The sequence below is a fragment of the Chiroxiphia lanceolata genome, chromosome 1 (genome assembly GCF_009829145.1).
Source record: "Chiroxiphia lanceolata isolate bChiLan1 chromosome 1, bChiLan1.pri, whole genome shotgun sequence".
NCBI classification, from domain to species: domain Eukaryota; kingdom Metazoa; phylum Chordata; class Aves; order Passeriformes; family Pipridae; genus Chiroxiphia; species Chiroxiphia lanceolata.
This window is the reverse complement of record NC_045637.1, coordinates 113,296,165-113,430,865: the sequence shown is the minus strand read 5'-3', so window position 1 is coordinate 113,430,865 and position 134,701 is coordinate 113,296,165. Positions and strand designations below refer to the sequence as shown.

General features: G+C 40.7%; 2 protein-coding genes across 14 annotated transcripts; both read right to left on the bottom strand.

Moving 5' to 3' along the window:
* Positions 1-40,242: 40,242 nt before the first annotated feature.
* TCAIM (T cell activation inhibitor, mitochondrial) lies at positions 40,243-60,097 on the bottom strand. 7 transcript variants are annotated; one of them, XR_004357597.1, is made up of 13 exons: positions 59,879-60,068; positions 59,143-59,260; positions 58,065-58,108; positions 57,701-57,776; positions 54,401-54,536; positions 53,764-53,862; positions 52,564-52,810; positions 50,833-50,955; positions 48,152-48,249; positions 46,450-46,541; positions 44,359-44,591; positions 43,701-43,832; positions 40,243-41,980 (listed from the first exon to the last, which is right to left on the bottom strand). XR_004357597.1 is itself a non-coding variant. In XM_032691070.1 (13 exons), exons 4-13 carry the CDS (start codon positions 57,727-57,729, stop codon positions 41,755-41,757), a joined length of 1,470 nt encoding a protein of 489 aa, XP_032546961.1. In that variant the 5' UTR covers positions 57,730-57,776; positions 58,065-58,108; positions 59,135-59,260; positions 60,023-60,096; the 3' UTR covers positions 40,243-41,754. The 7 variants fall into 7 exon arrangements, 6 of the variants coding, with proteins under 6 accessions (XP_032546961.1, XP_032546952.1, XP_032546942.1 ...); XM_032691070.1 differs by having other exon boundaries at positions 53,709-53,862; positions 59,135-59,260; positions 60,023-60,096; XM_032691061.1 differs by having other exon boundaries at positions 53,709-53,862; positions 59,139-59,260; positions 60,023-60,096.
* Positions 60,098-62,361: 2,264 nt separating this feature from the next.
* TOPAZ1 (testis and ovary specific PAZ domain containing 1) lies at positions 62,362-103,958 on the bottom strand. 7 transcript variants are annotated; one of them, XM_032684597.1, is made up of 22 exons: positions 102,578-103,958; positions 98,862-101,170; positions 98,602-98,828; positions 93,570-93,631; positions 91,080-91,210; positions 89,121-89,182; positions 87,222-87,334; positions 84,891-84,976; positions 84,034-84,171; positions 79,768-79,831; positions 78,459-78,610; positions 78,147-78,239; positions 77,749-77,864; positions 76,258-76,327; positions 75,088-75,262; positions 73,561-73,661; positions 70,661-70,826; positions 69,680-69,844; positions 68,441-68,644; positions 67,193-67,376; positions 65,752-65,947; positions 62,362-63,049 (listed from the first exon to the last, which is right to left on the bottom strand). In XM_032684597.1, exons 1-22 carry the CDS (start codon positions 103,734-103,736, stop codon positions 62,867-62,869), a joined length of 6,156 nt encoding a protein of 2,051 aa, XP_032540488.1. In that variant the 5' UTR covers positions 103,737-103,958; the 3' UTR covers positions 62,362-62,866. The 7 variants fall into 7 exon arrangements, with proteins under 7 accessions (XP_032540488.1, XP_032540482.1, XP_032540474.1 ...); XM_032684591.1 differs by having other exon boundaries at positions 84,891-84,961; positions 98,602-101,170; XM_032684583.1 differs by having other exon boundaries at positions 98,602-101,167.
* Positions 103,959-134,701: the final 30,743 nt, after the last annotated feature.

Genomic DNA, 134,701 nt, shown 5'->3' with positions numbered 1-134,701 from the left:
CTTCTTCCTAAACGGAAAGTGCATGGGCGCCGACCACCCGATCCCCGCCGCATCCAGCGGGGACCGGACCTCTGTCCGCCGGGGTTCGGCTCCGGTTCCCACGGCCGCAGAACCGGGTCAGGGCGGCAGTGCAAGTCCCTCTCGGCCGGGCGGGGAGGAGGCGGATGGGGGGCAGCAAGGGCTTAACTCAAGTTTCGCTCTTTCTTCTTGGGGCGTTGGGTTTTTTCCTCTTTTCCTTTAAACCTGTGCTTGTCGGGGGGGAAGGGGAAATTTCGTTTCAGTTCCCCCCTCCACTTTTGCAATCCAGAGCAGCTCTAGGAGAGAGAGAGGCACTGAAACACAGTGGCCAGGCAGACTTCTCCGGCTCCAGTCCTCCCCCGCCGACGCCTGCTCCACCACCGCATGACTGGGGGGTGGGGATGGAGGGCGGCGTTGATGCCCACCCCACCGGCAGAGACTCACGCTGGCGGGACGTGGAGGAGAAGGAGGAGATGGGAAGAAAAGGGCTCCGAGGGCGGCCAAGAAGAGCAGTCCCCTCTGAGTCTCGGCTCTTACCGGACGCCTTCCTTTACGCGGGGCTCCCCTCAGAGGGCAGCGCCGAGCCCGCAGCCTCCCCACCACACGCGGTGCCCGGCGGCTCGGGCGGCTCTCCCGGCCGGTCAGTGCCGCGGGCTCGGCGCGGCTCGCACAGGCTGCGGCGGCCGCGGCCGGGCAGAGGAGCAGCGGCAGGTCCCCGCCGGCCGCCCTGAATTATTCATGGGGGGTGTATTATATTCGCTCGCACAAATTGGAGCCGCTGTGCAATGCTATCCGAGAGCGCTACGCTCGCCCCCTCCTCCTCCTCTCCGGTTCTCGCTCGCTCTGAGCCCCTGCAGCGCCTAGGATCACATTTCCTTTGTCATCTCGCCTCTTCGCGTGGTGTTTTATTGAGAAAACAAAAATAATATAAAACCCGAAGAGCGGGAGGAAGGAGGGGCAGGGATGGTAAAAAGCTGGGAAAACCAAAACGCCCGCCTCCCCCGCGATCTGCCGAGCCGGAGCCCACCGGCCCCGGGGGGTGAATTAGCAGGAATTACTCACTGATGCGGCAGCACCGTCCCGGGCGGCGTGGGATCCGGGGAGAGCCATCGCGCCGGGCGCCTTCCCCGCCTGGCGGGGTGCGGAGGGCGGCCCCGGGGTGCGGGGGGCGCGGGGCTGGTGGCGGCGCTGGCTCCGGCCCCGCTGCGGCCGCCGGCACTGGGGCGGCGCGGCGTGCGGGAGCCTTTTAAGCTCCGACGGCGCGGGCTGACTTCCGCCCGGCTGCGGGGGGCGGCCGGGGGGCGGCGGCGGCGGGCAGGAAACATTCGCCCTCCTCCCGCCCGACCTGCCCCCATCCGCCCGCATCCAGCCCTGCCGCCCACCCCCCGGTTTTTAATACCGCCGGTTTCGGAGCCGGGGACCCCCCTCCCACCGTGGGTCTGACGCGCCCCAGCCGCGGCTCGGGCGGTCGCCGGACCCTCGCGCCCTTTTTGTGTTTGGGATGCGAGCGGGGAAGGAGCGGGGCTTCGGGGCCCTTCTTTGAAAGCACCGGGGCGTTAATGCAGCTTTAAACATTAAGGCTCTCGATTAATTGTTTTCTGACGCCCAGTCTAGAGCTGACCGGCTCCTCTCCGTGGCGTTGCGGTTGCCGCCGGGTCCGGCGTGCCGGGGAGGGCGAGCCCGGGGGGGGGGTGGTTTGCTGCTGGCCAGGGGCAGGCGCTTCCTCTCCTTCAAACTGACGCGATGAAGTTAAGCAAAAATTAGGGGCGATGCCATTTGCGCTGCTGCGAGACGTAAATTAAGCAAAAAACCCGCCGCAATTATTTTGTTTTTAATGAAACGCCCCGCCACCAGCAACAGCATGGAGGAAAGTTTCGGCTGCAGCACGACCGAGTGGCCACCCTCTTGTTCAGTATGGCTTGTGGTAGTGAGAGAGGACGCATGGCATTGCACCCTTAAGAAGGAAACTGGAAATATTGAGAAGTTTTAAAATGTGGAACTGGCTTAGGGATTGGAAAGCCAAAAAACCAGGAAAAAGAATAAAAATTGGAAAATATACACATTAGTGAATGAAAGCATCTGTAAATAAGCAAATTAAACACAAAACAAATTAGTGTTCAGTAATGATAATGAATTTTCAAAATCACCACAGAACAGGAAAACTGGTTATTAAAATATATTCAGTTATGTTCCTCCTTTGTTTAGCCCTTAGATGGACAAAGAATTAATGCTATTTAGACCTTAGACTCACAAATAACACTAACTTGTGTACTTTAAAATGTGTTTTGTCTTCTGTTGACAGGTACTAAACAAAACTCAAGCCATGCCTGTGAGGATCTCCCATCAAAAGCCCTTTAGAGAACTGAGAAACTCAGGAGCACTAATGTCCATAAGGATGTCCATAAGCAAGACCACGAAATGGGAGTTGCTGGTGGAGTCCATGGGGCAACCAACATGCATTAAGTTGTAAACAAGCATGAATATTTATTATGCCCCTCAGTAGTATATTCTGCTGAGAACTTGCCTTATGTATCACTAAAGGATTTGGTTGGGGGGCTGTGTTCTGTATATTACAAATCCGTATATTCACATTTGAGCATGCAGGTGAAATCTACCACAGCCTTGACTATCAGAGGTTAAAAAATCATTGAGCCTTGCCTCAGCTCTGTTTATTTGTCCTGTGGTTGCTGCAGAGAGTTGTGATACTGCGGAGCTTGTCCTTTTCCAGATGAAGTCAGTTAGTTCTGAAGAACGGTAACTCCCCAAACAACAAACGTAAGGTAGATCCTGTTGGGTTTCCCAGATAATGCTTTGCACCAGCTCCCTCGGTAGAAACCATCATCTTTTGTGTTCAGAAATATTTTAATTGGGCAGAAATTCCCAGATGCGTGTCTCCAGGCGTATCTGACACCCCTGCCTTCCTCGGTGACAGCTGTTTGCTTTCCAGCAAAGCGGCTGAAGAGGGCAATTCTGCGCGTCAGTGGTTCAAATGGTTCTTAACGCGCTCCCGATGCTACCTATGCGCTGAGGAAGGTCTTTTTGCTGACAGGATCCACTGTATTTGTGCCAAAGCTCCCGAAGCTCGTTTACAGCTTACACCCTCCCTGAGCTTGTAAAAGGCTATAAGCAATTCACTGTCCCTGAACAGTGGGTCCTTATTCTCCAGATGTCACCCTCGTATTGGAGCGCCCCTGTCTTGCCAAATCAAAGTCCGCCTTTTCTTCTCCCTCCACCACTGCCGAAGGAATGCTACGTTTTGAGGCTTCCTCCAATTATGGAAGGCTTTCTGTCTTCGTTATGAAAAACACTGAAATAAAGCTAAAGGGAATACACCAGTATTATACTCCGTTTTGAAACACCAGCTCCTGGAGCACTTGTGTGCTCAAGTACACAGCAGATAGCACTGGGCATTTTTCTGCTTAGTACATTGACTTGATGGTTTTTGATTCAATTAACTTGTTCTGCTATAAAAAACCCCTGAGCTCTCCTCAGAGCGAGGCCTCAATTTATTTAATTTGTTTTCTAAGCCGACAAACACGTGGGTGAATAACAGCGTGAGGGTGATAGGTGAAGTGCGGGAGGCTTCTGGTTCCTCATTAGACAGCAGGATGAGAACTTATTTTTATGATTTTTCCCTGGGAAGCTAGTGCTTCGCATTTACCCTTTTTGTTTCTTAAAAACAAAAGAACAATAGCTATCCTGGTTAGCAGGGCTATTGTCCCTCTGTGCCAAATAAATGAAATCTCCCGTGCTTACGTGAGCGTCTGAGGCATTTCTCTGCATTCTGCTCATTCTCCTTTGTGTTGCTCTGCTGAGGTTTCTCGCATTTATTCCCTTCTCTCCAGTCTTTTTCACACCCATTTCTGTCATCTTTCTTTTGTCCTCCATTCAGATGCTGTTGCTAGTCTGAATCGAAAATGGTGTGGTTGTACTAAAGGCGAGCCCATCTTATAAACTGTGTTGAAATCATAACTCTGTCATGATCCCATCGGAACTGTGTTAAAACATTAACCATCAAAACATTCTAACAATGCTAAAATCTGGGCATGACTGGCCAAACCTTCAGAGACACCTAACAAGAATTGAAATAGCTCTGAAGATACGGGCCAGCTTCTACCTGGTTGAAAAATCTCTATTTGGCAACATTTGTCTGTCCTTGACTAACTGCCCAGCCACTGCAGCTAAAGGATGCATTAAAACTGCCTTTTTTTTTCCTTTCCCCCTTATATTTCAGAGGAAAATAGGACATTAGGGCAGAAGACTGCACCTGAGTCATTCTCTGGTATCTATCTACTTCCAATGTTGGGATGTGCTTTCCACTGACTGTACTTTAGAAGATTTGTTTCTTGAAGGAAAGCATCTGCTTTCCACCAGCAGTACTGTGGGACAAACATAACAGTGTTCCTGCCAAAAGCAATACAGCTGGAAAAGCCAGGGGTCTGTAGGTTAAAAGCTTTGTTAAGTAGAACCAGGTACAGTAATTGTGGGTTCGGGGATATTTTACTGTAATTTTGGAGGCAAACATTCACATAAAGAGCTCCCCCCCATACCACCTGCGTGAAGTGGTCCAGCATCCTGATATGGTTTGCCCTGCTATGTGTTGAGCACGAAGGCACTGTGCAAGCTCAGAGCTCAGCAGGGCTTCTGAACAGGAGTTGCTGAGGAGCTGGTGCCTGTCCTGAACTTGCACAGGTAATAATAAACATAGAGGTCTGAACTTCTGTTGTCATTGTTGCTGTTTTACACCTAAGGACCCAGAAAACATTTCCAACTCCAGTATTGCTATACCACAGACGTAAAAAAGCCAGGACAGTGGTTCATCATTTTCAGTTCTGCGCAGTCTTTTCTAGGGATTACCAAGACTAAAACTCTCCCTGAATCCCCTTCCTTCTTTGCCTGTTAACAAAGAGACAAGAGACACAGCACTGCAACCTGCTTGGATCTTTACTTCCCATGCTTAAGAATTCAACTAGTAAATCAGTGTATGAAAGGAGCACTTCCAACAGGTCTACTCACAAGGAAAGGCTTCAGCAAGATCTTGATGCTGGTATAGCCTTTGGAGATTTTGTGTTAGTCAAATAGTTCCAGATAAATGAAAGAGGAAGGTTTTGCTGATGGTTTTTAGCTTGCTGTTAGGGACTTATTCATTACACTCAGAGGAATATCCATCTTTTTTTTTTGGCTTTCACCGCAACTGTACTCCACGGACAACTGTGCCACTTAAGTTCAGCCACTTTAGCCCTGATTTGTGCTGGTTTTTTCTCCTTTCCCCATATTTACTCTTGCGAGCACAAACTTCTAAATTTGCCTCAGATTCCAAATTTGCCATGCCTGCTCTTGCACACTGACTCTCACTCAACCATATATCTGTCATTGGATCCATTAGTAAGTACAGTAGTAAGCTCAACTTTCTGCATGTGTTGCTGAGCTTCCTGTATGGTATGCTGGATCTTGAGCAGGGTGGAGGGTTGGGGAGCAAAGAAGCAGTATGGGTTGTCCCCATGGTATAAATCATTGGGAACTGGCTTGCTCAGCATATTAATTCAAGCTTTTGACACCCCCTCCTCCACCCCATCCATCTCCCCTACAGCAGGGTCACCTTGAGTTTAAAGATGTGCTTGTTAGGATGTGATGGGATCCAGAGAGGAACAGAGAGAGCCTCCTTTATACACATGTGCAAGTGAAATCTATAGGTTTTGTTGGTGCATCTTTACATCTCTACAGTCTTCAAGGGCTGGCTTTGGTAAGCAAGGACCTTGCACTCAAACAGCTGACATTACTTTTAACCCCAGAGAGATTACCAAGTTTGGGCATCAATCCTCTATTCCCAGAAAGAAGCAAACCCCTACTGTCATGCCTTACAGCACTGAGCTCTGCAGGCAACTGATGCAAAGATGTAATTTTTTGATGTGCTAAAGGAAGTTGGGGTTTTTTTCCACTTCTATTGATAGAGTCTCCCAGAGCACCTTTATGCTTAAGCCTTACTCAGGCTCTCCTACTGTTTGGTATGCATCTGAGAGGAAACTAAATGACCTTTCTTTTCCTATTTTTTCCCCCTGTGCATTCTGATTCATTCCTTCTTCTTTTCAGAAATTCTGGCTGAAAATCATCCATTTCTAACCACATAGTGGGATTTAGCATCACAAGGACTTTTAGCAACTTTACCTCCCAATGGCTGCATCTCTAAAACCAGTTTCTTCTTCCAGACTTCTCAAATCTCTCTCTATTCACCATCTGTTCAATCAGATTTCTTGTTAGACTAAGTACCTGTGTTGGCTTTAATCTTTGATGATGACAGCTCAACTATTGCCCCCCAAGGATGGGCTCAAGGCCAGAAGATGCCAATGTCTGTTCTTCTCATCCTGATTTCACTCTAAACAGCTTTCAAATGCGATGCCTACCATTAAGAATGGTCTAAATCCAGGTCTAAATCACAAGAAGTGACTTTACTGACTGGATGTTGAACTTATGTGAAAACTGATGCTGGAGTCATATTAAAGGCTCTCAAACTCACCTTCCATGAAATGTCCCATCAGATCACTTTTCTCTTTCAGGAAAAGCTTGGCAGAATCAACACGTCTTCTAAACATGCTCTACAGGTCAAGAAATGCAAGCTCTGAGCAGCTGGAGGTAGAAAGCAGGTGCTGACATTATGGGCTAATAATTGCAAATGTTTTGTTATTAGCCTCCTGTTTCCTGACACTGCTGCTGCTCTGATACCTCACTCTGCATTTATCCTCTCCGCACAGTTAACTCGGCTCAAACTCAAAAGTTCACCTTACCTTCGTTCTTGTTCACATCCACAAGATCCTTTTACTCAGCTGGGGGAGTGCTTTTAACAGCAAAAGGGAGAATGGCTTGTCAGCTGCTAATGCTTCCCCACAGCTGTGTAAACTCTGGGCACGGGCAGCTGTTCCCCTCCAGATCTGGCGGCAGGAGCTGGGAAGGCTGGCACCCTCAGCTATTCATTACCAGCCCCCAGTGCAGCCCCCAAACTGGGACGTGTGAGTGTCCCCTAACAGGCTGCAGCACCACCATGGCTGACCTTATGCTGGGAAGGGTGAAGTGCTTGTGCAGTGTGTTCAGAGAGACACTAGTATCTCCTGTCTCTTAGAATGGTTGCAAAGATCATCTACATCTTCTACATCTTAAGGTTGTCTGCATCCAAGTGCTGCCTGTCTCCTTCTGCCTCCTCCTCCTCATTCCCTGGGAAGCCTGGACTGATCATTTCTCCCACAGGGCCATGCAGTGTAATTCCCTGAGCACTGGCAAAACTGTGACCCTTGGCAAGTGGCACATGTTCCCAGATGATTATGTGTTACATGCAGCACTGATCCTGACCCACATTCACGTGCTGCTCTCTCCCACAGCTGCTCTGATCAAGACAGATCAGTTTCAGAGGTATAAACTGACTGCTGAGAGAGAAAACTGGAGCTATTTCTGCATTATCCTTATCGGGAAATGTGCTTGGAGCTAATCTGAACCTGAAATGTTTAGGGCGAAACCAACACTGGTCAGGGACAATACATACAAAAGTACTGTACTCCTTTATGAGAGCGAATGAACAAGAAAGCAGCCATGCAGGGTGATAATCAAAGTTTCTGGCTCATATGAGAATTTCTTGTGGTTATAATTTTGTTGCCTGTGGGGAAAGCTGTAAGATGGGCTCAGAGAAAGCTTTTGCTACCTTATAGGATGCCATTCCTCCAGGCTCAGGTTACAGGTAGAGGCTGTTGTGTACTCAGAGGATATGCAAGAGGTTGAAGTCTCCTGTCTTGACTTCTCTGCAAAATCTCTGGGAACAAGGAGTGACAGACACGTGAAGAAGCCTTTCACCTCCTCGCTGTTTCACCAGGGAGCCAAAAAGGGAGAAGCCCTTGCCTGGGCAGCTCTCCCTGGCAGTAGGAGCAAGCAGCTGCGTCCTCTCCTACATGAGACCCCAATGGCATCCCTAGAGTTCTTCATAAAAGTGGACCTACAAGAACAGCCTATGACTCACATCACAGCCCAAAGCCCTTGTTGCATGCCACTGGAAATACAGGCAGCTAACACCCTTTGGGTTTTCTCACAGAAAATGAACCCCAAGGAGCCACATCTTACTTGGAGGCTATTAAATGTCCCTTTGGGACGTGCCTCTTCACTGTGCACAAGAAGAGCCCTGCGCCTGCTGGTGTAAAGCCTTCCCAGTACACCTCTGCCACAGGAGCTATAAATAGGCTGGAGGATAAGACAAAGGGAAACTTTCCGAAAATGGAGGATACCACAGGTCGTCTTGTTTGCAGGAATGAGAACTTTAAAGGTTAGGCAGGTGTTCAGGGAGGTTTTGAAGCTGATGCTGTAGGTCTTGGAGAGGGGAACGCTGTCATTCTGGGGATCTCTTCCCTTTTTTGCTTCACTAAAGCAGAGAGGGTGTTGTCTCTCCTTTCAAATAATACCCATGCACGTTTACAATAGTGGATGGCTGCTGGGAAGAAAAGTTTGTATATCTTCTGTTTGCTTGCTGCAGAGCAGTGGAATTGCATTGAGCCTGACAGCCCCTTTTGTGAACCACTGCCTAGCAGTACAGATGCTCATTTATTTGAATAAAAGCAGCCAAGGGGCTTGTGTGGTCTCCACATGCAGACTCTACCCTTCCAGTTTCACAACTACAGGCTTTTGGATGCTACTGCAACCTAGAGAAGTAAAAATAGGAAGGAGGGAGCAAGCCTCAGGAAGCCAAATCAAATGGCAGTAACAGCATCTCAGGAAGCTCACCCAAGGTGGTGGGGTGCAGGGCAGGTGAAGAAGATCAGAAGCATAGGAAACTGGGGAAACAGATGTGGCGATGCCAGGCTTTGGGGAGGGAGCTCTTGAGATGCAGGGCCGGCATTCCCATGCGTTCCCATCTGGCAGTGAAGGAAATTATGTAAAGTGGAGGGGCCACGGGCCCCCTGATTTTTTTTTTCTTCCAATTCTTTTCTCCCTTCACTTCCCATGATGCAATTAAACAGCCATTGCTGACATCATCATGTATGCACACTGAATGCAGCCATTGTGTCTCGGCTGCAGTGCTGTACTATATATAGATTAGTTGCCAATCTCTGCTATGTATCAGCAGGGAAGACACCCAAGGAATTAAGTGAACAGTTGCACTGTAGGACTCCTGGCTTTTGTCCCGTGGCCTCAAGACATGATGGAACTAGAAATAGTCAAAGATAAGTGATTTGGAGACCAAGCCAGGAAACTTTTGAAGGATTGATTTGCAGCAGTGGTAGGGGAGCAGTCCTCTAGGTTTTGGTGCATGAAGCAGGAAGACAACCCAACCCACGCATGTTGCTAGCTTCTTTTATGTAAAACTAACTGGTTAGTCAGTAATTTCCCCTCACCAGTCCCTATGTGAGGGGAACATTAGATAGCTGCACATCCAGCTTCTTTGCCTTTGGTAGATGAAGGAAAAACATCCACCTGTGGTCTCGGCCTTGTGGACAATTGAAGGGACAATTGTGATTGCCCTCCCCTGTGTGGGTGGTAAATGCACGCTGCAATCCCCTGTGCAGAGGCCAAATAGAGCAGCCAGTGCCTGTCCTGGCATTGTCAGTGGCATGGGAGGCTGGGCATTTGAGGAAGACCAGTGCTGTATCTGCCGCCACAACATACCAGGTTCCATGCTGAGCCTGTTCAAGTGACCTTGCCAGCACTAGTTTAGGGAAATTTGGTCTTGTGCATTTCCAATGGTAGCATTTTCTTTTGAGGCAAGACAGCTCCATCAGCTACTTCTCCCTTCCACCCAGCCCTGTGACTGGAGGTGGCAGGAGGTAGCCGAGCCAATCGAATAGCTCAGCACTTCAGAAAGGGGCAAGTCCTGTTCTCTCCTTCCAGCTCCTGCTCTTTGCTGCTCATCTGTGGACACTCCAGGCAGCTGACAGCAGGGGCTGATGAGTGCTCATACAGAGGAGGTGGTGGGACCAGGGAGCTGGGTGAGCAGGAGAGGGTCAGGGTCTTTGGAGGTAAGCAAACCCTCCCTGTTCAGCAGTGACCTGTTAGATTGCCTCAGACAACAGACAGTTTGAAGGTGTAAATTGACCCTGAAAGGAAAGCTTTGATGTTAGAGGATTTTTTCTTTCTTGTTGACTTCACTCCAGGCCAAATTCCAACTAAACTGTGGCCATAGCAGCTTTCTCAATCATTTCATGAAGTCCCATACCAAGATGATGAGACCAAGTGTTGCCACAGCCCCAGGCACTCACCTTCCTGCCCTTATGCTGCCCATGAGCCAGTCACAGTGTCTCTGTTCCTAAGAGGTGTTCAAGTCTTCACTCAGTAGATGGTATTTTTTGTTGCTCTGGCTCCTGCTAGGCATTTAAGAATAAGCCAGGTAAAACTGTTTGTTTCTTGTAGTTCCTATGAGAGTGGCTGTTTCTTTGGTAGCAGGCACAGAAGATGCTACCAGAGTGGTTTTGAAAATCTTCAGGAATGTAGGTTCCCCAGATTCTGTGGGCCCCTGCTCCCCTGTCTGACCCACCTGTCATGGCAAGGTTTTTCCTTGTGTCCAGGTAGGATTTTCCTTGCTGCAACTCATGACTGCAGGTCTTGTCCTTTTGGTCTTCTCAGGCTAAATAAACCCAGTTCTGTTAGCTCTTCACACATCGTGCTCCAGCCCTCTAACCATCCTAGTGCCCTTCTGCTGCACTTGCTTCATTATATTCATGTCCTTCTTGGACACAGTAGCACAGGTGCAGTCTTGCTGCTGCTGAAAACAAGGGAAGGATCACTGCTCTTCACCTGCTGGTTCTGCACTTGCTGATACAACCCAGTCTGGAATTAGCCGTCACGCTGCTGGCTCATGTTCAACCTGTTGCTCACAGGGACCCTCAGGTCCTTTTTGGCAGAGATGGTTCCCAGACAGTAGGTCCCCACTGATGCAGGGAGTTTTTCCAGATGAGGTGCAGGACTTTACATTTGTCCATGCTGAAATTCATGAGGTCCCTGTTGCCCCATTTCTCTAGTTTGTCCAGGTCCCTCTGAACAGCAGCCCTACTCTCTAGGATATCATACTCCTCCTGCTTTGACATTGTCTCTGAACTTGCTGAGGAAGTGTTATCTCCCATTGTGCAGGTTGTGGGTGATATTGGTGTAAACCAATTCTGGCCTCAGTATTGACCCCAAAATTCACTACCCATTACGGACTGCCTGATGGACTCTGAATCTGTGACCACTCCTTCCAGAGTCTAAGCATTCAGATAGTTTTTCACCTACTTTCCAGTCCATCCGTGCAGCCCATACCACCTTAGTTCGGCTACAAAGATGCTATGGGATACCATGGTGAAAGCCTTACTAAAACCAAGGAAAGCGGCATCCACTGCCCTCCTCACCCCTGCAGAGCAGGTTACATATTCCACCAGGAGCGCAGGCAGGCTGGTCAGGCACACTTTACCCTTGGAGAACCCATGCTGGCTATTCCTAATCACTCTCCTGTTGTTCTTGAGGTAGACAAAGAGTCCCTCAGGACTTGTTTCATAATTTTCCCAGGCACTAGGTTGAGTCTGACCATCTGGTCTTTCTCCAGATTCTCCTCTCTGTCTTTTTTTTTTATTTTTTGAAGGCAGACTTCACGTCAGGCATCGATCGACAGATCAAACACAGACCTGGTTGAAGCTGATGGATGTACAAAGCAGCCTTCAAGTACAATAAAAGCAGCAAGTGAAGATCTCTGTGCAGCAGGACAGCTACTGCAGAAGCCACCACGCACGGCGTCACAGCGAGCATTGCGCAGCCTGGAAAACACAGCCCAGCAAAGCCCCAAATGCTGCTTATGGGGGACAACACAGGACAGCCATAGTTAATGGCTGCAATGAAAATTGTAGAACTTTTTGCAGTATGACCAGTAAATAATCCATGGTGTTACAGTCTATTTTTGAAACAATTGAGAAAATCACTATATTGGGTTCCTCGGGTTGAAGAACTACAGTTAGTCCCCTGATGTTTTTCCATTTCTGCTGGTACTTGTTAGTCCTTTTAATTGCACGTGTATTGCAGAGCAAATGAGAGGCACAAATTTGGATATGAGAAGCTGGTCCAGTTCAAGCTCTTCTGATGTGGCTGTTTCAACAAAGGCAGTATCAGGGCAGATGGAAAATATTGTGGTATTTCTGGAGGTACAAGGGAATTCTTTGTATTTCCTGAATGCAAACAGTATTTCTACTTGGTAATAGCTGTTCTGGAACTAATTGCCTTTCATTCATTGTCTTTTTATATCCCAGACACAGAAAACCTATATTTTTCAGTTGATTTTGCATCTTTTCTTGATACAGCTATATACAGCACCCTAAAAGCTTTCACCTAACTGGGTAATTATATTTTGTTTTCAAGACAGAAATGTTTTAAACTTCCTGTAATATTAAACAGCTCCCAAAGATACATTGAATATTGACCAAAAGTGTGACCAGGGTATGATGGGCTACTTGACTGTCAAAACAAAACTTCCAGAGCACAGAGCTCCCCTCGGAAATTGGGCATCTCAGGATTCCTGACAGCAGGAGCTGAGAGTTGAGGCAGCATCTACCCTGCCTTGATTGCCCTCGGGCACCTTGCCACACTGGCCTTGGCAGATAGCCATTCTGAACTGAATGCATATATTTGTCTTTTAAGATGAAGTTTTGTTAGCCTTTTATTCTCTGTGCAGATTCCAAAGTTATGAAAAAACCTGCTAAAAACTGTGGTTCCTCATCAGCAAGATGAGGAAAAATTCTTACCCTTTTGCAAAGCCCGAGGTGCTGATTCTCTCAGGACATGGTAGACCTGAGGGTGTCTCCAAAAACCTTAAAAAGCTATCTGATCCTGCCAACAGTGATCTGCAAAGCTATGAAGCCCTCTCTGCTTTTCAGGTTTCTGATGCAAGTGCCTTGCGTAATACCACAGGCTTCCAGGTATGGGAACCAAAGCCAGCCCATAAACCTGAGTGCATATCTTATCCACCTTGAGGCCAAAATAACCTGACCTTTAGATGATCTTCAGTGGATGATGAATAATGTATTGCATCTCCCAGAAGGCTGATTTCTGCCGCTACGATAACTGACAGTTTTCCTGGCATCAACCAACTGTGTCAGCTTGTATATTTTGAAAAAATGTTCTGGGGTTATTGAGGGGGAAAACCTGTAAGGCAGAGGACAGACTGTTTCAAAAAGAAGTCAAAAACTATTGCAACCACCAAATGGGAGTGACTTTTGGGACACAGTGGTTGCGATGTTGGAATTCTCCTGAGCACAATAAAATCTATCAAAGAAGAAACATCAGGGCTGGAGAGAGACAGCAGAAACTGAGAGCTAGGAGAGAACTTCCAAGGAGTTAATTGGTGCTGCATTGGTGTTTGTGGGTAAGCAGACCTGTAAGGAAGGACATATATTTGTGAGATCACGTAGAAATTCCCAAAGGAGCTCTCTTTGCTGGCAAATGACACCACCAAGCCTGTGCTGACAGACATACTACCTGCTATGAAAGATAATTATATGTCACTCATTACAGAAAAGGCATTACAGGATAAAATCCAAGTCCTTTGGTTCAAAGAAATCTCCAGTACTGCTTCAGCCTATCTGCCTGTCATCTCCAGCTGTTTCTCACTGGGCTGGGATTGTCCCCAGGAGCCATGGTGTGTCCCCAGGATCCACTGGGTCATGGCAAAAGCATCTCCTCATGAAGGAACTCCCTACAGGTTGTGGACCAAAACCCTCCCATGCAAGAAAAGGCTTGTCTCCCTCTGCTCTCCCTTATCCTGGGGTTGCCATTAAAAAGGCCCAGAAACAGCAGCCTCATGTCATGAGTCACAGAAGTGACTTTTAATTCCCAGAGGGAATTTTTGAAGTGATTTAATGCTTAGAAGTTTACACCTGTTCGGGGATGGGTAAAACTCCCTGCTTTTGTGCTTTCAAAAATGTGCCATGCCAATTAGCTGCAGATGTGTTTGTAGGGTAAGAAGGATGCTACGAGAGTTTCCCCTGCTTTTCTTGGCTAGACCATTTCCTGAGAGCAAGCCCTGCAAAATGTCTGAGCCCTCACCCTCATGAATGTTGTGGTGGCCAAAATGGGCTGCACTTCTTTCTGATGTGTTTTTTGGGCAGTGTGGCCCTTTGATGCTCTGTCTTGCTCCCCTTACCATCCTTCTCAGTACTTGCCAGAGCTCCACTGGGCTGGCTGCCTGTTTGCTGTAGCTGGATGTTTGCAGCAAGGTTGGGGGTGTCTCAAATGCTTTTAATAGTGGGGTGGCCACTACTAAATAAAAATAGTCTTCTTAAATGAAAATATATATTCAGGCACAGCAGATGCCTTAGCTTGTGGGGAGCTGCTAAGTTTCAGGGAATCACATTTTCTGCCAGCATAACTTCACTGGAGTCAACGTAACACCTCCTAAAAAAGCCTGTGTGCAGGGGATTGCATCCGTCAGCAGGATTGGAACTACTTGGAAATAAGAGCACAGACTTCTTTTATAGCATAGTAAAAAGTGTGCTTCTGTATGACTTATTATATGTTTGTTATGTTCAAGTTGACACCACTTGCATTCCTTATGTGCTTTTCTCAATTACAATCTTAAACACTTGTATAATTTTAAGCACCTGGAGAGCTTGGCTGGCTTTGCTGATGCTGCTTCTGTTTAACCTGATGCCAGGGTTATGCTGCAGTATATCCTACATTCTCACCAGGTAAAACTACTGGTTTTGATGCAAGCATGTTTTGTCTGTTATTTCTCTTGAGGTTTTATCTTCTGAGGTGATTCTCTGAACTAAACATTGCTCTAAGGTCTTCTCCATGCTTTTGGAAGATAACATCCATCTTGTTGGGACTTGCTGCTTAAACCGTGTGGCAATGAAGGGCCATTTGACTCGCCAGCCTGCCTTAGGCCTGCTGTGATCCTTCAATAGCTTGGTTGACAAAGCAGGACCTGTGGCTTCCAGGGTCTGTGCTGCTCTGCAGACACACTGGATTCTTAACTGGAGGAAAGCAGGGATACGTGAGATGGGAATTCAGTGTCTTGGAACTGAGGGCAGTGGGCCGGAGAACCTCTGGAAATATGGCTCTGAGTATAGCCAACCATTACAGGAGAAGGTTGCTGAATGTGGCTCCCCCTCTTCCTCTGACCAGTGGGTCAGTGCTCACCCCTCCCTGAGGTCAGGGTAGGCTCCCGTTGCTCCCCTGCAGGCTGCATCCACCTGGCTGAGCTCAGTCATGGGCAAAGCTCACTCCTGGGGAGGGGTGAGGTGGACATGAAACGTTGCTCAGCCTTTCTTCAGCCAGCATCTCCTATCACAAGGAAAGATGACAAATTGTTTGTTAAATTATTTAAGATACTACTGACTGATTATGAATTATTAAAGTGTTTATTACTTACCATTTGGATGGCAACTCAGAGCAGAAAATCACAAGCCTTTCAAGAAACCTGAGGCCAGACATAGCGTGCCAGACATGCTGGGGACTCGGGGGTGAGCCGAGGTGGTGGGCGCAGCAGCATCTGGTGTGAGAAAAGGCACGGCTGGAGCCTGGAGCGTGCCACAGCCTGCACTGCTGCAGATGGCTTTGCCACTGGTGCTGCAGTCTCACAACCTCCTGCCACTCCTCCCAGTCCTATTTTTATTTCATATTTGCATGATGGCAGTGCTGTACAATGCGCCATATAACTTAAAACAGAGACAGTCCTTGTCCCGGTGGTTTTCTCCCTATTACTGCAATTTTCTTATTAATGAAACTATCTTTAGGTAGGAGAGGACATCACTAAAGCAAGAATATGCTAGTTCTCATCAGCAAGTGTATATGTTTGTTTATGGTTTCGCTCTGTTAAAGATATTTGAAATTTTTTACACCGGCCTTTTTTCCCCCTCCTTTTCACCTCCCTCGCGTTTGGGTTTTTTTGCTTTCTGTTTTAATTTTCCCTTTTCTTGAAACTGTAACCATGTGCCGATCATTAGGACTTCTGTTCAATGCATACTTACCCTTTGTGGTCACCATTCACAAATCCGGAGGTTACTGATCAAAGAAAGAGTGTACCTTATCTTCCAATGTTATTTTGAGGAAGACAAAGCAAGGAGATAAGCATAGTTTGGACATGCAGCTCTGCTTAACAATACCTCCACATCAGAGTCAGGATTGGGCATGTGGTTAAAATACAACCAGTTGGAGCAAAAATTCTGCTACTGGGTTCTGACCACATAACATGGCTGCTAAAAAATGACATTACCCTTTGGGCTGAGTGAGATGAGTTTGATTTGCAGACATAGATATATCACGGCATCCAGAATCCACAGGGTAGCCAGAGATTGCTGGAAATTTCTGAAATTGTTTGTGAAAACAGTCAGCTGAATATGTTTGTCCTTGAAATGCACTGTTTCTTATTTAGTATCGTGTGTTCATTTTTCCTCCCTTGCAAACATTTCAGTCATTCAGCCCAGGAACTGATTAAACCACCCAGTAAACACAGTACAGATGTCAAAGTGAAAAATTCACAAGCTATTCATAACAAGCCATCTGCTGAAAATAATTTGTCTAAATTATTTGGGGAAAGTTTACAAAGTAATGAAAATGCTCAGAGATATTTGGGAAGATTCTAATTACCAAAAATCAAGAGAAGGCCTAATGATATGTTTCGGATACAACTGAAATCTTTACAGCTCATTGCCGGATTTGGGATAATAAATGCTCTCTGGCCTGCCGTGCTAAGTACTGTCTGCTCAGATTTGAAGCACATAAACCTGTTTCACATTCATGATTACCCTACAAGAACGTGCAGTTTGGGCGTAGTCCGTGGTCTGACTTATATTCCTAGGACAATAAACGGCTGAAACTCTCACTCAGGCTATATTTGGACTATATTGGAAATCCAACCTTCAGAAACTCAAGCCATCCAAACAATAAAAAGTCATACCAACCTTTGCAGACCTTGCTCAAGTAAAGGCATACCTAACCTGAAACAATTTTTCATCACAGTTTCTTTGGTTGTTCAAACTGCTTCTGTTGTGCATTATTCTGGTTTTCAGAGCTCCTGCTGAGTCCCGAAGATGGGCTCTTTCATCTGCCATGGCTCCAGGAGCATCTCTTCTTTGCCTTTCTCCATTCTCTGCATTTCTTCTTTGCCTTAGTTTACACATCAGTGCTTTGACAGGCACCTGAGCTGGCTAAAGTGTTTTTTGTGTGTGAAATTTGGATTTGGGCCCCTGGGAGTTGTATTTGCTGGTAGATCAGAGATCTCACCTTTAAACCACAAGCAATTTCCTGAAGAAGGCTTAAGGTGAAATAAAAAAGAAGGGGAAAAGATTAGTATCTTCAGGGGACATTTTCCAGCACATCGCTTAAATCCTCCTCCCCAGTCTACAGGCTGAGTAAAGGTTAATCCTACAGCATCTAAAATCCCATACAATCCACACTCCCTCAATGTACACATTTCCAGGAGGAATTCCTCTGACTGAGCATACTTGGCAGCCACACAGAAAAGTATCTCAGAGCTTAATGGCCACAAGTCAGTGGATATCTAGGTCCATCAATCTCCAGTGGATATAAAAGTCACACTGGGACATAGATGCTGTGCACGTGCGGGATGGGGGCTTTCTTTGTGAGGGAACCATGTGCACTAAGAAGAAAGACCTCTTCTAAAGCCCAGACCAAGAAGTAGTTGTCAGAGCCTTCGCTCTGGGATTAATGAGACTAGGGTCAAACAGATAGGTAGGTACTTAATGAATTTTTCAGTAGATGTTACATCTGAAGTGTGTGTTTACTGAATTGTTCCCATGTCCTGTTTCTTCTTTTCTTTGGAAACTGTCAGTATAAACATTCTAAACAGACTGAAAAGTCTGCGAGTACAGCTGGTTGCTGAACTTCACCAGTGAACACAGGGAAATTTGGTTTATGTTTGCAGTCAGAACTCGTTTTCCATTTTTAAGTGACTTCCAATATTGAACTCCCAATTAGCTACTTTTAAATAGAGATGAGCTAATGCATTGTCCAGCTGCTCTTGCCACTATCCTGTGTTCGTCGATAGTTGCCCATCTGCTCTTTACCAGCTTAAAAATAAACATCCACTAGTAAAATAAAAACATGTTCATTTAGAGTATTATCCTGATGCTACACAATTCAGTGTTTTCCATCTAAAAGTTCATTGCATTCTATAAAAAACCATGAAAAAAGTGCAGTAGCTTGTCTTACCAGAGGGACAAACTGAACTCATTGTATGAAAATATGCCGTAAAATGTTGCTGCCAAATAAAGAGCTTCAAAACTGGCATTAGCCTTCTCTTTATCTTTTGCCTTTTATTAGTGTAGTCTAACACCCAGATCCACGAAGTTATTTGACTGTCAGACTCTCATTGATTACAACAGGAGTAAAGCACCTAGGTATATTATAAAAGTTTGGTCTGAGGGTCTCCAGCCTTGCACTTCGCGTAACCCATGAGCTTCAGCACATGGTCTCACTCTTAGCCTGGCCAGCTTTGACTAGTGCCGTACACTGCATTTCCGATGGGAAAACGATGGGAAAACGGGGACCACGGCTGCAGATCTTCGGGCAGAGCCTCCCGTACGTTTCCCCGGCGGTGGGGCTGGGTGATCGCGGACCCCACCACGGAGCAGGTCAGCGACTGCAGAGAGCTCGGGCTTGTTCCGGAGGCAGAAACCAGAGACACGAACCGAAAGCACACCGTGTGGTCCCGGCGATGCTCCCGGGCAGCGTGGCGGTCTCATCTCCCTGCAGCGCCAGTGACCCCCGAGCGGAGGGGCCGCTTTTGTCCCCATCGCGGCGGGTTTGCCGGCCGAGGTGGGAGTGGCGGGGCCGGAGAGGGGTCCCGGCAGCGGCTGCCGGCAGCTCATCCCCCGGGCCCGGAGCTCGGCGGGGTTCGCGGGGCAAGAGCGGCACCCAGCGGCATCCAGAGCCCCGCGCCGCAGGCTGCGGGACAGCGCCGGGAGCACCGCGGGATGGTGTGGGGTTTGTGTGTGATGGGGGGGCCTGCGAGAGAGGGGCACAAACTTCTTAGCAGGGCCTGTTGTGATAGGACAAGGGGTAATGGTTTTAAACAGAAAGAGGGTCCATTTAGATTGAATATAAGAAAGAAGTAAGTTTTTTGCGGTCCGGGTGGTGAGACGCTGGCACAGGTGGCCCGGAATGGTCGTGGATGCTCCGTCCCTGGAAACATTCAGAGTCAGGTTGGACAGGGCTCTGAACAACCTGATCTAGTTTAAGATGTCCCTGATCATTGCAGGGGATGTTGGAACTAGATGATCTCAAAAGGTTCTTTCCATCCCAAACAATTCTGTGATAGTAGGTTTTTATGATTCTATGATTCTATGACTCCCAGCCCTGGGAAGGCCCTGAAAACTGGCTGGTTTGTTTTTTTTGTGTGTGTGTTTGTTTGTTTGTTTGTTTTTAATAAAACACACACACACACACGCACACACGGACTGGCAGAAGCCTGAGGAAGCCAGAGGGAAGGTCTGGGCTTGCTGCTGCTGTGCTGAGGGCAGGGCAAGAAAGGGACCTACAGGCTTTTGGACCTTTCTCTTGCTGTTACAAATATCAGGGAGCATAGTTTCTCCACGCAATAGTTTTGTCCTGAGGGAATCCTCCCAAGAGGGAGCCAGTGGTGCTTCAGGGCTGGATTGCATGAGGCAAATCTCAGCTTTCACTGCCAAGGAGAGAAATGGAAGAGGAGACGAAAATCTGCCAGACTTAACTCCAATCCCAGTCAGTGGCATTTCAGTGGAATTGCTGTGGGTTGGGAGTACTGCACTTAAGAACAGATTTTTTTGGCAAAAATAATTTAATCCACTGCTTTAGAGTAAGAAACATCACACTCATCATGCCTAGCATGATCTGCATGCTTGTGTGAACCAGCCCCAGAGACCACAGCAAGCACAGGTAGTGTCTGCAGCCGTGGGAGCCCATGGACCACCGAGCATAGTCAGGAGAGAGCAAAGTGAAGAGCTGGAGCCAGCCCCTCCCTCACCTTGCTCCTCTGGGTCTCATCCACAAACAGTACCAGGCTCTGCCAAGCTTTGCTCCAGCTGAATTCCTAATGCAAGTGAATCTTAACTCTACCCCTGTTTAGGGTGTTGAGCATTGCTGTCTTTGTAAGAAGAAACTGTTGATAAGGATGATCCAACTGTGGGTTTGGAAACATGATAAATAAATGGTGCTCAAATGACTGCACTTCAGTAGAAGTGATGTTTGGTGGAAAACAAAATATTAAGAAAAAAACTGTATTTATTATTGCTTTTAATCTTTTTAGCAGGATTGCAGACTGGGCAGACAATCTACTTTTCTTGTGGTGTAAAAGAATCCTCCTAAATGAATAAAATATGGGATATGTTAGAGCTCAGCTTAAAAACTAGAAAAAAAGAGGAAAGAAAAAAGCAGAAAGAACATAGGCAAGTCCCCATCTCAGCTCTCATTGCCATCTGAGAATCTGTGGTTGGGATCCTATGAAAGAACAACCCCTGGTGGGACAAGAATTAAAATTAGAAGAAGAAGAAAAAAACCTGAAATACAAAGTGACCCATGAAACCTAGCCCAGAAAGAAGAAGGGCCACTAGAGGAAATGAAGTTAAGGATATGTTTGGAGGGAGTTTGTTTTCTCAAAGCCTTCCGTTTCACTGCAGCTGATTTAAAGCAAGGGTTGTGTTTCAGCAGCAGCAGTTGTAGGAGTGCAAGAGGGGATCCTGCTGCCTTGGCCTCTGCTGGCACACCCCACACAGAGTTGTTTCTGGGATTGGGCTCAGAAGCTGTCCATGGGATCAGACCTGGAGGAAAAGCTCCCTTTTCCCTCCAGGGGACCAAGTGATGCTGCAGAGGGGCATAAAAGGTGTCCCTCAGCCTGGCTGCAGACAAACGTGAGTTTGTTGCCCAGCAGTTTTCTCCACTTGCAGAAATGGTCAGCAGTGATGCAGACCTGTGCCCACCAACACAGGGATTTGAGCAGTGCAAGAGCTGAACCAGATTTTATATGCTAAGGAACCAGTGCCATGCCATCAAGCCCTTTCACATGGTAAATGCCTATTTGCTTATTTTATTTACTTCTTTGCCCCTAACAAGAGCACTTTTCATCTCATAGTGCTTCTCCAAATGGCCCACATATGTGCTGTTCTCCACCTTTGGGCATGGTCTGGATGCCCATCACAGACCTGCTCTCCCACTCCAGCCAGTGAAGCCTTGCTCCTCCACACTCTCCCGGTATTACATTCTCGTTAAGCACAAAACATTTCTATTCTGTCCCCACACTGAGAAATTCTATGGGGACCATGGCATAAACAAATGACCCTCAGAGATTTTGTAGCTCTTTGCTGGGTCAGGAAGCTTGGATTGATGGTCCTGCACTGGCAGGTGGATGAAGTTACGATGGTGCCCACTGCTCCAACTTTCCCAGTTGATGACAGGAGCAGCCACCTTTGTCTCCCACAGGCCCAGTTTCCAGCCCTCCTCAGGGGTGTCATGGGGGTCCATGATGTCCAGTGATGTCAGCTGGAGGTTGTTGACACTGTTAGCCAAACACATTTCAAGGGATAGTTTAAATAATAGATAAATTATGGGTAAGTTTCTGCTTAGCAAGGATCTTTACACTTGAAATATTTGTATTAACCATGTCTGAAAATAGTGGTGTGGACAGGGAAAAATAAATTACATTGTCAAAAGCCGAGCTGAGTAAATGCTGCAGCGGCGATGTTTCAAGTTCATTAGCTCTTTACAAAGCCATACTTATACTGATTCGAATAGAAAAATATCTCCAGTGAAGGGGTGCAAATCTGCCATCATGGTCCAGGGACTGAAGAGCCTGGTAGTCCCTTGCTGTGGTGCAGGTGCCTGGGTGCTGAGCTGCACTTCAGAACACAACGTCTAACTGCACGTCATGGCTGAGGACACTTTATTGCTTTCTGTCAACACCACAGCACCGAGCTGGGAAGTAATATGTGCTTCTAGTGATGTGATCCCTCAGACAGCATTTTAAATCAAACTTCTGTCTGTGGGGAGGCATGAAAGATCCCGTGACACCGTTTTTATTTCAGGAAGAATATAGGCATTCATCTCCGCAACATTGGATAGATTCACTGCCTTATCCCAGTAGGGCATCTTCACATAAACAGCTGAATTAAACTGCAGTCTGGAATAGCAGTCAGTGGTAGGAAACTCAGGCACTAATTTTGCTTCTTCACTGAAACTATCTGTGTTTTATCGCTCTGAAGGAGGGTGGCCAGCAATTTGTTCTATGGCTTCCAAATAATGGTACCATTTTTCCTTGGACTGCAGGGTCATTTTTGTTTGAATGCTGATGGCTGGTATTTACAGTTTCAAGCCCATTCGAGGCCAGGAGTGTGAGAAGAAAATCAAAAGCAAGTTCCAACCCCTCTTTTCAAGGAATCTGGCTGAGTTGTGGAGGTTCATTTGCAGTTTAAAATCTTTAAAATGCAGTTTTAGTTCTAAAAGAACAATGATTGCACCAAGACAGCCAAAAGACAAACGGTGATAACATTTTTAATGCCAATGGGGACAGCTGATTTGAATTAAGGTTTTTCTTTCAAGGAGGAGACAGCAGCCCTTATAAGGTCTACAACTCTGCCATGGTGGAGCTTTTCATGACCATCCATAGTCACAACCTTCCTGAATGGCATGTAAGCTTTGAAAACACTATCCCAGTTTTACAGATTTGGGACTATGGTCCAAGACTTGGCCTGGGACCACTCCCTGCTGAGAGCACTCAGCAATCCTGCAGTTGAGCCAGTACCGTAACTCGTGGAAATCACTCCCATGCCATTCTCACCTTCTTTGCCCTACACCAGCGTCCTCCAGGCTGGATGTCACCCCCTGCCCCTTGAGCTGATGAGAGCCCTTAGATGGATGTTCATGCACTGGTGAACACCAGCCCAGCTTTCATTTGAGTGAGGGCAGAAGAAACAGAAAGCTGCTCCAGTCTTTGGGCTGAGTTCATTCTCCAAGCAGCAGAAAATAAGGAGAAAAAAAATCAGGGTGAGAGGTAGAAAGCGAAGTCAATGCAGGATAGAGATATGTATACTCACCACAGTCTATGGTGTACTTAAATAACATAGCAAGGATTTTAAAAATTCAGTCTTGATTCTTTTATTTTAAAAGTAAGTATCACTTGTGAATATACAGCTGGGTGAGTTAATCATTTGGTGTTATTTTTAGCCCTTTTTTGTGCATTCTGAAAGTTGCTTCAGCCTCAGTAGGTCTAACAACCCAAGAGGTCAGGGAAATGCCTTTTCCTTGTATCTTTTCTCCTTTTTATATTGGTCTGATTTTTTGTGAGGTCAGTTTGTATTACTGTTGGTTTGGATATGGGTGTGTGCATCACTGGATTGTAAAGATGCAAAGCTGCAAAGGCACAATTCACAGAACATCACTGGTTTGTAAAGCACACATTTAAGAGCCACTTTGAGTTTTTTCATCTCACCTTTTCACAGACTCAACAATTTTCTTTGTCATTGACAGCAACTGGGGATAAAATCACTATGTGAAATGCTTACAAAAGGACCTGCCTGCCCTTTGCAGAGTTTCCAATACAGCATCTGGCTGCCAGCAAGTCATACTACCTGGGTAAGGGGAGAACTCTGCTCCATGTAACCTCTTCTCCCTCTTCCCAAACAACGCTACTGGAGAGACACAGAAGTTCAGCATCTCCCACCTAGCACCACGGATATTTATGTGACGTATTCCCTCTCCTTTTTTCCAGAAAGCCACATCCCTCTCTCCCCACGACTAGGAGCAGAAATCAAACCCTGGGGCATCCATCCTGCAGAAACTGCACCTTGCCAGAGACAAGTACTGCAGATGGCTGCAGCTGCTCAAGCCAACTGGGACGGCAGCCGCCGGCCCCCACACAGCAGCCCCGCGGCTCAGGTGTCCTCAGGAAGGAGAGAATTAGTGAGGACTTTAATGCTGGATTAGGCTGCCCCAGGTTTTCTCTTTTTCTCCTACCACCAGCTCAGCACGTGGAAGCGGGTGGTCTCCGGTGTGGGTTACAGCCTGGGACTGCCCCTCGGTGTGGCATGTCCTCTCCCTGACCCACAGCCCTGCTTCGTCCTGGGGTGTCCTGAGGGCACAGGGATGGGAGCTGCTAGAGTTACAACTTACAACTCACCCTGTCCTCTGCTGTGTAAAGCCTGCAGCTGAAACGGAGCATTTTGCAAAGGGCTTCCCTCCTCTCTGTCTTATTCAAAACCCATACACCAGAACATGGGTAGAGACCCCTGCACAGACAAAATGTTCTCCCCTGTGTTTTTAGGCATTCCGTTTCTCCACAAAACCTTAGGAATATTCCACCAAGCTGCAGAGAAATCTCTAGCCATCACAGCAGACTTTAATGGCCCTTAAGTCCTGGAGGACTGAGCAACCCAGTGCTGTGGCCTTGCTCACACTGCAGGGAGGAACTCACCATTCCCCCTGTGGTCAGAGCTGCAACCATTAATGTAACTACTGGGAAACTGGAGTTGACATGACTTGTTGAGTGGTAGTTGGTAAGCTTCCTGGCTGAATTTGGACAGCCTGCCGGGCTGCCCTTCCACAGCAGTCATGTGGAAAGCCGTGGAGAAATCAGGCTATTGCAATAGCGCCATTTTTCTGAAAAGCCAGTTCTGTGGCTGAATGAGCTCATGTGGGTTCAGGACAAAAATCCCATAGTCATGCAACACAGAAATAAGAATTAAAAAAGATCTCATATGTGATTTTCCCCTGGGACTTAGAGATCTGCCAAAACCACTGTGTGCTGAAAACCAAGAGGAGATCACTTTGCATTTTCCCCGTTTCTCATCTTTCCTTGAACATCTGCTACTCGTTGTTGCTAGAGGGAGGTTTGGGATGAGGATACACACCAGATCTGACCCACTGTCATAATTCTTTTACTTTCTGCTATATAGTGTTCATTTTTTAACCCCAGTTGACTTTGAACAGCTCAGCCAGGCTCATCTGCCACTCTTCTTGGGAGCTGCTCTTTGCTTTCTGAGAATGCCCAGCTGAGTCGTTCTGATAGTTCATCAGTATTTCCCAAAGGGTAATTAAAAAGCTTCTGTTAAAATATGTCAGGTCTGTTTTGCTGGAGTGAACGCATCTTGGAGGCAATAATTTGTTATGAATATTCCATGTCAAAAAGCCAGAGCATGATGACCCTGCTTTGGCTCTTAATTCTAGGAGAGATGCCAGGTCCTGAGGAATTGTATCTCGAAAGAGCAGGTTCATCCACTGTTTTTTGGTCTCAGGTAACCAGTGCTGTTGGGGATTAGCAGCATAACTGACAAACCAGGAGGAATCCAACTGGTGACTGCTCTTTGTAGACACAACCTTGGAACACAAACCTCTGGCCCCAGGGATTTGCTTTTCATTTGCTGCTCTACAAGTGCAAACAGTTCAGTAGGGAAACTGCACTCAGGCCGATGGCTGCTGACCCTCCTCCTGCTCGAAGTGTGAGGCAGCAGGAGCCTGCAAATCATGGTTGTAATATATCAAGTGACTAAACTCCATCTGCCATAGCAAGAACCATGCTTCATGCTGCACCACTTGGCTGATGGTATATGAAATTTCTCAAGTAGGGCTGAAGCAAAACTCACATTTTGTGAAGCTGGTGGAGCTTAAGAAGTTAATGCAAAAATGCCACAAGTAATCACTCTTTTTCACAAGAAATGTTTTGAAGTAAGCCCAATTAATCAACCATTTTACAAAATACAGGTCAGGATGGTGCGGGTGCATTAAACCTGCGATCTCAGAATGTTACCTCACCTCCAGTGGGTCATGTAGGATGTTTTGGAGTGGTGGCCCACGAACACCCTTTTAGACTGTGAGCAGGGGTACCTGCTGCCTGGAGACACCTTACACGTTTGAAGATACCAATGGCCATGAATTTCCTTGTGCTCAACCAGGAGTTCAAAGAGCTGATGCAGCACCTTATGTCTTCAGGTGTTGGCATTTGGCACCACTGGCCAGGCTGACACAGTCTCCTACAAAAAGTTTTTCATCAGTTTGCATGAGATTCCCATCTGGGACAAGGAAACTTTCTACTATAAGGACTGGGTTTTAATCTTTTTTGTTTTTAAGCAGTTCTTTGATTTATTTGCTCATCTGAAGTTTTTTTATGATCCCGAGGCAAATCCCACCTCAGATGACAGATCCTGGTATTGCAGATGAAGCAAAAAACCAGTAAAATGACATGCACCAGGTTTCCCACACATCATTACAGAGGGAGCTATGTTTCCAGAATAGATTTACAATGTACAGAAGAAGAAAAATGCAGAAATAATGAACATTTTAAAGAAGAGAATGTGCCTGTTTATTTCTTCTGATGTAAAGAAAAAGCAATATTATTCTGAACATGCCATTTCAGAGTGATTTTCTGGTATCAACATTATGGATTTTAAAAAAGTATCCACTATATTGTTGATATATAAAATATTATATTTATATTGATCTATTGATCTATTGTATCAATGTAATAAAAGTATTTAGTTGAAAAGCAGAACAAATCAATCCTGTGCTGTCCTGGTTAGAACAGCTGGGACCGATTCATCACTGAATGGGTATAGCCCAAACTGTGTATTCTATAGCCCTCCATGTCATTTCCCAGAAACTGTTGTCAGTAGAGGCCTGCGAGGGGGGGGGGGGGAATGTTCCTGAGCACCCTCATATCCTTTTATGGAATGAGCACCCTCATACCCTTTTATGGAATTCCCCGCTCTGAGGGGAGGACTGAACATTCCCGCCTGAACTGGAGAGTATATAAACCTGGAGTTTCGGAACCCTTTTACCACTCGTGGGATCCAGAGGAGGACTGCAGCTCGTCGCTCTCAACCTGCAGCTCATCACCACCCTCGGCCGGACTACAATTACCACTTTTGGTTGGACTGCAGCAGCTCTCCCACCAGCAGGTTTTTCCCTTCTCCCTTTGCTTTGGACTCAAGGGGGGGCCCAGGGAGCACTGCTTTGTTTGTGCCCCGGGGTGCTGGGTTGTACATTTGGGCTTTTGTGGGTTAGCGCCTGTTGCTTGTCTGTGTGGTTGTACTTATTGTATTATTTTATTAAATTGTTATTCTGACTTGTAATCTCTCTTTGAGTTGGCTTGGTTTCCTCTGCTGGTTAACTTTCAAACCAGCACATGTGCCCATCAGCTACAAATTCAGTTCTAACTTGTCAGCTTCTGTACTGTTTTTAATTCTTATTTTCTACTGCCTCTTCTAATACAAGATAATTTTTATGTACTTACTTTCATGATCAACTATGCAGCACTTCCTTCAGTTTTGCACAATGTCAGGAGAGGATGGAAACAGTTGTGCAGGATGCAAAAGTGGAGCCAAGGTCTTGTTGAGGGTGAAATGGGTTTGTGTAGGGGGGCTGAGGCCTGGCAGGAGTAAGGGAAAGGGGAAATTCAACAAGACCCCCATGCATCCATCCAGGACATTAGCTGATGGCAGGACAGCTTGTGCAAAGTGTGTGCACAGAGCTACTTGTGGCTCCTGGAAAACACTATTTTTTTGTGTGACCACCACCACCTCTCTCTGTGCCACACTTAAATGGCTGGTGGCTGGGTGGACTGGTACAGAGACGACTGGCTTTGAAATCCTCCACTGTGCTTTATAAGGAAGGATCCCAGGGATGCAGGACGCAGGAGGAGGGCTGAGGTGCAGGCAAGCTAGAAGGAAGCTCTGGGAAAAGGACAGTGAGAACTTTATAGGATAAAAGCAGGGGACAAGGACAAAGTGAGGGCACAGCAAAATGCTAAAGACAAAGTGCTATATTTCAGGCAATTAGAATAATCATTCACATCTCAGAAATGCCATGGTTTTATTTAATATGTCATTTTTTTTCCCTTTTGCCCCCAGACCTGGAGAGGAGGGAGCAGCTGCAAGGCATCCCCAAAACCCCAGATACCCCCCTCTCACCTCTGCAGAATAAATGTGTTATTGGAGCTTTGCTTGCAGCATTTGCACTTTACCAGCTCCTGCATCTGCAGGCACTGGCCAGGGCATGAAGCAGATTTGGGATCTGCTCTGAGCTGAAAGCACATAAGGATTGATTTTGCTGCACTATCACATTTTCCTGCTGCAATAAAAATCAAACCATTGAGTAAAATGCTCCCAATAGGAAGCACGAAAATGTGCAAATGAAAACACAGGAAAGGCTTTTGTTACTGTGTTAGTCCCGTACATGCTGGTGAATGATGAAATATAGAGACTTCTGCAACATTCATAAATGTAGACTGCCAAGGCAGGCTGGCAGAGGCAGAGGATGGTCTATGGGACACTTTGGTTGAACACAGAGGGTGGCCTGTGTGCTCCTCAGTGCACCAAAAGGAAAGAGAAGGCAAAGCATGAGTCCCGACTCATACCTGCACGAGCACACACACTCTAAAATATTCCCTAAAATTTTCAGATGTTGTTTGATTAGGGGAAAAGCTAAGGAGGATGGAAGGATTTCTCACCAGTTGGGAAAAATGAGACCATAATTGCAAAGACATGAAGGCATCCTCTGCCTTCCCCGCTCTGAGTCTCGAGTTCCTGGCATGAAATGCGCTGCATCATTCTATTGTGATTTGAACAAAATCAGACGGAGCAGCACAGCCATGTGGGTTAGCCATGGAAAATCAACACTTGTGGGCTCATGAAAGGAAAACTCTGGGTGCCTCCCTGCACCCACCTGGTATGGAGTGGGGCTCAAGCCCCCCAAAATCAATGTGGCTCTGGCAGGACCCCCAGTGGAGCAGGTTGGCCCCTTGAGGCAACTGCAGCAAGGAGCCAGGGATGGAGCCCTGGGCGCCCACCACTGCTTTTCCCCAGGCAAGGAAGGAGCCGGGTGCAGGCGGCAGGAAGGCGGACGGAGAGGGATAAAAAGGAAGAACCCCCTGATCAGAGGCCACAGCTGATGGCCATGCCCAGGGCGTGCGCCCTGGCTGCCTCTGGTCCGGAAACGCCGTCGTGAGGCCCAGCGAGGGCGAGCTACGCGAGGAGAAAAGCAGCCCCAGAGCATGTCTAAGGTCATGACACTTGACCTTTTCATTTCTTTTCGTTTTTGAAACCTGATTACGTCTATTTTTAGGCCCGTGCTTGGGGAAGGAGGGGGGCAGGGGTGGCCTGACCCTGCCTGATGGCGCAGCTCCGCTGTATTCCCTACTCTACGCCTATGCCTGTTTGTATATTGCAGCAATGGCCCCATGTGTCCAAGCACACTTGGAATCACTGGGAGGGTCTGGTACCAGGGTGCTTTCACCATCCCAAATCCCCTGCAGACTGAGGTCCGCCCCATCTGGACGAGGAGCATGTGCTACAGCTGGTTTGGACAGGAAGCCAAGCTCAGCAGTGAGCAGCTTCCAAGGGCATTCGCTCTGGGTGGCCGGGGAAGACAAGGTTTGGTGCAAAGAAGAGTGGCTGCTTGTCCATTCTGAATTGGGATAACCCTGTGGATGCTGTTGGTGAGTGATGGGTTACCAGGAAGGTGCAGGAGTGGAGGAGGGACTTGGGCATGTCAGAGGCAGAACAAAGAAATTACCAATTTTGAGAATGAGTGTTGTAATCCAGTGTAGACTCTGGATTTTTCTATTTAAGACAGGCAAAATCACAGTTGAAGAAACAAGGAAAAGGGGGTGAAAGAATCATGGGTGATGATAGCAAAGCTGGCTCCCAATACAACAGCCCCTTCACCAAGCATAATGTCTATTTTATTTTACCATTTTAGGTTATCTGAGCAATAAGAAAACAACAAAAAAACCCCATAACCTTCTGGCAGACTGTTTTGCCAGACAGATGCTGATTTTGTCCCACTCCAGCTACCCAACTTCCAGAAGTGCAATGGGGGAAAGCCAGGAGCTGAGCAGAACCTCTAGTGTAGGAGGTGTTCCCAGGTGGGGCTGGGCTCTCCCTCTCTCCCCAGGACGTGGTGAGTGGGTGTTATTTCGCCCAGTGTAAGTTTTGCATCCTGCCTTTCCCACAGCTCTGGCCAAAAGCAAACTCATTCTCTCTCTCTCTGCCTCTCTCTCTTTCTCTCCTTCTCTCTCTTTTGTTTTAAAGCAAAGGTTATTCTGCCCCCCCAAGGCCTGACTTCTTTCACATCACCCATGCAGCAGCATCTCACAAACATATTCAACAAAATAAAATATTGGGGGTCTCTATGCCAATATGATATTTACACATTATTTCATACATCAAACACACACGCACACACACACACAGAGAGAGAGAGAGAGTGCTTTCTGCTTTGTGTTTTTTCTTTAAAAGGCCCAGGGTATGGTCAACCAATTCTCTTGGCTGCTTAGCAACAGGCAATTGAGCCTGCCTATCAATTCTCAGTTTATAATAACCTGAGGCAGACCTAGATTTTTGTTTTCCCTTGAGCTTTTGTCTTCCCTTCCCTCTATAATAAATACCAGAAATGTAGGGGAAGCATGTGTCAGAAATCCCCCAGTGGAATATCTTTCATCGTGCTGGCGGGGCTGCTTCTCTAGCAGGATAAAACTCTAGGTCCCACACGCCCTACTCTCCTTTGTTAAAACATTTGAGAGATTCGTTCTGCATTAGACCACACCTTGTAGTAGACTTATCTTTAAAGTAGATAAGTAAAAAATAGAAATTTTCTATTTTGTATTAAAAAGAAGACCCAAAGAGTTCACCTCGATAGACTGAATGCAACCCTGAAGATACCCTGAATATCTCTGTCTTTGAATGTGCTATAAAAAAAGATAGAATATAATTAATTTTACTGGCTAATACATCACTAAACAGCACATCCTGCACTGCAACTCAAGGGGCTGGAGCTGAGGGGCCTGGCCATGCTCTTGGGGGGAAATGGCAGTGACAGTGCATGGAGAGGTTGGGAGCACAGTGTTGTGCCTTAGCGAGCACCAAGGAGCTGCTGCCTCCCGTTGGAGGAGGGCAGCGTGTGTCGATGATGAAGAGGTGGGTATTCAGCCCATCCTGAGAGGTGCTCAATGGGCAGTGGGCAGGGCATGGTGGGGCCTCTGTGGCCAGCTTTGCTGTAACAGCACGCTTCCTCTGAAACACTTTTGTTCTCCACCGCAGCACCATAGGGATGCTGCTTGCTGACTATTACTGCCCTTACTCTGGAAGGAGAAGCAACCTGTAAGGCCTGGAGATAAGGCAAACCTACGGAGATAAGAAGTGAGCAAATGGGAGAAGCCTTCTCACTCACCTCCGGCCCCAAGCAGCCTCATCCATAGAGCTTAGGGCAGCCTCAGGCTGGTATGGTCTTTTTAGATGTGACTCCTCCGTACCAGGTTGACCACAATTCTCATAGTTATCCTGTATCAAATCTAAGCATTTCCATTATAAGAAGCATTTTCAGGAGACTGACATGTTTTTTACAAGCAGGTGAGCAGGAGTAGCCCGGCCACCCCACATGTCCTGGATCACTCTGGCAAGGGATTGGCATCCCTGGTGCTGGTCCACAGCCTCCAGACTCGCCACACCTCTCCTGTTCACAGAGCATGGTGCAAAGCTGCCACCTGCAGCCCTCCTGCCCACAGCTGTGCTGTGCTCCCCACCCTCCACTGTAGGTATGTCACAGGACCAAGTGCTGTTTCACCCCCAAGCTCATGACATGAAGGATGGTCAGAAACCACCAGCAAGGCCTTTGCTTTCTTGTTCTTTCTTTGCGGATCAGCGGGTTCTTCAAATGCTAGTTCATGCTGATTCCGGAGATGGCACAGATGATGGGGATAGAGAATCCAATAGCATGCATGTGTCTCCTCTCATAAGGACCAGACATTAGAACATTCCCGTTACAGCATGAGAGGAGGTCAGGAGGTCATGCCAGGGAAGGAGAACAGGGGGTCCCCATGGTCCCAGCGCAGCCTGTCTGCTCACACCACTTCACTCTGGGCTAGAGCCTGTGGGATTGTTCTGAGCTGCTGTATCACATAATACCATCACTCATCTTTTGTTTGCCGGAAATTTAGCAGAGGATCCAGCTTTTTAAAAGCAGAACATCTGGAAATGAAACATAGGCAGGGTATACATGGGGATGGGCATAGGCGTTTACTTAAGTAGAACTGAAGTTAATGGAAGCAGCATGTCACTGGGAATGCGAGTGGCCAGGACCTTTCTCCAAGAGGAATCCTACAGGAAAGCCACATTTCTGCAGTATGAAAATGCAGTCAGGTGACTGTCAAGGTTCCCAACACCAGCGCCTGCCTTCACAGAGGGAGTTTTCAGGTGTGAAGTTTGTGGTACAGTAATCTCTTCAGACCTTTTTTACAGATGGAGAGAAAAGTCACATTGCTTTTGTTGAAAGTTCAGTTCTAACTGTGCTGAAGAATGGACCAATCTATCTTCTCCCCGCATACCTTCTCCTATGCTCTGCCCTCCTGTTCGGACAGTAAAATTACAGGCCAAAACAATCTCTACCTTTCAAGAAAAGATGTTAAGGGAAAAAAAATATTTTCCACAAAATCTGTGCTTTTGATCTGTTCATAGCGGGAACTAAAAAAATCTACAAAGAAATTCGGGGCACTTGATGCACTATTGTTCAAACAGTGATTTCTGGATGCAAAGCATCCAACAAGGATTACAGAAATATTGAACTCCATTGCAATCCTTCAGGAAAGGGGAAATATTTTAAAACACATCAGCTGTGGTGTAAATGTGAAATCACTGAAGCTACACAAGGGCTTATCATCACAAAAGTGACAGCATTATAAGTGTACATTTAGGTTACAGCAACTCTGGTGCAATTCTCCAGTGGAAACTCACTTCTGCAACAGATACACACTTTTAAAAGTTTATTTATGGCTAAGAGTGTATGTTTAAGAAAACAGAACAACAAGAAAGGAAACAAAATACTGGAACAAATATTAAGACAAGAGGTTACACTATTTTAACACCCTGAATTCAGCTCTGGCTTTCTGACATTTTCCCAGATACACCCTTCCTAGAGACCCTTGTACGTTTATGTAGCTGTACATCTGGTGCACAAGGTGGAATGAGACCCTTTCCCACAGTGAGGATGCAGCACTGGCAGAATTTGAGGAAAACAGCTTTGCTTTAACAAAAAACAATCAGCAACAACTACAAAGCCCAAACCAGAATAACACTGAAGATAGAAGAAACTTAACTGGGAGTGCAAACTGCAGAAAAAATGGCTCCAGTGTAAAAGAAAATTATCCATATTGACACTGTGTGTGTTAAACTATTTATTATGCTCATGCATATGGTGATATACTAAAATTCTTGTTGACAAAATGTCCATTCAAAATTAAATGTTGCTTTAGCCTCACTACCAAGATTTTTGTTGTACCAAGTCACATTTGTAATAAACTTTATTAAATGTGATGAAATATTACACAGTTCAAACAGAGAAATCCAACAGGGAATTCATGTCCATTTTTGTTAAACTAAGTAGCAGAGCTTTGTTGTTGGCATTAGAACAGCTCTGAGCTTTGCTGGAGATATGTTCTAGAAAATCTCCCCATAGTTCCTAATGAATAATTGAAGGCAATATATAACTGAGATGCTTGTTTGCGAGCTCCAGAGCTAGATCCTAGAGGACCATTATATTAACTTTTAATAACGTATGCTATGGTTAAAGTTATAGGACACAAAATTTCACCCTAAATATGTTCATCCTATAAAGAATAATCTCAAGATTATAACCTGGCTGGCAGGAGGTGTACAATGACTAATAAGGCAGAAAGGGAAACATTAGCAAAGCTTACAGCTACTCCAAGTTGTCTATTTATGCCTCTTACCTACATATTCCATGACTCTAACAGTGTACCACGATGACAATGCTCAAATTCTCCAGTGCAGTTCTCCTCGTTTTCATGGTCCCCTTTCCCCCCCAGAAGCTAGGAACTGAGCAGGTCTTTCAAGTGTGTGGGGTCTGGGCAAGATCCTACCCATTTTAATTATTTATCATATGAGATCAGTGAGGATGCAATTTCTGCTCATGCCTCAGGGTGATGCTGAAAATGTTTCACAAATTTATTATCCAAGAAGAATTCAGCACAATAAGTTGTCTGCAAAATAAATTTGTAGAGAGCGAAGTAATCATTAGGAAATCCAGCCCATTTAAGTGATTGCTAACTGCACCTAGGCTTCCATTAATCACCACGTAATTGTGTTTCACCTAATATTAACTCTGTCTTCAAGAAAGGCTGATTTATCTTTGGAATAAATGAACATAATAAAAGAAGGGAACAAAGAAGGAATGACAAAATCAGCATAAACTTTAAACTAAAAAAGAACAGAGGAGTTACCAAATATCCCATGCCATGGGTGACTCAGTATTTGTATAGAATCTCTGCAGTCTACCACTGAGATGAGCGGCATGTGAGAACATATTGGAATGCAGGCAGAGTACACTTTGTAATGCTGTGGTAGAGCATGAGGGTTTAAGACACAGTGTGACAGCGTGTACCCAGTGAAGCTTTTATTTTGACAGAAGCAGAAAGCAGTTCTGGAAACTCTGGTTTGTAATTTCTTGGCAAACTCTGTCACTATTGCAGCCAATGGTCCATGCTCACTCAAGGTGGAGCAGCCTTTGCCCATTGGCACTAGTACTTGAAATGACAAACAGAGGAGAGGAAGGAGGAAGACAGATGTACTCAACACCCAATCCTTCCACACTCTCTTCTCAGCCACTTTCGAACACAAGACATTTAGAATAAACTTGCCTATGATCTGTACCTACCAAGTCCAACCCGATGAAGAAAAATGCAGGACACACGTACTTAGTCAGAACAGCAGTTCTCTTCTTTGAAAGAAATTTCTAGTGCCAACCAGATATACAGATGTACCACACTCACTTATACAGGCTTATACAGCTTTACTTGGGTGAGGGAGTATTTTTTCACAAGAGATTTTGTAAATAAAGACTTAATTAAATTTCTCTTCTAAGAGAGACCTGTGAGCTGAGAAGGTCTGTTAGGACTTCTTGAAGACATCTGAAGATACCTATAATTGCAGTAAGGTCTCTATGGTTTTCAAAGGGCTGCTACCCAGCTAGGGAAATGCTACTAAATTATAACTAGAAATCTCAGCTAGCACCTGCTCTTTAGATCTGCCATTCAGTGCCAGTCATGACAAACTGCATTAGAAAGGAGGTGGACAAAAACCCTAATTGTCAAGCTGAAGCAATCCTAAACCTGATTGTTCCTTTTCCTAATTTTTAAACCGGAGTATAAATTGTAGATGAAATGTGGGTCCTGCCAGAAGATTACAGTTTACAGGTTCTATACCCAGTAAAGATGGAAAGAATTGTACAGTAGTGAGGAAGATAAATATATATATATATGTGTGTGTATATGTAATCATTTTTTTTTAAAGTCCTGACTTCAGCCAGGAGGGGTTTAGACCTTCAGGGTCCTTTGTCCCACCCCCTTTTCACCATCTCAAAATGAAGACAGGGAATCTTGAGCTCCAGCAGAGATTTCTGGCTAAAACCAGAACACACATATACTCCTCAATTTACAGCACAACTTATTTTCCCTCCAAAGTCTGTCATGCCAGAACAACAAAGACTTGAGCAATGAAAAAATGTTTGCAACTGTACAGAGTTTTAAATTCTGATTCATTAATTTGATTTTTTCTTTTTTGAGGTAATAGAGAGTGCAAGAGACCCAGGTATTCCAGGCATCATATAAATACTGACCAAGACAAGATTTCCTGTTGCTAAAACCTTTGTGAACTGGTTAGTCACATCTAGATTAACACTCTGTGACCTTTACAGAAAGGTCTTGCAAGCTCAAAGATTAAACAGAGAGGAATGTGCATCTGATCATGCAATACACTAACGCACTAACGGGCCTATGTTTAAATATCACCTGGCTAGAGGGATTGTCCATTTTGAAGACAGCAGCATCATCCTCCAAGAATCTTATTTGAAGTGTGCAAAACCACAGCAGAAAATTGGCTCAAAAAAACATAAGGCTCAAAAAACTGTCAGCATTGCTACAAATCCCCAGGGAGCACTTTTATTTCTGTGGAGTTTTTTTTGTTTGTTATGTGGTATGTTGGTTTGGGGTTTTTTCTCCTTTATTTTTTTGTTTGGTTGCTTTTTGTTTATTTGTTTTTGTTTTTAAGTGAGCAGGGCTCCTCAGACCACTCCACCCGAGAGGTTGCTGTGATCAGATGTCCTCCCCTGGGGCTGCATAGGCAGTCTTGATGAAGACAACAGTGACTCACCCTCCACAGGTCTGCTTCTCTGAGACAGTATCACCTTCTCACATCCCTGCTAGCAGGGTGAGCCCCAAATCATACAGTCTCTGAACAATGCCCTAGCTGCCAGTTGGTGAGAAAAATCAAAGTTAGATGTAGTGCTCCTTGTTAAGTACGTTCTAGCAATTTTAATCAGCTGTAAAATTGAGGGATTTGCATTTATTCAATTTTTTTAGCAATGTGTAGAAGTTACCACTCAGTCTCCATGGACTGTCTGAAATAAATGCGAGCTAAAAACAGGAGTAACCTATGACCTTGGATTATAACATATTCAAAAACTCAGTCTATGGTTGTGACCCACTGACTCAATGAACTTGAAACATCCCACTAAAAAAAAAAAAATCTCAGAGTAAGTTCCCAGGAGCATGACAAACGGATGGGTAAAATAACGTGTGGGTTGGACAGAGCACTATCAAGGAAATGCCTTGATCTTGAACTGTGGCTGCCAGATCACAGAGCGGTCTTGAGGGAGGACATCAGGTTCTCATCCGAGCGCTGCTTTTAGTAAATGGTCCCAGAATATCCCATTACAGAGAGACGGTACATGCAGCAACCACAGGCATTAGCTGACTGCTCAACTATGTCCCTGCAACATATAAAAATCAAATGACAAAGCAGATGATGAAAGAGAAACAAACAAAAAGAAATTAAAGCTGACTGGTGTCTTAAGCCACAGTAAATTGCCTTGTGTTCTCCTGTGCAGCTAGGTAGGGATGTTGGTACTAAATAAGAAGAAAATTAACCCTGTTCTTTTTATCTAACCTCAATGTTAAAACACCGTTTCATGTTGTCACTGCAGCCGTTATATTTGGCAAAACCCTTGGCTGCTCCCACTTTTCTGAAATCTTATTCCCTGTTAAAATCCAAGAGAAGTTTAGAAAGAGGTTAAGCAGCTCAATTTCAGGCATGTTGGGAGGGTCTGTTGTTAGCACAGTCCACAGCAGAGATGGGGTGAATTTAAGACCTGTGTTTCTTTTGGTAAACATGGTAGGAAAAGCAAAAGAGTTAAAAATCATTTAAACTTGCTAAAATACAGAGCCAAAACAACAGCCAAAGGCTATGGAAACAGACCAGAGAAAAGACACTTTTAGAATATAAAAGTTGTCACGAAAGTACTAAATTTCAGCTCTACTAAATAAAACATATTCTAAAGCTTTTTGTTTTAAAAACATCGCTGAGATCATAATCAATCAGTCTGGCTACTTAGACACAGCGCCCATCGGAGGATTTAGCAAAAATGAAGCACTAAATTATTCAGCATTTAAGCAATCGTGTAAAGAATGTGTAGCTGAAAAGGACAAACTGCAAAACAAGATTATTTTTCCATTCCTTCAGTATATACTGTAGTTTTAACTGGGCCTTCCAGAGAGATATCTAAACATTTTTTCCATGCACAGAATCGAGATCCCAGCTTTTAATCTTGTATTTTTAAGTCAAGTTACTCTAATATTTATATGCAACTGAAAAGGATGACCTCCCTGTCTAACTTCTTAAATTAACGTTTTCACTGTATTTACAGCTATGTTTTTTCCTTCTCAGTTAGGCTTTAAAAACCAATCAAAAAACCCCAAACAAACAACCCTCTCTCCCTCCCTCAAAACAACAACAAAACAATCAATCAAACCAAAACCAAAATCAAACAAAAAACCCCAAACAACCCTGCCCTTCTCTATTACAAATCTGTATAACGTTAAGCTTATAAATATTAGGTAAGTCTCATCTTTGTATACATGTACTACATGCAGACAGTACATGCATATGTCCAAGGAGTCACAGAGATAACCTTCTTCAGAAAAATACTATGTATTCTCAGAAAGACACAAATTAGTAAGTTTAAAAACTTCAGTTTCCTCAGAGATTTTTTTTTAGCTGTAAACGTACAAAACTAGATGAGATTTACATTCTCCATGAAGAGTTCTGATGAATTTTAGATATGCTTTAAAAAATTAGCTCTAATCTTCTGGAAGACTTTCCCTTTTTAAGTCTTCCTCAGGATTCATTATCAAGATTTTGAATGTCTTACAAAACATGAATACAAGCCAATTAGTGCTGGAGACTGTATCACAGCAGTTAATAGCCACAAGAACAATGACAAAATGGACCTTATTGCATGCAATTGCATGCAATTTTCATATACAGCTGTTAAAACCCAGGCAGGAGCCCGTAACACTGAAATTCATACAGAACTGATACTGTAAAATGTTGTGCCGACACCTGACAAGATGGAAAATGCTGTTTGTCAGTGACTGCATCTCAAGGTCACAGTATTAAACAGCATCAAAATAACTTGTTAAGGTGATAAATTTTGTCTCAAGCCCCCACCTCTTTTATTGTAGCATTGAATCTGGCATTGAATTTCCTTCTGGCAGCTGCATGAAAATACTAAACCACTCTCATGGGCTGAATGACACGATCTGGGCATCAGGGTTTACTGACTCATGACAGATGACCAACACACATTTCAAGTCTTTGATCACTGGCAGGGTTTCTTACTGATCTTTCAAATCACAGAATGACTTTTTAAATCACAGAACATTCTGAGTTGGAAGGGACCCACAACAATCATCAAGTCCAACTCGTAAGTGAATGGCCCCTACGGGGATTAACCCACAACCTTGGCATTATTAGCACTGTGCTTTAACTCCTTAGCTAATCTCGGACATGTTTGCTGCAAATTTCTAAACAGTAGATAACCTCAAATCTAAGCCAAACAATAATGATTAAAACAGCAAGACATCAACTCTACCTAATTATATTAGGATTTGTTTTTAAAGAGGACACTTTTTGAAACTTAATGCCAAGCATGTTTTTAGTTGCTGGTCGCAGAGTAAGCAGGAATATTGTATTGAAAAAAAACTACAGTAGATGTTAGTACTCATTCCAATGCAGTTCTGTAATGAGGAGATAGCAAAGTTGTTGAACAGAATTCGAGGCATTCTGCGCTGCTTAAAAACACAACAGTTTCAAATCATCATCCATTTCCACCCTGCCATTGTGACAAAAGATTTTCAGAGTTCTATTACCTCTTTTTTTCCCCTACCATATTAACATGTCAGAAAGCAAAATGTAACTCTGGCAGATTTAACCCATATATTTACCTAAATGGATAATTGTTACTCTTGTGACAGTCTTCAAAATAAGTCAAACATGCCAAAATAAATACCTACAACATGTGCCTTAAATTTACTTCCCCCCTCCGTTTTTCTAAGTATGTTAAATAGAGAGGCCTATATGCTTGTAAAGGGAACTCAACTATTCTGCACCAAAATAGACTTATAGAAAGTGCACTATAAAATAACACTGTTAAGTTCTAGACCTTGCATTGCTGAATTACTGACTTATGCTCAACTTTAATTCTTTTACTGCTCAACTTCTGAGCAGTTTCAGAGACTTTTATAATGTATCTCTTTCAGAACTCAGGAAAACTGAACCTAACAGAAGAACGAAAGCCCACCCCCATGGCACCCGAGCCAACCACCTTCCCGGTGGAAGAGTGGCAGGACTGGAACTCTGGTTCATTGCACAAGAACTGAGACCCTGCCCGGTGGTAACCATCAGGAGAGCAAGCTGCCACACTATCCTTGGAGTGCTGACACATTTTGCTAGATGATACTGGTTACTTCCCCTTAGAAGGAATGGTGACAATCTGCAGATGTATCCCAGACTAGAAGTGTGTAACAGCAACTACTTTCACTGCTTTTACACTTAAGCTCAGTCCCATTCTCCCTTGCCAACCCTTGCCTACACCAACCCCATTCCAGGTCAGGGTCTCCATTGCCCCAGTTACTTACATGGAAACATCCCATGCTCTAGTTCATTAAGGCTCTTTAGAGCTTATGTCTCCTCCTCCTCCAGCCAGTTCCAGTCATCTTTTCTGCACTGCAAAGAGGTGTAGTCACTGCTTTCTGTGACATTAGCGTCATTATCCTTCCAGGAATCGGGCTCTCAGTCGCATCCATCCACCTTCCCTCAGACTTTTTGTCATCTCCTCTACAACCAAACTGGACCACTGCTTATTGCCTCAAGATCTGTAAGGGGTCATTCAACTCAAGCAAGAAAAAACTCCACTACATTCACTTTTTATTGCCAATGACACCCTGCTTTCAAAGAGCTATTACAGGGAATATTGCTGGGCTACAGCTGATAGGACTGGCTCACTTGCTTAGCACAGAGGGGACATGGACAGGATCATCAATGATACATGGAGCGAGGGAGGTAACGTGCAATGGAAGTTAACTACTTAGAAGAAACTATCAACTGACCTTCAAAACCTACACAAGGAATTGCCAGTAATATCCCTGAATTAAAGGTCTGAAAAAGTCACAGTTCCTGCCTCAATGTTTTAAAACACACATTTGAAATCACAGTGAGAATTTTTGTTTTAAGTTTGACAACATATCAAACAACTTGACACTGAGCCTTTTAACAGGAGAAAACAGAGAACCACAACAATTTCCCTGCTCAATACAAATAAAAAGACAAGGCAAGTAAGCATTTGACAATTCCTCTTTTTCTTTTTTTTTTGCCAGTTATGATGAATTCAAGTGCAGAAATGTTAAGCAGTTGGTGTTTCTCAAAAGATATTTTGTAAAGTAGTAATCCAAATACCAAAATGCATCTTGGCATGTATTACAATGAAAAAGTGTTGACATACATTCACACTTTATTTCATGGTTTTTTTTTTCAAAGAACAAAGTACCAGTAAAGATCCATTTGCCGTACTGCAAACTCCTTGTTCTTATTGAGAAATACTTACTCTTGCAGACAATCCCACACAAATCAATGCTTCCTTTCCTTAGATGTCACATTAAAGTACTCAGGTTTTAAGTGTTGTGAATGGGATTTGCAATCTGTTATAGTGTAAGTAAAGAGGATTGTCTGTATTTATGGAGCAAATGCTGGAAAACAAAAAGAGAATGACATCTGCTTTAAAGTAACTGCAGACAGTACAACTGGTGTATTTTGGAATTCTAAGGCAATACTGTTGGACCAGCATATGAAACTGTGCTGTAGAGACCAAGTTAATGTACTGTTTTCTTCGTCAAAGTAGAAATATTCTGTTGTTTTTCCCTTGCTTTTTTGTTTTTTTCCTAATTCAGTAATAAGCAGCAGTATGAAATGCCAGTGTTGCCAGAAGACAAATTATGTATTGAACTTCTGCATTCAATGAATCCCTTAAGATAACATATAATGTCTGCTTTGAATAGCACACTCTTTAAGGTGATCTATGTGGCAATATTCATGTATATCAAAAATACACATGCACATTTTTAGAGACTCACAATTTAATGTATTTTCAGAATTCACTACAAAAATGCAGTTTCACAACTGCTAACATACATTAAACTTCTACAGTAGCATGGATGATGTACAAATGTCTTTTTCAGAACTACCAATACTGTGCATTGTGCAAATTGTCTAGGACTCCACTCCTTCTTGAGCAGCAGCTGGAAGAAAATTTGTATGTTGAATACTGATATCAAAATACAGATTTAAATAATTTACTCTTAAAAACATTCATATTTATAACCTCTTACAGAAAATAAACAATTCATCTGATTATCAGATATGTCTCTCAGTTTTTCCAGTTCCAAGGTATACACAGGTCTCCATCCTGCAGCACAGAGTAGAAATGTGAAATGCAAAGGTGCATGCCTTGTAGGTATGGCAGCGATTCTTCCAGCAGCCGCTTACAACAATCTATCATCTGTGCACTGGAAACACTCGGCTCCTTATACAGCCGGTCCAAAGAGAATTTTTCAGTGGAAGTATCAATTAGTTCTTTTTCTGTAATCATCATCCTAGCAAATGAAGGCAACACACAGTGACAAAGTTAGAACTTAGCATCTTAAAAAAACCGAAAAAACCAAACCACCTTGAAGCAAGCATTTCAATATATACTGAATATATATTAAAATTGGAAATAATGAAATAAGTAGGTTATATGCATGTAAACAAAGGTATCAATTCATGTACAGTTGGTACAGCTGAGATTTTTGTGCAGGTTGATACCTGTGTCTACTCAGAGGTCAGACTGAACATTCTCCCATGACTATGGGCAAAAGCATGCCCAGGGAGTCACATTTGAAAGCCTGCACCATGGTATCTTTTTGCTCACTAAGTAACAGGGAAAAATATCAAAATAAAATCCTATAAAGCTCCATTTTTAATGTAAGGGATGCAAGTACTTAAATAATGTTGAAAGTGTAAGTTTGAAGTATAAGATCATGTTCATAATTATTCTCATTTTCATAATTACACCAGTACCCTGTATGTCATCAAAAACAACAGTTGATAGGTACAGTCAATTGATGCACATTAAATGTGTTAGTGACTTCCTAAAAGCAGAATTATATGGATCCACTTGGACCTTATGATCTTAAAGGTCAATTCTAAGAATATTGAATTCATAGCTTGCAGATGATTTTTTCCTTTCACCCCAGAGTGATAAGACACCACATGGCAAACTCAGACTATTCAGAAATAAAGTTAATGTGTAGAGTTAATTAAGTCACTGGAGCCATGACTGATCAACTAATGCAGACAGTTCAGGCTCAGCAAGTCTCAATAGCTCAGGCACTGTGCCACACTAACACAGCTGTAGTTTCCAGCCAGCCTGCCTACAGAAACAGCACCGCTGCTGCCCTACTACACACACCCTGTGTTAGACCGGGGAGGTGAATCAGCCCAAGCTAAGCACAGACACAGCTACTGAAAACACATGAAAACACTACTGTAGGGCCTCGCCACCACTCCTTCCAGAGCTCAGGATGGGATCTCAGCGTACTTGCACAGCACTGTGCTCTGCTGAGGCACTCAGATCACTGTACAAGAGCCCAGTCCACCTCTGGCAGTCAGGGATGAATTGAGATGGTGAGTTAACCTAGGGCAAGCCTGTCCTCTCTGTGGACCATATCTGCACCACCCTCCTGAGTGCCTTCCCTAATATCGAGGCACAAGCTTTCCTGTTCTGTGAAACCTCAGGCTCCCTTGAAGGAATTCAAGTTAGCTGCACACAGGGAGAACCCCTTGTTAGGTGCTAACTAACCTTCTTCTAAACTAACTGACAAACAACTAGAAGTAATGATTCTGTAGTTGTCTCAATATTTTTAGTTTAGATTTTTTTTTACTACTGTCACATTGTAATTAACATTAATAGAAGTTGTTGCTTTTCTTATCCAATTAAAGGTATCTTCCTTTAAGAAAAACCCCATCTCCCCTTTGGAGAAGTAATTGTAAAAAAATTAAGCAATTTTGTCTTTTAAGCAAAGATCTTTCATATCTGAATGAAGTTTCTACAAGGTGAAGGAGGGTATTTTCTAACAACTGTTCGTGTTCACTGAATGCTGTCATTCTTCACTTAGTAAAGCTGATGGTTAAAGTTCTATTTTATAAACAGAAGATTTTTTCCACCAGAAGAGTATGAATATGTTCTTCAAAGTTCTCCTCCTCCTCCAAATAAAAAACATGACATGCAAAGATTTTAATGAGCTAAATGTATCAAGTCACATGAACACTTACTCCTCCTTTCTTTTCAGATTCTCTCTTGCTTCCTGTGCTTTGGCAAAAATAAACCATTGAAGAGCAGCTGGATCGCAGACCGTTGGGATCATAAAGTGTCCAAATTCATGTAAGCTTGGTGCATATCTGTCACTTATGAAACATGATGGAAGTAAAGAACAAGGTATAATTTTTTTAATGCAAGTATTTCCATTAATTACTTTCAGCATGAATTCTGAAGATAAAAGAATATAAATTAATCACTATCAGAATAATTGGTAAAAAACAAATCAAGTTTGGTTCATGAGACTACAGAAACACAATACATAATTCTTTTTTAAAACTACATTTCAAAATCAACTGACAACAATACTTAAAAAATATGAACACCAGTACGACAGCACAAAACTTTTGATTTACCCCAGCACAATACTGAAAGATAAAAACAGAACTTTGAGTCCAACTTGAATGAAATTAAGCAGGATTTTCTTCAGTCTGATTCCTTCTTAACCCACAAAATGCACTTAAAACCTTCAGAAACAAAACGACTTTGACATAATGAAAATCCGAGATTATATTACTTTTCTTCTTAGTGAAAGCAATAATCAGGGTACAAAAAAAAAAAAAAAAAAAAGAGTAAAAGCTCTGAAAGAAATAAACCTTTCCTGCACATACCTACCTTTCCAGAATCATTTGCAAACCTCGCAGACTGCGAGGATGAAAAGGCAGTCTACTGTCACGTAACTTATTACAGAAAGAGTTCAGAGTCTCGTAGTACTCTTCTAGAGTCAACAAAGGTTGCAGTTCTTCAATATATATTACTTGTATGCCTCCCAGAAGTTCACTTATCCGATCTTCCAAGAACAGCAGCCTTTTTTGAAGCTTATAATAATTTGGCAGTCTCTCAAAAATCTGTGCATACACACAAAACACATCTCCTATGTCACAGAGCATAAAACTCATTTTAATAAATTAAAAAAATAACAAGAAACTACAAAGGGACACTTAACAATACAAATATGGAACTCAAGGGGAAAAAAATAAAATCAAAGAATACCAAAATTGAGAAATATCAAATATATACATTTTGGGACTAAGATTGTAAGTATTTTTCATATTTATACTATAAAGGCACCACTATATATACAGAAATTAACAGTTCCAGATAAAAAAAATATATCATCTGAAGCCAAAATAAAACATTTATCACCACACTTATAGTGGTAGAGCTATTCCTCATATAATACTCACCATCTACCCTGTTATTACATTATAATGTAGCTTTCCATACAAAAAAAAATGCTGCTGCTGGAACAAGTCAAGTGATTTCAGAACAATCTCTTTAGAAACCTAGGAGAGTAGTAGAATCAGAACAGCTTTGGGCACAACAGAATTTATTGGTTCAGTACTTGCATTTGTTATGGAGAAAAATGGCAGAACTCTAAATATTGTACTTCTGATGAAGCATTCTAGAGACTGACTTGGACAGTATCCTACTGCTTTCTTCTTCTAGTAATTAGTAACAAAAAGTAACAGCACTTAGGACTATTTTCTAAAACAGGGTAGAATTGGACAATTATGTCCTCTACAAACCAAGTGGCTAATGGACCTGATCAAGATTTTCACTAACTTTTTCTGTGTAACATTTCACATGATCTTCAGTGCATTTTAAAATAAAAAGCCTTTGATTTCAGGTTCAAAGTTATACCTCTCTTTTGTACCATCACTACAACTAACTACACGCATTATTCCATCGGCATGGCATTTTGTGTAGATATATGACTTCCTCTGAAATGTTAGAAAGACCTCCTTGGCAAAGTTAGAAAGAGCATTTATCCTTTCAAGGAAGATAAGAGTTTATTTTAGTATTCATCAGAATGTGTAAGTTCTTAGTAAATCATTCACTAACAAACCATGGTTTGTTTTCTCTCTCAGTGAAACATATATAGGCGAAAATTCAACAACTAGAGAAAGAAGACTGAGTGCCAAGTTTTCATATTATTCACTGACTGGACTACAGAAATAGAATATTCTCATATTCTAGCAGGGTGAAATTTCCTAGTATGAAATTCCACCAATTATCTCCTTTAGAAGTATTTTTTGACAGAACTATCAATAATATTTCAGCAACCAAGATTAAAGAAAAATTACTTAAATGACATGTTGATATCACTACAAATTTAATTTTTGGTTCTTTGCATATAATACTTTATCATTTAGAATGCCAGAAAGCTTATCAACTGAACATTACACAATCAGCAGCAGAACTGGCATAGTCACTAAAGATAAATTTCTGCAACATCCACATTAGCTGCCTGAAAGAACAAAATGGACTGATGGGGTTGGTTAGTAGTCATTGACTGAAATCATCATTTCACAACTCCCTTTAAATCTCATATTTACGAAAAATCTGAATAAAATTCATTAGTTCTTCATGGAAATGAGCTCTTTATGGATCACTAAATATTCTGCCAGTGCTTGCTGCACAGACTGGAACGGTGCATAACAAATTAGTTTTCTTTGTATCTAATCAGGAGTAGTACTGACTTGTTAATGAAAGCAGCAGTAAACATCTGACAAAGACTGTTGTTAGTAACAGCACAAAGAGGATTAAATTTAGAATGCAGTGTACACAGTGATGCTAAACATAATAGCTAAGTGTTTGCTTTAAATTACTCATCAGTTATCTGCACCTATTAATATTTTTGTTATAGTTTAAAAAAGGATGTCATAACAAAAGGCATTATCATTTACTTTGAAATCCTCTTACTTTGGTCCAGTGATGGTGAACATCCATGGTCCCCAGCATTATGTGACCTGCTGCACTCATACCTGAGCGGTCTGTAAATACCACTGTGCGCCCTAGAGATTGAACAAAGCTCTTTACTAATTTGAGTTACTGCAATAATTCTCACAATGTATTTCTGCAGCACAAATGCACGTGAGTAGATGCTTTTGTTATTCTCAAAGTTTGAAAGAGATTCTTGAAAAGTCTAGCTTCGGAATTTTTTTTCATACAAACCTGACTTAGCATTTGCCTTCTCCCTGTTTGAACTTGATAGTTTTTTAGATACTTGGATTTTTTTCTTATGACTACTTTTAAAATAAGAGAAAATCTCAGCAGACAGCATATTTAAAGAATCTGTACAAATTACGCATACAGTAGGAAACGTTATATGTTTAAAGTATACATAAGTAAGGTAAATGTTGGTCAAAGAACTACTAGCACAGCCATTCAACACCATTTTCACAGAACTCTCTGCAACATGCAAGCTGTAATAATTTTCATTTCACATTAGGTTTTCACTCCTTTTTAAAAGGAAAAAATAGACACAACATAAAAGGATAATTCCAGTTGTATTTTTAGGGTGATAAATCAATTTTGAGTCTGAGTATGTTTTTTTAAGTGAAGTACAAAGATCCTTAAGAATTCTTTAGGGTAAGAGCACAGGCAATTAACTATTTATCAAAATAAGCTTCCACAAAAGTCTTCAGTGTGATATATTAACCTACAAGACAAGGCTTAAAGAGAAGCTCTTGGTCTCAGAAATCAGTTTTCCAAAATCCCAAAGAAAGAGCAGCACTGACTTTAAGGTATCTAGTCCATTCTTGTACCCTAAGGCAAGATCAACTGTACCTGTATAATTACTGACAGGTATTTGTGTATTATTACAGATTTTCAAAGATGAAGACTACAACTGGTTCACAAGACAGACTTCTTTAGCACTTTAAATCCTTAGCATGCTTAGGAAGAGAAACTAATTTGAAACCTGATACAATTTAAAATTACTACTTATTGTCCTACCCACTGTCTTTTGACAAAGGATTAGGTGCACCCTCAAATGAAAGCATCTCAAAACTGACTATCTGCAGACAGGCATAAAATGTGGAATTACAATTAGAGGAAACAGCTACTGCCACAGGTCAAACAGCTCTATGAGAGGAATGGTAGGTTAGGTTTACAGAATATTTTAGTTTTTCTTGAGAAAATACAGACTTTAATATAGTTGTTTTATGGAACTAAACATAAAAGAGAAGAGAAAACAAATACAATTTTAAAGGTATTCTTGTGAGTCCTCCTTATACTGACTCTTTAGAGAGCTCCTCACATTTTTGTCTTGAATCTACCATGGGTAAGTCTATTGCTACCTCTGCCCTTTCAGAGGTTCAGACTAGATTTTTTACCTTCATTGTTAATATTAAGTCTGGTGCCTTCAACTCACTCTGTTTGCATTTATTAAGAAGTAAACTAGAAGCTGAGTGTAGCGAACATACTATAAGGCAAGACCACCTTAAAAAAATACCCAGTAGCTTAAAAGTTCTCACCAGCTTTTCAGTAAGCCTGGCAAGTTTGTTTCTGCAGTTACGAAAGGTATTTACGAAAAGAACGAGAGCTCTGTTGTCACAGAAGACCTATGCTCATCTCTAAACAAATTCTGTATTAGGATATAGGAAACCAGCAACAGAAATACCTTTAACATTCTTTAATACTTCAGGTCGCTGTTGGACTAAGCGAGCTAGACTGTGCAGCTGGCTACAGCGGTGAGCAATACCCCAGCTTCTCTGCCACCTAAATAAAAATACAATTGAAAGCATTTAATTGTCAATATCATTAAAAAAAAAAAAATCACAGAAGTTGAGATGCAGCCTTATAACACAAATAAAATAGCACTTCAACAGTAATAAAAGCAAGTGCTACTGAAAAGCTGTCCATGTCATACGTTATTTGAACAGTTAAAAAGCCTAAATAAAATTTCACAGCGCTTCTTAAAGTGAGGCCAAAAAAACCAAAGAAAACCAATGACAGATATAAGAAAACCAAATACAAAATCTGGTAGACAGAACAGAACTTGTAAATCTCTCCACCAATTAGAAGGGGGTTAGTAAAAAAACAGTGACAGACAACTCTGTATTTGGCTCAGTCATGGAGCATGCAGTTTATTTGTACACTGTGTAATGTTCGTCCAGAGGAGCAAATACAGTATCTAAGGTTGGGTTTTTTTGAGTTCCTAGCCCAAAACATTACTATAATTCCAGTGGAAAGTTGCTATGTATTATTTATATTTTAAGTGGAATAATTTTTGTTAAACGATACAGGAGCCAGGTGTTACCTTGGTGACTTTAATATACGCAGTTTTGACATCTTTTCCATCACAGACAGATCAGATTTCTAACTAAATTGCAAAACATTTAAACTGAATTTGTCCCAGTGTATTGAAAAAATACACCCTTTTACAGAGTTGATATAAAACTGTCTCAAAGTAGGAAATTACTATTCCCTTATTGTACTGGGTCTGTCTGGAATTGAGTTAATTTTCTTCACAGCACCCATCTTTTGCATTTTTATTAAAACAGTGATCATAACACACCAATATTTTGTGCAGTGCTGGCACAGTGTCCAGGTCTTCATTTCTTCTTCCCACTCTGCCCCCCAGCATCAGCAAGTAGGTAGGGGTGGGCAAGATGCTGAGAGGGGACAAAATCACGACAGGTGACTCCAACTAACCAAAGGGTTATTCCAGACCATATGTTGTGTTCAGCAATAAATGCACAGGGAACAGAGAAGGAAGGAGGGATCCTCATGATTATTGTGTTTGTCTTCCCAAGCAAGTATTACACATACTGAAGCCCTGCCTCCCATAATGGGCTAAACACCTGCCTCTGTCAGGGGAACAGTTAATTCATTCCTCCTTTTGCTTTGCTTGAACTCACAGCTTTGCTTCACTAATAAAACTTCTACTTTAATCCACAAATTTTCTTAGTTTTACTCTTTCTTTTTCTCTTTCTCCCATCTCGCTCGGGGTGTATCAAGTGGCTGTGTGGGGACTTAACTGCTGGTTGGGGTCAACCCAGATTATCTCATTTGGGGAAATTTAACTAGCAAAATCTCACTCTTTGGGATGCAGGAAGTGGCACTAAGCCACAGCACTTGTGAGGCAATTTAATCTAATCCAAGTAATTCAAACAACTACTTACTGTTACCTAGCAATATCACTTTGCTTTCAGTAGCACCAGACGGGAATGTAAAAAGGTGGCATGTCTTCAGCTGTCCTAAACTTATACATGGAGTAAAGCCAATGACCCAGTTATTTTTCAGACCTCTGTGAACACTGGCAATATCACAAGTAACGGTTCCCTATTAAGATATTGGTTTGTCAGATTTCCAACACGCACATTCTTTTCTGAATTATAACAATATAACTCATGGAAGGTGAATAACTCTGCATGGAACACAATAGCTTTAGTGAATTTTAAAAGCACAAACTGTAATAAAATTAGATATAAGCAGTGAATAAAATCAAATGCACGCCTTTAATACTGCAGACTGTTTCAGAATCTTAAAAACCCTCACCACAGCACAGTTGCAGAGGATTAGAAATTGTGTTCAAAAAAACTGGCTTCAGCTTAAAAGAAGCCAGGGCCTTTTACAGGGTGAAAGGACAAAAGCATGATTTCAGAGGCTCCAACTCTCTCTTTTCTTTTTTTAAAAACAGAACTTAACAGACTGGCCCTTGAAATAATCCTCCAAAGTTAATTTTTCCAATGGTGAATACCTTCACTGCCATTTTCCCATACCGAACATCACACTTCAGAACATTCTCAGTCCAAGGCACAAAATTTAAAAAGGGATGGCAAATTATTTTCTGAAAATATTCTGGAGAATCAAGATCTCCAACTGTACTCTGCCCTTCTAAGGAAACATAGCTCCTACTCTGGAGAGTGGGAAACAAAGCACAAGAAGGAACATTTTTATTAAACATTCACACAATATGTACAATGTGCAAAGTTGCATTTCACTGCCAGTCTAGTTATCTTTGTAGATATTAACTTGAACTCAGGAAGAGCAATTTTAACCAGCAAAACACCACCCAAACTAACACATATGCACAGGTTCTATTTCTAGTTATGTGTTTGCCTCAACTGGAGCCTACATTTTTAGTTACAAATACAAGATCTCCTGGAGCAGATTGTAACAGGAAACTTTTGTCCAAAAAAGAATTCTTCTACAAAAATATTCAATGCAGTAACACTTTTTCATATATGAAATATAGTTTTTTGCTGAAACGAGTCTTTAAAGCTCATGGCGTAGAATTAGGCAACACTTTCTTGCTTTGATTGTCTTAATCCAGGTCCAACTGATCTAATTTATTACCTGATATCTGAGAGCTGGAGTTCATTACAAAGTTCAAATTTTAAACGTTCTAGTTCTTTTCTAAGCGGCAAACTCTTTTTCAGCTTTTTTACTGCACTTGCTCCGTTATCATCTAGCCAGGATCTGAAAGAGGAGGAAAAATGCTCAACAGTAGAAGCATGCTGCTGTATTACCTTTCATGCAAACAGTAAAGGTAACTGAATTCTTACTGCTAACATAAAGGTTTTATTTCAAATTACCAGGTAAAGGGATTTTTTTTTAAAATAGAGGATAGAAACTGAAATTGTTGAATGCTTCACCTGAAGATATCTACAAAGTAAAACCTGGCACTTAATGTCTTTGAAGGGGACTAGGGAATCAAACTGAACCAAAAGACACTGACAGTGTAAACTGTAAGACTTAGAGGCATGAAAAGGGTAGAGAAGCAGATTAGTGTGATTTCAGGGGGCAGCTTCAGAACGTTGTGTTTTAATGAAAGAAGCTTCCACGTACCTGCCTTTAAAAAACAAAGCCACGACAAAGCCCAACGGAAAACCCAAGTGACCATAGTACATTACCAAATACAAGAGGTGGTACTAGAGGGCTAGGTTAGGTAACTTCTACAGAGCTGACATGAACACAGATTAAATGAGTCAAAGTATAATCACAATAATCACAACCAGACAAACATGACTCATTAAGTACATCTAAAATTTTAATAAATAGATAATTCTATTTATAGGGAAAAGTTACTCTTTAAGAGATTTAGCCTTTGTTCATAGCATAAACTGATTTTCATACCCTTATTTTTACAAACAAATATTTCCATTCGAATATTGTATTCTGAGCAAAAAACTTCAAACTCAAGTAAAAAGAGAGGTCTAATGCCAAATGGATAGTTATTCAAAGGAGATTGTTAATATGTAACTGTTTGTGGCATTTCTTGTATATGTGTAAAACTAAGCAAAAATATTCTCTAGTATGTTAAACCTCAGTTAAGTGTTTTACAATTGCATATGTTAAAGCAGCTTTATTTGTGAAGTGGTATGCAGGACAAGGGGTATGCTTTGCTCTGAAGAATCTTCCTGCACAGTCCTGCATTCATTTCAAATGACACAAAGTTACAAGAAGTTTTTCAAGGCCACAAAATGTGTATGTGTCCCAAAATGAGCACCAATTTCTAATACACAACATGCTCCATTAAATGCAAGTTCAGTATGTATAACTGCATCAATTTAAATATTAAGGTTGGCATGATGAACAACAAATGAGGAGCACAACACTAAGATACCTGGCAAATTAAAACCTTTTAACCTCAGTTTTCATGTATTATCTCTCACTCCCACCAGAAAGTGATAATGAAAGAGTAACAATAAAGTTAGGAGCCATATAGTTTTGTGTTACAGAAGTACTGTAAGAGGTAAGGAGCTATTTGGAGCAAGTGGACCCTCTGTCTCCTTCTGAACTGCCACCAATATTCCACAAATCTGAAAAGCTAAATCAACCAAAACTGGATTGACCAAACATGACTGCTGGGCAAAGACACAAGAATGCCTCAGCTTAGCTGGCACTAGTTATCCCAGGAGCTCATTAGAAAACTCTCTTTAATTATAAAAAGCATGACAAAATTACATGTCGAACAATGAAGTTTTGTATTGTTCAGAATACTTATTGCCTGCCTTTAAAGAACTTGGCAGTAGAATAAGACAAATTTAGGCTACAAAATTTCTGTTCAATGAAAGCATTACATACATTAAAGTTGTTTCCACTCTCTGGGCTTGTTCTAGTTCCTCCTCAGGATCCTTGAATCCAGTAAACGAATAATAAGTCTTATCCCATTTGATAGGTCTGTTCACTGTGCTTTTTGCTTCCTTGTGTGGCTGAGAGTTCACATTCAAACTCTGAATATGCTCTGTAGATAAACTGCAGGAGTTGAGAATATCTAATACTGTGCTCAGGAGATCCCTAGTACGTAACGTAAAACTGACTGCTCGAAACCCTGTAAAATACAAGTATTATTTAATTAAAATTATTTAAAATGCATTCACATTTCTCTCCTTACATGAGAAACCAAACAAGGCACAGATAGTTGGAAATTATTATGATACTGTTATTTCAGTACTCACTGCAAAATTTACGTGCAGTTTAACTATGTCTCATCACAGCTACTGGGTCAAACTGCCCTGATAGAAAGCAAGCTTTTGACTCAAGAGCAGAAGACAGCTTCCACTTCAAATGTTACATTAAGCAGACTGAACATAACACTATTTTCTTGAAAAACAGTATGATTTTATTTTCTAGGACCTAGCACTAGGGTCCCTCACAATTCGCTCAAGTTTTTTAACTGTCAGGAAACAGAATGTAAAACTCATCTGTTAGGTAAGGCATATTGGTACCACCCAAGAAAAATATGCAGAATAAAATTAATCATAAGCAATATTCCAAATTTGGCAATATTTTTTGTAGTCTCAAAGGTAAGAGACAATGTGGTGAATCGAAGCTTCAGACATTATACAGCTTCTGCTTTACAGAATAAGTTCCTATTGATCCTACAAGTACCCTGACATTGTGTACTGAGGATAAGGACCCAACTGTTGTTCCAGTTAAACATGACAATGGTATTAAAAGCAGAAAAATTATCATTTACATCCACCTATGTTTTTTACTTTCTCATACTGTAACTTGACCTCAACTCTGTAATGTCTCATTCTTTCAATGCTTTTTAAAGCTTAGATGTTTAATTACTTGGGATGGTCCCAGCTGTCTGATCTAATACATATTTTCATGGTTTGACTGGATTTTATTCAGTTGAGAAGTCTTTATGACTGCACAAGGCTAAGTAATGGTCGGAAAGAATTTAAACACAGGAAGATACATTCTGCACGATATAAAAGCACCTGAAGCACTGAAGGATTCTTGAACATTAGAAGAGTTTGGTTCTGTTTCTCTTACATAAAAAGTAAGCTGAGTTGGCTTCAAGGAACGAAATCCTGGTTTCTGTAGGTTCTCCAAGTAGCCATTTAACCTCTTCAGAGAGTTTTCATTTACTTCCTATTTAAAAACAAAAACAAACAAAAAACCATTACAGATGATGAATTTGGTAATTTTTCATTTAAACCTTTTTTAATCTTACAGGCAGAATTAGTTCTTACAAAATGCCAGTTGCTCTTAGCAAGTAGTGATACAGTTTATATTCTTAGCATTAATAATTATCTTGCATGAATAAATCTGTATGATGTACATACTTGTACATTCCAAAACTCACTCTTCAGGCTTTCGAGCTTAAAGAAATATACTGATTCAAATATAATGCACAGCATTTCAAAGTGATAAAGTAGTATGTATTATAAATTAGTCTGGAAGGATTCAGTATTTTGTTTAGAACAATTAGAAAATATGAGTAATAAATAATGGATGTTTAGGGGCCCTATCCTCACTAAAAATAAAGGAAGTGCATCTTTTTGTTGCATGGTAACAACCACATTAAATTCTAACACTATGTTTGTCTCTCTGAGAGCAGGAAAACTAGAAAATTTCCATCCTTGATACATGAAATATTTACAGAAAAAGCATACTAAAAGATTGTTACCCTCTCTTTGGGATGCTGGCCAAAGAAATCTGGATGTACAGCAAAATAGAAAGGTCTGAGAGCATTGATGGCATCAGCTCCTGACAAAGTTCTTGCCTGAAGAACACACTGTAGCAATATCTTGTCCACACATAACCTAATAAAGTAATAAAATATTTATGTATGATGCAACCAATCAAGTGATAAAACAAATTACATCAGAATGTGACAGAATTGAGTAAATATTCACAACTGCAAGTATAATTTAAAACTGATATCAGAAGTTTGAGTTCTGGATTTTTCTTTCCCCTTAGGATTCACAAAGCTGTATTTCAACAGAGCCAATCCAACAGGTTCTAGAGATGGTGGATGCTAATGGCTGATTAAAGACATGTAAATAAGTACAGTAACTTTTCCCTCTACTTTCTCAAAGAAAAATTCCCCAATCAAGAAGTTCAAATTACAGATACTGGCTTTAGTGGTATTTTTTGTAGGTATTCCTACAAAATATTCCTTATATATTTTAGAATCTCCACGTTAAAAGCCAAACCTAGTATTTTTCAAGCAGTGCCAAAAGAATATTAGATTTTACCCAGGAATAATAATCACAATTCAGTCAAAAAAAGTTCTACGTTAGTTTCTGAGTTTCCCATACTTGTGTCCATTACAAAAAAAAAATAAATCTAGTTTCTTAAACATCCTTTTATAGAAAATATGAAGTTAAAAGACAATATTTATTTGCCTTTTAATCTTCACTGAATTAGAAGAAACAAGGACTAAAAGAAATTTCAGTGGTAGGAAACGAAGATTTATTCACCTAAGATTAGGAGGAAAAATTAAGTTGAAGAAGTTCTACGTAGCTCAGAAAGCACAAATTATTGAATACCTCCAACTATGCAGAAATTAAACAACAGTTCTATAACAAGCACACTTGTGTAACAGAGGACTGAAACGGAAAGAAAAATGAGTTCTGCATTAAAGACCACCAAAATTTCCTGCCATAGCTCAAAGGTGATATTCAGGTTTAGCAAACTAATTACCAAGAGACAGTGTATATAAAAGCAACAAGAAAATGTGAATTGGTAAATATTCAATAATAGGTTTCTCCTTCAGCTGATTTTATAAGTTAACACATTCAACAGGTCGTTTTCTGTGATTAATGTTTATTTTCATTTGCAACTCAGAAGGGCAGGGACTCTGCTCTGTCAAGCAGCAGAATGCTGTTTCACTCCTCACAGTATCATTCAAACTGCAAACCCTAAATATGTGGCAGATTGGAGGCAAAGCTGCTTCCAATTCACATAAAACTAGTAACTTTATTAATAATAGTTAGCAGGACTGTTTCACAGCTATTTGTTCAGCATCCTAGACCAAATAATTATCCTGGACACAGAAACACGTGAGACTTTCCTGACTGCTGTCATTAATTAAAAAAAAAAAAAAATCCCCCAAATCCCCAAATTTGTGCTCGGACAATAAGGAGAATTTTTCATTTTGGCCAATGGTTGAGTTGTGACCCTCACTTTACCTTTTTTCTATCAACTTTTCCAGCTCTTCAATTAGATACATAAAAGCAGTTCAGACTAATGTTTTCTGCCTAAGAGGTGAGGAAATATTTAATTAGTAGGTCTGAAAAGTCGGCTTGCTGAAAACAGAAGTTTCTGTAGAAAAGTGGGACAGAAAATCTGTGATGCAAGAAGACTGATGAAATTTCAAATCTGTTATCACTAACAATTTTCACATGTGTGAATTAAGTGGAAGAATTAAAAAAAAAAAGTATTACTGGCAAACACTTCTACCTCCTTCCTGACTACATCTCAGAAGCTCTAAGACTAGTCATCACTATAGCCCATGATCCTACTCAAAACAGCAGGAGATGGTGAAGTATCACATATCCTGTTTTTATGAAGAGTGAAAGCTCTCAATGACAGTGCCACAGTTGCTCAGTGAGGCAGGAAAAATATTTCTACCAGATCTGGCAAGAAAGGAAGCAAAGCACACTGGTGGTCCTACATTCTGGGTATGGCAACACCAAAATAATTGTCTTGCCGAGAAAAAAAAAATTGCAGTTGTTTTTTTTTTAGCAAATGGACACAGAACAGTAAAAGGAAAAAAATTTCTTTCAGCAAAGGAAAGAAAGTAAATTAACCAGTTTTCTATCTGAAATCAGTCTTGAGTAACAGCTATGCAAAAAAATTCACATCCTCCTAGACCTTGCCAGGAGGAAGAAGAGCTCAGTTCACTGTTCACCTTATTTATACACTATTTGCCACATCCACTCTTAAGCTACACTGCATGCTGTTTCCAGTAGTTCAGGTAAAAAGTTCCAACACACCTGGAAATTATTAATCATACTTCCAAGTTTATTAATCATAAAGTTCCATCTGTTATTCTAGAAGAAAAATGGCCAAGTATGGCTAACTTTAGTTCCCTTGTTTTGTATCTAAACAACACTGTCATGCTAGTAGGAAGGCTCAGGATTCCAGCCAGAAGTCTATTTTGAACTTGCTTAAAAGAGAAATGCTCAAAGGCCAAAATTAGTCTGCGTGACAGAAGGAAGAATTCATTCAGTGAAGGTGAAAGACAGAACTCTGAGGCATCTTTCAACTGAAGTGACAACATAAGTAAATTAAAATGGATTTAGAGAGATAAAACGCAAGAAAGATGTTTATGGCTTCACTCACAAGGAACAAGGATTGTTCCAAGAGGTTCATTTAGATCTGAAGAGCAGAGAAAGGCTTCGTATTAAAATCAAGGTCATAACCACTTTGAGGACAGTGTCTCCACTTCATGAAAGATATGAAACACAATCTCTACTACAACACATAATGCAATCACACTCTAGGGCTGATTTAATTTATTGATTAAATAATTCCCTCCAGCTTTCTTTTTTTCACATCTCTCTGAAGTTTAACTTTTTGGCTTATAGTTTTGGCACTGAAAAGCTTGGCTAAATTAAGCTCATAGTTATAGGCATATTCACACATTTTGAAACCCTGAGCTTTAATAACTCAATAGTGCAGTAACATATTGGACATCATATTCATATTTGGACTACCCCATCTCAAAATTAAGCTATTTTAAAACCCTTGTTTTGTTGAGAGCCTTTTTATTGTCTCACTCGAGGACAGGCATATGGCTTTCAGGGATTTTCAGCTGTGGATGCTCTGCTGAAAGCTTCAAGCTGTAAAGATGAGAATGTCAAAGAAATGAGCACTGATCAAAAATACCAAACCAGTTTCACATATATGCAAATCATATACAAAAACATACATACATATACATATGCTAAAGGTAAGTTAAGTCAGCAACATGCCATACCTTCTCACGGTTCTCAAGCAGCAAAACATTTCAGCAACTCAATAGTCAAGCCAAATTTCAGCCATCCACTAACTCACTTAAAGAAAAGGAAAAAAAAAAAATCCCGTTTAGTAACAAACAAGGATATTTTCCCCTGCTACTTATCAGTGCATTCTCTAAATCGTAAGTGGTAACTTTCAAAGTCACAACAGTAATACAAAATTGAGCAACCACACATAAAATCTAAAGGTTTGTGTAAGAATGTTTTCAGTTTCCTCTACTAACAGTGAGTCTCGCCAACATTAAGAGTCGTTACCGTATTTTGCTTTGAGGATGAATATTTAAAGGCATTCCAGTTAGGAAAAGAAACCACCCTAAAAATTACCTATGGACAATGTTGCCTGCTCTTCCTGATGTTCAGGTTTTGTTCTGAAAAAAAAGCAAAAAAACAGAGGCTTTCTTTAAGCACTAACACGTACCAGTTCATGGAATTCCATGTAAATTTTTTACTAAGTCCGAAACTCTCAAACAAATGATAATACTTTAAAATGTACATGCCAACTAATTTATCGAAGCATAATGTAAAAACAAAGGGAAAGACACTGTCTTACAACAGTGCCTTGAAATCTTTTATCAGAAGTTTGCTGGCATTCATAAAAACGAATTAGCAATTTTTACCAGTAACTTCTGCACTGTGCAACTGTAGGTTGAGAGTTTTCCAGCAGTAGACAAAACACTGGGCATGTCAGAGTGCAAACATGCACCTAATCATTAGGGATTAGGAGGGAAGCTCCCTATTGGCAATGTTTTCTTATATGTTTTCACGCACTCTTTTTTGAAAAATATACTTTTGTTTGCACTTTTCAAAATAACATGCTTGCTAAGTATGATGTTTTCAAGCTGAGATAAGCAGTTATCAGAGAAACACCATCCATGTTCCAATACAGCGTGATAGTTCCTATGACTCCCTTGCAAAACACTTGAAGTTTTAAAACTTAGTAATAAAAATATACTTAACCAAGAGGTTGTTTTACTAGAAGCAGATAGTGGGAGAAAAAAATATGCTGGGCTAATTTGAGATTACTCAATAATTTTTGTCTTCTGATTTTCAGCTAGGTGGGCAAGACTGTAATAATGTCATTTTTAGTGTCCGTGACAACAGTCCTGATCACAAACTAAGTTAAATACATTAACAAGCTCTCTGGTAATAAAAGTTTTCTCCTTCTGTAATTTTAGCTTCAGGCATTTGGGCAGAGGATGGAAAAAACCATCTCACTTAATCCGCGGTGACGCTTTATATAACCAGACAAAAGCATCATTGTTTCTTGCTTCAAATGCTGCTTGGAAATTGGTACACTGCTTAGTTAAAAAACAAAAGCTCCTGGTCTTGACCAAGTTTCACCTGCACCCCACCTCAAAGTCACTCACACTTGCTAACACAGAACAAAATATTAACTACGTACAGTCACTTAGCAAAACCCTTCGGCAACACGGCGCTGCACATCGCTGCTATCTCACCTCGGGCCGAGGGTGTTTATTTCGGGTGCTCACCTATACCCGAGGCAGCACTGAGGAAAAAGACTGAAAACAAACAAGATGATAGCGGCTCAGAAAATAAGCTCGGGCCAACTTCACTCACTCGCTGCTTGAAAGAAAACAGTGGCCCGGCCACAGAGACAGTTTTAGCTACTGAAAACAGAGCCCTGGTAAAATTCACCTTAAGATTCACTAAAGAAAAGGTGTTCCCAGCAGACGGCAGAACTGACAACCCCCGGCTCGCGGGCCTTTCGCACCCTCAGCAACAAGGCACGGGTAAGGGACCACTGATCCCGAGCCGAGCTCGAGCGGGCAGAGCCGAACCGAGCCGGAATGAACCGAGTCCGGCCAAAGCGAGCTCGAGCCGGGGAGAGCCGAACCGAGCCGAGCCGAGCCCGGTCGAGCCGAGCCCGACCCGAGCCCGGCGGAGCCGATCCGGCCCGATCCGATCCGATCCGGCCCGATCCGACCCCCGGTGCCGCCGGCCGGGCCCGCGCGTGCCCAGGCGCACGTACGGCCCGCGCGTCCGGCGCACGGGCTCGCTCCGACCCCGGCCCGCACCCCCCGCTCCGCCGGCGGGGACGGGGCCACGGAGCCCGGCCCGGTTTCAAAGCATACGCTCCCCCTCCCGCACCCTCCCACCGCCCGGGCTCGGTCTCGCACCATCCTCCGGTCGCCGTCGCCGCTGTCCGAGCGGGCCTCTCGAGCAGGAGGGCGGGGAGGTCGCGCTGCCTTCCCCGATCCCCTCCTCCCCTGCCCTCCCCTCGAGGAGAGGCGCGGCGAGACCCGCGGCCCAGCCCCGCTTACCGCCGCGGCCGGACGGCGCCCACCGGGGCTCGGCCCCATCACCCCCGCCGACGGCCCCGCAGGGGGCGGGCCCGGGGATTCCCGCCGGGGGGCGGGGCCGACAAGTGGGCAGGACCATCAGGCAGTGGGCGTGGCCACCAGCAGTGGGCGGTGCCGCCCCGGGGCGGGCAGCGCTTCCCCTCCCGGGCCCCGCTCCGCGCAAGCGCACGCACAGGCCCCGCTCCTCGGGGCTGCCGTGGGAAGCAGCCCTTCCCATTCCAGAGGGTCCTGCCTCGGGCTCCACAGCTGTGCCTGCAGTAGTTCGTCAGGGACGCGGAAGGGAAAACCCTCGCCACAAGAAATGTCTGCCGTTCTGCAGAGGGGATGGGAGCGGTTTATCCAAATGCCTGCGCACGCCTCACGTTGCCTTTCTGCAGAAAGAGAACACCAAGAGGGCGAAGAACCAGCCGTGAGCTCTGCGGTCCCGATGGGAACGCAAGAGCCGTTTTCGTGCAGTTACACAGAGATCATCGAGTCTAACCTCTGACCTACCGTGTCAACTAGACCATGGCACAAAGTGCCACGTCCAGTCTTTCCTTTAACACCTCCAGGGACGGTGACTCCACCACCTCCTTGGGCAGCCCATCCCAATATCTAATCACCCTTTCTGTTAAGAAATTCTTCCTAATGTCCAACCTAAACCTCCCCTGGCGCAGCTTAAGACTATGTCTATGTTACTAATGCTCGATGTACACATACATTTACACATCTATTTTTCTTCCAAGATAGCTGCTGTCAAAATGCAGCTGATACAGGGACATGGAACCTCAGAGCAAAAATGCCTGTTGCTGACAGAGTTAGAAAACAAAGGGATATTAACTGCTAGGGACTGGAGTTATTTGCATGCAATGTATTGCACTTCTAGGCAGAAAAGGTTAGAAAGAGGACTGACAAGGTTTAGGAACTAACTGTAGTTCAGTGAAGCTTTTAATCAAGTTAACACTCACAGCCCTTCGGGGATTTTCTTAATTTCCATAATGTGCAGCATGTTTTTTGCTTCACAACAGAAGCCAATCAGTTATGTAAGCAAATTGGTTGCATAATTATGCAGATGAAAAAAAAAATTTAATTGATTCAACAGAAAACCCTGCTGTTCATTTCACCTGGGATTTCTTTTAACTTCTTGAAGAATAAAATAAACTGGGAGACGTCATCAGCAAGTGGGCCAGCCAGATAGCAGCTCCATTGCATAGGGTACGTATTCCCAAAGAGAGGCCTCCTCCCCCTGCCCCAGCACAGAATTAATTCCTGCTTTTTAGTTAAGTCTCAGCACTTACTGTGTGACGGGAGTAGTGCTGTGGCTTTATCTGGTTGTGTTATTCCCTATCTGTACCCAGGACACATCCCACTGGCTCAGCAAGCAGCACAGATTTCCAAACTGAAAGTTTGTTTCATACCAGGTAAAATTATCGTCTGAAAAAGTTTGTATTTTGACCACTTGTTCCCTAACAGAAGGAGAATTTTAAGCATTCTTTTTGCTTAATTCTAAGTTGCTACAAGTGGCAATGGAGCTGTTTTCTCCTCACTCCTTTGTTTCGGTCCTGGATCTGCAGGTCAAAAGTAGCATCAGTTTCTTGGACAAACAGTTCTGTCACAGGCAATGGTACAGAACCCAGAGACCAATCATGTCAGCATTAATTTTTGATACTACTCATCATTCTAGCAATTTTAGAGAAAGTTATGGGGAAGGAGCTAAGACTGAAAAATGTAGAGCTGGGATCTGCAAAAACAACTCCCAAAAAACCCAAACCCATGATGACACAAGATGCATCTGGAGAATGTGAAAGGACAAGAGATGTGAAGTAGTCATTGCTTTTAATGTGGCCGTATTTTACTAAGATGAGGAGTATGGCATTAAGATTTTAGTAATTAAAGTTCCATTACTATACCAGGGACATTTTATTCTTTTTCCTCAAGTGAAACTCTCACTGACATCCAATTGAATTCTTCAGTAAACTGAGCACAGCCTGGCTGTAGCCTCATCTCAAGTCTACAGTTACAACTGGAAGCTGGCCATCTCCACAGCTGGGAGTTTCAGCCCAATTTATTCATGAGCATTTGCTACACTATGTGCTCTGGTGTGGTTAAAAACTGCATAGTCTGACTGATTTCACACTTTCTTAACCTCCTCATGCAGCATATCATACTCCAGATTCTTGTAGTAGCTACAAGATATTAAACTGTCCACATCTACTTTGCTGTTTCCCCATCCTCCCACATACCTAAGAATGTTAATTACAGGGATCGGAATAGGGATCTGAATAGAATTAAATAATTTAAAGACAATACAGACACTCAGATATCTTGAATATTTTATATAAAGAATAAAAAACCATTTATTAACATCTTAACAACTTCTCCAAAGGGACCCCCCCCCAATTGCTCTTTATAAAACACAGTGTGTCAAGCTCTTATTTCCAGCTTTTCACCTCCGTCCCCCATGTGGGTTCAGAAACTCTCAAAACTATCAATGCTTTGAAATAAAACTGTGGTAAGCCTTTCAAACCCCATTATTCTGTTTTAGTTACAAGAAACTGTCCATACCTAACAAAAGCAATCTTTCCAAGAGCATACTGTGTAATCAGTGAAAACTGAAAAATATTTTCACAGAGGCAATTTCTCATGCATCTAACAACATTCCAAAGGAGTGCAGCGTTGTCGACACCAAGCTACCAAGCACAACATAGGAAAGTTTTTATTTGCACATTTTTCTGTCTCTCTCTGCAAAAAGGTACACATACATTTTATTTCCTGTATGAAAAACTTTATCAAATTAGTTGCTTAAAGTCAAAACCAGAAGTTCTTTCAGCTTAACTTACATCTGGGAAAAAGCAAAAATATGGATATTGTCAATATACTGGGTGGCTGGCTCTGCAAAACTGCATTGTCTCTATTGTACTTAACTTTACTCTTCAGAACATTTTTCCATCTTTCCAGGCTTGTTTCCATTCCACACTGGAGTTTTGTCTTGTTTGGCACATGGAATTTCTGTTACCAAAATACCGAGAATGTTACTAAAGAAACCTTTCTGGCCTTTTGATACACATCAAAATGGCCAGAATTGTACTGTATTTCATGTAGACCTAGACAGTACAAAAATGTGAAATACAGGACTTAACAGCAAAGTTTTTTAAATTGCCTACTGGTTTGTCACGTGTGTATATATATATTTCTCATGTATATATATATTTCTCATATATATATATACACACATATATATATCTACAGGGAGAAACACTATATTGCCAGAAACACCAGAAGCCCCAGCTGTAACAAAACTTATGAACAATGATATGGGGAGCTTGCATTGCTTGTTAATATAAAACATGACTGAGACTACATCCTATCAGCTGAAAATGATACTCAGGAGATGGAGCCAAAACATTGCAAAAATTTTACACAGTTCCAAGTTAAACCTGAAGGTCAATGATTAACCTCTGTCTGAAAAAGAAAGCAACATTTGAATTTTTTTTCTGGAGATGATCTAAGTGAAAATTCAAGGTTGCTTACAGTGGAAAAAAATCTGCTGCCTCTAGAACATCGCAAGATTTGAAGCCATACAAATTACAAAGAGAATTTTGTCCTTCTGCAACTCTCAAACACAGTATTAGCCACATCTGGTACTGCTTACAGAAATGTGGGATTTAGCTGAGGGTCAGATAGCCTCTTAATTTCCAAGGGAAATTAAGGATCTTACAAAAAGTAATTAGCAAAAATTACTTAGTTTCTCACTACCAGTTTTACTTCGTTGAAAGCTTCCAAAATTGCTCGTCACTAATGCTGGAGTGGCTGCAAGAACATCAGTTTAGATCCCTCACTGGAAACCTGGTCACTTCTTACCCAGTCCTTCAGCTCCTGGGAAGCAAATGCAATTGGATTTGACCAGGTAGATGGCCTTACAAATGGCAGAGCCATCTCGCTGAATACCAAAGGGGTGGAACCCAAAGTTTGTTTGAACTAGTGCCAACTGTACTTCAAGAAATTTTGAAGTAAGGGGCTTTTAAAGAAATGTCACCTGATTGTTATTACTGAATCCACCATTTTTTAGAGGGAAGGCAAATGAGATCCTCACAGAAGAATGAAAACACAAGAGCCTCTATCTTTGCATTTTTTTCTGTACAGGTGGCACAGGAGGAAAGTAGTGATCTTGGCTGTCACTGCAGTCAATCCTCTCCTCCAGTAGCAACTCCCAGACAGACTGGATGAGCAGTGGTACTGAAGAAGGTCAGAACCTGGCCCTGAAGAGGGTCAGGAATCTAAGAACTGATAATGAGATTCATGACATCAGATTAACGGTATGAACCTTAAGACAAGAGTGGCAACCTCCCCCAAAGAGAAGAACCACCAACACCCCTTCAAAAACCCTCCACAACCATCCAGGAATAAGATCAAGGTGGCTTTCATAATTCAGAGGCACAAAGGACACCTGCAATAATGCTCCTGGAACTGGGAAGAGACTTATGCTGCCCCAAAGGAGGGAAAGATTTTTCAAACATTCAGGTCTTATGCTACCACCTTGATCTCCCTTATGATGGAACAGCCTTAAAAACACGTGAATTTCTCTACCCAAAAGAGCAGAACTGTTCAGAACAAAAAGCTTTGGAAGGGATGGAGAGGAGGACGAAAAGAGCTGTACTACTGGCATGTTTGCCAAGGCTGGTACTGGAGATCTAAACTAACACTACATAAAATGGGGAGCTCAGGCAACTATCAGCTTTGACAGAGGTCCCACTGATTTGCCACAAGAGTTTTTCTGATATGAAATGTGTGTCTCTTCTTACTCAGGCTGCAGATCAGTAGATAAAGTGTGACTTGAGCAATTCAAGCTCCGAATCTGATTCAGAATTTGCAGGTGGGAAAAAAAGAAATCCTGAAGAACCAGGAGTGGTGGCACAAACTTGCTAGAAGCCTCCATCTCATCGTGCATTTGGCAGAAACTAAAAAACGGGCAAACTCACCTTCCTCTAAGAGCATAACCAAGGGAGAAAGCAAGTTTTCCTTTTCAGTGGAAGTACCCCTATATACAAATGTGAAGCTACACACAAGCTATTATCAAGATACAACTAACCCTTCATCTGTGAGCAACACGTGTCTGTGAAGAAAGGTGTCCTAAGTCAGGCATATCTCAAGCGATTTTGAAGTTATTTTCATCTCAGTGCTTTTTATTGGGATCTTGCAGTAAGGAAATTAACATCTAAGGTGCACACAGATGGGTCAACATCCTCACAAGTTACTGTGAGGAAGACAAAAGGAAACGTATTACTTCTACAGACTATGAAGCAATGTGGAAAATACCTCACGCAAGAACAGTAGATACACTCAATCAGTGCACTTACCTATACTTATACTACATTTACTCTATCACCTGCTGGGAGAAACAAGTTAGTACTAGATTCTCTGTAAAAAAAGGAGAATGTAGGTTCTGAGGCTGCAGCTTCCTCAATATCTAATGTTGTCATTACAGAACATAGTGTGACATTTATATACTTAGGGAAAAAAAAAATTACTCTTTTTAGGCTACTATCTGCATTATCATCAATATCAGTATTTAAAGGCACAACTTGAGTTTGAAACATTGCTGTCAATCTGTAAGGAACTGCCTTTATTACTCTGTATTATTTTGAAGAATGATTGCTTTAACCATTAAAAAAAAAAGTCTTAACTGTTTAATGACTACGAAACAGCCAGACCTCCTCAGCCCATTTCATATTCTCCTGAAGCCATTTTAGAGCAGATGAAAGCTCCAGGCTGTAAACTTCTTCCATATTAAAATTCATTGTCATATGCTTAAGAAAAAGCTTTGGATCAGATAAACGAGCTGCTAGAATCAGTCTCTCCACTGCCACTTGATAGGCACTGTTATCCTGAACTGTCTGATCTTCACATCTGTAAGAGAATTTTCACAAATACAAAATTAGGTACCATACAGGCCTTGTGTTGCTTGCCTGACACTCTACTGGCAGCAAGATTACAGAAGTATTAAAATAAATCCATGTATTCACTTCACTGATAATACATTATGTTAATTTCTAGGCAGATTTTAGATTATTATTCTGAAGAATTAAAAAGTTAGAAAAAGTATATTTTTAATATATTTTACAGTAATGAAATGTAGTAGGCTTTAATGCCAGTGCAAAGTAGCTCTGCAATATTCACAATTCATGAAAAAATATTTGTCTCTGGGCTGGAAAATTCAGTAAAGGAATGCAAACCAAAAAGGTTTAATAATTTTTGGCACGTAATCACTTTTGGAACAAGGCTGTGCCTAAGTTACATGCCTGTATTTTTTTGCAAGAGCAGAACTTAACTCTTTAAGAAAACAAGCAGAGGTACAATAGCATACATATGAAAACAAGAGATAAAAAATTCCTCATTTATCAAAGGAACAAAATTAAGAGGTGTATTCCTTGGGAAGGATAGAGAGGAAGGAAGACAAAATACTAAAGTTTTGGAGATGCACGTGTTCATAGTTCTTAACAAATGTAGCTTTTCTATGCAGTTACATTTTGATGCTGAGCCAGTGAGTCTCAGAGAAAAGTGGGTCTTGAAAAATAAAATTACAGGTATAACCTAGTGACAATGATTGGTGGTTTACAGATAAATGGAAAAAAAAGCAACAAAACACATTTCTAATCTGGATGTATTAAGACTCACAGAAAGTGGGAAAAGAAAATACTAATAAATTTAATATTGAGCTATCCCTCATAAAGAAAATTAAATAAAATGGCTTCATGCACTTTCCAAAAAACAGCCAAGAAATGTTAAGAGTTGTTTTTTGAAAGAATTAACATTTTGACTGTGTCCTTCTACTCCAGTACTTAACCACAACACAACAATCTATATAGCAAGGCATCAAGTCATCCCATTTTTGAATATACAGTACATTCTTAGTGCAGTAGACACATTCAGTTAGGAAACACAAGTCACTGTCACTCTGGAACAACTACTTTTCTGCTACACACATGTAGAAATTATAATGATGCCCCCCCCCCCCCCCCCCCCAATTCAGAAACAAAGATTAAAAACAAGTTTAAAACCAAGCATCCTCTTTCCTAGACAGTGGAAAATAGGATCTCTTATTAATTACCTCATAACATGAACAATCAAAATGGTACATATATGACAACAAACCTTTTCAGTATTATTTGAAAAGTTTGACAAGTAGTCATTGGACTTTGAATATAACTGGCATTTGAAACAAGAAATATTTCAATGGCAAACAGCATCTCAACTTCAGACAGGTAAGATGGAATCTTCAAAAGTTTGTGGCATGAATTTCCCTGCAGCTGTGGGTAGCAACCCAATGATAAAGCATCTGAGAATAAATACAGAAACATAAGGAATTAGGACCACCAGTACTTAACATAGATCTGTTTTCTTCTGTGTGTGACTAAATGTGGAAAAAACCCAAACCCTTAATAGATTTTACTATTTCACTGACAAAGTGGCCTGATTTGAGAACTTAGCAAATAGTATTCACACATAATATTCACTGTTGTAAAATGTTATTTTTTTCCATGAGTATTATCAGCTATGATTAAAAAGCTCTGACAGAATTCTGGAGACACCAAGTGTGTAATAACACAAGTACAACTTAGGGCAGGTCAGAGAGAAGCTCTATTAATCATGATCAAAGTGAGAGAACATTTGAACAGCATCTCCTGCTTTTTCCCCCTAACTTCTGTTAAGTGATCCCAGCAACCCAACCTACATATACAGCATTTTAGGGGGACGAAAAAAAAGAGATGAGGAAAAACTATCATTTCAAGGTTAAAAAAGAACAAGAGGGATGGACTCAAAGTAGACTGCTAACCATCTCAATTCTGAGACATAATCAAACAGTAAATAATGTGACAATGTGGAGCAACAACTCTTGGTGGACCCCAGCAGAGTGGTACACCCAGTATTATCTTAGCTCAGAAATGGGGAGTTGAAAACAATTTCTGACTATTAGCTTTTAGCTGAAAGGCATTTTCTTACAGTTAGGATAAACTTCTTAGTCAGACTTCTCAAATCTTACATATTAATAATTTTAGCACCACAGCTCTAAACAGATGTATAAGGAAATATAATTTGCCTAGATGAAAAAGTGAAAATGATGCAATTTTCAATCATTTCAAGGGTTCACATTTCTGAAAATCTGAAATCGAATATAAAAAATTAATTTTATCACAATTACATTTATTTCATGCCAGGTAGTATGCGATGATTCTTATTTTCAACTATTTCCTAATAAATATTTTGGTTACAAATAAATTCCTGAGAGTGATACAGAAAGTACTGTTTTTCTCTTACCCATTTCTTCCCAACATACTGAGATGTTATAAGCATGTTATCCAAAGACTGTAAGGTGAGGACATTGTTTAAGAAGCCACTTACTTTTGTAATATGTCCTAGCTTTAGACCACAAAGAACTTCTTCCCAAAGCTGTGATTAATCTTCTAAGTAAAATAAAATCAATAGCAATTTTTTTTGAAAGCATGAAGTCTACTGCAGAAGATGAGACCCCAAGGCTCTTGTTCTCAAAACAGGCATTTATCAGCTTGTTAAAAAGGCAGCTGTACTGAGAAACATCAACAATATCTGAAACGAAATGAAGAATATTAACTACTGAAGTCAAATGCAAATCTAATTGAAGAATCACTTTCCAATCAGTATCTAAATGAGGACTCTTGCTTCTATCAGCAAAATGGAACATGGGATAACATGAATGCTTTTTTCATCAGAAGTCTTTTCATACACTAGTTCATTTATATTGTGAAAGAGAAGTGATAAGGACCAAGTAACAATTTGCTGCCAAAACCAAGAGGATCAGATAAAAATACATTCACTTGCTCAAGCTTATAAATACAATCTTTACCTGATCTCTCAGGCTTAAAACTCCCACCAAAAAAAATCACCTTAGTGCTTCCAGTTCTGCTTGTACTCTGAACTGTCCCTTTCCTGGCAGGACTGAGCAGCCTTGTATTCACCTCATGCCTCAAAGAACTAGATCCTTTCAGTATTCTCTAAGTAAACGGTCTTCCAACTAACCTCTCCTAACATTCCTAAAAGCACACACTGGCAACAGAATGAGACCTACACAGAGGAATCAGCTGAGGTTTCCTCAGTGGAGCTTAAGTAACTATGCATCTCATTTTGAAGTACTCGTCCAGAATTTGCAAGATAAATTGAGCCCAAAAGAGCACTTAGTTCTTTGCATGGTATGTAAAAGATGTCTAGGTTAGCTGCCTCAGTTATAGGGAAAAAAAACCCCTAAGGCATTCATCTGAAATTAGGATAAAATTAATCATGCCAATTATATCCCTATTTGATTGCATTGTATAGACTCTGTATGATCCTTAAAAATTTAATGGGTCTTTCCTGTTGCCCTGTGTAATTAAGTCAATTGGAAAAAGAGGACAGGTGTATAAACACTGTGTGTGTGAGAGTGCGCGTGTGGCAAGAACTGCAGAGAAAAATAAGAATTTAAACTGACGCAACACTCTGGAAAAAAACCCAGGCTTGTCTGAAACCATCTTACTTCTTCAACAAATTTTAGCTGGAAAACAGAAAGAAGAGCATAGAATCATATGTTACACTTTTAAGTCTTAACACAGTACCTTTTTCTTTACTTACCAGAATGTTTTTGCAAACCTGGGAAGTTCTGCAGAACTTCAAATGCCTGCCTGTACAAACTCTTACTCAAGTATTTGTGCACTAGGGTATGTAACAGATTGTGTCGATTGAGGATGTCCATTTTATCACAAGGCCACAATGGTGCATTTGTGGTCCACTCTGACTCTGTGGCAAACAACGGTACAGTGTTATTTCTGTGAACTGAAACTGCTGGGCGCTGAGATTTTTGGCCGTTAAGAATATACCGTAAACTGCAACATAACATAAATTTCAGATCTGCACAGAAAATGCAGTTCTAGCTATTAATAATTCATTCCTTATGACAAATGCTCTTCTGATGGATTCTCTGAACCTTTATATTGTAAAATATTGTTAAACATCACAAAAGTAAAATGGACTGTCAGTGGCATATATAAATATGTAAATATCTATGTACATCTATAAAACTGAGTAGCAAATTTTAGATCCTAATATTAATTTATAGAACACATTCTATTCTTTATACTTCTGAGTTTCTTCTCCTTTCAGCAGATCAGAATTCCAAAAAGCCGGAAATAATGTTATTTAACTGCAGAAATATGGTACTATTCTAAAGTAATTATATTAAATGGGGATACTGATAGGCATAAAGAAACACTGTATTGACCCAAGCCTGAAATTTTTTGACATTGAATGTCCCCTGGCTCAAAGGAAATCTACATGGAGCAGGGTCATTTTCCAAGCTGCACTCCTCCCTCATTACAGCAGACTTTTGTGTAGAACGGTGTTGATACCAGACTACTGTGAAAACTTTTCTGAAAAATATTATTTATTATATTATTTCTTATACATATCAAGACTACTACTAACCAGTAAGATGGATCACATTTGCTTTTGTTGTCCCAGTATTATTAACTTTATTTAGTAACATAGAGCAGCTTGTATCTTTTATCTGAAATTTGTCATAGAAGGGAATGGTTCAAATTTAAGTCAAAAGCTTACCTCTCAATACCCTTGTCGCTCCATCCAAACTTCCACAATTAAGGAAGATTTCTGCAGCTTTATTAACAATCTGACATCTTGATGCTGATCTCCCTGCACCTATAAGTCCTTTCATGAGCGTAAAACATATCTGTAGCTCGTGCAGTTTATCCAAAACCTTCCTTCCCTAGTGTAAGAGGGAGAAGGGAAACGGGGAAGGGTCAGAAAAAGCAGTGGTATCAGTGAACAAGGAGTGTATTTACACAAAATACAGCAGATTTAATTTAGTGGTATAGGTTTATAGGCATCAGTTCAGTTATCCAAACTGAGTCAGGGGAGAAAATTTCTAGAGCAAAACTTCTAAAGAAGGGTTAAGTTTTTTTTTTTTACTATCTAGGCAAAAAACCTTGACCAACCCCTCGTTGAAGAGTTCCCAGCACACTATTCCCCACTATTTCTATTATATAATGTCCCTATACAGTATTTTTAATATACTTTGTAATTAATTTCTATTTGCTTAGTTAATTTTTTTATTTTTGATTCCATTCAGCACTACACAATCTGCAAAATTCTAAAAAGATCATACAGAGATTCTTCTTTTTGCAGTAGAGCTATAATTGTTAAATTGAAATCATTACTCCAACATAAGCAAAAGCAGAGACTGATAGTTGTAATGCAGCAGGACCTGGAAAAAGTTGGGCCTATCTGGCCAACAGTGTAACAACCAACAACTTGGCTGACTGCCAAGATTCCAGGCTGATATTCAGACTGGTTTCCTACAGAAGCTTCGTCTTAACTTTTTCGTTGTCCTTTTCAGTCAAAACCGGAAGAAAGGTAGGAGTCTCAAAGATAATTAAGATCTGACCATTCTAAAATAGATGATGATCAAGTCAAGGTGGGATATCACAATAATGTTCCCAGCAAGGCAAGGCCAGGCAGAATTCAGTACCTGCCCTGTCTGGCTGCACCTTGCTAGTCAAGCAACATGGACCAAGCTCCAAACTAGATGTGTTTCAGCTCTTTTTTAGTGGGTGCATCAATGAGGAAGCAGCTTATTAAAAACTGTGGTTTTGTGTGAGCATGCATTGTGGTGGCAGAATAAGGGTCATGAAGGTAGAGGGAAAGGGAAGTTTAGGAAAACAGAGAAGCTGACAGAAAATGAAACTCCCTTATAAGAAGCTCATGATTTGAAAATGCTTTATGCACATGTACATACATACTGCAGACTGGCATGTGCTCAAAACTGGAGACTTTTGAAGCTCTACAGGTATCTGCAAGAAAAACACTACACATGCTTTTGACAACTTGCACCTCTGAAATTAAGACCTGAAGATGAATCTCCTTGGAATATTAGAGATTATGCAATCCAAATATCAGGATCACCCTTAATAAGTATTTGTAAAAGAGCTAAAATGCATGAATGCGTATGAACACTATATGCTGAAGAAGACAGCCAAATCCCAAGCCAAACTAAACTCTTCAATGGGCATGTGAGCACTACCACTCCTCAATGCCAAAAATTTATATCACCTCTTCTATGGTTAGGACTATCTTAACTGTTCTAACTGCTAAGTTCTGTGGAACAAAAATGCCTAAAAGAGTTCTAGCGCAGTATTACGTAAGTGCTAATGCAAAGAGCCTCTCTCCTTCCCTTTACTCTTAAACAGTACCACACTGTGCTGTAGCTTGACAGGGACTTGCTAAATTCAACTCAACAAGCTGATGCTGAAAAATTAATGATTCATCAGAACAGGTGTACTGCTTCTAGACTAATCACCTCTATCAAATATCTCCTGGGACCTGGCTTAACCATTAGCACAAAAGACAATTTAATTCCTTGAGGTGAACCAAAATGGGTTCCTTGATGATAATTCACAAAAAAACCCAACCCAAAACTTCAAGACACAAAGGGAAGAAGACAACGAGAGCATTTCCTTTTGTTCATAACAATTCATGCTGGAAATCATCTTGTATGGGATGGAAGAACATCCCAGTACAGCATAATTATTAGCTGAAAGGATCAGGCCCAAGTTCAGAATTTGATCACTGAACAAAATACACTCCAAAATCGCTGGTGGTTTATATTATTTCTTATGCTGTCACTTGTCATGTTACATTGTATAGGAGATTCTGTCTGGTATACACTGCTTCCTTCCAGGAAGAAAAAGATGAATTTAACATTGAAGTAGATATTGCTACAGTGAAATTATGACCAATACTGCATGGGGCCTAAGGAGTATAAAACATCCAGTCAAAAGTCTAGTCTCTTAGCCCTGGCCCTTTATAATATTTGACAACAAAGAAAGCATTGTAAAGGGTATTTCTTTGGGATGTCCAAGTTTTGCAAGATTCGCAGAATTTAGAAATTTATATTCTACCAAAGAAAATCACTTCCAGTGGAGTTCTGAGGAACAAGCAGTTCACCAAGAGCAGCAGCAGCCTTGCTACGCTGCTTTTCTGTCCTTCTGGCCTTATCCATGCTATTTGAGGCCAGATGCAGAAGCACCAGTGCAGGAAATTGCCAAAACTTCTCTAAATATCACTTATGTTGTGAGGTCTCAAAACGCAGCATTACTGCCAGACAGAAGAAACACACATTTCTGGGAAACAATCCCATCAGCACCTCACCCCAGAATATCAGGAAGACTGGTCTCCTGATTCAGATTCAACCTCAGTTCAGAAAAATCACAAGCTGAACCTGAACAATCAAATTGCTAAGTTGCAAGACAAAGTTATGATGGGCTCCACAGAAGCCCACTGCTCAGAAAGGCACAGTGAAATGCTTTGATCCAGCTGGACGATCAAGAAGTATTAAGATGGTGAGGAGGCAAGTGGAGCCATTCAACTAGAGAAACACAACATCTAGAAGAGAAATTACTACTTCTTTTTCTTCAAGTCAGGTTCCTACAGTCCAAGTATACCTTCGTCCACTGCAGTACTTCGTGATAAGAATACATTACGCTTATTCCAGTCCTCCCAATGAAAAGTCTGTCTGCTTCATTAGGTTGTGAATTTCTCATTACTGGAAATAAAACAAAAAGCATTTTTAAAAAAATTTTACATGTAAATGCAGTTTAAAAGAAATTAAATGCTTGAAAAACACAGTCGTGAAAATATCAAATCCATTTTCTGAAATATTTACCATTAAAAGTAGTAACTCCTTAAGTCCTAACACCGGAAGTAGGGTAAGTAACTATAGTTTATTCAGACAGTATTTTATAGTAGTCTAAGTCATCTATAAAATAATTGGACATATAATGGCATAATTTAGCAACATCATTATTTGTAAAGTAAGCATTACATTTTCTGGCAACATGAAGAAATTTTGGTAATTGCAGAAGAACTAAGTAATTACAAGTTTTTCCAAACATACTGTACCACCTCTTTGGTCTCAACCCATTCAGGTGTGGGAATATTTTTTGTACCATTAGAAAATAAAAATAAATATTTTAAAATGTAGTGTTTATTTATCTTGTATTTGCAATTTCTATTTTTGTATATGCTTTCTAATGCATTTAATATATTAGTGCAGTAGTACATAAAAAATTGGGGGTGAGTGTTCAAAAATCTTTTACTGATGGAGGTGCCTATCCGTTTGCAAACCACTGCTCTAGGGAAGACAGACTAAGCTCCAAGCTCTGCCAAAATATTCTCTCTGTGTCACAACTGGAAGCTGTGATAGCCATTTAGTAATACAGAAGTCTGTGGTCAGAAAGGTCATGTCACATATCTGGAATAAGTATTCATCATGTTTTAGTAGTTAATACAGGATGAAAAGTATCTGAGACATCCCTTATAAAACACTTAAATATCCCACTGACACTTCACTGAGCCTCAGTAATTTGTGAGCTTATCAGGAAGAATGATACATATATGCAAATGAAGGGGCACAGGGAGGAAAGGGGCAACTAGAAGGTGTTTTGCGGACCCAGCACTTGGAGAAACTCTTGGTTCTTTAGAGAATACTTCTAAAAATCCAAATTACTAAGGAAAAGCTATAAATTATGTATATGATGTAACCCTGTTCAAAGTGTTTTAAAATACACAACTATATATATATTGACAACTCTAAAGTTTATTTACGCTATTAATAGTGTGACACTTCACATGACAATACTTAAATACATTTGCCTTTGTCCTGAGTATGGGCCATTCTTATTATAAGACCACAAATTTTGGTTTCTCTTCCTGATTTCACAAAGCTCAAGTGTTCCACCTTCAGAATTTTCTTCTGACTTTAAGTGTAAGCTCTGTGGATTTTACTTCTAGTAGAAAATGGCTTCTACTGAACATCACAGCTGACTGCATTTGCAACTCAAGAAATTCTGAACACTGTAACATAAAATTAACTAATAATCATAAAACTATACAAAATAATTTTTTATCTCTTTTAAAACTCTACAAAGAAAAGGGATGAACAAAAAGCATTTCTTGTATCTTAATTTTACCTGCATCAGCAAAATCACAGAAAGGAACTTCTGGTCTGTCTGACTCAGAATCTTTGGTTAGTATTTCAGCAATAGATAAAAATAATTTCTGAAAATCCTCAAAACATTCACATCCAGTTCTTGCATTAAGATACAAAGTTCCCAGTTTGGTCCAATCTCTTTTTTCCTTACAATGCTGTGAAGAGGGCAAGGGATAAAGATAAGCAAACCTGCTTCCAGAACACCAAACAGAAAATATATTGAAATTTGAAAGATACACCTGGGATAGACTAAAGCAGAAAAAAGATGGAGATGAAATGCTACTGCCAGGAACCTTCATGTTCCTATGGCAGTTTCATGTTGCCTAACTTGCATGGACTACTAATTACTTCTGTCCCTCAAGAAATAAAATTCCTTTTTTCATGTCATGACCCCAACTGAGGAAGCTCATAACTTATGCATCCTATTTAAGAACTGGCATTCATCCAGTATTTGCTATCCTTTTTTTTTTTTTTTTACATGATGCACACTGGATTTATGGTTTTTTTCTGTATGAGTCAGTTGTTTGCTTGCCAGATCACTTGGTAACTTTGGTGTTGAAGGAGTAAAAGAAGGTTCTTCCCTTCTTATATTTCAGTGTCTGGATTTGAGCACTATGTGTGATAATATGTAAATCATAATTGAGCATAATAAGTAATCTGACCTTGAAAATGAAACACACAAGTGTCCAACTAAAGAATGTTTTACAATATTTTCTTATTCTTTAAAATTCCTGCTTAGTGTTGTCAAATGCAGCCTTTTACAATTGTGTGTTTTTATACTAGATGTGAATTCTATCTGCTAAATAATATGGAATGACACACCACTACCAACTACAAGCATAACAAATGTAAGGCATAGGAAATAATTGCTTAAAGTTACAAAATCTTTAAATTAGATGCAAAACCAAGATACAAACTACAAGTATGTAAATTAAAATACTGACACCACAGAAAAGCCAAAGACAGTATTCCCTTGCATGTTAAGCCTTCCCAAACATGGCTTTACATAAAAGCATTTGATCATAAGCTCAATATACTCAATAATAAAGCCCACTAATTTAGAAAGGTGTAGAAATTGCTATTTCTTGTACGTTTAAAAGAAGGCATAGTTTAAGTATTCCAGCAAGTCTGAAGAATGCACATACTGTACCTGAATTTCATCTGCTGCCAAGTTGAAATCAAAAAGCCAGTTCTTTTCAAAATGGTGTCTTTCTCTAAATCTTCCATATGAAAAAAATATTAATACTTAATTTTAACACCCTATTGAACTAAATTATGCACTAGCAGAAGACAAACAACAAAAGACCATATATGAACAATAAACTGATCTGATTTTTGATTCTATTTACTTCACATTATGCAAACTGCACACTGAAAACACTCATTTACAATCTTGCCAAGGGAAGACAGTAAATGTATTAAACAAATAATTGAGCAGAGCTAGTTCTACAGAATATATTCCCTTGTCTCAGTTTAAGTGTAACTGAAAAGGTACAAATAAGACTTGCAAATCCAGTAAGTAAACACAGAACTGTATTGTATGTATTTCTGACATAAAATGACAACTGCAAGTCACCTTCAAATACCTAGGAGCACAACACTTTATCCTGATGCCACCACTGAAACGATGGATACATCTACTCAGTGCAATGCTACCACGTAGAGATGCATAAACCTACACAGGGCATGTGCTAACACGTGTAACTGAAGCAGCACAGGTGCTCAGTCTTCATAGATACAGAGCATTTCTCACCTTCAGCTGCACTCACATACATACTGAGGCAACCTGGAAGAAGTCATTACTTTGTGAATCAGATTCCTGACACAAAAAGTGATTAAAATGACCTCCAGCATTTGTGGTAAATTGCACAGGTAAAAAACAGAGATCCATGGCTGAAAGTACTCCATGGGAAAAGTATGCAAAAGCAGAAAATAATTTCTACAGTTCTTTCAGTTGGAACAGTGGTGGCTTGTTTTCAGATAGTAGATGCTGCATATATTTGGTCTCCTCTAAGAATCAAAGGTATGTTTATGAATCACAAATTTAGTTTCTCAGCTTGTATGTGTGTATATGATGCAGATGATACAAAAAAGAAGGATCACAATCTCGTTCAAGCGATGGGGAGGTACCAACAGTTTTGGAACAGATTTGACATTCTGCCCAGCATAATCCAGCAGTACTTAAAAATGATCCTCCCTCCCTAGCAGTGTTGGCACAAGTGTTTATCTAATCACACCATAAAGGAAACTAGAAAGCTACTTCGGATTGTAACTAATCCTCGTATTGTCTAGAAGGGTTATTTTTTGCAGAAGTACTGTTTGCTTATGTGGGCATAAATGATATATTAAACCATGATGTTTTGAATTTGACTAGTTATATAAACCTGCAGCACAGCAGGGAGCAGATTGTACAGTGACGGTTGATATGGAAAAAAATAATAATCAGAATCTAAGTTTTGACTTAACATTCCTTGATCTTTGAAGCACAGTAGATTGACACCACTTTAAATACAATTAGGCATGACACGACAGTATTTTAATTCAGAACATCTTTTAAAGATTTTACATAAATTTATAAAAATAGAATCTAAAGCAGGAACTAGACAGATATAATTAGAAAAGCAGTTCCTTAAAGGCATACCTGGATTTTATGTTCAAAACAACACTTATTTCCCAACCAGAAACTTGCAATTGGTGAAGTAACTTAACAATATAGTCAAAATGGTCTAACTCAAGGAACATACCAGCATCAACGAGCTGTAATATCAAAAAAAGTAAGAAAAGTAAGCATACAAGAAACTGTGATCACTTAACGCATTTTCAGAGGTAAGTGGCAAACAACATTGGGAAAAACATGTCACAGTGAATCTTACTCAAAAAAGAATGGATTAAATAAAAACCCGTACAACCAATTCAGCTACTCACAATAACAGTTTTAATATTATTTCAGTACAATTTTTTTAAAGTAATGTGTTTGAGTTTTAAAACAGGGAAAGTATTTCAGAAATTCCAACAAGCAGCAGTAGTACAGACTCATACCTTACAAAAGGTACGGATTAATGTAGGCACAGCATCTCTTAAATTCAAAGAAGCCACTTGCTCAAAAACTTTCAGAACAACACCTGTAGTTGGCTAATTTAAACAAAAAAAAAAAAGCACAATCAGTTTTGCAATTCTGTTCAATAACGAAACTTAGAGATTTTATAATGGGAACTTTTGAACTGCTCCCCTCACCCAAGATTTGAGCACCAGAGTAAAACCAAATTTATTAATACAAATGGCATAATACTGAAACTTGGAGTGTGGAGAAACTATGGAACAAAGATTTAAAAATATTCCAAAGTCACCTACCAGTGTCTTGATTTCTACGGTTACATTCAATATCCAAAATACCTCCTGCAACAAACAGTTCTTGAGCAGAGAAACAAGAAGATCATTCAACACTTGAGAAGCAAAATCCACACCAGGAATAACTCCTCTGTAATACCGCACAAATATCTGGACTGAAAAAGCAATTAAATTAATTTCACTTTGGGGTAACTGATGCTAACTATTTAAGCAAGTTATTTCCTTACATTTTAAATGCAGTGTAACAACCCTTAATTATCCAAGATATTATGGGACAGGGATATGGAGAAAAATATGTGAAAGGATCCAGTTTGAATACAGTGTTAACCTTACTAGACCCAGACTGACTATTCTGAAATACCTCATATAATTGAACTGAACACTGTAAGCCCTGTAGATTTCAAGAAAGTTTAGCTGATTTGGTGCAGCACAAGAAAAATGCACAAAATCAGGTCAGATTTAGTATGTGTGTCAAGGTAGTAAGGCCTTTCCAGACATGAAGCTCTAGAAAGTGAGGTGCAGTGTTATGGTGGATGGTTTTACCACCTGTAGCATAGCTAGCTTTCCTTGACAGACACATACCGTAGCTTGTTGTTACACAGTGTTACCCACATTAAAACACCCAATATTTTAGCATGGGAACAATACAGCACAGGGTGCAACTGAGTCCTCCATTCACATTCTGCTACACCCCGAGAAGCTCTCAAAAACTTAAGACTGCTCAAGACAGGTACAAAAGGAATCACTGTCCAGAGTGAAAAAAACCCAAACCAAACCAAAGTCCTTTCTGACTGAACTCAAAAGCTCAGATGGATCTGCATCAATTGCAGTTCTTAAAATGGGTTAATCATAATTGCCTGCATATATGGTAATGTGCAAGGACTAAACTAAAGCTGTTTGGGTGCAGTAGCAATACTTCAAGAGTTTCATTCTAAAGGTTTTGGGTTTGTGATGTTTGGCCAGGGTGTTCAAAAGCACCTTAACAAAATTTGGGTTCTGTTAAACATCCCCCCTGCCCCAGTCATGCATTTCTACTCTCAAATCTAATTACAGTCAGGCTAAGTTCATTTTCTGTGGAAGTAAGTTTCTAACAACCTCCTGAGATAACTGTGTATTTAAATTTCTAGCCTGACTGGGAAATTTAAACACGACAATGCAGGGATTGAACATATTCATTTGAAATAGGAACTTCTTATTCACTGTTGAATAACCATTTCTCTCTTGACAACCATTTCTCTCTTGACAATCTATTTTAGTTGCTTCAAATAAGCTAAGTATCAAAGATACATCAACAGCTACTACTATACCATACCTGCACGTTTTAGGAGGCCTGGTTCTCTGATATTAATGTATGTCCTAAGAATTGTCATGCAAATCTAGAAACAAAAAAAAAAAAAAACAAGCAAAAAAACCTATAATGAAATGTTACCTCAGTTTACGCCAAACAAAAGAACTACCCACAAACATGACTTCTATTATGAAATGAGCTTTACACTGAAAATGCAGTTACTTCAAGATTAGTATTAATGTGGCAGACTGTAAACAAACAGAAAAAGGGAAGCAGAAAGTTTAAAGTGAAATGTGGTAACAAAAAATTACATGGAACATACCAACTAAGAAGTCAAAAAATCATCCAGATATGAAGACTGTAACATTGATTATCACAAAGAATCACTGATAAGGACACAGAACAAAAAACTCACTAACTTAATTTAATGAACCGTTTCACCCCACACCCACTTAATTAAGAAAAAAAAAAAGTCCACATGAGTTATGTGGTATTGGAACATTCTGTCAGCTTTGTGATACTTACACATTTTGCTCTACCTCTGCAGATGAAGGAAAAAAGACTACTGTGTTTAAAGCTTAGAATTCCAAGTTAGGGAAAAAACCCACCCACCCTTTCAGATATCCTTTGTCACTTCTGGAACAATACAGTCTTTCTGCACAACAATGTAAATAGGTCATATTTAATACTATTTTGTGAAATAATGAAAAATCAAGAGACAGGGAATGCCCTAAATTAGTAGTCATGTTATTAGAAAACTGAGTCAGGTTTATTTTTACACGCAACTTAAAAATTACAGAGGATCCACTCATGGAGTTTGTTACACAGCAAATGAACTATCATCAAAGCTAAAGATACTGGCTTGTGGCCAAGACATCTTTCTTTTTTTAAAACCATTAACCTGTTCAGATCATCAAGCCCAAGAACACAAAAACTGTACGTCTAAGTATGTTAAATATAAATCTTATTGTTTTTACTTTGAAACAGTATCATAATGTTATTGAACTATAGTCCAAGATACACCTTTCAGAAAATCATGTCATCATTAATATATGTGAAGTGTGACTTGACAATGGGTTAATTCATTTAATCCAAATCTATAATCCCGGGTGGCTCAGGGCATTTCCAAAACAAACTTTCATAAATGCTTATAGTACGGGAATTAGTTTGCTTTCTTTTGGAAGCTGTTTTTCTCCTTCCTTGGACTGACTCCCAAAAAAAGCCAATATTACATCTGGAGCTCTGACTGTTCCAAGTATTAGTGAAATTGCCTGGAAAACCCACTTGTAGTAGTATTTAATCATGGGACATGTTATATTACATTAGTAAAAGAAACTAAATGTGTTATTCCTTTACAGCTTCTAGAAGGTTTCAGTTGATTTAGCTGTTTCAATTTTAAAACATATAACTGCACATATAGACCATGTAAAAATCTGAGAATCTCTAAATTTTGAGTTAACTGTAATAGATGTTGAACGAAGGTACATGAAAGAGATGATTCCTATTTTCAAAAAAGGTAGTTTAAGTCCCACTCTTCTGTCATCTCTCAGTTGATTCCACGACTTGTTCAACATGACAATTTAATAAAAACTATAATAAAGGACTGTGTATCTTATACAAGCAACCACCTGTCCACTAAAACAGGGTCCTACCACAGTAACACAGAGGTGCTTATTCAGAAGAACAAGCACAGGAATGTACGAAATCCTTCAGCATCTTCCAGCCAGTGTACACTCTGATGTTTAATAAGGGAGAAAACCTCATGCTGCAGCCTTTTGCTCCGTGAGATCAAAACCATGATCCTTTTTACAGGCGATTCTGTTTATGAACCCTGTGTAATCTTGAGGATGCACAATCCCTACTAAATGTGGCTGAAACTGATCAACAAGTTCAAAAGTCATTTAAGGGCTGTTAGAGACAGTAACAGGAGGACAGTGTAAAGTCTAATTTCTTTAGAAATCCAGATTAAAAAAACTAAACCAAACCCCCACCACAACAGAAGTATATACTCAAGGCCCCAAAGCTGCAAGACAACACTAATGAAGACAGAAATCTTACTATTTTATATTCTGTTTGCTTCCAGTTAGAGGTTCATATGATCAAAGAAAAAGCAAGTATGAAGCCACAAAAAGTAATAATTTCTTTAGTGGATACAAGTCAAAATAAATGAGTAAGGTGCACAAAGATAAAATAAAATGAGAAAGAGAAATACAGCTTGCATACAGACATGTTTTCAAACCACTTATTTAACCATGCAATTATTATCTGTGCTACACTCTGAAGTGCCTTTTGAGTAAAACAATTTACTGTATTATGCCCACTGCCTCTTGCCCTTTCACTGTGCACCACTGAGAAGAGTCCAGCTTCATCTTCTTTATCCTCTCTCCATCAGACACTGATACATATTGTTAAGATCTGCCCTCCCTTTAAATACTTCAGGGAGTATTTAAAACACAGTCTTAACAGTTTTGTTTACTTTTCCTAGTACAAAGGAGATTTCACTGTTTGAAATTAAAGGTAACTTAAAAAAAAACAAACAACCAAAACCAAAAATAGTAACTTGTACAACTTGCTGAGCAAAAGAGTACGCTAATTTTCAAAACATATGATGTTTTTATAAATTAAATCAGTGCTGTGTTGTGTGATCAATCGCAGCTATAAAGTGTTAAATACTAGGAAGTTATGCCTTAAAGCATCAACCATTTACCTAATGAAAAGGAAAGAATATCCATTATGGGGAAAGGTACTTCTCTCCAAAAATTCCGGTAACAATCATCACTGCAAACAAAGCATTAAGTAAGTGGACTACCAGTCTGCACGGCAGTTCCTGGAGAGATGTATTTCTCCTGTGTATGACTGGATGACTTTGTGACTTCTTTACCTGTTTTCCACTGATGTACTTTGGTGCCACCATGAGGTGCTTGGCCTATTATCGTTTTGAAATGGACAGGTCTATAAATATAAATAAATATAAACCAAACAAAACTCAAAAGTATACTTTCAGACTACCAGTAAAGTTTGGTTAGGTTTGGTGGGCAGAACAGTAAAACTGTGCTGGACTGCTGCACCACCAGTAAAATCAAATGGAATGGATTTTTAATAGTTTGGGGTAAATAATTCTTTAAGGTGCCTGTATATAATGAAGCATTACAAACCACAGTAATTCATATAAACTAGCTGAAAATTACTAATATTCACTACAGCCTGCCAAAGATACTTCACAATTGAGGAAAAGGGAAAATGTCCCATACAAAACTACTCTCAAATTATCTTACTATCTTAAAGATGTAATATAAATTTTCAAAGGGTTTACAAAGCATTAGCAGAAAGTAAAGCAGCTTTTCCAGACATAGAAAGGAATAGAGAAAACATCAAGAAAAATAAAACTGAATTACACTGACGTATTTTAAAAATTCTGATGGATATCCATCCAGAAGATATAAGCTTCTTTAGATGTTACTTTTTTTTTTAGTAATTATGTCTAACAGGTTCACTACAAGTTATTTTTTACATTTTGATTCTGAAATGTCTTACTGGCATTAATGATGAAACTGCACTCATACCAAGAAGATGGTAGATAAGAAATACATCTTGTAAGGTCTGATGAGGACAAGTTTAGGCATTTTTCTATGTTTATCTGTTTTGACATTTTTGTTTGCTTCCAAGTGACTTAAAAAACCACCTGAGTCTTGGTTTCATGCAACCAATTCCAAAATCTTATTACATGACTGCACAATTAGCTTGCCACAGTTCTTGGAAGCATTACAGACTCACAACGTGTCTGTTAAAAAGTCTGAAAACGCATCTACTTTGCCCATCACTGGAAAACTATTTTTGCTTGCAAATATTATGTGAATTGTTGCTCCATTCAAAGAGATTACAGTATCTTTAAGCGAACATGCCCATACTGCAAAAACCATGCAGGAAGTCATATACCATGGATAGCTTTTGACAATACATACAAAGTCTCTGCAAAGGTTTGCTGAAAGTCTCTGATGCTCAGGATAGAAATGTCTCAGAATCTGTGCATTCTCCTACTCTATACCTGCACAGCCTAATTCTTGCTCTTTTGCTGATGACTGTTCTCTTTAAAAGTCTGCTAGTTCAAAATTGTACCATGCTTTAAAAAAAATAAGAGACCTTGAGAGAAAGGTTTTCCGGACATTTTTTTCATCCATCAATCTCTGAAGTTTATTCCCTTTCCATATATAAATAAACAAAGGAGATTATGTTTTGCATTTAAAGTGTCCACACTTACAACCTGTTCCTAACTTCAACAAAACTTGTTACCTTTTCATCCCCTTGTTCGGGGACGTGGCAGAACCGACATCTTGCTCTTGTACACCCACGTGAAGTCATGAAATAGTATCTGCAGTATTTACGGGGCAAGTCAAGTGCATCGAGGATTTGTTGCACTGAATGAGAAGCCTGAAATAAAATAAAATTGCAACAAGTTGAAGAGACCAAACAAGTAGTACTTTTTGAAAGCAAACATGCTCTTTTTTTTTTGAGAATTTCAAAATAACTGCAAATTATAAAGAAAAGTAAAAAATATGGGATCTATAGTTAAACCTCTGAAACAATCCTCATGTCTATTATTGTCCTTGCAGCATTTTAAAGGGGACAAAGATCAATCTTGTCATGTCGTGTCAGTGTCTAACACAAAAAAAGCCTGTCTTGAAGACCACAGAGAGGGACAATGCAAGAACTGCTACATGAGGTGGCCAATGAGTAGAGAGGAGGAAGAAAGAGCAAGGTGACAAGCTCCTGCATGGCTCTGAGTAGCAGTTTGAGAATTCTGGGGCATCAATTTCCTTTACCCTTTTTCAGTGCCCAGCATGATGGATAATGCAGGCTGTCTTAAACATGTGAAACCTTGTCTGCTTTTCAGTTCTACAAAAAACGATAAAGCAATAAGCATTTTTAAATTTTGCTTAAGCTGCAAGTAAAATCAAGAAATTGAAGTTGTCCCATCATCACTGATTTTGTTCTCAGAAACTGTATTTACTCAGTGACAGTATCTTTAAGGCATAGAAACATAAACTTACACAGATTCATAATTTCTGACTCGATATATGGAGAACTGTCTGAATATTCATAAGAAATTTAGTGCCAAAGGATCAGAAATCAAAGATTTAACAACTCACAGTTGTGTTTTTCTCCATCCTCCATGGCTCAAAATCTCCAAAATTCTTCAATGTCTGTAAAGGACTTTTTCCTGATGGTTTGTAACCTAAAAATTAGGATGAGGGCAATAAATGGATCACATAATAAAAACGAATCATACTGAAACCACTCCAATTTATCATATTTTCCTTTATATTTATAGTTCCTTCAAGTCACAGCCATGATTAATGGAAATTTGATTAATACAGTCTAAAGCCAGTAATTTAAGTTAGTTTTCTTAATTATCCCAGAAGTGAGACTTTACACAAACTTCAAGAGTAAGCACATTTAGTTTAAAAACTTCACTGCTATATCCAAGGTTCCCAGCCTCTAACTTACAGAGATAAGAAATGGAACAAAAATATCCAGAAGTTTAAATTTCAAAAGGAAAAATAACCCACCCACTTTATCAGTAATCTTTGTGTTCCAACATCACTAGCCATAAATTTAAGCTGTTTTTTTCAGAATTGAAATAAAACCTTTCATATTCTTATGTTTTAAGTAGAGCAGTAGCAAGTTTAAGCCCAGTGTAAATTACTGGTTTCTTTACCATGAAACTTGGCTTTATAACTTTAATTATTATTGAATAACAGATTTCTTTCTTTGAAAAATGAATAATGTTAATGGAAGATAAAAGTTCAAATTTTCAACTCCATATCTAAAGAGAAATAAGAGCTTTTGAAAGCCTTGCTTTCTAGGGTTCCCATCTAGCCCCTCCAAAGGAATGGCTGTTCAAAAGACAGGGTGCTTAGCCCTTTCTGACAAACTACAGTTACTAAAGAGCATGAAATAATGAATGTTCTACTAGAGACTTGCACTAGGTACATGGTTCTTATTCTGCATGTCTTTCTAAACACATAGGGCTATCCCAGGATAGGAAGGAGAAACCTAAGGTTGAATAATTAAATATTTAATGTTACATACTGTCACAGTTGCAAAACTTTGTGCAGCGATGGAGGGCAATTTGATAAATTCAGGACTGGATACAGTTAGTGACAAGAAAGACCAAGAAAACAGCCAACCACTAGTTGCAGAAAAACAGCACTAGGAACCTGATCTCAGAAGTCTTTCCTATAGATTCTTGCCATCCCCAAGGCATAGAGTTTCTGATCAGGTCCCTTCTAGAGTTTGTACTCTCCTTGTTGACTGCAGGTCACACTTGTAGGGAAGATGGTACTAAAGTGAAATAGTCAATCCTGCCTGCACAGTTCTGGGAATAAATGGCTGTTTTGCCCTGTCCTAGCACAGGAACTCTTGCTTTGGCAACTGTTTTGAATGATTTTAAGACAGAAGATTTAGAAGAACTCTTCTGAAGATGTATACATTTTAAGGCCAAAGACATGAGCAGTTTCAAACAACTGGAGTATGAAGAAGTATTTCACAGTTGCTTTTTATAGCATGTTTCTTGCACTTCCTGAAAATACTGTTAAATGACATGACGATAAAATTGTTCTACAAGCTCAAACTAGCATCAGAATTTGAAACTAAGCAAGAACCTCTGTCACTGATCTTAATTCAGGAAATCCATGTTTATAAATATCTATATTAATCAATAATTCTAAAAACATTAATTCCCAAAGCAGCTGTTGCAAAGAAACAGAATACAGTACCTATCCACAAGTAATCAATTCCTGGTTTTCTCCATCTTGTACACCAAATAAACCATGCATTTATGTAAGGCTAAATGTCAGATTTGTTATGTGCAGTGACTACAGTTCCATTACATTATGATTTCCCTGGTGGCAGAGATGCTGAAGAGGTATCTGTCCCAGGTGTGAAATATACTGAACATGAAGTGCTATTTATTAAATCTACATAATTTCCTTGATCCAGCCTAGCACATGCCTCACAAACATTTGAATTGGCATAAACAACAAAATTCTGACCTTCAGCAAAGTGGGTAAATCACTTTAGCAAGTTGAGTTAACAACAACCAACCAAGAAGACCTGCAGTCATGTTCTCTGACCACAAACAGAGAAAAACAAGTTACCTGCTGATGACATGGCTCAAACATAATGCATCAAACTACTAAGAACGCAGGCATTGCTGTACTATTAAAGGTATCTGACAACCATAAATACCAAGATAGAATGACTACTATTTGACCCTAACAAATGGAATTCTGCTAAAAACCAAACCAAAACCCCTCACTAACCTATCATATGAGAGCTTGCAGTTTTGCTTTTATATATGCAATCTAAAATTCCAGTCAACACCTTCAGGAAACGAAGGCTATCCGTAAGATTTTATAAGTAAATAAAGCACATGAAAAAATAAATTCTGGAGGGTTCACCAATACAGCATACAATACCATTTGTCCAGGATTTCATCACTGTAGCTTCACTGAAGATATTTACTTTCGGGTCATTCAGTGGTGATCCTGATAGCAATTCACAGTTCACAAGATCTTTGTATTTACAGTCACTGCTGAGTATTAAAAAAAAAATTTAAAAATTCTTTAACTAAGTAAACAGGTGCTTCTCTCATATATGTATGCCTAAAAACACAGATTAAGTATATAAAACATGAGAATTTCTTCCACAATTTATACAACACTTCAAAACTTGCTGTAAATTTAAAAAGCTAGCAGTCCCAGCAATTTGACTTTCATTACTCACATTGCCTGATCCAATCTGATTATCATCTTAGCTCAGATTGTTCTGTCCTGGAGCATAACCATAAGAAATTCAATAAATAAGTAGAAAAGGCACCCATGTACCACTTTAGGGTTTTTTGGGTTTTTTTCCACTATGCTGACAGGAAGACTGAGATGATTTCTGTCATCTCTGAAGAAGCTGTATACCATAGTCTGTTATGTAATATCTGCCAAAGAAGTAAACCACAAAGCTTTTCAAATTACATTTGAAGAGCCGACTGTTTTCTTTTCTAAAACCTGATTCTACTGGGCAGAAGATTTAGGTGATTTCAAAGGGAACTCCAATTCAGGACTGCTCTGTCTTTATCCCAAATACGTTCATTCCAGATAATTAAACTGCTAAAATGTGACACTTTCAAAAATAATCTAAAAATATTGTTAGCTAAATACTTGGTATTCTCTTTCTTATTTGGAAACAAAGCCACAGGAAAAAAATCATCCCCTTTCATGAGATCTTCCTCCCCTCCCCCCTTCAATTAAAAATCCTGGTCCAGTACAAAGGACACTTCAATCTGCTTGCCTCTCTATAGAGACAGAAGCAGAGTTGCTATCCCCTATGAGGCACATTCCGGCTATTTAATACTTCTCACAGCCAAGATAATTCGAATTGTTCCTAAAGTGCAGGCTGTTTTTAACACAATTTGAAATGAAAATGCTGTGGCAGAGAAGACGAAATTCTATCTAACAAACCCAAATTCTTCAAGATCAGTCTTTATTTTTAAATGCATTGGGTTGGTTTCCAGAGGGAAAAAAATATCCGCAGATTTAGTTACTCAGAAATTTCAAGTTACCATGTAAATTTTTTTTTATACTTCCTTGTGATGCCAACCTCAGGTCTGACAACAGGATTTTCATAGTAACTTACCTTCAGGAAAACAATCTCAGATCTCTTTTTAATCTACACATGAAACTACACACAATTTTGCCATGGATTGTAAACTATATAGCTCTGCAATCAATTTATTTTTTTAAGTAACAGCATCACTAGAAGTGAAGTTTGCTAAATAAGAACAGCAACTCTGTTTTCTTCTACATGAAACTCTGCAATGGTAACATTTTTGAGTAAAACTAGAGAAAATAGTTTGACTCCAAATGAAGGCCTCTTCTTTAACCACACAGAGTGCTGCATTTCAACTAAAGTAGTGAAGTAATGCAGAATCACTTGCACAAACATATCTTAATCAGCATAATCTTCTTATTCTATAGCATAAAGAAGGTAAATTTAAACAATATTTTACCAGGAGGAGGAGTTTGGAGCTCTCTAGTGGATTAATGAAAACACGCAGTATTCTCCACACTAACAGACTTCTGGCACACCTCACACCTCTCATAGATTGTGACTAGTGTTGGAAAAAAACCAATACTCTCTATGTCACCTAAGGTTTCTTGATTATTTTGAAAATTACTCTGTGTCCTCGTTCTGGTCAAGACAGGGTTAACTTTTGCAGTAGAAAAACTGTATTAAATACTGATGGTGTTTTGGTAAAAACATCATGTTTTGTTTGTACAGTAACTCGGGAACACCGCAGGTTACATGAAGGACATTATATATACCTTTTTTCAGCTTCACTCTTTTTTTCTTGTTTAACATCAGGCACTCCATCTGCAAACTTGAACTGTGAAGATATCTAAAAGTTATTTTCAGGTACAGCCAAGCACTCCTAAGCCTGTTATGCTTTACTCTACAGACTTAAAACTGTTAGTGATTACTGAAAGGTGTGATAATATAGCCTCGACTGTAGAAACTGCAATTTGGATTGTAGGGTTACTCTTACAACATATTTTTAAATGGACATATCGCCATTATGCTTTTGATCTTTAAAATGGTGACTGCTAATTGGAAAAAAAGCGATGTAACCATCTTGACTTCTCTGCTCCCACTGATAATCCCAGAAATTTTTAGGCCAATGCCCAATTTTAACTGCGCCTGAGAGATGTGTAGAAACCCACAAAAGACTTCATCAAGAAACCCACTTCATCAAGTTTGATGAAATTTAAAGCTGTACCAGGGAGGAATTTAAGGCTTTTGCTCAGCTATATACCATGCTGCATAGTTAAAAAATCCCCAATGATATGGAGAAAATAGACAGCGCCAAATATATTTGGGGGCAAGAATCTGAAAGGACTAATACAGAACAAAATCATGGAATCCTGATTCATGAATTCTGTTCATTACTCATGGAAGTAACTGGAACTTCACAGTCTATCACAAATTTATGACAGTCAAAGAATTAGACATAGATGCGCTCTCATCAGATTTCCAAACTTCATTTTAGCAGTTCCCCAAATGTTTACAGCGCTTTCTCCACGGTTAGCCTTTGTCCTTCTCACAGGATTATCAATTGGAAAAGTCATCAAAAAAGCAAAATACAAAAATCACCCCAAATGGTAGAGCGCTTGCAACAAGTGTTCTGCCTTTGCATTCCCTGCCCAAGCCGGCACAGATAGTTTTCTGTCCACATACAGAACAGCAGGACACTGGTTTTATAACGACAACACTATGAAGCAGCCCAGCTGGGACTGACCTGGCAATATTGCAACAAGTACTACACCTTCAGCAAACTGTACTATCTGACAGACCCTTTTAGATTCTCTAAGAGATCAAGGAACAAAGCGGTGCTGTTAACTTTGTGAATCAGATGTTAGCAGCCCAAATTCCATTTGCTGAAGGAAATGTTTCTATTCTTCTAAATAATGATTCTGAAAAGGAGATCGATTCTCTGCTGTTTGATTAACTGATTACTTATCAATTTTTAACCATGTGAATTTTAACTTACCCAGTATAAACCGTTATCCACTCTTGGAGCAGTGGAAAACAGTAAATGCTATCAGCAGCTATGTCTGAGTGGCAGAGAGATGTAAATTCCAATCCCTTATTAAAGAAGTAAACACTATAAAACTTCAGCAAGTATTAAAAGATCTAGACTTATTATTTAGAAGGAGGAGGACAGAGAGAGTAGAAAGGTCAGATAAAGTCAGTAAGCATGAAAATGGCTTAACATTCCCTCTGAACTGCCAGGAAGTCAGTATGTTAATATAATGGCCCTTTTGCCCATGTAATGAGGCACAGAAGGATCGTCCTTGGAAGCATGATGGCTGTGCAGCTCCCCAGCTTTCCAACACCATGCCATCCTTCACAGAGTATGTGGTGAGAAGCATTTAACAGCAACTTTTAAAACTAGATATGTCACGTGAAATGTCACGTGCACAGTAGTACTCTTAGGTGTTCACTGGAACAGTAATTTTCATACTGTTGGTGGTACAGCATTAACAACTGATGTAACAATATCCTGTTTCATTTCAAATGTGAACATGAATTATTAGTAACAACAAAAAAATCAAGCACAGATTACACTGTCAATTGCACAGAAATCTATGAAATGCTTATATTCTTTTTATTACAGGAAATTAAGAATTTTGTTGATAAAACAACATTAGTAATTGAAATTACCCAATTATGTGGACTGTAATTTCTTAAACTATTTAAGGAGAGAAAGCATAATTTCTCAGTACCTTTTCATTCACATCAAAACTCTTCAAAAGTTCATCCAGTTCACTCGGTTGCCCATTTTTAAGAAAGTCCTCAGTGACATCTCCCAAAGGACTGCTTCCTCTGGAGGAGTTGTGGGTTTTAATATCTTCAGCTAAAAATGTATAAACACATTGCTTTATGTGTTTCCCATGCTAAATATTACAAAGTCTTAATATTAATGACATTTAAGAACTCCTACGACTTCCTAAATGTGAAATTTATAAGGAAAAATAGTTCATGTTTAAGACAGGAACCATTTCAAATAAATATTAAGCTGAATCTGCAATTAAGATTCTATCCAGGCTGTATGTACTATAATGGTCCCTGTAGAACAGTACAACAGGTTTATTCACAGAATACTGAATTCAGTATTTTAGAAATAAATTCAGTTAAGCTTTTTTATTAAAACCCAGCCAAAGATATGTGTGGTAATTTGCTGTGCAAAAAGACTTAGTCTTTGCTAGAAAAGGGCATAAGTTAATCATAATGTTACGATGCTTTGAGAAACTCCAAATTCCTGTAATACAGTAAACTCAGTAAGAATTCAGTGTCAGGAAATTTCAGCACCTTTTGCAGATGCCACAGGAAATTAATAAAACACCTGACTGCATCTTTCTGAAGCAGCTGTTTATGTACAACAGCAGAGTTCTGCATAGAAAAGAAATTCCCATGAATTAAATTTCAACTGCACTGCATTGTCCAGATGCAGGAAGAAAGAATCAGATTAATATTGGAAAGGTTTTTGTCTTACAGTGACTGATTTCTGTATGATCACCAGTACAAGACACATCTGGCAAAAGACAACATACATAAGATTTCCACTTACAAGGTAAAGAGGATTGATGTCATCCAGAATACTTTAATGGTAGTATTTTTTTCCCTGCTTAGATGGTGAAGCCACTGAAGCATGCAGCCATGACCTCACTAAGTAACACATGACACCAGAACAGTAACTTATTTTATTTACAAAGTAGTAAATAATTTTATTTACTAAATAAAATAATGCTAAATAATACATAAATAGTCAGTAATTACCAAATCCAGGCAATTTCTTTTGTTCTGTGCGGGTCTTTTTTAAAAGTCATACATTAAACATTAAGTTACCATGTGCATATTCATCTAAGAGCGTGATGTGAACCTAAGTTCCTCAGATCTGGGAAGGACTTACTGAAACCTTTTTCTTTATTTTAAGCACCACAAAAATAATTAAAGACTCTAAGCCTCAAACTTCACTAGAACACGAAGTTGAACAACAAAGAAAATGCAGAAGTTACTAAATGTACAGGACTTGCTCCCAGGTTTGGTTTCAGTCATCTAAGTATTGCAGATGCATGGCTTTTTACATCACCAGAGGCCTAACTGTGCACTTCCTCCTCAGGGAATTTCTGTCTGTTTTTTAGTATCTGAGCTCTTAAAACCTCATTACCTTTTATTTTGCCTTCTAATCCCTGAAGCCTGAAACCTTCCCTCCCCCAGACAGTCACTAGCCCCTCCTTTCTCTCCAGGAGACTAGATCTGCCCAAACCACTCCTTCTAGATGAACATAAATCATTAACGTGGAAAACTAGCACAAGAGGTACTGCCACGGACATCTTGCAAGCCTGCAGCGAAATCAACACATAATGTCAGAATGTCACATTAACAGTAAGCTGACAAACTGATACCAGAAAGGGAAATACCGTGAACTTTCAGAACCAGTCTCAGCACTCTGTGTGTTCTCCACTAGGTCAATAATGCGCTTCTGTTCAAAGTCAAAATCCTGTTCCTCCGGCCTATCTAATATATAGATATATCAGATATAACTGAAAAGTAGGTCTGGTATGTAAGCTGTAGAAAACAAAACAAATCACATTCATATGCTGCCTAGCTGGACTGTTATGCTTTAAATAGGAAGAAAAAAAACCCATTAAGTCAGAATTAACCTTCTCTTATTAAAAAAAAAAAAGCATCCTTTAACAACACAACAGCGTCTCAGGAGAATGAGCAAAGCATCCATAAAAAGACCAAAAGGACAAGCTGGAAAAAAAAATGATTATAAAATTTTGTGTGCTGATGAACACAAGAGAACAGCCAACTCTAAAGGTGAGCCAGACTCCAAAGCAGTATCACAGTACTGAGTGTCCTACTATAATCTCAACTACCAGAATTCCTAAAGTATCAGAGAGATGTCAAAAAAAGCCTACTAACAAAAAAACCCAACCAAACAAAAAACCCCAACCTCCCAGTACTACCAACAGACAGGTATTACAGAGAAGTAGATCCCTGTATTACTCAGGTTTGTACCATTTCAAAAGACGTCACTTTTAGACACATTAGGAAACAAACTGCCATTACAATAAAAAGATATTCCAGGAACTGACAAGTTCCTCTTTTTTTGCAGGGAGCAGAAAATCTAGGTTTTGCCACAAAATATCTTTGTGGTTACTTTCACGTTCTGATTATGTATGAAAAAAATTTCCTATGACTCTCACCTTTTAGCACCAAATCACAGGAATTTTCAATATCATTTGATATTCCAAATTCTTGCATGCATCTGTTTTGAACAAAAAGAGTATTTAAGATTTCCATCTTGAACAAAACCAAAATTAATGTACCACTTACATTAAGGTTCTCAGTAACAGTTTTAGCTATGGACAGAATCCTTACATACAACACACAAAGCACATAAAATACAAAGTAAGACTGTTCTTAACTTTTGGCTTTCTTATGTCCACCCCTACAGGTATATGCCTCAACACGTTAAGTAAAACCAAGACATTTCAAATCCCCAAATTTTCAGTAAAAGCTCATTATCTCAATTAATAAAATTAGGAAACTTTCTCTGTATTACAAATTATGGAAATACTGTGCTAATGAGCCAATTTATGAGTTTCTAGAAAATGAGATTTATAGCATTTTTATATCTGAGACCAGAGTAAATTTATATTCAAGATCATCTGCATAACAATCTATCGCAAAGAGAGTCGCAAAAACATTTGTTCATAGATACTTACTTCACCTATTTCAAGGATAAGTTAGGAAACAGTAACTATTTCTCCTTAGAAAAGCTCAGAAGTAAAAGTACATGTTAAAGTATTATATACAGAATATATAAAACATCATCAGCACAGATTTTGGAAGCTTGTACCTGGTGAATGACACAACAGCAAGCTGTCTAGTAAAATACAGCAAAGAAAATTTGCAACAACCTAGTGGAAATGAAAAAGTTCCACAGTATGTGTAACTTGGAACTATACAAACATTCAAGCACAGATAGGAGATATATTAAGAAGCAGAGTTTACTAAGTTTCAGCAGGTTTGCAGAGATGGGAGGGATTACTACTATTAGAGCTCTTTGTAAGCTTATTTCCCCTCTCCCCCACATTTTATGTGAAATGTAAAGTTTGAGCAATTTTGCCTACAACTACTTTCTTTTTTGCAAAACTGTCATATAGACAGTTGCAGAAAGCTGTCATCTTAATATACATTGCTTAAAACTGAAAATATTTTACAGCATCAAGAGACTGAAATCTTCACATTCAGGTCAAAAGCCACTTTCCAATCTTTACCAGATTCTGCTAATTGTGCAGTGTGAAATAGTTATGGAAATACTTTATTACTGCTTGTACAGAAGGTACCTAAAACACATACAGAAAACTACATTTACTACAGTACTTGGCATTTGCTCACCAGTCTGACAAACCTAGGAGCACTGACAGAACAAGAAGTCATCAACATATTTTAGAGATGTAGAAAGGGAGATAGACCAGTCCATGTCAGAACGTGGGATGCTTTGTGGGCTTCTGGTGATTAAACAAACCTCTCTTTACAGCCCAAGTTACACATAGTGTTGTTTCCTACTTTGCATATGAAAAATGGATTCAATTTAAGGTTTTATTCAAAAGGAAAACAGTAAAACAATGAAGTCTCCTAAGAGCAAGAATGGCTCCTGATGCGCTTTCAAAGGTATCCACTGAACCTCCTAGAGTTCTGTTGGGGTGAAATGACAGAAAGGATCCACCTGAGGTGTGCAGATTCCCCACATGAGAGAAAAGAAATACCTCAGGTGATTGATTCAAAACTCTGCACTACCGGGAGTCACCTAGGGGTAGGCAATAGAAAATAGTAAACAGAAGTATGCGTGAAAACTGAGTTTCACTGCCCCGCTCAGGCCACAGGCCAGAATCTTTTCCTGATGACTGGCAACTAATACCTGGAAGTGACCAGCACTCACTCTTCTCTTTGAAAAATGCAAGCACCGGAGGAATGACCAGTCCTACTCATCCTAAAGGACAGAACATGCTAACTGAATCAAACCATTCAGGACATACACACACAGAGCCTTTGCTGAACCTTCCTGAATAAAGACAGGACCTGTTTGTTCTACTTAAACCTACTTTTTCACAGATACCAGTTCTGGGCATATGCACAAGTACCACTGCAGTAGTTCAGAAACTTTAAGTTAGAGATGTGCAGCAATAGCCAAATCAAACCAGAACAAGACTTACCTGAATTTTGGACCTGAATCACTGTTCTGACCAGCTTTTGAAGGACAAGTGCTCTCATTATTTGAAAGCCAAAAATTATTATCCTTGAATTTTCATAACTAAAAATACCACTCTGGCTTTTAAGGTCATGAACAGTTGAAGATGCAAAGTGTCAATGACTAAACATGCCTTGGTGTTTACATTCAAAGCTCAAGTGAAAGGAATCCGCACCAACAGTAACGCATCCACTGTGGCCAACAGTTGCCACTGAACACTTGCCAGTTACTGAATCAACCTGGTGCATCCTTCACACACTTTCAGTGCTTTTGTTTCACAATTGAATAAAACATATTACTTCATTACAGTAACTGGTGTTTTGACAAGCTCTTAAATCTCAGATTTTTGTTGTTGGAAGAACACTACAAACTAAGACACCAGTTGTTTCCTTTACATTGCTGTTAAACTCACAAGTAACACTCAACACATTTTTAAAGAGCTTTTTAACAACCCAGCTATACTTTTCAGCATAAGTTGCTTCTAGCAGAAACACAGTTCTTGCTGGTCTGTACCAATGACAGACTAAAATATCAGTACATAAAAAGTAACATACTGAAGTCCATTCCCATGCATACATGTACTAAATAGCTTTAGCAAAGATCTAGATTCTTTCTGTGATCATCTACCTGCTCTTATTAAACTGAAGGTAAATCGTAACAGAAGTTATGTATTGATAACAGCTAAAGAAAATACTCAGCTTGCATTAATCTTCTATCTAAAATCAGCTAGATGACATTCATCTAGAAGCAAACAGCTAACATTACCCAAATGTTAAACAAAAGCTGTATATAAACTAATATTTATACAAGTTAGAGATGCTTTAGAATAGCAGAGTTCTGACTCGTCGTTCTACCTGAACAGACTGGTGTTAGAAACTAATACTGCAACAATGCAAAACTCAGGATGCATAAAATAAGAAGCCAAACAAGAAAACACAGACAGTAGTCTAGACCATATCTAAAGAAAAAAAAAAAAGAACATGAACAGAGTCAATATTTTAAAATATGTAGTATGATGTGAGTGTAATTCTAACAGCATAATCACTTTTTTTTTAGTTGGCCAAACAAAGTTGAAGGGCCAGTTGTATTTGGTGAAAGTCAACAAAATAAACCCCCAGTATGAACTGGCCATGATCTGGTATTATCTGGGCATACCATAGTTTTATCAGGTAGCCTATGATAAGGTCTACTGCCTTATTTTAATGTTCTTATATTCAATTCATTAATATGTTCCTGACTGTTACCAACCATGACTAGTCACCATCTAATGATCTTTGCATCAAATTATGGAAGGTAAAAAGAAAAATAAGACAATTTTGCCTGCCTCTTTCTTTAGCAAATTAAGGGGAAATTCTAAGAAACAAGAACCATGTATTCTTATTTTCCTTGGCTAATGGTGAACAAATTCACAAGATATCAGAAGAAAGCTGAAATTATGACTTCAAACAAGTTCATTTTTCATCTATCTAATGATCTCTAATGTTGCTCTAAGTCAATGTAATTACTAATTAAAGGAAGTATTTGCCCTTCCCTACAAAGTACTTACAAGATCCAATAAAATTTTCAGTTACTATTCAGGTAAATTGCAAACCATATAATCATAAACAATACATGAGTGTAAAGGGCTAAGAAGTTCTGGTCCTCCATTCTGTGCAACAACTGTCTGAACAGTCAGTTGGAACCCACCTCTGGACAGCCATTATTACCCTGGGTAATAATGCAAAATGTACAAATACAGCAAATACTAATGCTGATATACAAAGATATCATAGACACTGTATCCAAAATGAATACCCATTCTAATAAATTTACTATGACACGGCCTAGCTGCTTCTCAAGAAGTTGGACGTTGCTACTACAGACTTGCCCTGTTCTCCAGAGGCTTGTTTTGGCAGAAATTTTACTCTTTTAACATCTGAAAGTTTTATATTCTTATGTCCAAAACACTGTTCATCACCACAAAAAAGATTCCTTTCCGCTTTTGCACATGGGAGTAGGAAAGCAGAGAGTAAAAAAAAAAAAAAAAAAAAAATAATGCATTTATAAGGTTGTTGGTACAACACTGAAAATAATTAAAACATTACACAAAATACGGATAACATAAAGCCACACAGAAAGAGCACACAAAGAAAATTAAAACACCCATCCCAATAAGAAAACTCATTTTCAGAGGAAAAGCTTGTATTATTTTCTATCTAGACTTTGCATTTTCCTTTGTAAGACAAAAAATTAAATCTTAAAACTCTTCCACTGAACACAAGTATCAAACCCTAGAGAGAAAACAGACTAGACAATCAATGAGTTCATCTACTCCGTGAAGAACTACCACCTCATTTACAAAAGTCTGTTTCTACTTTAAACTTCTCTTCCTCTTTCAGTGACTTTTACTATCATCTCAAAACCCAGAAAAACATTAATACCTAATGATTTACACCAGGAACTTGCTGAATAAAGATGCAGGATCATAAACATCTGTAACACTTCAGCCAAGTTACGCATTTGAAAACTTTCCACATGTCTGGGGATAGGAGAAAAAGAGGGAAGGAGAATGGCAGAATGGAATACTACTGTAGAGACAACCATTTACTCTTACAGATCCAGCAAAAAAATAAGCTATCTAGAAAGTATTTATACCACTTTACAAATAAGAAAAACGCCCCCCAAAAATATGCTATCTCAAATCAGGTCATATTAAGAATATTACTTCCAATTACCTTTGTTTATATTTTCATATTTCACTTGGTCTAAATCAGTCCTTTAGGACTATGTTTTACCTCAATCCTGTTTATCCAAGCTCTTAGGAAGAAAAAATTAATTTATGTGCATTCAGAATACTGACATAGCTTAATCAAATTTGACACTTAGAAGCAACCCAGAAATTATTCTTTAAAGAAGCCTGACCACTACAACCAAAGTATATTGATATGAGGAAAAAAAAAGTACTTAGGAGTATTGTAACAAAAAAAGAACTGTATGCATACCCAGAACTATTCTCAACTGAATGTCTCTTTTCTGAGGTAACGGGAGACTCGGGCTTTGTGTCTTTAATGCAGATATTAGTAGAGGACACTTTCACTGGGCAATTCTCACATGCAAGGGCTAGCTCCTCTTCATTACTGGTTCCAAAAAGATCAGGGTCATCCTGAATCACATCAATGACAAGAATATCTTGCTTGTAAGCTTCAAGAATATCTGGTGAATTTTGACTTTTATGTTGTGAAAGAATCTCTTTCGATTTGCTATCATCATTTATTTGCAATCCAACAGGGTGGTCAACTGAATTCCAAGAATGATCAGGAAAACTAGGTTTCAGCACACATTCAGAACCGGAGAAATCAGGCACAGATGACTCTGGTTGTTCATCAAGAAGAGGATGCCGATATGCAGAAAAATTTTCAGGGAGCACAGATATCCCATTTGAGAAGTTTTCAGAGCCATTGTGCTGAAAGTCCTTACTGTCAATCTCACATGCTGTTTTCTTTACAGAAGCTGTAGATGTAGCATCACTCACGACAGGAAAAGGGTGCTGCTCAGAATTTACCAGCACAGTCTCTTCACCTGTCTTCTGCCTTCTTGAAACACCAGTGCTTTCAAGCTCTAGTGGACTACAGGTTTTTCTTTCAAATGAATGGACAGATTTCAATTTCCTGGATTCAGGCTTGTTTCTACATAAAGGAATTCTGAATTTTGTCAGGTTTTCAGGGTTGAACCCTTTAATTAGCTTTAAATCAGAAAATGTCTGGTTCACTACTGACACTTTAGAGCTAAAGTTTATTCTATTTGTGTCACCTGCAGATGTGCCTTTCTGGACTGTCACAGACAGGTTTCTTTTTGTTACATCTTCTTCCTTTCTATCTTTTTGTTTTGTTGTACCCTTCTGGACTGTCACAGACAGGTTTTCAGTTGTTACATCTCCTTCACTTTTATTTTTTTGTTTTGTTATACCCTTCTTGACTGTCATAGACAAGTTTCTATTTGTTACATCTCTGCCATTTTTATCTTTTTGTTTGGCTGTAAAGTTCCAGGTTCCTTTAACTTCTTGCACATCATCATGGTTAAAAGCCAAACCACTTCTATCTCCATTAACTGATGATTCCCCATTTTCATTACTCATTCTCGAAGTCTTGTAAATATCTACAGAAGAGGATTCTGGTGTTTCAAGTGAAGTCTGACATTCAGTATTTGGATCAATTCTTTTATGTGCAGATTCTTTTGTAATTTCTGCCGATGACACAGGCAAATCCAACTGTCTCAAACTCCCAGTCACACCACTACCTCCTACAGCTTTAACACTGCTTTTATCAGAGGAATCCTCACAGGCAGCTTTGAAAAGTCTTTTTCCTTCTGAGATGGACCCATCATTTTTATAAACCCATTCAGAAGTCCTGGCACAAGATTCAACAGGCCAAACTTTTTTACCAGTCATGGGTACTGCTCTTTGACAGGTAAACTGCTGAAATTCCTTATTCACATTGTTCAGTTTTCCCCCTGTCTTGCTTTTGTGACAGTCACAAGTATCATGGACCTGAGCTAGCGCTCTCGGGGTACCTGAGGCAGCTGACTGATGTGCCACGACGCTTGAATTTTCTCTTTTTGCTACTACAGAGAGCTCAGATCTCTTCTTAACAGCATTTTCAAAAGCAGGTACTTTGGTACTCTTCGTTCTCCAGGCTGATATATTTTGTGCTTCATGACTATTTTTTCCCATAGGAAGATTTAATTCATGATCACGTGAATCTGACAGAGTATGATTTAGTCCTGAAACTGCAAAGGAGCTTGATATTGCAACTGCTGCTTCTGCTTGTAACTCACACTCATTGCATTCATTAGCCACGCCCGTGAAAGTATTCTGCACTTCTGATTTCTCTGTGATTTTCATCTTTTTTCTAGGTTTCCTACCAATATTCCACTTTTTTTCCCTTAAACACTTATTGCTTTCACTCAGACAACATGAAAGACGGCCTTCTCCATTTTCATTTTTTATTTCATTAGACGATAAACCACCTTTTACGGGTGATATCTCATTTGGCATTCTACTATTGCTGCAAGTTGTATCACTCACTTCTACAGTACCATGGCCTACATGGAAGAATCTATTTAATTTACAACTGCTGGTAGTTCCACTAGTTGAAAGCTTCACTAATGTATTGATGTAACTACAGTCTTCTAATCTCACATATGGATTCTTTTCTGTTGCACAGAGCAAGCCACTACAACGTTTAAGGGCATTTCTGCAATGTTCAGCATCACATTTTACAGATGTGTTCACTTTTTCAGCTGCAGTCAAACTTTGCAAGTGTTTGATTTGACCATTTCTGCGTTTTCTTTTCTTAGGCTGACTTACTTTATACTGCACACCAGACTTTTTTGTTACAGCACGGCATAGAAAGCTCTTGCTTTGAGTCCCACCTAAAGCAGCAACCACAGGAGATTTAGAGTAGTGAGATTCTGTTTCCTTAGAATCTTCTGATCTCTTTTGCTCTGTCTTTACATTCTTCACAGCCTGTGAAGTACCGGAATCTTGCTCAATTGTTTTCAGCTGTTCCTCTGCTGATTAAAAAAGCACAGAAAACACTAAAAGGCTACCCTATTGTAATATTTTATGAAGAGAACAACAAGAAAACCAAACCCCAACATTCAAGGCTACTAAGAACATGACAAAGGATAAGGCTAAGTAAGATATTTCTGTAAAGTTTTACCATTTTTTTAAAATGAACACTACTAGCAGACTTAAAGTCTTATTTTAAGAAACAAATGCAAAGATTAACAAAACCTTAAGGCATCATAAGGACATTGCAAGTTGTATATTTGTTATACATTCCACAGAGGTGGAAACCAAATTAGAGCAAGTCTGGCATGAAAATGCAGATGCTGTTTGCACACTCAGCCTTAAAATCTTTTGTTTACATAGTAGATTCTCTGTAATAGGAAAGCTTATTCAGAAGAATATATTTCACATACAGAGTGCAACCAAATGCATTAGACTGAACAAGATCCAGCAAAACTACAGGACTTGCATTTTTAGACTACTATTTTTTATTTCAAATACAGATTATGCAAAAAAGAGTACATCTGAAAATTTAGACTAGAAAATGTACTCAAGAACACGTTAGTAGATGTAGGTTTTTTAGATCTTAGGTTTCAAAGATACAATTTTGATCTCAGTTTTTCAGAACATGGTTTCTAGATAAAACATTTATTAATAATCTACAGTAAATATTTGTCATTTGAATGTACCCACACTGAAAGTAAGAAGAATGTCTTTTAGACAATCATTGCGGAAAAAATAAAGAAATTTTTAAAAATCCCCCTTCAAAAATTGTTCCAGTTTGATACAACGGTCACTTAAAACGTGAAAATACAATCATTGTTTCTACATCTTCTAGGATTTTAGAGAATAGCAATTAAAGAGCAAAAAGTTTTGGAAAAAAAACTCCAGCATCCTGTAAAGGCAGGCACTGAAACAAGACAGCATGATACAGATTCAAAAATAAACAGGCAATATCAGATTAATGAAGAACTGACTTATTTTGGCTTTGCTGAAACTACTGCCTCCTTTCCTGCTTGTGCCTGACCTTCTCTGAAGGAATGGGCAGACCGCTTTTAAGAGAAGCAAATTCCAGTACTCCTTACCCAGGGCCTGTTGCTGCCAATACTCCTTCTCTCTTCCCCTCACCCTTCCTCCCTCCTGATACCCCCCCAAAAGGTAACTGGTCTCCTCTCCTTTATGGTAAAGGCTGCTTCTCCTTCAAGAAAAGCCTTTCATCTTTCGAAAAATCTGCTTTCTTCCAAGACTTCTGTTTACAGTACTTTAAAGCACACTCCAGCTCCTATCTCTACACTTCTTGAACTAAATTAACAGCCAGTTTTTAAAGGTCATACTGCAGTACTAGTCCTTGTTCTGGGAGCCCAAATTCTGCACCTGTACTTCTACAGTGGGGCTCTCCAAGTGCTTACCATTTTCCCCTGGGCTGTCTGCTCCTTTCTGAGGGACTGAGCTCTGCCACTCTTCTTTCATGCAGCACTTGTATGTCTTTCGTCTGGTTGGTGGTTGTTCTTGTCCATCTACGCTCTGTACCAGCGCATTTCTACCCCTCTTCCTCATATTCACAGGTCCTTTCCTGGACTCTGGACACTGTGCATGAAGTTCTAGCAAAACAGAATTACCTTTCTTTCTGGGACCGTATACTTTTGGTTTCATCAATGATATCTCGCCTTTCTTGCTCAAGCATTTCTTTTCTTTCTCCTGTCTCCCTTGTTGTCTTGATCCAACTAAAGGACACCCATTCAACTTCTCTGGTATATCAATCACTTTCTGATGTTTTGTTTCAGTCACGGCTTCCTGACCCCCCAAATTCTCCCTAAAATCAGGGATTTGCCTATTCTGCATCATCATTGAGTCAGTGCATTTCATTTCAGTACTCCATGTGACCTCTCTGGGTCGCAGCTCTTCTGGTTCGGGAAGACAGGAAATGCAATAGCTCTCTGCGCTCTCAATTTCCTCCTCTGAGGATGGAATTTGTAATTTTATATCCATACAGCCGTATTTGCCGTCTTTTTCTGAACTCCTTGAATCCTCTTGGAAAACTGAGAGGTCCACGTGGTCTGAGCAATGTTCTTTCCTCTCAATCCCTTCTGAGAACTTATTCTGCAAAGGAGTTCCTGGGAAAAACAGCTGTTGACTTCGCCCTGTCCCTCTCCTTACAGTCTCTTCACAGCCTACTGCTGCACCTCTACCTGCTGCCTGCCGATCTTCACACTCGGCTGTGTCTGAAATCGGCGGAGCTACACCGCTGCCGCTTCTGGCGGCCCTCCTATGCTGTATCCTCCTGTTTTTTCTACCTGGGAATTCCCGGCCGTTCTCACCTTGCTCCTCCTGCACGGGCAAAAGAGGAGCAAACTGCCCAAAAGAAGCGCTGGCGAGCCTGGCAGCTTGCGCGCAGGTAGGTAAGGGCTGCTCTGGTTTTCTCTTCCGCGCCAGGCGAGGACTCCGCTTCGTTACGAGCTTTCTCCCTGGCTCACACCCCGCACCCTGGCAGCCGGGGCCGGCGCCCTCCGAGCCAAACGGCCCCACCTCGCTGGCCGATACCACTTTCCCCGACCTCAACCGCGGCATCTCGGGAGCGCAAAGACAGCGGCAGGACCCACAAAACCCGCTCGCAGGTGCACCCCAGTGAAAGCCTGGCACCCGCGGCGGGCACAGGGCCCACCTCGTAGGGGAGCACAACCCCTCTCAGGCCTCACGGGTCACCCGAGGGGGCCCTGGCTGACAGAAAAGCCAGGCCGCTCACGAAAAGCCCACGGCCACAGGCGAGCCCCTCCCGACAGCCCGCCCCCCCCCCCCCCAGCCCGCAACAACCCCTCACAGAGCAGGGCGGTGGAGGAAGAAGCCCCGCGCCTCCCCAGACTCAAGGCAGCCGCTGACCGCAGCCACCTGCGACACCCTCTCACCCTCTACCCTCGTCCACCGATCCGTTTCTCGACGCCTCCTCCAAGCGCCGCCTGCCCGTCCGCAGGGCCGAGCTGCCGCCGCGGCGGGTAATGGCAGCAGCGGCGTAAGGGCGAGGCGCGGAGCCGTGCAGAACCTGACAAAAGCCCCGTCCCCGCAGCGCTCGCCCTCCCGCCGAGTGAGCGGCGCCGCCCTCACGCCTAACCCCCACCGCCGGGGCGGGGCTCAGCATGGGGGTGGCAAGAGCGGCTCCTCCGCGCCGCGGGGATTTGGTGCCGGCAAGGCTGGGCGGGGCGGCGGCGCTGTGGTTTGGGTACACCGTCGTAGTGCTGCTCGTATGTTGCCCGAAGCCCCGTGCGAAGCTGCCGGGCCCGGCCGCAGCCGTGGCTCATGGGGCGCCCGAGGTAACGGGGTTCTGTGTGGAACTGCCACATCGTCCGACCAAACGCCCGGCTCGCCCCGAGGTGAGAGTCGCGTAGGAAAATACCCAGGCTTACCCGTTCCTTCAGGTGTTCCGTCCAGCTCAGTGAAGCAGCGTTACCTGCCTCATGCACAACGCTTCAGGAGCCCTCCAACTCTCCAACACTGAGGGGTCATGTACTTGTTCCACGGAATCACAGAATGGGTCAGGTTGAAAGGGACCACAGTGGGTCATCTGGTCCAACCTGCCTGCTCAAGCAGCATTGTGTTCCTTAATATCTCCAGTGGGATTGCTCTCTGGGCAACCTCTTTCAGTGCAGCCGCACAGTAAAGACATTCTTCTTCATATTCAGGTGGAACTTCTGTGCATCAGTTTCTGCGAGTTGCTTCTTGTCCTATTGCTTGTCACCACTAATAGCTTGGCTCCATCTTCTTGGCACCTCTTGTTTAGATACTTAAAAACACTGATGAAGTGCCCTCTCTGAAGGCTGAAGAGGCGCAGCTCCCTCAGCCTTTCACCCTAAGACATGTGCTCCGGTCTCTTAATCATCTTTGTAGCCCTCTGCTGGACTTGCTTCAGAAACTCTGTGTGTCTCTTGTACTGAGGACACCAACTAACACAGATTCTCCGGGCTACTGCTACGAAAAACATCACTCAAACAGATTATATAGTCAGAAAACAATAATAGTCAATGTTTGGGCTTTGAGTGGGGTGATAGTTTCAGCACAGGTGGAGAACACTAAAATTTCAGGACCATCCACCATGCGATAATGTAAACATACAGAAGTTAGTTTAAAAACCAATGTTGTACAAAGATTCAATCTAAGCAGCAGGTGCTATGAAAATCACAAGTTATTAAACTTAATAAGGTGATACTCTAACGCCAACAATGCAATTGGCAAAATTGCACATGGTTGGTAAATGACCGTGTCCTGCAAGCAGTCCCTTTCTGTTCACAGGTAGTCTCTAAGGGATCAAGTGCCTCATTCAAATTCATTTCACTCTGGCTTAGTGCTTTCTGGTGTTCACATCTAATGCATCCTCATTTGAGACCTGTGCATGGAAATAAGGTGCTCTGTGTCACAGCTTTCTGGAAGTGCAGTACAGTGGATGTAAAACAGTAGTTGAAAGGGCATATTTTACTAATTGGCATTGGCTCACTCTGTGACTTCAGCCCATGTAACTTTATCTCTGCTTCTCCATCTAGAGGTAGAGATAATACATCTCAGTACAAATAAAGACAGAGAACAGTGGATTTTTGGTAAAAGCTCTTCATAGGTGAAGAAAGAACAGACAGGCTGGGAAATTGTTAACTTTCACTTGCTTACCATCTTCTTAGGTTGCATGTACATACTTAAGTACAACAAATAAGTCAGTGAGTGGTTAACTAAAGCTAATCAAAGCAGAAAATACAGATGTCTTAGTTTCTCCATTGGCTCTGTATCGTGCTTCTGGTCCTTGGGGCAGAAAGGACCCAATAAAAGGGACTTAACAGCATTTATCATTGTCAGTGTTCTGCAAGGCCAATATTACATATGACATTCAGCTGTGACAAAACTTAACCATTTAACCTTCTCCAGTGTGTAACAGAGTCTTTTAAGCTTGATAACGAGATGAGGAAGAAAAAGATATGCTGAAAATCAGTAGTAAAGAAAATCTGGAAGAATGGCATATAAATTATCTTACTGCTCTCCAGTATAATTTTTAAGAGTTTAATATTTATTCAGTTATTTACAATGATGAGAACTCTACTCAAACCAGATTTTCATAAAATGAATAAAAATTTACTTGAAATGAATACTAATTAAAGACATTCTTCATTAAAATCCTTTGGAAAAAGGGCTAGAGCTTCAGAAAGGACACTTTGAAGCAGCTGTGGATTATGTTAAAAACCAGATTGTATTCAGTTTACAATACGGCTAAAAAGAGGTAGTATAAACATTGTCTTGCAAAGTGGATCAATTTAACCATCTTTTAAAAATACTTGAAAGAAGAGAGATTTTTAATATGTAGACATTTAAAGAAATTCTGTGTCAAGTGTTTATTAAAACTCTAGGTTATTAAAGTGGAAATAACTTTAAAAAATAAACAGCTTAAGGAGGAAAAATGAATTATTTTCACATTCCAACAACATTTGAATTAATAATACTACAAGGAAATGTTTAAACTTTATTTTTAAATTATATATTGTTTATAAATAAAGGTAAAAGCTTCTTTCTCTTGAGTTTTGTAGTCCTGTATGTCAACATCTAAATGCCATATCTAGGTTTTAGAACTGATTCAACTTTTGCTGATCTGTTGCTTAGTTTCAGTGATTTCTTGTTCATCATAGACACTTAAAGACAGTAATAGAAAGATGAGGTACTGAGTGTCTGAAAGTAAAAAGGGAATCCTAGTCCCTAAAACATTTTTTGCCCAGAATAACCAGTACACTCAGAGGTGCCTGGCAATTTCCAAGCAGGAAAAAGGAACTTGTATGAGTACATTTATATAAAGTCCATTAAATTATTTTTTTTTCTCAAAGGAGTGTGTGCACTTAACTCCTGAACCAATATAATTTACATTGCTAGTGTGGAGAAATTGAGGCTGCAGATCTAACAATGATACATTTGAGTAATCTTCCAGAAGTTTTCAAAAGATTGAAATTTATAAACATATAATCCAACTACATAGGTGAGCAAATCATATAATTTTTTTTTTGGGCTCTATTTTAGACTTTGCTAATATACTCACCTAGCAATAGGAATTAAGTTGTCTTTTTTAGCTAGGGAAGTGGAAAGAATTAACTTGAAAATGAACTGGGCTTTTTTTGTGAGGCAATGTGAAAAATGTCCCCCTGGACCACTTATTTTTATACTGCTTGCATCTTCATGCTTGGCTGAGGGATAGATTTGTTATCTTTAGCAAACCTTAGTGAAAAGAGTTTGGCTGTGCTGTAATAACTGAGACTGAGCTCTGAAGAATATTCCTGATCTCTTACATTCTTAAAACACACCAAATTAAGCCCTTAAGTAATACAACTAAATTGAATAAGGAAAAAGTTTTAGTCTAGTGTATTTAAGAACCTATCCTTTTTTAACCCCAAGGATTTATTTATTAACAGTTCTGAGCTATTGGGTTTACAAAGGTAGAATCCAAAGATAGTAAACATTGATATGATTTTTAAATAACTTCTTTATCCTCTGCTTTCCGTTCAAATACATGAGTGTTTTGGAAATAGGTGTACTGCTGATCTGTTAAAGTAAGAAGTGTTTTTTTTTTCTCAAGCCATTCATGTATATCCTTCTAAAACTGCCTTGGGTTTTCACTCTGAGGGTTTAAGGCAGGAGCCACCTTTGACGCGGCATCTGAGAATCGTGCAAACTACCCATGTTGGGCTTGAGGTACAATGTGCATGTTTGATTCATGTTCTCGGTAGCTCACCTGTGTAGGTGTTGATCCAGTTTATACTGACAGCTGTCTGCTTGTCTGCCCTGCCATTATGAGCTCTGCTGGACAAGGGCCAGCGTGGTGCTGAGAGCAGAGGTACCTCGGTGGAAATACGTGATCTGTTTTGTGAAACAGCTGAGTGATTATGCTGCATGGCATCATGACGGGAGACTGGATTCACCTGAATCCAGTGAGTAGCTGGATATCTCAACCTTTGTTTTGGTGTCTGTTTTTATTATAGAGCTGTACAGGGCAGATTAAAGTAACTTCTTTTCCACCAGTTTAAAATGAGTCAGTGGAGGAAAAAGGACAGCTGCTGCATTTCGTAATGAACCATCTGGCATTTCTTGATAGATCCTCTGATTCCTAATTTACTACTGAATTGTGGCAGCAAGAAAATCAAAATTATTGATTGTATGGAATCAATTTCCGCTGGCAATTGTTGTGCTCCTTCGGTTTCTGTCAAAGGATAGTCATAGGAGGGATAAGGACCTCTCACACTGAGCTTTACAAGGCTTGAAAGTCATCTATACCACTTGCCTCTTTTTTGGTAATCATGCTGCTTGACATTTATTCTGGAAGACTGACTTTCCAGATAATCACATCTGATCTGAACCTTACAGAAAGTGGCACTAATCGGTTTTAAGGTTCCACAAGGCAGCTCCTGTGTAAGGTTTGTATTCTGTTTTGTTCCTTTTCATTCATGGCTCTTTTTAAAACTTCCACTGCTAGAAGTTTAGGAAATAAACTAACTAGCTAGCTGGAATTAGAGATTCAAAAAATACAAATGCAGGAGAGAGATGCAGTAGAGGATTAACTAGTCAAATAGAGGACTACGTTTTCAGTCTGAATTTATTTTAAAATTCTCTAAATAAAACATATGTTTGCTTTAACTAGATAATACATAACCGTGTACCTACCACTAAATCTGCCTTTAGAATCAACTTCTTTTGGTGGTTGGATGAAAAAGATGTGGGACTTAGAGGAAAGCATCTGCACACCAGCAAGTACGTGACACCTCCATCCTCTTGCCAAAAAAGATTATGAAGTGTGATTTCTAGATCAGAAAGTTAAAAAAGAAAGGGAAAAAGGAAATGAAAGTTGAGTTAATCAGAGCTAGAAAAGGCATAGAATTAGTAATGGTAAGGGTGCAGTAAGGTGTAGATAGAATGCGATAAACCAGTAGATAATCAGTGAAAACATTGCTAGAAAACAGAACAATAAAATGGCTTCAGAAAATCGCTCTTAAAAAAAGAAAGGAGTGGTGAAGACTAAACACAGTAATAGGAAACTTTTCTACGATTCAGACTGACTGAAGAAACAGTGGGGGATCATCTTCAGCAGTGCTCCTAGGTAAAGAGAGCTTGAACTTTGAATGGTGACAGTGATCAATCGCAAACTGGAACCCAAATCTGAGTCCTAATTAATCTTGTTGTTGGGCATTGAACAGTGACTGGCTCCTAGGTTCAATTTCTTGTGCTATGGTCATCCATTAAGGCCTTCCATCTCTCTCTGCTTAGTAGTGCCAGAGTGGCTGACAAGTATAGAGCCTCAGAATAACTTGCTGTGTCTTTTCTTCCTTGAATGATTCATCCATAAGCATCAGATCACATCCCTTAATATGTTATATAGTTCGTATACGTAGTTTTGAACCTGAGGACTGTATTTACAGTTCCTCTGTGTTTTTTAGAGCTCCAGATCTCTAGGAAATATCTGTTGCTTACTTATTTTTTTGAGACTGTGTTACTCTTTAGCAGTGCAAGTACCTTTCACAGTTGATGAAACGTAATTGTTTCGGTCATGCTGACTGTATTGCACAATGCACTGACTGTAAAGCTTTCCCTAACCAAAGCAGCGCACAACCCTTTTAAAATGTTTGCTTTCTTTAACACTGAACATTTTCCCACCAGCATATCCAGGATAATCTATGGGAATAGTTGCATGAAAGCTGACATTATTGGTTCATGTGTGCAACCTCTTGCTGTGTAGGAAAGAGGAGACGAGAACAGAGATTTACTTTTGCATTCATCTTCCTACTTTTTCATTTGTAATTAGTTATGCTATTTGAAAACAGCAGAAAATTATCTTCAGATAAACCAGGGGCATACTAGGTGCTTTAGTGAGGGTTGGAGGTAAAATTCATTAATGCTAAGTCAAAGCAAGGCACCCATTTAGCAGGGAGTTGCATTCAGCATACATTATTGGGTTAATATTGACATCACTTGCGTGTCTTCATACTTTGATGGGCTGACTGTCTGAGTCATAACCTCCAAGTGGTATCTTAGCTATTTGCATTCTGTGTATGAGAAGACAGGTTTATTTGAAATTAAATACTCCCTGTCTGTATGCCCTGCTGCTTAGCCAGCATTTGGGGACAGATAATTTCTTTTTCATCTCCTCACCTAGATAAATATTTTTCTAATCAGCATGAGGATTGTTGATGTGTGTGTGTTGCCCCAGGTTCCATACTGTGTTAACTGCAAGAGTGTCCACTCTTCAGCTTGGCTGTCATTTGGTGGGTCAGACTGAGCACGTAAGTAATTATGGAAAGTGTTATTTCTGGAGTAATTTTCCCACAAACAACAACTCTGTGACTGAGGAGAGCTGATCAGAATGCAGAATGTCTCAGTACCTGTTGGTGTAGATAAATATGTAATTAATGAAGAAATTAGATGTTTCACTGTTAAAGGAGGAATTATTTGCTGGACTGCCCTTCAGCCTTGTCACTTTCTAGAACAATTCCTTTGACACCAAATAGGGAAAACATCCTTTAATAATGTAACACGACAGCTCTGAAACCTCATTATAAGTCATGATTCTACTGTAGGTTTTTTGCATCATATCAAATAATAATAATATTATTAATATTACATTGGTAGAATTCTAAAGTGAGTAGTTATATTCCTGATCCCCAGGTCAGTCAGCTGACAACAACTGAATGAGCCATCTCAAGAAGATGAGATGACATGGCGAAGACATGAAGACATGAACATGAACACTTTCTGAGCAGAGACTGTACATAGATGGTTTAAAGAGTTTTATTCATGATGATAATTGAAACTGTACTTCTTATTTGGCATGTTGCTCAACATGAGAATTGGTGTGCTCTGCTTTAATCATATTGTGATGATCAGGTGAGAAGTGAGGTTATGTATTCACACAGCACAGGGTACAGAAATAAAGAGTAGGTCTTCTCTGATGTTACAGTATCTATGCAGAAGTACATTCCTTGCAGCTCAGGAGTCTCTCTTTCAAATGCTTACTCACCTGTAATAAGGCTGGCCATAAGTGATAATTCTCAGTTAATAACAGTGTTGTTGTCACTGTTCCACAGACAAGTCAGAACAGCAAGGCAGTCTATTTCCTTTTTGGCTGCAGTGATTGTGTTGCATTCGCTTTTTGTGTGCCTGCATATATATGTCATTCATTCCTTCCTGGCCTCTGAGTAAGCATTGGGCAATTTTGTCTAAATTTGACTGTGGTGGGACAGAGACCACAGAGCTATTAAGTTTCTGCATATTTCATGAAGATGGACATCTATATAGGTGGGAAATCATCCATGGAAAGAAAGGTTCACCCTTTATTAAACATGAGAGAATCCACAGAAAAGAGGCATGTCACATATCTGGTCTTGTCCTACTGCTTACACAGCTTCTGATTATAAGATCTTAAACAGAGTTACAGGCAGGACTGGGTGTCAGGGAACATCTTGCTTTGGAGAAGACCTGCTGGAGGGGAGAGAGCTTACACTTGCTGACAGAGCTTTATGACTAGAAGTGCCTAAATATTCCTGAGGGTTTCCTAAAGTCGAGGTACACAGGCGAGTAGCTGTAAAGCAGTATTAATCCCTAGGTGGAATAATATGTTTCCATATGTGGTGCATCTGAATGATTTTTCAGGAGTGTTCCCACAAATGAGCCTCTTCCTTGGGCCATGTGAATTTACAGAAAAATCATTTATATATATAGTTAGTGCTGTGTAATGAAATTATAAATAAATGTAAACAATATATTTATTTACATTAAAAGTATATAAGTTGCTCTTGTATATATGCAAATAGTTATTTATCTTTGCACCTTGTGTTTGAGTTTCCTATTCTGTTTTGAACCTTGAAAACAGACAGGTAATAATTTGTATTCATTTTGTATGCTCAACAGTCTGAAAAGAGACAAGTGAAATCAGTCAGTTGCCTTATGTGGGCTAAGAATGATGCCTTCAGGGATTCAAGGTGACTGGGGCTAGGCACATGCTGAACTGAAACCTTTTCCTGTGCCGCAGGATACACTTGATACCTTGTCTTTTCTCCACCATCCCATAACATTTACACATTTATGTTTGTCACATAAATCTGCATTGTGGTCTTCCTGAGGGCTGTTAGCTTTTTGTTGCTGGCTACTGAGGAAATTAAAAGTTATAACCAAAGACAAATAATTATTTCTAATCAGGAATCTGTTTGGATATTTTTAACTAACATCTTTTCTTTGGTGTAGTTACAGGCTTCTGTGAATAAAATATGTTCCCTTACTCTATAGGTGGTATCTGTTAAAACAGAAAGATAAATAAAAACATTGCTGCCTCATTAAAAAAGTCAAGAACTATGTGCAGCATTTAATTTTGTTGCTGCTTTTTCAGAGACCTGTTTTCCGATACCCTCATCCTCCTATTCTCTTTCCCCAAATAAATATTTTGTGTGGAGTGGGATGGGAAGGAGGTTATTATGAGGGGTTCAGAGGCTGCACTGAGTCCTTACATTCACTTTGGAATTTGTTGGTGCACTGGATGTACTGCACTGCCGGGAGGCTACACAGGGAGTTGAGTAGAGCTCTGCAATGGATTTTCTTGGTATAGCTTAACTCCAGAGAACGAGCAATGAAATGGTCCTGTACAAGTCACTGCCTGATCTCTTAGTAAAAAACCCTTGCACCCCAGTGGTACCCCTTTTGTCCCCAGCAGTCTTGAGCAGGGAATGCTAGGCAGAGACTGTCAGTTTTGGTTGGATTCAACTGGATGTTATTAGCAGGACAAAAACCAACACAAGTGTTGCTAAAATATAAAAATTATGCAGGACCCTCTGGCACCTGGTTCTGGCAGGCACAGCCCTCCAGTACTGGGCTGGGGGCTTGCTAGGAAGCTCTGCTCTCACTTCTGCAGAGCACTGGCCTCAGGCTTTGAAGCCTTAGGTGATGTTTTATCCAACCCGTTGTTTTGAATGGGTGATGTAAGGATTGAAAGATGGCCTGAAAGCTGTTGGAAATCAATGGCCAGGTAACCATTTCCCTGACATCTATGTCTTTTATGTGTGAGTGGATGCTAAGGGCATACCCTGATGTGAATGAGAACAACAAACTTTGCTGACCAGCATGTGCTGGCTCCACGAGCTGGAATTTGTGCTCTGCCATCACAGCCAGACTTCACACATGTACAAGCCCCTGCATTTTGGGAGAAGGAAAAGAAGCAGGAGAAGCAGGAGACTGTGGAAAGAGAAATCTTGGCATGCTCTGTGAGGAGACTGCCATTTCTGTTCCTTCTCCTTGCTGTTCCACCGTGCATGAAAGCTTCAAGCTGTATAATATGAATTGTACATAGCCTATAAAAAGGCTATAGTATATAGTCTATTTTTGCTATAAAAACCAAACTAAACCAACACGTCTCATTAGTCAAGTGGAGATTGAGAGGTGCTGTTCTGAAAAGGAATTATATACGCTGCAATAGCATTCACTAGGACGCACAACCTAAACATTTTTATTAACCCCTCCCAGATAACTTCTCATATCATCCTTTTGGGAAGACTCACCATTTAAATTGCAGGCTTTTGGGTCAGGGACCATTATTTTCAGTGTCTTTGGTTCCCAGAGTGAGACATCAGCTGATGGAGCCTGGAAGTTGCCACTGTGCCCTGTACACGTGAGATAACAGCAGTAACATTTGCAGGGGCAACTAAACAAAGAATTTTATCATACATGGCCTTTAAATATTGACTAATTGATTTAGTGCTTGAAAAATATTTGGGGCTTGTGGATTTGTCTACTCAAACTGTAAATAGCTGCTGCTAGCAGTCTCCAGCTGGATTCAGGAACACTGCTGGTCTCAGTGACCTTCCCTCCTGTTCATTTTTTGTTGCTAAAAGTAGTTGGAAAAAAGAATTAATCAGGACCGTCATTCAGAATATTCAAATTATAGTAATCCCTGTGTTCAAGTGTATCTTTTGTGAAATAAAACCATTTTTATGAGAAGGAAACTAAATTATGTTGAATTAAAATGCCAGAGGTTGTTACAGCTGCGTATTTATATAGATTCATATGCTCAATTTTCCTTGCTATTTTATGAAATTCTCATGATAGGAATTGTTTTTCCAGAATCATAAAATGTTTTAGGAGAAATATAGGTAGTGGATTTTTCAGGAATGAATGGCTGCCTTGCTTGCAAATTCCATTGTGGAGCAAATGACACATCAGTGTAGTGAATTTGCAAAGCTGTAGCCAGATAGTGATGAAAACCTAGTAATACTTTGGTACACTGATAAACAGGAAGCATTTGTCTGAAAAACATAATGGATGGCCCTTTCTTGATTGTTAATCTATGGTGACATTCTTAGGGAATAGAAAGTTAGTTCTTGCTGAAAGTCTGAACACACAAGCAGACTTGTCCGTACAACAGGAGTGGAAGAGTTTCTTTAAGAAACTAGATGAATTGGCTCTCCAATTGCTCTCCTAAGTGCATCTGGTCTCTAACTGTGATATATTCTGTCATCTTTAATCACTTTACAGCATGTGTAACTGGTTAGCTAATACCAAATAATGCCTGCCACTCCACTGGGAATTCCTGGGCGTTTTTGCTGTAACTTTTACTCAGTGTAAAGTTTATACCTTAAGATAATATAATGTAGTTCAACTCACTCTGAGATACCCACTCTAAGATCATACTAAGGGATCCTTAGTTTTCAAAGGTTGTGTTTTCCTTTTGAAGGAGATCCAAGAATTTAGGTTTTGCCAAAAATGCCTCACCCCAAACCCATGAAACCTTCACTGAATAGAGTATTTCTTTCTGTAAGCAACAAGTTTGGACATTTTTCAGTAATGTCTTTCTGGTCCTGCCTGTGCCACATAATGGAATGGGGTGAGAAGATCTCAGAGGAAGGACAAATTGAGGTATTTCCTGCAGCAGCAGCAGTATAGTTGTCTCAGTGTGTTGCCCTAACCAGAAGGGCCTAACCAGCCCTTCTGAGGTTGCAGAAATTGTGTTCTGGAGTACCCTTTCAGGGTAGAATCTTTCTGATTTCCACCAAAGGTTCAGACCCCTCCAATGGATGTTTTTCTGAGCAGAAAAAAAAATCTGAGAGAAAAATAAAAAAAAAGCCTGCCAAAATTTTCCAGCTGGCTCTTGTTAATGTGGGGAGGGTGCATGGTGTTTTTCATAGCTAATAAAGATGTTGATGTGCTACTTTATAATGAAGCTTAGTTTTGACTGTGGAAATGTGACTAATTCTTCCACAGATTTAACACCGACACAACAACACAGCTAGTGCTATTCTCACTAGCTTAGATCTCTCACCTAGCAGCACCTTCTGCTAAATTAATCCTTGCCTTTTCTGTCTTACTTTTGGATGTCTGAAACTAGTCTCCTTGGAAGGGTTGAACACTGAAAAAAATTGCTCAGTCCAAGGGGCCTTGCCTCAGGTTCCTGGCTTCATTTTAGCATCATTGACCTGTACCAATCTCTTGAAAATGTCTGCCCATGAAGTTAACCCGTGGACATGAGAGACCACTGTGTTGAAATGACTTCTTGAATAGGACCTTAAAATGCAAACTTTCTGTGTGCTGTATTGTGCTTTATGCCAAGTCCTCCAAGCTGCCAATTGCTCAATTAGCAGTCTGATTAGCTTGTGGTGGTTAATCATGTCATCTTTGCTGAAAAAAAGGGCATAAAAGCAGAGGGCTGGAAATTTTCTGGGTGTCGTGTTTAGGAGGACAGGTGGTGACAAACGCTGGTGCTAGAAAGATTTATCCAAAGTGTGTGTGTTCCCAGCAGATGGTGCTGCGCTGGTGGCCATGAGCGAGGGATGTGCCCAGGTCTGACAGCTCCTCATCCAGGTACCAGCCCTTCTCCAGCACTCTGTGAGATGCAACTTGAGATGCAACATTTATTGAGGGAAAGGGATCGCAAGGACACTGGAAATTGCCATCATGCAATGTGGAAGGAGCCTGTTTACACATGTGCATAGGTGCTGCACAGTCTGAATTTCCCCTTATGGTGTTTCGTTGTATTTGCATTAATCTTTTAGTTCATTTGCACTATGAGCTTTGTATTGTATTCCCTCAAGGTTTGCATAATTTGTATAAATATACAGCATACTTCTGGGGCTAGAAAGGATGCGCACTCTCATTTTGTTAGTCCTCTTAGATGAGCCAGGGCGGTGCTCCTATATCATTCTTGATTAAAGAATTATAAAGACTTTTGGTAAAGAAAGAAAAAAAAAATCTTCAGCTCACTTCATACTCTGCCATTTTGGAGTGATTTGTGGATGTGAAAAGCACTTAGCAGTAAAGTAAGCAAAATTGCAATTTTCATATTTGTTTTGTAAAAATCACATATGAGCACTGTACTCAGAAACTGACACTAAAAAATGTGAGTTTTCATTAAGCTCTGGCTTGTGTTTCTCGAACAGGAAGACAATGGCAACAGCCAGAAATTATTTTGATGTCCTCCTACAATATGACCAGTTGCCTGTGACCCATGTAGTACCTAATAGGGTGCCAAGGTTCCTGTGTAGTGGGGAAGAGACCCCATGGCTGATAAGACCAGCCCTAGAAATAGTAACTTTTTAATATGAAATTCTTCTCACAGAATTTGTCTAATAGTCTGAGCAGACAAACTTTTTAGGGCAGCTTTCATATCGCTGGCGTCTTTTATGCCTCGACTTGATGATCCTTGTAAGTCCCTTCCAACTCAGAATATTCTGTGAAATCTAAACATGTTTCATTGTGTTTAAATGCTGTGTTGTAAGTATGGGGGAGGAACAAAAAGTTTATGCAAAATGCTGTGGATTACCCTGTGCTTTGAAATACCACCTGATTTTTAAAGACCTTATTACAAAGATCATAGTAACAATATATTAAAACCCCTAGTGTTATTTAGTAATAATTTTTTAACCCTGGAGTCAAAAGACCTGGTTATCAATGTGGAATGTAATCAAGTAGAATGAGCATATAAGAAATCTTCATAAGCAACAAAACAAAGCAGCTCAGTGTTGTTTCCCTTGCAAGGCCATGGCCTTTTCATCATGTTGACTGCACAGATAGAGCAAAGCTTGCAGTATTTTCTTCCTTGCTTTTTGTGATTATCACTAAGCAACTGGCCCCTCACTATTTCTGTGCTCAGAACCAGTTTGCATAATTTCAAACTTTTTCTCTTTTAAAAACTGTATCACAAATAAATGGACTAAAAGGAAAGTGCCTTGAATGAGTGACATTTCTTTGTTGAAGAATTAGAAATTACATTATCTTCTCTAGCCCTCTATGGAGGGAACATAAAAAGTGTCTCTGCCACCCCCACAATATCCTACTGCTGTTGATATTTTGCAGGTTTGGAGAAGGTGAATTTTAAGGGTGCCTACAAACAATGTACCGTATGTATAGGCTTGCATATGTGTCCCGGTTCAGCAGTTGAGTAAATCGTATGTTGTCAGTCCAATTCAGATGGTTTGCTACATTGCAGCACAACTATACAGATTGTTCAGGATATCATCTGAGTAAAGCCTTTTGTTAGCCTTAATTTAGTATCAACAAAGAGAGATAAGAGAAAAGGATGTCCTGGAGATTTTCCTAGTGCGGACTTCATCCCTTTTTATTCCACCATGAAATGAAGAGACATCCCTGAAGGTACCACACATTTCTGATATAGGAAGCACTGAAACGCTTTGTATAAAGCTGCAAGATGCAAAAAATGATGTGCAACCCTGTCATCGTGAAACGGCATACATGTCATGTTTATGAGTTCCCTGGTTAGTTCCTGGGTGAAGCTGACCACCTGCAGTGCCAAATATCTTCAGGTAATAAAGGAAAATCAAGTGACTCTCAGCTCCTCCTTTTTTTGTGCTTTAATCCATTTCTGAATGTTATGGAAATATGGGTTGCTCTGTAGCAAAAGTCTGTATTTTTAATTCAAGTTTTAATTCCATAAATGATCACGATCTTCAGTTCATCCTTATAGCAGACTTTCATTAACAAGTAGTAGGAAATTATCTGAGAAACTCCATTGCTTGATACAGACGATTATGGCAAGCTAATTGCCAGTTCAAAATTTCCCTCCTATGATTAAAGTTTTAGAGAGCCTGATGACACAGTTATGGGACACCGCTTTTCTTTGAGATTAGTTGTCTTTCATTAAAGACTAGTTTTACAGCTTCTGGTATTGGATGTTTCATTTGAAGAAACCTCATTTTTTCGAAGCAGATAAGAGCCATTCTGCTCTCTCAATTGAAATTGTGTGGAAGGGGACCATACTGTCTTGTGAAGATGGTAGGAAAAATCCCATTTCTAGACTACTGGTATAATAGGAAATGCCATTCCCACACTCCACAGAAACAGCAGGGAAAGCGTGGTCCTGACCCAGACAATCAAAACTTTAATTGTAAGGCTAATTCTGATTTATTGCAGACTTCAGTGTAATTTTTTTTTCCACTGGCACACACTCAGAAGAGGTAGGTCTCTCCCCTTTCCCTCATGCCATTCCCTGTGCTTGGCATGAGCCACGAACTAAGGTAGCTGCGCTCATGCCTGCAGTCTCAAAACTTCCCCTTACAGCAGCGCAGCAAGCTACCATTTATTTTTAATTGCTCCCCACCGTGTAGGCCAATTAAGGATGAAGCCAGCAGGGCAAGGATCACTGGCAAAGCCTTTGAAGGGAGCAGACCCAGCATTTGCTTCGCCGGAAGGCTGCCATTCACACATTTGTGCAAGAATGCAAACAATTGGGCTCACTCAGTGGGATCGAGTGCTATCTAGTTCAGTCTGAACCACTTTCTAGTGCAGATGGCAGTGAGAATGGCAGCACCACTGAATATTATCCCCGGGGTTAGAAACTTTCCAAATGAGATTTCCATTCCTGACCCTCCCCATTTCAGCAGGAAACACCTGCTAAAGCAGCTTTAGGAAATGCCTCTCATTAGCAGCTTCTGTTTGAGCTCAGGTTTTCCTAGCCATTGGAATTTAGCAGGTTTAAGAACTTGATCTTTTGATAATAGGAAATAGAAAATATTAGAGGATAGTGGGTACAGCCTCCATTTTTGGTTCATGTATCCTGGTACCTTGATTATTCCTTTAAAATCCTCTTTCGGCACATTTATTTTTCCTAGCTTTTGAACCTCCCAGAAAAGAGAGTTGCCAGGTATCCTAAATAGCTTCGCAATTTCCAGGAAATCTTGGACGGAGGATTTGCTGGGTAGATTGGAATTAGCAACCCAGTATTTTAGATGCATTGGGAAAGGTATGAGTCTGCAAATTTGGTCATGAGTGTTGTGAGCAGTCTGTGCTTTCCTGCTTCTGTGGAAGAGACCTAGCATTCATGTCCAGTTTCACACAGAACTGTGAAATATCAGCGTGCACAAACCCAAAAAGCATTGAGGAAAAGTAGGAAACCAAAATGGAGGAAACTCAGTTTTATCCTGGGTAAAAGTTTCCAGGAGGGCTTGCTGTTCCTTGTGGTGGGCTTTTACAGGCTGTCGGCTGTGGCTCGCACACTAGCAAAGTTGTGTCTGCTCTGTGTTGGGGACACACAGACGCTGGGCTCGAGAGGGGTTTGGTGACTTTTCATGTCTGAACGTACCTTGTGCAGGTAAATTTTAGTCAAAATAAGCCCAAGTTCTGGCTTTGTTCTTCTGTTCATTGCACCTGCTGGTGTCTCCATGAGCCTTAGGGAAGCCTCCCAGTTATCCACTGGTTGGGATGGTGGAAGCAGTGGGTGCAGCCAGTCTGTCTGGCTGATGGCACTGACCTTCCCTGCTGTTTGCCAGCACATCTCAGGGATGCCATTTCCACAGTTCCCAACCTTTAAAAAAATATTTAATTTATAAATCCCTCTGGGTTTTGTACTGGAGAGGAAGACCCTATATGAGACCTCTTAGATTATTAACAACTAGCCTTTTAAGAATCACTTAAAGTTCTGGCCACAGTCCATATATATGCACAGGGGGCTTTTCTAGACAAAGATAGCCTTCAAAGTACTCATTAAACCTCTTACCTGGGCAATTGCTTAGTATGTCTGGGGAAGCCCTGTATGACTAAAAGGGCTGATGTCAGGTTTTAAATGTTATTCTTCATACAGCAGCAATGGAAAATGATGCAGCTGAATTGAGACTGCAATTCCATCACGACTAGGCAGGTTTCATTTTACATGTATGCCATGTAGTCTGATTTTGCACATTATAGGAAACAACCATTCCCTGGCTTGTCTGTAGGTTGGATTTTCCCCACAGAAACTTCTGCAAACACTGTAAGGCAGAAGGCCAGTGTGGCTTGGGTTATTCCCAGGTGCTTCCCACCTCCCTAGGTCCTTGCAGCACATCTCCCTCCTCTGCTCTCTGAGCTTCTCCCACTGCGAGTGCAGCCACTGCAGCCCAGCCAGCGGAAAAGAGGAGGAATTTCCTGACACATGCCGAGCCCCAGGAGCATCAGCTCCCTGAGCTGCCGGGCTCTCACTGACCTGGTTTGCACAGAAATGTTGATACTGTAGATGAGAGGACTGGCATGCCTCTAGGACTAAAAAAGAAATGGAACTACTGGGCTTACTTTTGTTCTGGTCCTGGTTTATCTCTCCCTGTGTGACTGCTTTTTAGATTTCCCTGCATGTAGACTTCTGGGGATGCTGTAGCTTTCTGTGCCACATGAAGTCATTGTGAGGATCAGTTAGTGATGGCTGTTAGAGCAAGCCATTAACATATTAACATTGCTAAGGGCATTTTTGTTGTATTTACAGTAAATGTATTTCAGCAGTAATGTAAAATTTAAATTAAATTTCATCTTTCTTGACAACAAGAAAAACACTGTTATTTTACAAATTGTTCACCTCTCTGACAGGTGTAACTTTGTCCTAATTTTAAAAAAGCTAATAATTATATACAAAATGCGTATAAAACAAATTGCTTCATTTGTAGAGGTTTTTTTTCCTTTAGATACCTGTAACATTGCTATATTATAAAGATGGAAATTCTCAAACAGTCTTTTCCAGAAAGAAATTCAGCTTCTTAAAACTGTGTAAATAATAACTGAAAGAAGACGTGTTTGTGCTCTCCTGATAATGGAGTAATATGGTGCCTGTGTACATTTTATTCTGGCATTCAGTGATTGTAGAGCATGGTGATCTAACAGTCTTCAGACTTCAGAGCCTGCATTCAGCAGTACATGCAGAATTGTTTTCAACATGGTAGAGAATTGTAGTGAAGGAAGAGACAAAGCTGTTCAGTGTTAGACAAAGGGTTTATCATTCTGATTGCCAGTAGTGTATGTTTTGTAAGTTAGGATATGACTGAGTGTCTATTTATATGGCTGTTATAGAAATATATGTGTGTGTATGTTTGGAATGGGATTTTTCAAAAGCAAGCTAGATGTGCACTCCTCTATGTAGTTAATCATTTCACTATGGTGCTTATATCATGCAAGCTCAACAATTGTGTTACAAACCCCCCAATATTATGATTGTTTGTCTTGTTTTCCCTGTGATTGATAAGTTCTTGGTTCCATCAATACATCAAGGCTACATTTATATACTAGAACAGGAGCCTGTCATTTCTGAGGAAAACAAAAACATTAGATAAAAGTAAACTGCTAACTTATATTCATAAGCACCTATCAGCATTTAATAAGATGGCATCCAGTTCAGACCAAAAGCCATATCCTGCCTTGTATTGACTATGTTATCTCAGTCTGGGGATTTGACTTGTATTTGCTTCCCATGTTTTTGGAGTCAGAAAGTCTTTGAAAGAAAACTTGCGTTCTGATTTCTTACTGAGATGATAATCACATTTCAATCAACAGGGAGTAGCTGGTCTGCAGTTGCTGCAGTAGTTCTGGGTATTTTTGTGCCTATGGTCTGGAAAGTGCTCCATTGCTTCTCCAGAGCCTGAATATGTGTTAAAGCAGCTGAAATGGAAAGACAGAGAGTCAGCCTACCATGACTGTCCATGCTGCTAAAACAGCATGTAGAGAACATAGCAGGTGTTGGAGGCATTAGGTATTGCACCCATAGTGTCTGAGTCAGCGCTTGCTGGGGAGGGAGGATGGTCACGGGAGTGCAGGCAGAGATCGGCAGGGAGAGAGGATGACCACGCCGCAGGAAAGGAAGTACAGATGGAAAGAACAATCAAATTTTGGAAACAAGTGATGGGAATAAAAGGAGGCTTTGGCTGAAGTCGTGAGCTGAGACCCCAGGACCTGGGTTTGGTATTTGCTTTAGCTTGGACTACCTGTGTCATAGTGGGTAAAACAACTGCAGGGTTTCTGTCTTTCAGTCGCCCATGTGCACCTGAGAAGCAGCAGAGTATCTGTATGCAATGCCAAATGGATGAGAAGCTACATGTAGCTGCAAATACAAGATGAGTTGCCCCTCAAGACTTAAGGTGATCATAATGTGGGAGGGCTTCTGGTCAACAAGCTCCAAACACTTTAACAGAATTCTTTGTTTAGAGATACTTCCCTGGGAATTTCCTCATCAGGGTTCTGGCCAGTTCAAGCCTCTACCCTGTGTTTCAGGAGATGTCTGTTGTTTTCAAAACAGAGGTTTGTCCTGTCTGGGCACAAATATTTACCTTTCAGCTTTCATTTGATTTCAATATATGGGCAACATCTACCATTCAAGAAATTTATGTTTTCTTTTGCTAGAGGGATTTATTTTCTTTTTCCCTGAAGACACCAATCACAGGATCAAACATGTTCCTGAATCCGTGCTTGGGTTAGGAAGCTGCAAAACCACCACTGCAAGGGAGTATGACCCTAAACCTGTGTTGGCTCAAAAAACCAGAAACAGTCTCCCACCTCTCTTTTAAATCCATAGTGAGGGAAGGGAGCATAAAACTGGAATTTATGCATCTCAGCAAGTATCTGGAATAGCACAAATGAGGATGTATGTTTCAGATAGGAACTGGGCATCTAAATCTCCAGTTTGTTTGAGATTTATTGATCCTTCATGGTCATCCTGAGAAGCAGTCATACAGGGGATGGTCAGTGGTATGCCTTAAGAACAGTCCTATAAGACTTTTTTTTTATCTGTGTATTTCAAATCCCCACTTCTATCACATAAACTGAAATTAGAAATGTCCTTTCAAAAATCATTATGCCCAAAATGTTAGCAAAAATTACTTTTGCTAACAGCGGTGCATTTTATTCTCCTAGTGCAGCCCAGCATCTATCTTATTAGCCCAAATTTGCATTTGATGTAACTGCATGCCATGGATTTTGTCACCAATTATCATTCTTTTCCAGGGAGGATGTTTGTGATTTGGGCTGAAATATGCTAATTACTGAAAACCATCGACACGTGAAGAACTCAGTATTTCAGTGTATTCCCCACACCAGCAAGAGCAGTGAATGTGAAATACCACCTGTCAAGCACTTGCAGCAGATAGGGTGTACTTTCTGCAGTGTCCTGTGGAGTACAAGAGGTACGGGAAATGAAACTGCTGGAGGATGCGATGCTGTTGCTTGTCTTTGCGATCTGTACAGGGAGCAGCCTGGCAACGTGGTGTGGCAGGAATTCCTCAGCTGAGTAGGAAAGGCAGCACCACAGCAAGCTGCTGAGCTTGCTTCCCGTACCAAAAGGGGAAAAAGTTTGCAGGGGGATTTTTTGTTTCTTTAAAAATCCATACTTGCAAAACAGCAACTTCCACACAAGAATAACACTGAGGATTATTTTGAAAGTGCTTTAAAAAGATTGCAAGAGAAGGGGATTGCTGATTTTTCAGAGCAATGCAAAGTTGTTGCTGCCTATTCATTTCATTCATCCTAAATACCCAGTCGCAGTTTAATTCCTAGATGTAGTGTATGCCCTCTCGTGTATAATCAGCCTAATTTGTCTTCAGCTGCAAGCAAGTGAACCAAGATTCATTTAGTTAAGCAAACTAAGCAAAAACATTCTTTGCTCACAGGTGGGTAAGCCAGCCGATATCTTAAGATAAATGAAAGGAATTTTGTTTTCTTTTCTTAGCTACTGTAAGGACTCCTATGGGTGGAAGAATGACAAAACAAATTTTGTTCTCCGTGTTTTTAATTAGTTAAACAGGGAAAGACTAATAGATCTCATCCTGGAATCTAATTTGCAATATTGGATGTTGTTTTGACTTCAACTGGCACTTTTAACAAATAGACTTTTCACTAGAGGTTTTCAGAAAGACCGCATGTAATATTAGATGAGAGGTACTTAATTAATGTAGGAAAGCGCCAACAAACTATCAGCCAGCACCAACTTGTCTTGGATTTGAAATAAAAGGTATTTGGTCTGTGCTGCCTGCCTAGCAATTACCATTAAATGTGTGTGGATTTAGGCCAATTCTTAATGAAAAAGGGCCAGCTCACAATAAATGTCACCCATGTTGTCTTGAGTTATGGTGATAGCATGGTGAATGCATAACACAAAATGCAAACATCAATTTAGCTGACCCCAGGGCAACCAGTGGGAGGCAGAGATCGGCTATGACACCCCTTATCCCTGTGCCCTGTCTAAAGGCACAAGCCAATAGCCAAATCTGCCCATCACACCTCTCTCCCAGAGAGCAAAAAGATTTGCAAAATAATTGCAGTAGGACATCACATTGTCAAAAGAGAGTGTACACAGAGGAAAGTGCTGAGGATTGAAACCCTTTTAATCCCAACAATCAATTTGAATATAAGCAGGACTTGCTACTAAGAGAACTGTACAACCATTTTTCAGCTATATCCTTCCTTCTGACTGAATGCAGATGAAAGCAGATGGGGAGGGGAGAAAAGTGTACCTTTCCAGGCTCTGTAGAAAAAAGGTCCTCACTCTGCACCATTTGTGGCGAATAAATTCAAGTGGGAGAGACTTTTGTCCAGGAAGAATGCTCTTGCAACTTTATTACTCCATACCTATATACAGACTCTCTACCGACCCTGGGTCTGAGGTCTCCAGCCAGCAAGATGTTTACTTATCTCCCCATATACCACACACCCCCATGTGACTGCTTCCAGCCACAGAGAACAACCATGCTTCAAGCAGCCATGACCTTGTGATTCTTTTCACAAACACACTAATCTTAGTTCTGGCTAGCTCAGGACCACAATATTTTTCCTTTAGTATTTTCTTCTTCTTCTTTTATCATCCAAGTGGCTGGTAGGCTCTGGCATTTTCTTGGTAGAGGAACAAAGTTCAGGACACGTTGGAAGTGTCTCAGCCCTGCATCTCAATGTCACATCCTCACAGGGTCAGAGAAAAAGTGAACATGGACAACTCTTGCTGCTCATCTCCATCTTTCCAGGAGAAATTCCAGAAGGTGCAGGAGCAAGGGAGGACACGTCCTGTTCTGCCCCCTGGCACAGAGGGGGCAGTGAGCCCCTTTAACTAGGAGTGCAGGGGAAGGAGGCACAGTTTGCTCTACACCTGATGGAGAAGTAAACTGCAGTGAAGAGGTTAGTTCAGGAAGGAGGAGGCTAGATCTTCCCAAGACTATAGAGGGAACCTAAATATTGTGAAAACTGCGGAAATCCTGCCCTTGGTGAATGGATTGTCTTTGTTAGAGAGCAGGCTGATTGCCTTGGGACTGGTAAGAAGCTAGGGAGCTGGATCCCTCTTTTCAGTCTTCCACTCCCTGTGGTCATGAACTGACACCATGGGGGCCCACTCCCTAATTTCTCACCCATGTGCATCCAGTGGGCAGCAGGGAGCAGGCTGGCAGCTCTCATGAGCTTCAACATACAGCAGAGTTAAAAATCTGCTAATTCCCCAGCCCAAGGTCTTATGTCATCATCATTACCTTCCTTTTCTTTTTCAACACTTTGCAGATGATAGCTTAAGGTAAGGATTTTCTCTGCCACTGTTCTACCATTCTCTGCCCCTGTCCTCACCTGCTCTTGGCCAGTCTCTACAATAGACACTACAAGAGACACTTTTTGCATGTTCATATGTATTTTCCTAATTCCAGCACTGTGCAAAATGGATTTAAGCCCTGCTTGGGGCTAGGTCTCTGCATGTCCTGCTGGTGGATAGAGCCTCTTCTCCATTTCAAACTCCGTAAGGTCTTTCAGCTCCTATTGGACCACCTGAAAGCCAAAGTGTGCCCTGTGTATTGCTCCCTCTGGCAAACAATGGCTCATCCCAAAGCAGGTCAAGGTAATTACTTGGAAAATAAGTTCTTTTTAGAGAACTTGTTATTTCTTAAGGTTAGCCAGGTACAGCAGTCAAATGGGAATTATCCTCATAATCTTCAGATCAGAAGTGTGGAATATACCACAGTTATCTGAGAAGGTATGATTATGTTTTGCACTGGCTGCTCATCAGTGTAATCACAGCTTTAGTCTCACAGCCTCAGCTTTTCTGTGGTAGTTGTGCTCAGCAAGCCTTTCTCTTCCAAACCAGCTTCAGATGCACCGAGGGAGCAACCTTTGGTACCCACCTGCAGCCCTGGTTGCCTCCCTCTGGCCCCCTGCCATTTGGATGAGCAAACTACTGTTCTTTCTGTTATTATCTTCCTCCCCCCCCCCCCCCAAAAAAAGCAATCAAACGTGTAATAAATCGAATTACTTTTTCGGCTACCTGGTTGGTTGTGTAATTGAAGGAAGTGGTTAATTTTTGAGCACAGTGGGTTATTCACAGCATTAAAATTAGTTTTGCTTTTGTTAGACCAGAGATCCATTTGTCGCTAACATAGTTGAGGCACAAACCAGTATTTAGAGGAGAGATGAAAAATTCATTGATTGACCAAAACCTTCTGTGCCACTGAACCCTGTGCAGTGATCTAACTAGCGGTGAAACAAATAACTTATCACAGCATTGGAATTACGTGCACGTAATGGGAAATTCTCTTTTTTTTTTTTTTTTTTTCTTCACAAAAGGACTTGATCACATGCCATTATTCAGAGAGTAGCTGAAATCTCTGCAGGCCTTTGCTCTGTAATCCAAAAAGCTCTTTGCTTTTTACTGTCGTAGGCTTTGGCAGCTACAAGAAAATGCAAAATGATGGCTGTGCTTGTATCGATTATCATCCTAATTCTGCTCTCAGTGAAGTCCATCACAAACCTGCCACAGCCTCCCGTGGGAGTGAGTGCAGGCTGTGTATAATTGCAGTTACTTTAATACAAATTTACTTACTTGACACTTGAAATTCTGCATTCTTGCTGCAGTTATGCTGTGAGCAGCATTAAATTAACTGTCTCCCAGAAACAGGCTGAGGCTGCTCATGCTCATCTATCCTCCTGTTTTCTGAGGGAGGAGCGACAACCCCTTTCCCAATAGCAGGGCTTTTTCTGCTTCCCTTGGTCACCTGTGGGATTCCTCCGATGTACTATGTCTTTGTGATGGATGTGCTGCCCACTGGCAATTGCTCATTTTGATGCTCTGCATGATGTCTCTGCTTCACGTCTGGCTCCTTATCTGCTTATTTATTTTATGACCTCTCTACCCATTCTGATCTTCAGTCACTCCAAATTCTCTTTGCTGCCTACTTCTCCTACTTGGTTTGCTCAGTTAGTGGCCCTGCATCTGGTTTTTGGGTCACAGGGAATGAACAGGGTCTGGCTGAATGCCTCCTTCTTGAGGTGGAGAACAAGGTGACATCTTCAAATAGTTTTAAAGCTGTTTAGTGCCTTTTATCAGTTCTTTGCATTGTCCAAACATAGTATAGCCATTTAGCTTTGCCAATAGAGCATCCTCAGTGATATCTTTAATTCAGTCTGCACAAGAGGGGGTCATGAGGCTGTGGCTTTTTCCAGAGTCTATTTAAGGTTTGTAGGTTGGGCAGAGAAACAGAAATTGAGCAGTTTCTACCATCTCTTTAAGAGGTATGGTGTAAACCTGCGCAGCCCTGATGCCGTGTTGCACTGGGGAAGATTCACCTGCTCCCAGCTGCTCTGTAAGTGTGTGCCTGGAGCAAGGCCTCTTGATAATAACCCTTGAATTACTTGCTTCTGCTGCAAGCCTGGCAAGGTCAGGACTTTAATTTAACATCATATTAGACCCTAGGTGCCTCCATGTGCCCGCTTTTTGCATACAAGAATCAGCAACCTATGCAACTTAAAAACTGACTGTTCCTTCTGCCTGCAGTTCACCAGCTGCCTGTCAGTGTGACATCCAGGTTCTGCAGAGAGCTGCTGAAGGGGGAGGCAGAGCAATGTTTCACAGCTGACTTAGTTTGCCTTTCAGAGAAATCCCTCTATCCTAAAAAGAACTGTAATACCTCAAAACATCGTTTGCAAATGTTAAAATGGAGAATACCCAGTGGGTACAGGCTTCCAGGTAAGCTTTTAGAAAATATCTGTCCCAAAAGTGAAGTCTCAGATTTGTGTTTTAATACCAGTCTTCCCTATTCCACTTATGACCTGTTGCAAATAAATAAATACCTTAAAGATGTCCAGCTTGTCCTGGTGTCAGCAGGGATACAGTTCATTTTCTTCTTAGTTCTTGATACAGTGCTGTGTTTGGAATTCAGTATGAAAATGTTAATAACACACTGCTGTTTTGTCTGTTGCTGAGTAGTGCTTTTTCTAAGTCAATGACTTTTCAGTTTTCTATGCTCTGCCAGTGAGGAGGTACACAAGAAACTGGGAGGGAGCATAGCTGGGACGTCTGATCCAAACTGGCCAAAGAGATATTCCATGCCATAGAATGTCATGTTCAGTATATGAACAGAGGGGAGTTAGCCAGAATGTGCCAGTCTGGGCTTGGGGAGAGACTGGGCATCCGTCAGTCAGTGGGTGGTGAGCAATTATAGTGTGCATCACTCGATTTTCCTGGCGTTTCTTTTTCTTGGTTTTTTTTTTTTTTTTTTTTTCTCCTTTCATTACAATAATAGCAACAACAATGATATATTATCATCATCATCATCATCATCACCATCATCATCATTATGATAGTATTTTACTTTTTTCTATTATTTCAATTATTACTATCTCAACCCATGAGTTTTTACTTTTTTCCAATTCACCTCCCCATCCCGCTGGGATGGGGGGCATGAGTGAGCAGCTGTATGGTGCTTGGTTGCCGTCTGGGGTTAAACTACAACACAGCTAAATATCAGCAAGTTATGCCTAGCCCTGCAAAATCTTAGGGACTCCGTGACTGCTTAGGGGGAGGACTGTGCAAGCCCAGCTGGTAAGAGTGTTCAAAACTGTGACCTTGTGATGGGCCTCTGGTTCCCTGGGTCAAGTTCATACATACTCCACAGGCTTGGTAGATGTAATCAAAGATGAGGACAGTTCATATGGCTGATATTTTTATGGTCCAGATGAAATAGTGTGGGAAGGGCCTGGCCACTGGCTGCCTGCACTAAGGGATGAGGTGAGTGTCTGGGGCCCCATGGGCTTATATGAGCCCTGCTATTCAGTTCCTGTTCAGCTGAGATGTCTACAAGCTTGCAATTGAGCACTGTAGATGCTTCTGTGTTGGTTCAAGAAGGAGCATGTTTTATTCCTTTTTTTAAGTGGCCTAGAGAACTCATTTTACCTGACAACTCCGCATAGACAAGAAATTTATTTTAGGCAACAAACTCTCAGCTGCAAGTTTTTCCCCCTCCCGAAGCAGTGAACTTGAGGACCAGTGTCCCAGCCCTCTCCTTCCCAAAGCTCAGGTACCAATTTGCCTGCAGAGGCTGAGGCTGGAGACACAGCTGATCATCTGTTGAGGATGGAGAGACTTTTTCTGGTTGAGACTTTTGAGTTTTGTTCAGCTGACAAACAGGAATTATTGGAAACTCATCTGCATTGCAAGTGTGCATTAAAATGCATGAGGCGTGTAAGGCTGGAGCTGGTGGAAGAAAAATGTGTGCAATTTGTGGAAACTGTGGATTGTTATGACTCCTGAATTGGCATATTTATATGCTTCATTGTTCTTAGATTTGGGATTTTCTGTTTGTCAAATCTAGTGTGTGTGACATACATACCATGACAGACTTTTTGTTGCTTTTCTTTCACAGAAGACCTTTCAGTGAAATCAAGGCCACAGCATAACCTTCACTAATGGGCAGTGGGCTAGACGACCCAAGAGAAATCCCATCCAGCCTGAATCATTCTTTTTCAGGAATACAGTTGCCAAGCTAAGATATTTCTTGACAATTCATCACACTACAAATAACAGTTGGGGAATGAATACAAATCCTGTATGATATATCCAACGGAGACAGTATTTTTAATCCTCCTTTCTCAGTTGTCTAAAGGCAGTAAAATGGAAGGCAAGATTAAGACCTGTTATGCACAGGATCAAAAGATGTTTTTTTGAGGCATAACAATGAGGTGTTTTTTGATTTGGGCATCCCAAATGTTTTCCAGCAGAGGTGCCTTGGAAATGTAATATAAGCAGACATGTACTGAGTAACAGACAACCTCGTTTATCTCAGTTCTCTTTCACAGGACAGTTGGAGGAGCTTTATAGATCCTGAAAAGGCTTCAGACTCTTGCAGGTAGAAAAATCATTGATGTTGAGAGAACAGATTTTAAACTCTTAACCACTTTTTGTATGCTGCTGTATGGGATCAAGAAGTCATAATATGCCATAGCATGTAAAATGTTATGTCACTGATTATATAAATTGTATTTCTTCTGGTCTTGCAAATATACCAGTGAAAGTTATGAGACCGTACCACAAGTTGGATATTGCCACATAAAGATGATAGATATTGCTTTTCCATTAGATGTATTCCTCTCAGGGTACAGATTTCCTGGATAAGGTCCTTTTCATCCTCAGAATGATGCAGGGCAGCCTCACCATTACCTCCATGGGCTCACCGCTGTTCAAATGTACCTGCTGCAAGTCACCTGGGTCACTGTCATGACTCAAACCATGTGGTTGTGAGGTGGGTTACAGTGCATGTCTCTAGTGCCAGGCAGAGAATGAGCTTATTGGCAGCATGAGCGAAGCGTCAATGGAAAAGAAAAAAGAAATTTAGTATCTTGTAGTTCTTATTGTACAGGCAGCAGGACCAACTGTCAAAGAAAAGATTGATTGACCGCTGCTGGTGTTGTCTAATGCTGGCCTTGGACTTCAGTAGCCAGGAATATGGCAGGTGTGTGGGAGTTGTGGATGGATGGGGAGAAGAAGGAGCTGCTCTGAGTGAGAGGCCATAAAACCGGCATCCTGTGGCATGGCAGAGGGGGTGACAGAAACACCCTAATTCTCGTGAGGGATAGTACAAAGGGAAGTTGTACTGCTTCAGGTGAGAACAAGCTATCCCTGAAAAACACAGGGAAAAATTCAGTGTATTTTTAATGTTTGTGTGGCATTTCTAAGCTAGAAATTGTTATGAGTGCTAAATATTATGTTCCCTAATGTGTAAAACGGTGACTAATACTATTACATTCTGTCATACAAGAGCCCTTGGGATGCAAATTCAAAGAGGCACAGTAAATAACCGTAAAAGAAAAAAAAAAGGAAAGAAGGAGAACAGAACCCCATTTCCCATTTCAGCGGGAATGTGCTGATTGACAGCAGACTTACAGAGACAATTCTCCTCTCTGCTTAGGCTGCAGAGCCCAGACCCCATTCAGGGAGAAGGAGGTAGCAAGAAAAAGGGTCTGGCTGGCTTCTACCTCACAGAGGAGCTGTGGACGGGCACTGCCCAACAGCAGGTATCCTCTGTCTGTGCAGGACCCATGGTTACAGACCTGACTCTTCATCTATTTCAAACCAGGAACATAAGCAGCCATGCTGCCTGAGCCATGCTCTTCCGAGCTGTTAAAGCAAAGCTCTCAGTGGGTTTTCGAAAGCCCATCAGCAGCTTTTTCTACAATAGCTCTGCTTCAAAACTTATTGCTGCCACCCACTCTCCTGACTCCTACTGGACACTGTCAGTTCTCTGCAGTCAAGGATACAGCCTTCCTTCCTCCTACACTGTGTCTGCATTCATTTTTTTTCCCTGAGATTTTATATTGTTTGTATGTGCTGTTGTCAAATGAAATCTCTACAGGCTGAGGGAAGAGTGGCTGGAAAGCTGCCCAGTGGAAAAGGACCTGGGGGTGCTGATTGACAGCCAGCTGAACGTGAGCCAGCAGTGTGCCCAGGTGCCCAAGAAGGCCAATGGCATCTTGGCTTGTATCAGGAATAGTGTGGCCAGCAGGACTAGGGCAGTGATTGTCTCTCTGTACTCACCTTGAGTGCTGTGTTCAGTTCTGGGTCCCTCTCTGCAAGAAAGACATTGAGGTGCTGGAGCATGTCCAGAAGGGCAACAAAGCTGGTGAAGGGTCTGGAGCACAAGTCCTATGAGGAGTGGCTGAGGGAGCTGGGGTTGTTTAGCTGGAGAAGAGGAGGGTCAGTGGAGACTTTTTTGCTCTCTATGACTACCTGAAAGGAGGTTGTACCAAGGTGGAGGGTGGCCTCTTACTCCCAGGCAACTAGCAACAGGGCAAGGAGAAATGGCCTCAAAGTGCTCCAGGGGAGAATCAAGTTGGATATCAGCAAAAATTTCTTCGCTGAAAGAGTGACTAAGCAATGCAATGGGCTGCCCAGGAAATGGTGGAGTCACCATCCCTGCTGGTGTTCAAGAAACAGCTGAGTGTGGCACTTTGTGCTATGGTTTAGTTTACATGCCAGTGTTTGGTCAAAGGTTGGACTCGATGATCTTGGAGGTCTTTTCCAACCTTAATGATTCCATAAATCTATGACTCATTTGTAATCAGTAATGGGAGGTTTCAGGATCTGTGCCTGGCCAGATTGCTCATTGCATAGAGATGACTGCCTTGGTGGCCAGGGAGGGGGGAATGGTGGTGGATGCCATTTGTCCCTGCTTTAGCAGGGATTTTTCCATAATAGCCCACAGTACCCTTGTAGCCAAACTGGTGAGATGTGGTTAGGGGGTCATTTCTGGGGCTAGTACAGCTTAATCTCTCTACCAGTGAGCTGGTTAAGGGGACAGAGCACACCCATGACAAGTTCCTGATGGCACTCTGGCAGGTGTCAAACCTTACAAGCTCTGCTGCAGGCATGGTCTCGACTCTGTCTCCTTTAATGCCCCGAGCCATTGGTGATGCCTGATCAAAGCCCCAGACAGGTCACACCCATGCACATCCCTGCAGGTCCTGCTAGTTGCTGCTGCTGGCTCTGCAGAGGGGCAGGGTGCTGGAAGGCAACGTGAAGTGGGAAAACCCAACCCAGAAAGAGAATAAAAAAGCCATGAGATTGTTTCCCTAAACCCAGACATAATAATTGGAGCTTGATGAAATGCGCTGGGTGAGTGCATTTTGTGTGCGGCTGTTTCTAGGGGAGTCAGTTTTTCGTTTTGCTTTTAATTAGCCAGGCTTAAATTAGCAGCATCTACTGTTGAAATTCCTCCTTGAACAGATAGAACACTTTCAATCAGGAGGCTTATTAATATGCAAAAAAGTGATTTGTTTTGATTTCAGTCTGGAAGGGTTTCCCCCCCCCCCCAGGTTTCCATTTCAGTATCTTCTGTTCTAAATGAAGGTGAAATTGCTGTGTCGTGGCCATGTAAGAGAGCTTGGGTTATCTGGGGAAAAGAGGAAAGACTTGATGGAGAGTTTCAGAAACTCCCATCTGGGTTGGTATTTGTTCTGCTGTATGTTACTGTGCTGAAACAACACCCTGCCGTGGAGATAACAGAAGACTCACCCAGGCTGGTGTGCTCCCTCACAGGGAGTTAATTAAAATTAACACCATACAATTTTTTTGCTTCCCCAAGGCACTGGGACTGTTCTCAGCTATCTCCTCCCCTCTCAACCTACAGTTCTGGATGTGAGGAAGGTGTAAGTTTTTTTTACTCCATAATTCCTGAATCTCTTCACCAGTATGTTTGCAACACTATATTCATGCTGCAGATGACTGATGCCGACCTGCTCACAGAAAGATGATCCCAGCAAACCTCACACACGGTGGAGGGTCTCATTGGCTCGCTAAGAATGTCAGGTCCAAGGTCCATTTCCTTGCTATGGAGTTTTTGGGCCGATGTGGCAGCAAACTTAATTTGTTTACTTCTCTGATCTGGAAGTCGTCAGAGAGGTGCGGACATCAAGACTGAAACCAGGCCAAAATGGCAAAGCAGGTGGCTCAGAGGCAGTTTTGGACTGTGGAGCATCAGAGGTCTCCTCCCCACCTTGCAATGGGGCGATGGAGCTTTGTCAGCCTCTCTGTAGGCACTGTCCCTGTCTGTGGCACACCATTTAAAGACCAAGGGGTCTTTAAATCCATTTCTGTGAGACACCAAGATGGGGATGGTCAGGGCTTTTTGTTATTACTTGTGTGAGTGTTTGTAAGACCCTGCTGTGGGTCATAACCCTGCTGTGTTGTGTGCGATGCATATACAGAGAAAGCCGGGTAAACGCTGAAAGCAAATCTGAAAGGGGACAAATTTCTTGGCCTTTTAAGCCCCCTTGGCACAGCAGGAATGATAGGAGAAGAGAGACATGCCTGCCCACTCTGCTCCCTTGTGAAGGAGACTCGGGGCACCCAGATCCTTGCCCTGGCACTGCAGGGGAAAGCCAGTGTGGGCAAAAGTTTTTGCTCTGCCCCACTTAATGCTTATTTTTGTCAGAAAAATGTCATTTAGAAACTGTTTGGATTTTTATTTCCCTCTGAGAAAATCCCAGTTTGTCACTGTTAATCTGGATTATATTCAGTAACA

Coding starts and splice junctions, on each gene's coding strand:
- TCAIM (XM_032691041.1), bottom strand. CDS start 55,948: ATGTATCTAATTGAAGAGCTGGAAAAGTTGATAGAAAAAAG. Junction 53,863..54,400: donor GCCAGCATCCCAAAGAGAGG/GTAACAATCTTT, acceptor GTTTTTAAATAG/GAAGTAAATGAAAACTCTCT. Junction 44,592..46,449: donor TTCACCATCACTGGACCAAA/GTAAGAGGATTT, acceptor GTGTATGCACAG/ATTTTTGAGAGACTGCCAAA.
- TOPAZ1 (XM_032684575.1), bottom strand. CDS start 103,736: ATGCCGCGGTTGAGGTCGGGGAAAGTGGTATCGGCCAGCGAGGTGGGG. Junction 78,611..79,767: donor AGGCCTCCTAAAACGTGCAG/GTATGGTATAGT, acceptor TTGCTTTTTCAG/TCCAGATATTTGTGCGGTAT. Junction 77,865..78,146: donor TAATCCGTACCTTTTGTAAG/GTATGAGTCTGT, acceptor TTGATATTACAG/CTCGTTGATGCTGGTATGTT.